General features: G+C 47.1%; 3 protein-coding genes and 1 non-coding gene across 20 annotated transcripts; 2 read left to right on the forward strand and 2 right to left on the reverse strand.

Moving 5' to 3' along the window:
• The first annotated feature begins 401 nt into the window (after positions 1-401).
• On the forward strand, positions 402-35,543 carry DCAF4 (DDB1 and CUL4 associated factor 4). 14 transcript variants are annotated; one of them, XR_010123751.1, is made up of 15 exons: positions 404-662; positions 11,746-11,842; positions 13,566-13,666; positions 13,984-14,141; positions 15,509-15,588; positions 16,727-16,829; positions 19,508-19,651; positions 20,751-20,800; positions 25,253-25,332; positions 27,340-27,441; positions 27,565-27,662; positions 28,698-28,871; positions 29,556-29,670; positions 31,683-32,192; positions 32,275-32,811. XR_010123751.1 is itself a non-coding variant. In XM_063651789.1 (15 exons), the coding sequence occupies exons 2-15, from the start codon at positions 11,754-11,756 to the stop codon at positions 32,271-32,273; spliced, it is 1,341 nt and encodes a 446-aa protein (XP_063507859.1). In that variant the 5' UTR covers positions 404-662; positions 11,746-11,753; the 3' UTR covers positions 32,274-32,811. The 14 variants fall into 14 exon arrangements, 9 of the variants coding, with proteins under 9 accessions (XP_054304365.2, XP_063507859.1, XP_054304366.2 ...); XR_008493651.2 differs by having other exon boundaries at positions 31,776-32,192; XR_010123752.1 differs by having other exon boundaries at positions 27,343-27,441.
• LOC129012589 (large ribosomal subunit protein eL36-like) lies at positions 3,453-3,731 on the reverse strand. The gene has a single exon (XM_054448397.2). The coding sequence runs from the start codon at positions 3,720-3,722 to the stop codon at positions 3,453-3,455; it is 270 nt and encodes an 89-aa protein (XP_054304372.1). The 5' UTR covers positions 3,723-3,731.
• Positions 35,544-36,482: 939 nt separating the features above from the next.
• On the forward strand, positions 36,483-36,554 carry TRNAC-GCA (transfer RNA cysteine (anticodon GCA)). Its single transcript has one exon. It is a non-coding gene; the product is annotated as a tRNA-Cys (tRNA).
• A 6,091-nt stretch (positions 36,555-42,645) lies between these two features.
• Positions 42,646-95,620, reverse strand: ZFYVE1 (zinc finger FYVE-type containing 1). 4 transcript variants are annotated; one of them, XR_008493648.2, is made up of 13 exons: positions 95,334-95,571; positions 92,439-93,356; positions 67,395-67,899; positions 62,735-62,949; positions 55,684-55,790; positions 52,773-52,881; positions 51,382-51,479; positions 51,172-51,289; positions 48,795-48,965; positions 48,023-48,203; positions 47,313-47,426; positions 43,069-44,316; positions 42,646-42,957 (listed from the first exon to the last, which is right to left on the reverse strand). XR_008493648.2 is itself a non-coding variant. In XM_054448388.2 (12 exons), exons 2-12 carry the CDS (start codon positions 92,919-92,921, stop codon positions 44,084-44,086), a joined length of 2,334 nt encoding a protein of 777 aa, XP_054304363.1. In that variant the 5' UTR covers positions 92,922-93,275; positions 95,334-95,620; the 3' UTR covers positions 42,646-44,083. The 4 variants fall into 4 exon arrangements, 3 of the variants coding, with proteins under 3 accessions (XP_054304363.1, XP_054304362.1, XP_054304364.1); XM_054448388.2 differs by having other exon boundaries at positions 42,646-44,316; positions 92,439-93,275; positions 95,334-95,620; XM_054448387.2 differs by having other exon boundaries at positions 42,646-44,316; positions 95,334-95,620.
• Between the last annotated feature and the right edge of the window lie 26,022 nt (positions 95,621-121,642).

Below are 121,642 nucleotides of genomic sequence, written 5' to 3' on the forward strand. Positions count from 1 at the left end.
CAGAGAAGGGAAGAGACTGGCCCTAGGTCCCACAGCAAGCAGCAGTACTGGAGCCAACACGGAGACCCCCGGTTTCACGGTCAGGGCTCGCTACGCTACACCCTGAACGCAGACCCAGGGCAGCGGCCTCGGCCGCCTGAGGCCACTGCCGAAGACATCGCCGCCAGTCGTAACATCACGTTACTTCTGTCCCTCGCCTCACAGACTCCTTCGCTCTTTCCACTACAGCGAGAGGACTTCTCCAGGGCCGGATCACCCTGCGGAGGGAGGAGGACACGGTCTCTCAGGAAACGGTCTCCAGACAGTTCCGCTGCTCCGAGAGCAGCCCCCGGCCCCGCCCCGGCGTGCGCCTGGCCCCACCCCCAAGCTCTCCCTGATCAGCCTCCACGTGCATCCGCCCCAGACAGGCCAGGCCTGGGAGGAGCCAAAGCCCCACTCCCCGCCTTCTTCGTGAGATCGCCCCTATTGACGTCGACAGACAGAAGCCGCGTCCAGTGAGAAGGAAAGGACGGCCGCTATAGCCCTATCGGCTGCTACAACACCAAAACGTATCCACCTAACTGGCTGACGCTACACCTTGGTCTTTCCGGGTCCTTGCACGCTTCGGTCCAACTCCTGCAGAGCTGAGCCCGAGGGGAATCCAGAAGGGACACGCTGAACAGGTAAGACTGTGCTGCCTGGGGTGCCTACTGGCGTCGGTTCGAGGGCTACCGCGCTCCCGCTGCAGAGCTCGGGGTGGGAGACAGGCGCAGCGAGGAAGACCAGGGAAAGGGGTGGGGAGGGGCGGGGAGGAGTGAGCACGTGGAACGCCGGCGCCACCGGGCCTAGGTGGCAGCTGGGCCGGCGCGCTCCGCCTGTTCTGGGGCGCGTGGGGCCCTCCGGCCGGATCAGTGCTGCAACCGTAAACACTCAGGGAGGGCACCCCGAGTGTCGCCGCTGAGGGCGTTTCTCTAAGCCCTTCTCTGAGCCTTGCTGCTGAAGGCCCCCCCGACACCTGGCGGGGGCTGGGCTGCGGGCCTTGGGGCGGTGTCCCGCGTGAATGTTCAGGTCAGCATAACAGGTAAGGCGTGGCTGAAGCTTACGAAGTGGCCGGCTCTGTGCTGCCGGCTTCACAGGCGCTAACTTCCCAGCGCTATGATGTGCTTGTCAGACGCAGAAAGGGGTGCAGTTTGGTTGTCCGTCGGGGTAGCGCACAACTAGCAAGTGATGGGGCCTGGGTTTGGCCCTCGCCTCCACTCTGGGTTGTGTGTTAGCGAGAAAGCCAGTTCTTCCACGCCTCGTGGGCTCCCCGGGGGCTTCAGAAACCATGACGCCTTTCACCATGGTGTTCTACAGGCATTGTCTTGTGACTCCAGCAGCGCAGCCAGACGCAAAGAAAACTGAGGGGACAGCTTCCTAGAGGAAACAATTCCAGAGTCCCAAACTCTGATTTTAAATAACGATGGAAATTAGAGTTGAGGTGGTGTTCTGTGGGTAACCAGGCCTGGGGGTCCTACCAACAGAGGTGGAATCCCTGTTCCACCATTTAACTTAACGCTGGGTATGGTATCTAGTCCTGTAAGCCTGTTTCCTCATTTGTAAAATAGGATTGAAAATGCTAACTCAAGCTGGGCGTTAGTACAAAGCTTGCGCCTAAAGTATTTCTTAAATAAGTGTTGAGAACATTTTGTTGTTGTTTTTTAAGTCAGCTGTCTAAAATGTTGTTTTACAGTGAACAACTCCTAACTGCTGGGACTATAAGCATGCACCACCACAACCAGCTAATTTTTAAATTATTTGTGAAGACGGGGCGGAGGGGTGTCTCACTATGTTGCCCAGGCTGGTCTTGAACTCCTGGGCTCAAATTATCCTCCCACCTCAGCCTCCCAAAGTGCTGGGATTAGAGGCGTGAGCCACCGCCCTGGCCTGTAGAAGCTACTTTGTATTCAGCTTTACAGACCAGTGGCTTTTTGCACATTACAGCCCGCTAGTCTACAGGAACCCCCCCACCTTTTTTTTTTTTTTTTTTTTTTTTTTTGATACGGAGTTTCACTCTTGCTGCCCAAGGTGGAGCATAGTGGCGCGATCTCGGCTCACCGCAACCTTCGCCTCCCAGGTTTAAGGAATTCTCCTGCTTCTGCCCCCCCGAGTAGCTGAGACTACAGGCGCGCGCCACCACGCCCGGCTAATTTTTTGTATTTTAGTAGAGGCAGGTTTTCACCATGTTGGCCAGGATGGTCTCATATATCTCCCGACCTCAGGATCCGCTCGCCTCGGCGTCCCAAAGTGCTGGAATTACAGGCATGAGCCACCGCGCCCGGCCAGTCTACACTCTTACAAAATTCCCCTGTTGTTGGATATCTAGGATGTTTCTCACTTTAACTATTACAGCATGGTGTAGTAAAAATCCTTTATATATATATATATATAGTTCACATACCCTAAAATTAACTTTTTTAAAAGGGTTCAGTCCAGTGGGTTTTTTTATTATTATATTGGCAAGATTGTGCAACCATCACCACTGTCTAATTCCGGAACATTCTCATCCGCCCAAGAAGCAACCCCGCGGCCCCAGGGTGCCCCGGTCTCTGAGCCCCGGTTGTTGGGCACCAGTCCAGGGCCCCTAACCATGTGCTAAACAAGATGGTGAGGCTCAGCCTGGAAACCAGAACAGCCCCGAGGCCCCCAAACTGGAGAGCCCCGTGGGGAGATGGAGCGCCTCCCCCATTCTGAGTGTTGGCCCCGTGCTAAGGCTGGACCGACCCCCCTGTGCTGTCAAGCCTACCTCCTAGGGGGAGGCGAGGCCAGCCCCGATGTGTGCGGGCTGTCATCCCCCACACTTGGCTCCGGGGCTGGCCGGTGTTGGGGGTCCCAGTATTGCAGGCGGCACGGAAGCCCGGGGCTGCTCCCTACTGGGTGTAGCGCACCCTGCCCCCCACCCCGCCCAGCCTACTCTGAGCCTGCGCCTTGGGCCTGTTGAGGCCAGGCCTGGAATGGTGCCCTGGAAGCAGGGAAGAGCCTGTAATTACGGAAGCTGCGGGCTCCCAAACCAGACACCATTTTGGAGACCTGTGCAAAAATGTGTGCCGCTTTTGTGTGGAAAACTGCTAGACTGTGAGAGAGAGCCGACCTCCTCATGCATGAACCTTTATAGAGGATGGTCCACATATTCTGTGCACTACATACACATACGCTGGGCACATACTGGCTCCCTGTGTTAAATCTCAGAATTGCTGCCGCGCGTGGTGGCTCACGCCTGTCATCCCAACACTGCGCCAAGGCAGGAGGATCGCTGGAGGCCAGAAATTCGAGACCAGCCTGGGCGGCAACAAAGCGAGACCCCGTCTCTACAAAAATATTTTTTATTTTTATTTTATTTTTCTGTCAAGCTGTTCTTTATTTCAGGAAGAGGGCAGGGGAGGGGGCTCAGTCTTTCTTGGCAGCGGCTTTCCTCATGGCGGCCAGTACCTTGCTCAGCTCCTCCCGTTCCTCTTGGCACGGATGTGCGTCCCCACCCCTTTCTTGATGAACTTGAGGGCCCGTTTCTCCTTGGAGACTTTCAGTGACTCCATGGCGCGCAGCTTGTACGAGGCGAAGCCACACACCTCCCGGATCATGTCCCGCACAAACTTGGTGCGTTTGCTCAGACGCCCGCAGCGGCGGCTGTGCCTGGGCTTGCTCACGTTCTTGGTCACCTTGCGGCCCTTGTTGAGGCCCACGGCAATGGGGTAGCGCAGAGCCATGGCTGCTGCTCTCCAATGGCGGCCGTGGCGGAAGGCCAAAAATATTTTTTAAATTAGCCTGGTGTGGTGGCGCGTGCCTGTAATTCTGGCTACTCCGAGGTTGAGGCAGGAGGACGGCTTGAGCCGGGGAGATGGAGGTTGCCAGGAGTGGAGATCGCGCCACTGCACTTCAGCCAAAAGGGGGGTAGGAGGGAATAAGTAAATAAAATTAAATAAATAAAGTGGTATCTCACTGTGGTTTTGATTTGCATCTACCTACGGACTAATGATGTTGGGTATCTTTTCATGTGCCAGTTGGCTATTTGTGTAGCTTTTTTTTTTTTGAGACGGAGTTTTTTTTTGTTTTTGTTTTTGTTTTTTTGAGACGGAGTTTCGCTCTTGTCGCCCAGGCTGCAATGCAGTGGCACCATCTCGGCTCACTGCAGCCTCCACCTCCCGGGTTCAAGCGATTCTTCTGGCTCAGCCTCCCAAATAGCTGGGACCACAGGCGCCCGCCACCACACCGAGCTAATTTTTTGTATTTTTAGTAGAGACGGGGCTTCGCCATGTTGATCAGGTTGGTCTCGAACTGCTGTCCTCAAGTGATCCGCCAGTCCCAGCCTCCCAAAGTGCTGGGATTACAGGCGTGAGCCACTGTGTCCGGCCCTGAATAGTGTCTTTTGATGCACGGAAGTTTTCAATTTTGATGAAGCCCAATTTATGTGTGTGTGTGTGTATGTGTTTGTGTGTGTGTATATATATATATATATATACACGTAGTGTGTGTGAGTTTTGGGTGTCATATTTGAGAAATCATTGCCTAATCAAGATCATGATGATTTATACCTTTGTTTCCTTCAAAGAGTTTTATAGTTTTAGATCTAGATCCATTTTGGTTCATTTTTGTCCCATTCTTTTGCAGTTGGATATTCAAATGTCCCAGCAGTTAAAAAGACACTTCTTTCTTTCGTTGAATGGTCTTGACACCTAGATGAAAACCAGTTGACCATAGATAGGCATATGGGTTTATTTCTGGTCTCAATTCTACTCCATTGATCTGTATTTCTATCCATATGCCAGTAACACAGTGTCTTGATTACTGTAGCTTTGTAATGAATTTTGAAATTGGGAGGTGCGAGTCCTCCCAACTTTGTTCTTTTTCAAGATGATTTTGGGTATTCTGGGTCCCTTGCATAATATGAATTTAGGATCTGCTTATCCGTTGCTAAAAAAATGGCATTTGGAATTTTGTTAGGGATTGCACTAAATCTGTAATTTCTTTCAACAGTGTTTTATAGTTTTCCGTGTACACGCCATACATTAATTTTGTTAAATATATCCCTAAGTACTTTTTCTCTTTTTTTTTTTTTTTTTTTTGTAACTGAGCCTGAGCAGGACCAGAGGAGTGCTTTATTCTTTTTGATGCCGTTGTAAATGTAACTTTTCTTTCATATTCAGGCTGTTCATTACTAGTGTATAGAAATACAACTGGTTTTTCTATATTGATCTTGTATCCTGCAACCTTGCTGAACTCATTTATGAGGTCCAGTAGATTTTTGGTGGATTCTTTAGGATTTTCTGTATATAAGATCATGTTTGGTCACCTTTTATTTCTTTGTCTTGCCTAATTGCCTGTCTAAAACTTCCACTACAATGTTGAACAGATGTATTGAGAACCAACATCTTTTTCTTGTTCCTGACCATAGAGGGAAAACTTTGTCTTTGGCCACTAAGTATGATGTTAGGTGTGAGTATTTTGTAGATGCTCCTTATCAGGTTGAGGAAACTACCTTCTGTTTCTAGTATGTTGAGTGTTTTTTTAATCATGAAAGGATGTTGCATTTTGTCCAGTGCTTTTTCTGTGTATCAGTTGAGAAAATCATGTGAGGTTTTCCCCATCTATTAGTATGGTATATTGATTGATTTTCATATGTTGAACCAACCTTATTTCTGAGATAAATCCCACTTGGTCATGGTATATAATCCTTTTTATATGCTCCTGGATTTCGCTTGCTAGCATTTTGTTAAGGATTTTTGTGTCTCTATATTCATAACCCATACTGACCTATATTTTTCTTTCTTTTTTTTTTTTCTTTTTTTGAGAGACGGAATCTTGCTCTGTTGCCCAGGCTGGAGTGCAGTGGCATGATCTTGGCTCACTGCAACCTCTGCCTCCCAGGTTCAAGCGATTCTCCTGCCTCAGCTTCCCAAGTAGCTGAGACTACAGGTGTGCACCACCACGCCTAACTAATTTTTTGTATTTTGGCAGAGATGAGGTTTCACTCTGTGTTGGCCAGGCTGGTCTTGAACTCCTGACCTCAGGCGATCTGCCTGCCTTGGCCTCCCAAAGTGCTGGGCTTACAGGCGTGAGCCACTGCACCCAGCCTTGACCTATATTTTTCTTCCTATATCTTTGTCTGGTTTTGGTAACAGAGTAATACTGGCCTTATAAAATGATTCAGAAAAATTGAGTAAATATCTTGGAATCATTTTTGTAGGAGCAGTTCCCAGAAGGAAGGCATGTACATTTGTAAGTTATTTGATAAATATTGTCCAGTCATTTTCCAAAAAACCAAATTGTGTTTATTTGTGATTAACATTGTTTGCAGAATAGTAGTCTCTTAGAAATTATAATTCTTTATGCCTTGAGGTACTTAAAAGTTTCTCTGAAAGACAAAGCCAAGCCCAACCTTCTGCAACACACCTGATTTTAACATCTAGAGCAGCTCCAAAGGTGCTAGATACAGCATGTTACCAGCAAATTGTTTTTGAGTGCTTCCTACATAGAACAGGTTTTCTCAGCTTTAGCACTGTTTTGGGCCAGGTAACCCTTTTGTTGTTGTTTTTGAGATGGAGTCTTGCTATGTTGCCCACACTGGTCTCAAACTCGACTCAAGCCATCCTCCCACCTCAGCCTCCTAAGCAGTTGGAACTGCAAGTGTAAGCCATCACACCCAGCTGAGTAATTTTTTCTTTTTTCTTTCTTTCTTTTTTTTTAATGTTGTTTGTTTGAGACAGGATCTTGCTATGTTGCGCAGGCTGGTCTTGAACTCGTAGGCTCAAGCAATCGTCCTGCCTCGGCTTCCCGAGCAGCTGGGATTATAGGCATCAGCCACTGCACCCAGCCCTGGATAATTCTTGCTGAAGAATATGGAAGCTGCCCTGCACATTGTGGGGTGGTTAGCAGCATCCCTGGCTTTTACCCACTAGGCGCTAGTAGCAGCCTACCCCTCCTTCTCCCAAGTTGTGACAAACAAAAATGTCTCCAGAGATTGCCAAATGTCCCCTGGTGGATAAAATAGTCCTTAAGAAGCACTGATCTACAAACTGTGATGCATACTGGGTTTTATATTATTACTAGATAAAATTGTCTCTAATGGCCAGGCACGGCAATCCCAGCACTTTGGGAGGCCGAGGTGGGCAGATCACGAGGTCAGGAGTTCGAGACCAGCCTGGCCAATATGGTGAAACCCCATCTCTACTAAAAATACAAAAATCAGCCAGGCATGGTGGCACACGCCTATAGCCCCAGCTATTCGGGAGGCTGAGGCAGAAGAATCACTTGAACCCACGAGGCAGAGGTTGCAGTGAGCCGAGATCGTGCCATTGCACTCCAGCCTGGGTGACAGAGTGAGACTCCATCTCAAAAAAAAAAAAAAAAAAAGGTCTCTAATTCTCACTGTATACCATTACCACTTTGGTGCCATTTGTCCCAGTCCATGTCACCATATCTGGTTTACTTTCAAATCTGTCTCTTTAGGCTCAATTTCTCTCTGTATTCTCAGACCCATATTTCCCATTGCCTGCATCTTGAGATTGATTTGTTCAAAATCAGGCTTACTCTCCTCTCCCCAAAGTGTTCTTCCTTTATTCTTAGTCTCCCTGCTCATGACTCTGCCAGTTATTCACTTAACCTTTCTCAACTCCTCTCTCCACCTCTCCCATGAAATTTGCTGCCTAAATCTAAATCCAGGCTCTGCTATCCCAAGTACCATGTCCATAATGTGTAAGTTAGTTCATCTCACCTGGCTTGCCACTGCAGTTCTTACTATCACCCCATGCCACTGCCTTTCAGGTGCCCTTTCTTAGCAGCTCTAATCATGTCACTCCTCGCACACCCAGAGTCCTCAGGATCATGCCCTGTCTGCCTCTGCAGGCTCATCCCCCCCATTTCTTGAACTTCAGGCTCTGGCCATACCAAACGGCCTGCAGGCCCCCACGCCCCCACTGCCTTACCTGGCATTTTCTTTTTTTTTTTTTTGAGACGGAGTCTCGTTCTGTTGCCCAGGCTGGAGTGCAATGGCGCTATCTCGGCTCATGGCAACCTCCACCTCCCGGGTTCAAGTGATTCTCCTGCCTCAGCCTCCCAAGTAGTGGAGATTGCAGGCGCCCACCACCATGCCCGGCTAATTTTTGTATTTTTGGTAGAGACGGGGTTTCTCCGTATTGGTCAGGCTGGTCTCAAACTCCGGACCTCAGGTGATCCACCTGTCTCGGCCTCCCAAAGTGCTGGGATTACAGGCGTGAGCCACCGTACCTGGCCTAATTTTTGTATTTTTAGTAGAGACGGGGTTTCACCATGTTGGTCAGGCTGGTCTCGAACTCCTGACCTCAGGTGATCTGCCCACCTCGGCCTGCCAAAGTGCTGGGATTACAGGCATGAGCCACCACGCTGGGCTTGCCTGACATTTTCATTCTTCAGACTGCACTTACCTCCCTCCCCCACCTCCAGCCCAGGCATGTGGAGCAGTCACTCCTTTCTCTCCCACCACACCTGGAGAGACCTGGGTCTTCATCCTTATCCTGCGCTGCAGGGGTTGGTCTGTCCATCTGTCTCCCATATTAGACAATCAGCGCCTCGAAGCCAGGGAGCACAGCTTATTATCTCTGCCTACTCCCCAGTGCCTCACATGGAGTGGGCGCTTTGTAAATGTGTATGGAGTAGTAAATGGAAATAACCCAGAGCAGAAAGAAGCTACCTGGGACTTAAAGTAGCCACAGGTTTTGTTTTGCTTTGCTTCAGTTCAGCAAAAATTTACTAGGCACCAACTAGGTCATGGATGCTAGGAATAGAAAAAAGAACAAAGTAGGACATTTGCCTTATAGAATTCACATCACATCCAGTATGAGATGGGAGTATGAACAAAGAGTCATGCAGAGTGATGAGTGCAAACATGTGCTATAAAGCGGCCATAGAGAATGAACTGTGTTTGTGTTTAGAGAAGACACACTCCCCACCCCTGAACAGGCTTCTTAAAAGTACTAGAAAGTTACTGTCTTCGTCCTAGCCTTTAAACTCTTTCTGTATTTGGAAGGCTTCTATTAGTATGTGACTTTTTAAATGATTTTTTTTTTTTTTGAGACGGAGTTTCACCCTTTTGCCCAGGCTAGAGTGCGATGGTGCAATCTCAGCTCACTGCAACCTCTGCCTCCTGGGTTCAAACAATTCTCCTGCCTCAGCCTCCCAAGTAACTGGGATTATAGGCGCCTGCCACCACACCCACCTAATTTTTGTGTTTTTAGTAGAGACGGAGTTTCACCACGTTGGCCAGGCTGATCTCAAACTCCTGACCTCAGGTGATCCACCCGCATCGGCCTCCCAAAGTGCTGGGATTACAGGCGTGAGCCACCACATCCGGCCTTTAAAATGATTTTTGCTTGACCTTGCTAACTATATTACTTGAGGTTGGCAGGCTCCCTTACCAGATTGTGGTGCCTGTATGAGTTAGGGGTGAACACATGCTCTCCCTGGCCCAAACTGGCACTCACCAGTGATTTTATCATCTGCTGCGTCCTGCTGATTGTGCAGCCCCCTATTGAGGATAATGGTGTGAGTGGGACATGGTCCTGCCTCCTGTGGGTGATCTGAAGTCTTTGACTCACCAGTTCATGTGTTCTTTGCTGTATTCATGCACTGTTACATAACTAAACAAATTAGAATCATTTCATATACAGAACATGCACTCTAAAGAAATTTTGACCTTTTTATAGAGTTGGTAATAATAATAATCTTTATGTCAGTAGGGCTTATTTTTCCTATCAGTCTTTTTCTTTTTTTGAGATGGGGTCTCACTATATTGCCCAGGCTGGTCTCAAACTCTAGGCTCAAGCGATCCTCCCACTTCAGCCTCCCAAAAGTGCTGGGATTACAGGCATGAGCTACCGCGTGCAGCCTTTTTCCTACCTGTCTTAACACTGGCCACACGTGCTTCCCTTCCTGTGCGCAGTGCCTTTCAGCTTGTAACTTAACTATTAATAAATACAACTGTGTTCTTTAGCTGGGGTATAAGGTAACTGATCCATAGGGAAACCCACACATGGTGTTCAGGAGCCATTGTTTAGGACAATGAATAAGATAAAAGTTTTGGGGCCGGGCTTGGTGGCCCACGCCTGTAATCCCAGCACTCTGGGAGGATGAGGCAGGTAGACCACTTGAGGTCAGGAGTTCTTGAGCAGCCTGGCCAACATGGTGAAACCCCGTCGCTACTAAAAATACAGAAATTAGCTGGGTGTGGTGGCAGATGCCTGTAGTCCCAGCTACGCGGGAGGCTGAGGCAGGAGAATCGCTTGAACCCGAGAGGCAGAGGTTGCAGTGAGCCGAGATGGCGCCACCGCACTCCAGCCTGGGCAACAGAGCGAGACTCCATCTCAAAAAAACAAAAAATACACACACATTTGGGCTGCAGGGGCAGGGATATTACTTTCAGAGAAGAGAGATGTAGACAGGCAAAAGAGCAGATCGGGGGTTAGAGAGAAATCATGAACTCACTTTTGAACCTGTTGGGTCTGTGGAAATAGACAGGAAGCAGCATAGGAACTTGGTGCTCAGTAGCGATATTAGGGTTGGAGCTGCATCTGCATTGGTAGATGAGATGATGTTAAGTCTGAAAAGAAAAGGATCTAGGACAGAACAATGGAAAGCACATACAGGGTGTGTGACCCAGGAGAAATGAGCAAAGGATTCATTTAGCAAGAAGAAAACCAAGAGAAAGATATTACAGAAGCCAAAGGAAGAATGTAGCCCCCTGGTGCCACGTGTTGCAGGAATAAGGGCTAAAAAGAGACCACTCACTTTGGCAAGTAGGTAATCATGAGCAAGAGCATTTTAGTAGAAAGGCGAGGAGAGAGGAAGCTCAACTGCAGTGGGTTGAGGAATATTGGGAGATGAAGACATTGAATTCGTAGATGTAGACCATTCTTTCAGAATATGCCCATTTTTTTTGGATTAGAAATGGAACACTTACAAATGAAAAACCTGGGCATGTTTTTAAAAGCTGAGATAAGGAGAAGGAGACATTAACATATGGGGGAACAGATGTCTGCAGTTCCTGGGAAGGAATGAGATCAACAGCCAGGTGGGATGGGTCTCCCTTGAAAAGGAGCAGTGATACCTGTTGTCCAAGACAAGGAAGAAGACAATTAGTAAAGGCAGGTATTTGTGAAGCAGAAGGGAGTGAAGTTAAGGGATTCATGCCTGGCAATTTTTTTTTTTTTTTTTTTTTGGAGACGGTGTCTCACTCTGTCGCCCAGGCTAGAGTGCAGTTTACAGTGAGCACAATCTCAGCTCACTGTAAACTCTACCTCCCAGGTTCAAGCGATTCTCCTGCCTCAGCCTCCTGAGTAGCTGGGATTACAGGTGCACGTTACCACTCCTGGCTAATTTTTGTATTTTTAGTAGAGACGGGGTTTCACCGTGTTGGTCAGGCTGGTCTCGAACTCCGGACCTCGTGATCCGCCTGCCTCGGCCTCCCAAAGTGCTGGGATTACAGGCATGAGCCACCGCACCTGGCCAACCTGGCAACGTTTCTGTGGGGTAGGAAACCATGTGGTCAACTCGGGGTGACAGGAAGGAAGTGGGAAGGATGTTGGGGGAGTGCTGGAGGCAGCCCTTCCCGGGTAAGGCTTGCTGTGGCAAATCTGATGATAACCCAGGGTGGGCCAGTCTTTTGCTGGCGCTGAGCATGAAGCAGCTGCCAAGAAGCAAACAGAAAAGCCCATGGCCCGCACACAGAGATGTATGGATTTTTTTGTTTTTCTCTTTTAGGAACAGAAATGAATAAAAGTCGCTGGCAGAGTAGAAGACATGGGAGAAGAAGCCACCAGCAGAACCCTTGGTTCAGACTCCGTGATTCTGAAGACAGGCAAGTGTGCCGCTCTGGGGAGCCATTTTTGCCCAGTGTGCTTCTGGCATTGTACACATGGCATGTCACACGCTCACAGGCGTGGAGATCACCTGGGGGCTCGTCCCAATGCAGGTTCTGATTCCATAGGTCTGAGGGGTCTTGAGGAGAGCCTGCCTTCCTAACGTGTTCCCAGGGCATGTCGCTGTAGTGGGTCAGCCCACCACACTGAGTAGTGAGGAGAGAGGACCCTCTCTGTTCTTTCCTAAGTGACCACGACCTCTGGCCAGAGCATTCGCCATAAGGCTAGAGATGGACGTTATCTGAAACAGCTGGAAAACCGTTTCTCCATTTTGTAGACTTTTTATGCAAATACCTTTGTGGAAACCAAATTTTATTAATTCAGCCTAAGTCTTGGACAAGGATATACACTCATGCTTCGCTTAACAAGGGGGAATGCATTCTGAGGAATATGTTGTTAGGCAATCGTGTCACGCAAACATCATAGCACATACGCAACACAAACCTACATGGTACAGCCAGCCACACACACCTAAGCTATATGGTGTAGCCGATTGCTCCGAGGCTGCAAACCTGTACAGCATGTGACTGTACTGAATGCTAGAGGCAGTCAGTACACAGTGGTATTTGTGTATCTCAACATAGAAAAGATACAGTAAAAATAGGGTATATAAGATTTAAAAAAAAATGGTATACCTATATATGACACTTCCTGTGAACAGAGCTTGCGGGACTGGAAGTCAGTGAGTGAATGATGAGTGAACACAAAGGCTTAGGACATTACTGTATACTAGTGTAGACTTTAAAACCCTGTACACCAGGCTACATTACATTTATTTATTTATTTAAGAGATGAGGTCTCACTCTGTTGCTCAGGCTGGTCTCAAACTCCTGAGCTCAAGTGATCCTTCTGCCTCAGCCTCCCAAAGTGCTAGGATTACAGACGTGAACCACCACCCAGGCCAAGGCTACATTAAATGTATTTTAAAAATAAAGTTGGCTGGGCCAGGCGTGGTGGCTGACGCCTGTAATCCCAGCACTTTGGGAGACCAAGGCAGCCGGATCATTTGAGGTCAGGAGTTTGAGACCAGTCTGGCCAACACGGTGAAACTCCGTCTCTATTAAAAATATAAAAATTATCTGGGTGTGGTGGCACACGCCTCTACTACATCCTTCAGCCTATAATTCCCACAGAAGCTACTTATGGATTTGCACATCAAGTGTTTTAGCCACAGCTCTATCCCAGTGTTACTGAACTAATCACCTCTGTCCCCCAAACCCCAGTATCTCTGTAAGATTGTGTAGTCAAGTAAAATGTAAACTCTTTGTGCTACTGAATCCAATAAAGAATGAAATTCACCTAGCCTTGTAACTGCTGTTGTGCTGACAAATGAGCCCAGCTGGTAAAATTCTTATTGGCAGAGATTTCTATTTTTCCTTTTAATCTGGAAAATTCCACAAGACCTCACAAAATGCTGGAGTGAGAAGATAAGAAGAGGGAATCACTGTGACATCTGTCCTCTTTTAAAGAAAGAAAAAAGAATGAAAAACGAAAACCTTGCCCTATTTTCTTGTATTTGCAAGAGGGGATCAGTGCTTCTCAAGTAATCAGAAAGGTCAGAGATCAGAGGTGAAGGCTGCAGAACTGCCCGAATGGACCCCCCGTCAGAATGGCTGGAACTCAAGCCCTGGGCTGCAAGTTAACACAGCTGTGTGTCAACAGGTCTGACTCCCGGGCAGCACAGCCCGCTCACGATTCCGGCCACGGTGATGACGAGTCTCCGTCGACCTCGTCTGGCACAGCTGGGACCTCCTCTGTGCCAGGTAAGGCCACTTGTGGGGTGGGACTCCTGGCCCCTGCGCACAGGGAAGGCTGAGACCCGTTCCTGGCTTGGAAGGAATTCCAGGAGCAAATTGAAACACTCAGGGAAGGAGCTGGGTGCGTCAGGAATGGTGGTCATGAGGCAAACCGCCTCCCCCAGGACTGAGCACAGTCCAGGATGTTGCCTGACGAGGCAGCTCATTCCCGCTCTCAGAAAAGACAGACAGCCACGAGGTGGGGGGACAGGCCACTGGGCGCCCAACTCAGGTGGTCAGTTCACAGTTGTTGAAATTGGTGCATTTAATTTTTTTGTCTAAAGAGCTACCTGGATTTTACTTTGACCCTGAAAAGAAACGCTACTTCCGCTTGCTCCCTGGACATAACAACTGCAACCCCCTGACGAAAGAGAGCATCCGGCAGAAGGAGATGGAGAGCAAGAGACTGCGGCTGCTCCAGGAAGAGGACAGACAGAAAAAGGTGGGCTCCTCACCCCTTCGCCCCCTGTCCTCTCCACTCCTGCCAGCACCTGTCCATCCACTGTTGAAGAGGGTGCCAATTAGATGCCCCTGCGACACTTAGCAGAGGCACTTCACGGGGTGTGGCCCCAGCTTTTCCCTGACAGGAAGAAGACAAGAAGAAGAACAGCCAAGAGCCCCCTCCTTCCATCCCCATTTTCTTGTTTGATAAGTTTTTTTTTTTGAGGCGGAGTCTCACTCTGTTGCCCAGGCTGGAGTGCAGTGGCATGATCTCAGCTCAGTGCAACCTCCACCTCCCAGGTTCAAGCGATTCTCCTGCCTCAGCCTCCTGAGTAGCTGGGACTACAGGCACGTGCCACCGTGCCCAGCTAATTTTTTTTATTTTTAGTAGAGACAGGGTTTCACCGTGTTGGCCAGGTTGGTCTTGAACTCCTGACTTCAAGTGATCTGTCTGCCTCAGCCTCCCAAAGTGCTGGGATTACAGGCGTGAGCCACCGCACCCAGCCTTCTTCAGCAGTTCTAACATTTTGTCATTCCTGAAGGAATCTTGGGAGGCAGTGTGATATAATTTTAGTAACTGTTTTTTGTTTTTTGGGTTTTTTCTTGAGACAGGGTCCCACTCTGTTGCCCAGTCTGGAGTGCAGTGGCGCCATCTCGGCTCACTGCAACCTCCACCTCCCAGGTTCAAGTGATCCTCCTGCCTCAGCCTCCCAAGTAGCTGGGATTACAGGCACCTGCCACCATGCCCAGCTAATTTTTGTATTTTTTTATAGAGATGGAGTTTCACCATGTTGGCCAGGCTGGTCTCAAACTCCTGGCCTCAAGTAATCCGCCCACCTTGGCCTCCCAAAGTGTGGGATTAGAGATGTGAGCCACCATGCCCATCCCAGCTGTCTATTTTAAATAGAAGACCAGGATGCATGGTGTGGAAAACAGGCCATCTTGTCTGTTTGGAATACAGACCAACAGGTCTAGATGCTAGCATATTTTGTTGTCAAGGTAGGCAATGGAATGTGAAGTTCCAGCCCTGGGTCACCACGGGTGGAACGGAGAGTGGTGCAGACCTGTTTGCAGTCCCATTGCTGCCCTCAACACACCTGGTGGCTTCATCCCCGCGGGTGGATGTGGATGGGGAGCGTGGGCAGAGTTGACGAGCACACTTTCCTGCTCACACTTTCTTCTGCTGGGCCTTTCCTCTTGCCAAGGAAAGGAGACTTGGAAAGGACACCGTCAGATTTTTATGCATATAATTTCTGCCAATTTAGTGCCTATTTCCTTCATTACGTCCTATGGAACTAAAAACATTTTCCATTATCCCATAACAAATAAATCTTCATTGAATTGTTCTCTTTTTTGTAATAAATACAGATTGCCAGGATGGGATTTAATGCATCTTCCATGCTACGAAAAAGCCAGCTGGGTTTTCTCAACGTCACCAATTACTGCCAGTAAGACAGTGCCTCTTTGTTATGTTTTCTTCATGAATGTTCTTTTCTTTCTTATTTTCATGGTATAAGAATCCAGTCTGGATAGACCATGTGGCTACCCCGTGAAGTACCTGCACAGTTGAGGGGCTCCAGTTCACAGCCTGCCTTCTGCTGCTTAAACCCACCCTGAGAAAGCTGTTCTCTCTAGAGCGAAGGCGGGGGACTCTTGCAGGAGGCTAGGGAGAGAGGATGGGGACGTAGGCAGAGATGTCTATTCTCTGTTACTCATAAGTCATTCTAGTAGAAGATCCTACAACTTCATTCCCATGACATTTCTGCATCCTTCTTTCCCTTCTAATGAGTTGTCACTAAAAATGGGGCATTAAGTGGATGTGTGTGTACTAAACCTTATCAAAGTACTTATGATGGCTGATACATTCTAACTAAAACCCTGTAAAATAGGCCGATACTTTCCCCCATTTCCTGAAGAAGAGACTGAGGCTCAGAGTGGAGTGATTTGCTCAAGGTAAAGCTAGAAGTGGGGAACTGTCCGACTCCAACACCTGAGTGCCCAGCGCTGCGTCTCCTGCCCCCACTGTACATGCGCAAGTGAAGAACCTGCATTTAAGGCAGCTTCCTGGGGCACAGCCCTCGGACCTTGGAGCAGGGCCCCTTCAGGGAAGGCCAGAAACACCGTAGGTATCAGGCAGGGCAGGCCCCTCCTGTTTTCCTCCTTCTGAGACAGAAAGTTAAAAATCTAGTTAGATGTGTTCCTCACCCTGCGAAACAAGAGGCGGCCGTATCCTGGGGCTCTTCCCAGCAGCGGAGTGCCCTCCAGACCATTGTTTCATCTCCCGCACTTTCGTCATCTCAGGGAAAGGAGCTGTACTGAATGATGCAGACACAACTCCCTCTAACTCCCACTCTTTGACTCTGCAAATGGGCCACCCACTTCTTCATTTTCATCTTCCTGAGCGTTCTGTGGGGAAACTCAAATTCTGATAATCTGGGGTCTTGCTCTGCTCCATTGCTGAGAAGTACTGTGGAGCAGGCTGACGAGGAGAGATGGGCGTCAGGGGGCAGGGAAGGCCAGAGACCCCCGAATCTTCTTCATGGATGTCAGCTTCAGCATCCATGCCCCCATGCTCTGTTTCTGCAGTTTAGCCCACGAGCTGCGTCTCAGCTGCATGGAGAGGAAAAAGGTCCAGATTCGAAGCATGGATCCCTCCGCCTTGGCAAGCGACCGATTTAACCTCATACTGGTGAGTGGGAGGGGGACACCTGCCTAGGGTGTGGCTGCCACCCTCTGGACACTTTGTGGCTTAGCGTTGCCAGTCATCAAACCTGGCTCTGGAGAAGCCAACTGCAATGAAAGTAGGTGGCATCTTCTTGGTTGTACGATTTTAACCTGCCTGCTGGCTACCCGCTGGGAGATGCTGAGCTGGCAGGCAGGCTGTGCGGCGACCATCATCACCCCCACTTCAGCTCCGTCGTTTGATGTCAGAGTCTGGACCCAGCCACACCTTGACTAATGAACTTTACACAATAACTTCTCCTTGGCTGTGTTGTATATGCAATTAAAAAGGTTCACAGTGGACCTGGGGACATCTACTTCTTCCTGAACTGGGGCAGGACTTGGTGACTAAACCTGCAGCCCAGTGTGCCTTTGGTCACTAGAGGGTAGGACTCCTTGCTTGCCGCTCCTGGCCTCAGTGGCACCTCCCATCAACACACCTCCATCACATCATTTGCAGGGGGGTGAAAGGCCTTCTCTGGTTTGGGTTGGACCCAAGCTGGAAGCCAAGGTCAGCCGCTTAAACCCAGGGGCCACGGAAATGTTGGCAGAGAGCTAGAGGATCCACTGCAAACAAAGGTCCCTGACCTCTCGATGGACCACGTAAGAGCAGGGCCTGCCCGGCAAGCCCTATCCTTCCTGGAGGCTGAGGGAAAGCCAGGGAGAGTGAGAGGAAGATACAGAGGCAGGAGCATCTGGACTTGGTCATCTGCTGGTGGGACTGGAGGTCGACACTGCATTCTCCTGCCCCAGGAGACCACCACAGCGGGGCCCTTCCATGTCAGGAGTGTTGGGGACCGAGCCCACATTCTCCCATGTGGCTTTTCTCTCCATGTGTGCTTGGGGGTATGGTTTGACTGAATGAGTAGAATTGTCTCTTGTGGTTGGTTCCCCTCAGGAGCCCCTTCCCTGGGGTAAAGTGGGTGGGGACGGTGGGGGTCATTGGTGTGTGGGGTCTGGTGATGCACAGGCCACTGTTCACAAGCCTGGACATCTCGGGCCGGTGTGACTGCAGGGCCAGAAAGTGGCTTGGCACCTGGAGAGCAGTTTTTCAGATCTGAGTCTAGTCTCAATGATTCTTCTGGGAACATAACTTCTTCCTGAGTAAACTTATAACGTTGGTACAATTTCACCAAAACCAACGTCCAAACGTGTGTGTGGATCTGTATTTATTAATATATACAAAACACATAAATATGTGGATTTTTGCTTTGAAATAGCAATTAACCATATCATGTTTTAAAATGAGAAAAGAAAAGCTTAAAATAGCCCACATCTGGCACAGTGGTTCATGCCTGTAATCCCAGCATTTGGGGAGGCCTCGGCAGGTGGTTCACTTGAGCCCAAAAGTTTGAGACCAGCCTAGGCAACATGGGTAAACCCCGTCTCTACAAAAAAATATAAATTAGCTGGGCATGGTGGTGTGTGCATATAGTCCCAGCTACTCAGGAGGCTGTGGTGGGAGGATCACTTGATCCTGGGAAATCAAAGCTGCAGTGAGCCATGATTGTGCCACCACACTCCAGTCTGGGCAACCAATCAAGACTCTGTCTCAAGAGAAAAAACAAAAATAGGGCCAGGCGCGGTGGCTCACACCTGTAATCCCAGCACTTTGGGAGGCCGAGATGGGAGGATCACTTGAAGTCAGGAGTTTGAGACCAGCCTGACCAACATTGTGAAACCACATCTCTACTAAAAATACAAAAATTAGCTGGGTGTGGTGGTACGCACCTGTAGTCCCAGCTACTCAGGAGGCTGAGGTGGGAGAATAGCTTGAACCTGGGAGTCGGAGGTTTCAGCAAGCTGAGATGGTGCCACTGTGCTTCAGCCTGGGTGACAGAGTGAGACTCCCTCTCAAAAAAATTAGCCCACATCGTGAGCGAGGCATGGTGCCTCACACCTGTAATCCCAGCACTTTGGGTGGCTGAGGCAGGAGGATCACTTGATGCCAGAAGTTCAAGACCAGCCTGGACAACATAGCAAGACCGTATCTCTACAAAAAAATATAAAAGTAGCCAGGCACGGTGGTTCATGCCTGTAGTCCTAGCTGCTCAGGAGGCTGAGGAGAGAAGATCACTTGAGCCCAGGAGTTCAGGGTTATCATAAGCCATGATCATGCTACTACACTCCATCCTGGGTGACAACAGTGAGATCCCACCTCTTAAAAAAAATAGCCTACATTTGAATGCAGTCTTTTTCTATTGCACGTTTTATTCAATGCAATTTTTTTTTCATGGTGGTAAAAAAAAAAATAGTGCCTATGTAATAGGAACTAGCATTTTTCCTATTGCGGCACAGCCTTCGTGATGGCACATGACACATTCCTCTGGGTGGATGCTAGGACTCTCCCAAACTCACTTCTGAGTGAGGTCCTCATGCAGACCTCAGACTTTCTGGCCATGTCCCCTCACTGCCATTCTCATCCTTCCTCCTGAATTGTTAGATCAGACTCGTGCTGGCTTTGCCCAGAGATGGCTGCCCTGAGTTGGGGAAAGTGAGGTCATCTCCACTCTCGCTCACAGAGAGGAACTCTCACCTAGTGAAAATGCACAGAGCATGGGGGCCAGGAGAGATGGGCAGGTCCCTCTTAGGCAAACCACCAGGCGCAGCCTGGGAGGTCACCCACTGCCCCCTTCCCTTCTCCAGGCAGATACCAACAGTGACCGGCTCTTCACAGTGAACGATGTTAAAGTCGGAGGCTCCAAGTATGGCATCATCAACCTGCAAAGTCTGAAGACCCCTACGCTCAAGGTGTTCATGCACGAAAACCTCTACTTCACCAACCGGAAGGTACATTGCCCATCCCTGTAGCCTTGCTGCACACTTGGCCCTGGGGGTCGTTGGCCAAATTCAGGGTAGAGGAGAGCAACTGGGGAAGAGGGCAGAGCATGCTTACCTCATTTTTCCATAAGACTTGATTTTTACTTGAGCCTAGGAGTTTCAGACCATCCTGGGCAGCATAACACGCATGGTGAAACCTCGTCTCTACAAAAAAAAAAAATTATCTGAGTGTGGTGGCGCACACCTGTAGTCCCAGCTGCTTGGGGCTCGGCGGGAGGTGAGGTGGGAAGATCACCTGAGCCCAGGAGATCAAGGCTGCAGTGAGCCATGATTGTGCCACTGCACTCCAACCTGGGTAACAGAGCGAGACCCTGTCTCAAAAAAATGGATTTATAGTTGCTGAGAACCCATAGGGAAAGAAAAGGACCCCAGGAGTTTCTTGTCTCGGAAAAGAAAGTGAAATGAGATGGTTGGGGTAGGTTGAAGCAGCGCTTTAACTGGTCCTCAGGACCGTCCATCCAGGGGTCCAGGAGTTGATCTGAAAGGGCCCACACCAGGGCACAGAGTTCCTTGGAAATGGGCGACAGTGACTGTGGCCTGGATGGGAGGGGTCCTGCCCTGTGTGTCGGAATGATGTGTCATCCAGCCAGGCCGCAGCCAGCACTGAGGCTTAAACAAATAATAGGAGCTTGCTGTCTAGGGAGCAACCTTTAAGTTGCAGTGGGGTGATGGCGGCATCCATGAGAAGCTGTGTCTTGCTATTCAGTTGAGGCATAAGCCGCAAGATGGATATAGGTTGAAAATGGCTTCTGGGTGAAGTGAGATACACCTTCAGAGTTCAGCTTATCTCCTGCCATTGTAGAAAATTCAGCCCTGCCCAGAGGGTATGTCAGACCAGATGTCTCCCTGTGGGTCTGTTGAAGGACTCAGGCTTGAGGTTACTTCCTGTCCTGCTCAAGCCCCACCCTCAGAATGCTTGTTCCAGCCCATTTGAAGAGGAGCAGGACCTGAAGAGAGAAGTCCCACGTCTGTGTCCGCACACGTTATTCCACAGGAAAGCATATTACTGTAGAATAACTTTCCATCTCGCTGTGTGCTTCCTCACCAGGTGAATTCGGTGTGCTGGGCCTCGCTGAATCACTTGGATTCCCACATTCTGTATCCTTTGGCAGAGGAAGAGGTTTGGTGGGCAGGCCACACCCTGACGTGGACCTGGGTATATGTGGGCTTCATGACATGGCATCTTAGTGACCAGAGGACCGGGCCCTTGTGCACTTATATCTCACGCTTTAGAAAAAAAAGCAGCGTACCTGGATAGAACACAAGGACGCCCGTGGAGCACAGAGAAGCAGCTGAGGTCCCATCATGGCTGTTGAGATGACATTGATGTCACTGTGTGGCCTTCACATGCATGTGGTGGAGACAGGATGGGCACTCAGGCAGTCTGGCTTCAAGGCCGGCTCACTCTGCCACTGTGGTGTGTGACAGGAGGCTCTGGGTTCACTACACAGACCCAGTATTCCTGCCGGAGAGCTGGTGTGCTAGCGGAGGAACAAGGCGGAAAGGAGCAGCACAGCCTTGGGGAGGAGGCCCAGCTCCTCCTGAGGCCAGGGAGGAAAACACTGGTCAGCAGGGCAGGGTCAGAGAGGGGCTTCCTTTGGCAGTGGACATGGGTCTGTGGGCTCTGGGCCTCGGGTCCCTGCTGGCAACAGCTTTTTAGAGCACTCATCACACTAGTCCTGCCTTCCTGGAGAGCAAGCAGAGCCACTTTGCTGAGAGCACAGTAGTACAGTGTCGTGGTCCCTGGCCTCTGGTACCCTTGGGGGCTGTTGATATGGCACAAGACTTGACTCACCCAAAGCCACGTTAATGACTCTTGTCCTTGGTTCATTCTCTTATTAAATGTGTTCTGGAAACAATGTGACTACTCATTGTACTTCACACCTACTTCCTGAGTTGTGGTGAGATTAACATTAGTTAACTCCTGTGAATGCACCTAGCAGTTTCTGGCACATCATTGGTCCTCAACAAATGATAACTGAATCAGAATCTTTTTTGTAAATTTTATTTGTTTCACAGCACTCTATTTCAAAGGAGTTTTTTGGATTTTAATTTTTTTCAGAGAAAGGGGTCTTGCCCTGTCACCCAGGCTGGAGTGCAGGGTGCAATCATAGCTCCCTCCAGCCTAGAACTCCTGGGCTCAAGTGATCCTCCTGCCTTAGTCTCCCAAGTCACTGGGAGTGTAGGTATGCACCACCACACCCAGCTTACATTTCAAAGGGTCGTAGAGCCTAAATACATTAGCGACCTGATTATAAATTTATATAAGGCACCAAACTATGTGTGTTCTCTAAATTGAAAATTCTATGTGGCTTTCATTTGATGGGGTTCTGTAGGCTAATGGGACTGACCACATGTTACTATGATGATCTAACCAGAGGGCTAATGAGGCCAAGCTCTGCAGAGAGCAAAAACAAGAACCTCACTCACATTTCCAGTCTTAAAACAGCATGGTGTTTTTGTGTTTCTGTAGGCTAAGGAGAGGAAAAAAAAAATCCATGTAATTGGACTTAAAGGGATGGATGGTCTGTTGTAGCTTCATCAGTGGCTTGCCCTCTGGTGGCCATTTCTGGTAGTCTTCGGGCTTTTGTGCTAAAGATTTTTTGTGCTGCTTCAGAAGTTCAGGTAACTTTTTCCCTTTAGAAAAATGGGACTTTGTTCAGACCTGCACTCTGCATTTTCCCTGCAAGAGTGGTGGGAAGTTAGATGGAATTCTTTCTACACTTATTGGGCCCTTAGTTAACCTGTGGCCTGTCAAAGGATTAAATCTTAGCCTGGCTCCATAAGTACTCAAAGTTTGAGTATAAATAAGCTAAGATTCAGTAACTAACATGCACTTCCCACTTTCTTCACTTCCTTGCCTTCCAAACCCAGAAGCAAAATAAGTTTATTTGGTGGCAGTGTTCTCATTTACAGTTTCAGCACCCTCTATATCTTGGAGATACTTAACTTGGAGCTTACCACTCAGAGCGGCATGTCACATACACATCACATACTCAGTCAAGAATGTCACCTGGCCAGGCACGGTGGCTCACACCTGTAATCTCAGCACTTTGGGAGGCCAAAGTTGGGGGATTGCTTGAGGCCAGGAGTTTGAGACCAGCCTGGGCAATATAGCAAGACCTCTCTACAAAAAAAATAAAATTCTATTAGCTGAGCATCATGGTGCATGCCTGTAGTTCCAGGTACTCAGGAAGCTGAGGCAGGAGGATCACTTGAGCCCCAGAGTTCAAAGCTGCAGTGAGCTGTGATCACACTACTGCACTCCAGCCTGGGTGAAAGAGACCCTGTCTCTTAAAAGAGAGAGAGAAAAGTGACTGGGCGCAGTGGCTCATTCCCATAATCCCAGCACTTTGGGAGGCTGAGGCAGGTGGATCGCTTGAGGTCAGAAGTTCAAGAACAGCCTGGCCCACATGGTGAAACCCCATCTCTACTAAAAATACAAAAATTAGCTAGGTGTGGTGGCACGCACCTGTAATCCCAGCTACTCGGGAAGTTGAGGCAGGAGAATTGCTTGAAAACCCAGGAGACAGAAGTTGCAGTGAGCCAAGATTGCACCAATGCACTCCAGCCTGGGCGACAGAGCAAGACTCCATCTCAAAAAATGTATATAAAAATAAAATGTTTAAAAAGATTTTTAAAAGTTACATGATTGCTTTTCAGATATTTACATTTTCCAGTGAGGAATATGTGTGGTCATTCAGACAACACCTATTGAGTATATGCAGTTGCAAGGAGATAGAGACAGGCAGCCCTACAAGTCTTCAGTGTAGGAGGAAAGCTGCATGCAGGAGGGATTGCAGCCACCTTCCTTCAGGGACACCCATGAGGGCAGGAAGAGGCCAGGGACTCCTAATAGGAGGAGGTGGGAGAAAGCTTTGTATGTTTGGCAGCAGTTTGATATTCATGATGTCTTTGGCTAGGGAGCAGGGCCTTTCAAGACTGAATGCTCGCTTAGGGCTGTGGGAGGTCCCAGGGGGTTGTGATTGTGGAGTCATTTTTGAAAATGATTCCTTTGGTGGCATTGTTGGGGGATAGACGGACGAGAGCAAGTCCTCAGACAGAAGCTGCTGCAAGACTAAGGGCGGCAGTAAGGGCATGAAACGAGGTAGCAGGAGTGGAGGGAAGGGCACCAAGAGGCAGGCGCAGGTTCTAGCCCGAGCATCTTGTGATAGGAGAAGGCCCAGGATAGACCTCCCTACATGGCCATAGGACAGAACTGGAACGTTTCCATCAGATTTAGAAACCACGAGCTCATTGAAGATTGTGGTGAGAACATTTCTCTGGGAAGGTGAGGGTCAGGCCTGGGTTTCAGTGGAGGAAAGGCAAGGGAAGGAGAATAAATACAGGCTCCTCTGGAATGAAGTTTGGCTATGAGGGGAAAAGGAGAGGAACCGCATCAGTCAGAAGACACACACCTAGGCAAGGGTATAAAGGGGCAGGTCAGAGAGGGAAATCCAGTGACTATGCTCACGTGAGCAGAGACACCCACATGTAGTCAGGGAAATGCAAATTTAAATAACAGTGAGATATCACCTGGTACCCATTCAGATAAGCAGAAATTTTAAGGGCTGGTAGTGAGATATTCTGTGCAATGCCATTTCTGTATGTTTTTTTAAAACAAAAGCTGCTTTGTATTATTTATTGACAAATATATGTAGTGGGAATACAGCATGGCTTGGAATAACTTACACCAATTTGAGAAGAGCGGTTCTCTCTGAGTAAAGGAGAAGGGAGAGTTGGACTAGGGAGGGATCAGAGAGAGCTTTTTGGGGTTTTTAATAGTATTTTATTTTTGAGACATGGTCTTACTCTGTCACCCAGGCTGGAGTGCGGTCACGTGATCACAGCTCACCTCAGCCTCCCAAGGAGCTGGTACTACAGGCACACACCACCATGCCCAGCTAGTTTTTGTATTTTTTGTAGAGACAAGGTTTTGCCGTGTTTCCCAGGCTGGTCTCGAACTCCTGGGCTCGAGTGATCCTCCTGCCTCAGCTTCCCAAAGTGCTGGGATTACATAGGCAGGAGCCACCACACCCAGCTTTTAACTATGTCTGATTTGTTTTTCCCTTTAAAAAACATCTGAAGCTGGCCAGGCACGATGGCTCACCCCTATAATCCCAGCACTCTGGGAGGCCGAGGCGGGTGGATCACCTGAGGTCAGGTGTTCGAGACCAGCCTGACCAACTTGGAGAAACCCCATCTCTACTAAAAATACAAAATTACCCAGGCGTGGTGGCACATGCCTGTAATCCCAGCTACTCAGGAGGCTGAGGCAGGAGAATCAGCTTGAACCTGGGAGGCAAAGGTTGTGGTAAGCCGAGATCGTGCCATTGCACCTCACCCTGGGCAACAAGAGTGAAACTCCGTCTCAAAAACAAACAAAAACATCTGAAGCTAAATGTGGACAGTGTAAATGCATGTTGAATCTGGACGGTGGGGGTTACTCTGTCCTAGGTTGTGTGCCATATGACCTTCTGAAGGGTAAATGTCCATGCCTCCTCCCAGAAGGGAACCTTGTGCCTAACTGTCCTTAACAGTTTTTTCCAGGCTGTGCCTCATGGGACTCGCAGAGACTCCAGGCTGTGCCACCCTGCTCCCAGCATCACTGTTCGTCAATAGTCACCCAGGTACAGAGTTCTCTTCCTTTAAAGAAATCTGTCCTCTGTCTCCTGAGAGCTGTGTCGGGGTGGCTTAGAGAGAAGTATGGGGCCACTGCAGAGGCACTGTGGGAGGATTCCCTAAGCCTGTCCCAGGGTTTGTACCAGAAGCATGTGCTTTTTTACAGCATCTGCCCCTTTTTACCCATCTTGGGCCATTTCAGTCATTTCAGCAGCCAGAGCAGACTTAACACGTATGTAAACCAACGTGAGCTCAGAACAGATTTGGATGCCTATGCACATCATTCAGAAAACACCTCCGAAGGTCCAAAGCACCTCAGGTGCTATCAGGGATACTTAACAATCTGCCTACGTTAAGGCAATTTGACTTCTCCTTCCTGACAGCATTCTGGATATTACATTTTCAGTCTATCAGAAAATTCGGATCAATAAGACAAGGGTGAGAGGCCTCTTAAGAGTGTGGGCTTCAGGCAGACCTGGCACAAATCCCAGCTCTGCCCCTTGCCAGCTTGAATGGAATGTTGAACCTCCCTAAAGCGGACAAGGCCTTCTCAGTCCACATCTGTGGAGAATTAGGTGAGATCACACACATTTAGCCCAGTGCCTGGTATTTCATTGCACAGCAAGCTTATGAGGCAGGAGTGTGTCTTACCACCATTTTACAGATAAGGAAACTGAGGCAGAGAGTTTCAGAATTTGTCTTACAAAAGTAATTTTTAGTGTTGGAGGTCAGGCTCACAGTACCCTTTGGGGAGGTAGTAATTGGGAAAGGGATGTGAGGGAGGCCTCTGGGGTACCGGATTGTTTTATGTCTTGTCTTGTCTTTTCTTTTTTTTTTTTTTTTTTTTTTGAGATGGAGTTTCGCTCTTGTTGCCCAGGCTGGAGTGCAATGACACGATCTCAGTTCACCGCAACCTCCGCCTCCGGGGCTCAAGTGATTCTCCTGCCTCAGCCTCCCAAGTAGCCGGGATTACAGGCATGTACCACCACACCTGGGTAATTTTTGTATTTTTAGTAGAGACGGGATTTCTCCACATTGGTCAGGCTGGTCTCGAACTCCCGACCTCAGGTGATCCACCCGCTTCAGCCTTCCAAAGTGCTGGGATTACAGGTGTGAGCCACTGCGCCTGGCCTGGATTGTTTTATTTCTTAACCTGGGTGGTGGGTACATGGCTATATTTAGTTTGATAACTCACTGAACTGTATCCTTACAATCTGTACATTCTATCACTGCAAAAGTTTATTTTAAAAAATATTTTGTCGAAGCACAGTGGCTCATGCCTGTAATCTCAACACTTTGGGAGGCCAAGGCAGGATAATCGTTTGAGCCAGGAGTTCAAGACCAGCCTGAGCAACATAGCAAGACTCCAATCTCTACAAAAAATAAATAATTAGCCATGTGTGGTTGTGTGGTGGCTCACACCTGTGATCCCAGCTACTTGGGAGGCTGAGATGGGAGGATTCCTTGAGCCTGGGAGGTTGAGGATGCACTGAGCCATGATCAGGCCACTGCACTCCAGACTGGGCAAAAGAACAAGACCCTGTCTTAAAATATATATATATATATATATATATATATATATATATATATATATATATATATATGTATATGTATATATATATGTATATATATATATTTATTTATTTATTTATATTTATATATGTGTGTGTGTGTGTGTGTATGTATATACACACACACTTGCCTGAGATCACATAGCTGATAGGTGATCGAGGATCGGAGCCACCTTACCTCCGACAGTATACTACCTCCTTGATACCAGTACTATTTGTACTATAAACACGACTACTGGGAATGTTAACATAGATGCATTTTCAGAATAACCACCTGTGAGGCAGGCATCCCAGCTGAGTCTCTGTTGCAACCACAAAACCCAGAATGGGGCCAAAGTTATAGACCCTCTGAGCAGCTATGGGCATATTTGGATGTTTTCCGAACCCAGTGGTCCCTGGCCTGCCCAGAAGGCAGCCACACTTTACGTTCTCCTATCCCCTTAGCAGGAATAGACCGGCCTGGCATGCTCTGCAGTTTCCGGATCCCTGGTGCCTGGTCCTGTGCCTGGTCCCTGAATATCCAAGCAAATAACTGCTTCAGTACAGGTGAGCCTGGCTCCCCAGGTGCCCAGAGAACAGGCCTTAACAGGCCTTAAAACCCCATGTAGTTGTCCCTCTCCCCAGACTACATGTGACATAATCTTACCAGCCCATCTCTGTCTCTGCCAGGCTTGTCTCGGCGGGTCCTGTTGACCAACGTGGTGACGGGACACCGGCAGTCCTTTGGGACCAACAGTGATGTCTTGGCCCAGCAGTTTGCTCTCATGGTTGGTTGGATTGGGACAGGCAGAATATAAAAGTTTGCCCCATGTAGAAATTTGGCCAGATTGAAATTGGACTCCTCTGTGTGCCATCTAGTCCTCTTTGACAGCAGAGAAAGAGCATCAGAAAGGATCAGTGGGTTCCTTTGTAAGGGTGTCTGAGCTGAGTGAAAGTTGGTTGATCCAGAAAGGCTGGCCTGAGTTGCTCTAAACAACCTCTCATGGAAAGGTATTGTGACCAATTCTTGGGTACTTGGATTTACCCAGTAGGACAAACCATTTTTAAAATGTATAAGCTAAACACCAATTATTCACAGCTCTCAGATTATATATTCTATATATTTAAAAAATCAGGCCAGGTACAGTGGCTCATGGCTGTAATCCCAACACTTTGGGAGGCCAAGATGGGTGGATCACGAGGTCAGGAGTTCAAGACCAGCCTAGCCAAGATGGTGAAACCCCTTCTCTACTAAAAATACGAAAGTTAGCCGGGCGTAGTGCTGGGCGCCTGTAATCCCAGCTGCTCGAGAGACTGAAGAGAATTGCCTGAACCCGGGAGGCGGAGGTTGCAGTGAGCCAAGATCGTACCACTGCACTCCAGCCTGGGCAACAGAGCAAGACTCCATCTCAAAAAAAAAAAAAAATTGTGGTCATTACTATATTTCACAGACTTTTCACTAGAAAATGCCATCTTTCCTTAAAAATGAATGAACCCACTAACCTGCTTTTGGTGGAGATGGGGTGCTATCTCTGGGACCTCAGAGAGAAAGGCCAAAGGGGACAGTGCAGGGGGATGGGGGGCAGCTCCTAGGACCTCCGTGCTACCCATGAGGAGGACACATGGGGTCTGGTTCTTCTAGCCACTAACAAGGAATCACCCTCCCTTCCAACTCCATTGAGACCCAAACCCTGACCAGCACGTGTCTAATCACACTGTCTGACCCAGAGGCTGGAAGAGGGGTTATATCAGGAGGACCTGCCCTGCCCAGCCTCAGAGGGATGTCATGGTAGCCGGGCACCGAGCAGTCCCTCTTTCCACAGGCTCCTCTGCTGTTTAATGGCTGCCGCTCTGGGGAAATCTTTGCCATTGATCTGCGTTGTGGAAATCACGGCAAGGGGTGGAAGGCCACCCGCCTGTTTCATGATTCAGCAGTGACCTCTGTGCGGATCCTCCAAGATGAGCAATACCTGATGGCATCAGACATGGCTGGAAAGGTAGGGGATCATGGACTTTCTCAGGCCACAGGGTCTCGTGGCCCAGAGCCCTGCCAGGTGAAAGGGTTCTGCTGAAGAGGTCCTCATACCAAGACCCCAGGCAGGGGAAGTTCGCTGAAGACCAGGTGATTTGTGTGCCCTGCATGGGGACTGCTTTGTTGACCATATGAGCCTAATCTGATCTGACGTAAACAAAAGTGAAAGTGATTCTCTGGTTATGTGCCTTTTTTTTTTTTTTGAGATGGAGTCTTGCTCTGTTGCCCAGGCTGGAGTGCAGTGGTGCTGTCTTGGCTCACTGCAACCTCTGTCTCTCAAGTTCAAGCGATTCTCCTGCCTTAGCCTCCTGAGTAGCTGGGATTACAGGTGCCCGCCACTGCGCCCAGCTAATTTTTGTATTTTTAGTAGAGATGGGGTTTCACCATGTTGGTCAGGCTGGTCTCAAACTCCTGACCTCATGATCTGCCCACCTTGGCCTCCCAAAGCGCTGGGATTACAGGCATGAGCCACCGCGCCTGGCCTGGTTACATGCTTTTGATGGACTCCAAGGCTCAGGAATTCGAGATGGAGATCTTCATGAGCTGCACAGGCCACTGGAGACCACGTTGCCTTCCTGGCTTCACACTTGGGGACCACTATGGTACCTCCTGGCCCCTCCCTGATGGCCCCTGGTGCTTCTTTCCACAGGTCAAGCTGTGGGACCTGAGGACCACGAAGTGCGTAAGGCAGTACGAAGGCCACGTGAATGAGTATGCCTACCTGCCCCTGCATGTGCATGAGGAAGAGGGAATCCTGGTGGCAGGTACTTGAGGAAGGAAGGGGACGTTCCACCCCATCAAATACTGTCTCTCAGGGGCGATCCCAGCAGCTTCAGCAGCAGAGGGAAAAGTTATCCCAAAACAGAACTGAGTCAAGGGGAGTGTGGACAGTTGGGTGGGGAGACTAGGGGGGAAGTAGAATTGGATATATTAGTAATCAGCAGTGTAAATAAATGTCCGCCAGGTGGACAGCCTCATCCCATGTCAGTGCGCACGCGTCACCTCAGAAACAGGCAGGTGGGGAGGCCCTGAGAGGCCTGGGTTTGGAGTTTGAGTGGATTTCATCAGGCCAGCATTATCCCACCACACAACTATCTTATCCAAAAACTTGGGCTCCCTGTTGTCTCTACTCACATTTCCACCAGAGGATGCTGAGAAAAGAAGTTATGGTCATTGTAAAGATTCTTGGCCCCGGCCCGGCGCGGTGGCTCACGCCCATAATCCCAACACTTTGGGAGGCCAAGGAGGGCGGATCACGAGGTCAGGAGATAGAGACCATCCTGGCCAACATGGTGAAACCCCGTCTCTACTAAAATACGAAAATTAACTGGGCATGGTGGCACCTGCCTCTAATCCCAGCTACTCGGGAGTCAGAAGCAGGAGAATTGCTTGGACCAGGAAGTCGGAGGTTGCAGTGAGCCGATATCATGCCACTGCACTCCAGCCCTGGCAACAGAGCGAGACTCTGTCTCAAAATAAATAAATAAATAAATAAGATTCGTGGCCCCTTTACTGCCATCCCTTTGGCTCCACGGCCTGCAGATGAGGAGCAGCTCTCTGGCCACTAAGCCCCCTGGAAGGGAGTTACCAGCTGATTACAGATGGTGGTGGCTATAGCGTAATCAGACAGTGTGCAGGCTCAATGCTTTCACACTGGAATAGTGGCTGCTGACACTGCAGAATGTGCTCTCAGTCTTCAAGAATTGTCACCTCTACTGGTATTCCTGTAGAAAGGGCTTATTCCCCATGGAACATTTTTGTGGCTAGGAAGCATCACTTTGTTAGGACGTTCATAGACTTATTTACTATTCTCATCAATACCAGGACTTCGCTTCCTTTTTAAGTCGATTTTTCACCTATTTTTATCACAGAAGAGCTCCTGTGAGCTGGATGATAGAGGGAGCTCAGCCTTGCTGAGAGGCAGATGCAGGTAGTCACCAGCTGCAGTAATAAACTGCAGCCGGGATTCAGCTTCAGCCAAGATAGCACTTATGGTCTTAGAGTCACACAGGTGATTAGAATCACAAATGTGAAATCCATGACTGCCCAAGGCCTGTCCTCTTCTCCTGCTGAAGGTCTCCAGTAGTGTATATCATGTTTCTGGGCTGCTGTAACCCATGCTGTTGTGTGTCACAGTCCTCAGAACTGGAGCCCTGAAGACTTAAACTGGTCCTAGGAACTGAAGCATTAAACCAGAAAGAGCTGTGGGGAGGGTTGTCAACCTAGCCCATCCCCAGGATGTAATGACTTTGACAGATTTTACTATAACATGGAAAGATCAGGCCAGGCATGGTAGCTATAATTCCAGCACTTAGGGAGCTTGAGGCCAGGAGTTTAAGACCAGTCGGGGCAACACAGCAAGACCCTATCTCAAAAAAAAAAATTAGGCATGGTGGCACACACTTGTAGTCCCAGTTAACTCAGGAGGCTGAGGCAGAAGGATGGCTTGGGCCCAGGAGTTCAAGGCTGCAGTGAGCCCTGATTGCACCACTGCACTCCAGCCTGGGCGACAGAGCAAGACCTTGTCCCTAAAAAAATGGGGGAAATCAGTTGCATGTCACCTAGACCAGGTGGGCCACGCTCGCACTTGAACGTTCCATGACATCAAGAGCAGCAGAATCCCCAGACATTAGCCAGGATGCCTCCGAGCCACTCATGGCATCACACAGCCAACCAGGGCATCTTGTCATTGTTCTAGCACAACAGGGCGACTTGGGTTATCCGTAGAAATACTGTCCGTTAATGAGTTTGTGTTTTGACTTACATGAAATCACAGCCCTGAGGAATCTTGGGAAGCCATGTCCACATGTAGGTAAGTTTTCCTTTGCATTCTCTCACTAGCCTGCCATGTGTCTCTCCTCTTTCCTAGTGGGCCAGGACTGCTACACAAGAATCTGGAGCCTCCACGATGCCCGCCTGCTGAGAACCATACCCTCCCCGTACCCTGCCTCCAAGGCCGACATTCCCAGTGTGGCCTTCTCGTCGCGGCTGGGGGGCTCCCGGGGCGCGCCGGGGCTGCTCATGGCTGTCGGGCAGGACCTTTACTGTTACTCCTACAGCTAATTCTGCAGGGTACAGCGCACAGCCGTGTGGATTTGACTTACGGGAGTAAAGTATAACTTTTTATTGCATCTAATAAGGGCGTTTTAAGTGACACTCAGTGTACACAAATCCCATCCTCTGGCTGCTAGGAGAGAAGTGCTGAATGTTCCGTGTGGAGACACTCAGGAAAGTTATTTCAGTTAAATTGCTGGCTCAGAGAGCTTGGAAGTCCTTTTCATAAAAGGTACCTCTTTCCTTTTCTTATTGAATTCTTAGAACTTAGTTAACCCTCCCTGCCTTTTCTTAACAAAAAGGACTTTTCTAAGGACTGAAGATTGGCAAAAACGGAAAGCTTCTTCCACCAAGAGCCCATTGGAGCAGCCCAGTGATGAGACGGTGAGATGGTTTGAGTCCTCGGTGCCTTGGTCGCAGGAAGAAAGACCTGCATCCTGCATCTGTACTTGGGGAAGCCAGCAGAGAGGACGGGGAGGTTACTTCTCTAAGTTTCTGCAGAAATATTGAAGGCTGGAGTTTGGAATCCTTAAACTTGGCCTTCTCAAACTCAGCAGCAGATCTCCACGATTCTCCTGTTATTATTCAAAGGCGTTGGAAGGAAAGATGGATCTTCTTACATGCTAGAAGTTTTAAACAGTCCTTAACATGCGTTTGTTGAAGCACCTTCCAGAATGTAAGGTTCAGCAGCTCTGGTTTCTATTACAGTGACTTGAATGTCAGATTCAAGGGCCCGGTGTCAAAGGAAGTTGGTTTTGACTTTTTGTAATCTAGGAGCGGCGGTTTGTGAGATGTTTATTTGGTGTTAAAGAGCCTGATTTTTCTACCAAACAATAAAACCAAGAGAAGAATCATGGTGTGACATGTGCTTCTGTGAATGACTCAGGAGATCATGAAGCTTGGGCTGCTGGGACCAGCTTTCATAGCCTTCCTGGAGAGCTTCCCTGGGCCCCTCCAGACCCACTCTGCCCTCATCATCTGTCCATCTCCACCCTGCTCTGTACATGCCCAAAAGACTCACCTCTGGACTAGGTCAGGGTTCCCTGGCTCCCAGCGGCTAGGTATGTTCAGCCAGTGGGAAGCAGCAGCAGAACACAGAGGGCAAGAGGAGAGGGAGGTGGGATCGCTGGTTCCTCAGCTCCCTTCTGGTTGGGCTGTGGGTGGCTGTAACCAAAACCCACCACTTCTATTGGAAAGCGCTGAGAGCGAGCCGGGTTCTTCATTTGTCCCTTCAGACCTGCAGCTGGTCATCACACCTCACTGTTGCTGGCCCAGGATGCCTCACTAGATAGACTCGCAGTTACCCACTTGAATGTTTCCTGCCAGTACCCTGACAAATACAGCGTATTCTATAAAGAACCAAATTTTATTTATTTATTTTTTTTGAGATGGTATTTTGTACTTGTTGCCCAGGCTGGAGTGCAATGGCGCTCTCACCGCACCCTCCACCTCCTGGGTTCTAGTGATTCTCCTGCCTCAGCCTCCTGAGTAGGTGGGATTATAGGCGCGTGCCACCATGCCTGGCTAATTTTGTATTTTTAGTAGAGATGGGGTTTCTACATGTTGGTTAGGCTGGTCTCAAACTCCCGACCTCAGGTGATCTGCCCGCCTTGGCCTCCCAAAGTGCTGGGATTACAGGCGTGAGCCACTGCACCTAGCAATTTTTTATTTATTTATTTTTTTGAGACAAGGTCTTGTTCTGTCACCCTGGCTGGAGTGCGGTAGCACGATTTTGGCTTACTGCAACCTCCACCTTACGTGTTCAAGGGATCCTCCCACCTCAGCTTCTCGAGTAGCTGGGACTACAGAGACAGGGTTTCACAATGTTGCCCAGGCTGGTCTTGAACTCCTGAGCTCAAGTGATCTGCCCATCTCAGCCTCCCAAAGTGCTGGGATTACAGGCCTGAGCCACCGCACCTGGCCCGGTTCTTAAATATATTTAATCTGTCCGCCCCAGTTACCTAAGGCTCTGACCTCTTCCCTCTCCCACCAGCAAACCCCAGGGCAGTTTGCACTGTGCCCCTCAGCACTGTGGCTGACAGTGTTCTGTATTCTCTTCCCCACATTCAGGATCATGGTGGCACAGGAAGGGATGGCTGGATAGTAGAATACATCCTCCACATCTTCAGGAAAGGACAGAGATACCTCAACAGGAGAAGTTGGGCAGGGACAGGCAAGTGCTGCCTCCATTTCCAGCCTCATCATGGTTCCTGGGCCATAGTGAAGCCTGGTTGAGGGGAAGAGGCCCAGGGACTGCATCCTTCCAGCTTTTCTTCACATACACAAGCAGATGGTGCCACAGTGCTCCCTGATATTAGCTAATAAGTACCTACTGTATGTCAGGCCCCCCCCCCCGTTTTTTTTTTTTTTTGAGACATGGTCTCAGTCTGTCGCCCAAGCTGGAGTGCATGAGTTGCAGTAGCACAATTACTACTCACTGCAGTCTTGACCTCCTTGGGCTTCAGCAATCCTCCCACCTCAGTCTTCTGAGCAGTTGGGCCCACAGGTGTGCACCACCGCACTCAGTTAATTTTTTATTTTTTGTAGAGATGCAGTCTCCCTATGTTTCCCAGGCTGGTCTTGAACTCCTAGACTTAAATGATCCTCTGGCCTCATGAGGCCTCCCAAAGTGCTGGCATTACAGACATGAGCCATTTGTAAGGCGCTTCTCACCCTCACACTAACCCCACGGCACAGTTTGGGAAACAAGTTTCTTGAGTTAAAGTGGTTTGGCAAGAAGAGCTGAGCTGGGATTAAAATTCTGCGCTTCCCAACTCTGAAGCCCCTGTTCCCCTCACTGCTGCATCCTGCTCATTTTCCAGGCCCAGGTTAACAACAATGGGAAAGAGTTGAGAGAGATTTTTCTAACAGGGTAAACCCTCCTCCCAGCCCAACTCCATCCTGGGCCACTCCTCTAGTCACGTGATCCTTTGTACCATTTGGTCCAATTGATCTTGATCTCATCCATTTTTTCCACATGGGTCAGAGACAAGGGTGAGATTTTTCTCATTTCTCGTGGGAGAAAGGCAAGCTCTGCCAAGCCCAGAATTTCTGGCCCCTCCTGTCCCAGCACAAATCATTCACAGTCTTCCCGCAATTATTCCTGGTGCGGGGTTTTATTTCTAGGAAGCCTTCTGTCCCTCAACCTCACCAGCCCTTGGCTTTTCAGCCCAGAGGTTCAGGACATTTGAGGATTGCGTGTTTGGCTGTAGGCATGGGGAATGCAGTGACTACGCCTGGTTGGCATCCCATACCACACCCAGGGGAATGGGGAAGCCAAGAGGTGGAGTGAATGCAGGCTCAGGCCTCTCTCTCCTTGCCCCCAAGGGCATCCTCTCCAGCAGGTGGCTGGGCATGACCACTACAATGCTGACGTCAAACCGGTCAGTGGGTTCAGTGGAAGGTTCGGCTACTGCGGGAACACCCCAGCTCTCTGTCGGAGCACGTCTGTCTTTGGAGAGGTCACCCACTTCCCTCTGTTCTAACAGCATCTCTTCCCTTCATAGCCCTCAACCTGAATTTCTAAGACAGGTTTAGATGAACTCTCAATGTTATTTTACATTTAAAAAATTTGTGTCTCCAAGTGTGCCGTTTCTTCCCTGAGATTGGGGAAGGAGCCAGCTGTACTCTCGACTTCTCTTCCCCTGGAGAGGAGGTGAGACGAGAAAGGGCTTCTCGGGCCTATGCCCTTGCACGCCATACCAACGAGTGCCAGCTTTGAAAGGAGAGGCTTCACTTCTCCCCTGCCAGTGGGATAAGAAGGAGCCACACTATTCAACCTCAATAAAACACTTCCCCAGCAATCAGCAGGACCCCAGGGTCAGAGCTGGCTATTGTTTCCATCAAGAACAGAGCAAAGGCCAAGCTCCGTGGTTTACGCGCGTGTAATCCCAGCACTTTGGGAGGCCGAAGTGAGGCCGAGACAGGAGGATTGCTTGAGCTCAGGCAGTTGGATCACTTGAAACCAGCCTGGGCAACAATGCCAAAACCCTGTCTTTACAAGATACACACACACACACACACACACACGCATGCACACTCTATATATATAGAGAGAGAGAGAGAGAGAGAGACTCTCACTCTTAGCCCAGACTGGAGTACAGTGGTGTGATCTCAGCTCACTGCAACCTCCGCCTCCCAGGGTTCAAGCAATTCTCCTGCCTCAGCCTCCCTAGTAGCTGGGATTACAGGCGCCTGCCACCACGCCCAGCTAATTTTTTTGTATTTTTAGCAAAGACGGGGTTTCGCCATGTTGGTCAGGCTGGTCTCAAACTCCTGACCTCACCTCGGCCTCCCAAAGTGCTGGGATTACAGGCGTGAGCCACTGCGCCCAGCCCAGGATGTCATTTTTCAAGTGTTCCCTTTCAGTTTATTGGTGGCCAAGGGAAAAGCCAAAGCAGATGATAGATAATTAAGAAGGTGAGGCTTTAGAACACAAAGCTTGCCAGAACTCTAGTGTGGGTGGAACTTGATTGTATTGAGTCACCATAAGTGGACAAGGAATGAGCTTCTGACAGGTGAAGGGGGTATAGCTCAGGGGTAGAGCATTTGACTGCAGATCAAGAGGTCCCCGGTTCAAATCCAGGTGCCCCCTTCCTGGATGTTTTCTACTTTAAAAGTAAATACTGTCAGCCACAGTGTCACCAGAAAAGATGAAGGAATTTTCAACTTGCTCTTGTGCTAAAATTGTTCCTCCCACATTCCAGCTGACCACTAGGACAAAAAGCCCCTTTAGGACCTCCGTTGCCTTCCATTAAGACCAAGTACCTGAGGAAATTCTAAATCTATGAGTAAGTCTGAAAGCTGTGAACACAATTTGGCCATCGGGTGTGTGTCAGAGTATATATAAAAATGTTCCTTCAACATATACTTTTGAAAAGCTCCCTTGAGTTAAAACATGAAAGAAGGGCCAGGCACAGTGGCTCACGCCTATAATCCCAGCACTTTGGAAACCAAGGTGGGCGGATCACTTGAGTTCAGGAGTTCAAGACCAGCTTAAGCCACATGGCGAAACCCCGTCTCTACTAAAAATGCAAAAATTAGCCAGGTGTGGTGGTGCATGCCTGTAATCCCAGCTACTTGGGAGGCTGAGGCAGGAGAATTGCTTGAACCCAGGAGGCGGAGGCTGCAGTGAGCCCAGATCATGCCACTGCACTCCAGCCCGGGTGACAGGAGAGACTGTCTCAAAAAAAAAAAAAACCTCTTTGATGACATCCTTTGCCATGGTCTTTAATGCTACGCAACCACAACTAACCACTTTATGGGGCTTTCCCTTTGTCAGTTTTACAGTGGCCCACCCTTTCCCCTAGTTTCTTGTCACCAACCGTAATTAGGGTGATCTGGTGTTCAGCACCAAGGGTCTTCAGCCACATAGGTAGGCTCATCACAGTTGGGGGCAGCACACAAGGATGGGCCTAGCACTTGTCTAAGGCTTTGGCAGCTTATCGAATTCCACGTGCTAGGCCATCGTGGATGAGGGCAGCCTTTGGGACCTTTATAAAGCAGTATTAAGGTCCATGACACCTCCAGCAGTGATGCCTTCCTGGACCATGGTGGTGGGTTAGGGAGGAAGCTGATTCTTGAACACACATGAGCCTCTGCCTCCACGACTCAGTAGCGGCGGGGAAAGAGCAGCAGTTTGTTCTTGGTTAACACTCACTGCACCTAAAATGTGGTCTAGGTTGCATGAAAAGGGGTTAAACTTGGCCAAGAAGTTGATTAAGCATTTTGGCCAGTTTGCTTGTTACCACTGATGTCATAAAAATTAATATGTTACAATCTCCGAGCATCTTTCTTTTTTTTTTTTTTTTAGACAAGGTCTCACTCTGTCGCCCAGGCGTGATCTTGGCTCACTGCAGCCTTGACCTCCCAGGCTCAAGCAATTCTCCCACCTCAGCTTCCTGAGTAGCTGGGATTACAGACGTGTGCCACCACACCAGTCTGATTTTTGAGGTTTTGGGGTTTCTTTTTTTGTAGAGACAGGATTTTGCCATGTTGCTCAGGCTGGTCTAGAACTCCTGGCCTCAAGCCATCCACTTGCCTTGGCGTCCCAAAGCACTGGGATTACAGGTGTGAGCCACCGTGCCTGGCCTTGAAGGATTTTCCATTTTGCCCTACTCCCCAGGTGACAATGAAAGGTAGCAAATGAGCAGGTGATTGTGACGGCAGCACTGAGCTGTGATAGACCCCTTGCTAACTAGCTCAGTGTTTGCTTACTTATAGCCTTCTAGAGACAACAATGAATGGCACACACTGGTTATCAAAAATGTCCACAAATACTGGCCGGGTGCGGTGGCTCATGCCTGTAATCCCAACACTTTGGGATCACTTGAGGTTGGGAGTTCAAGACCAACCTGGCCAACATGGTGAAACCCCGTGTCTACTGAAAATACAAAAACTAACCAAGCGTGGTGGTGCACACCTGTAATCCCAGCTACTCAGGAGGCTGAGGCAGGAGAATCCCTTGAACCCTGGAGGCGGAGGTTGCAGTGAGCCGAGATTGCAACACTGCACTCCAGCCTGAGCAACAGAGTAAGACTCCACCTCAAAAAAAAAAAAAAAAAAAGCCCAGATAAATACCGCCTCATGTCCCATGTTGCTGTGGACACCCGAGAATCCAACTGGCCCAACATGGTTTGGAGGGCGCTGCCAGCCTCCTAGCTGTCCCCAGCAAGGTTCCTCACATCAGGCATCCTTCATCGAAGACCGAGTCAGCCCCTCCCTATTACCTGTCAGCCCTAGATCTGTCCTGGTCTAAATCTTCCACCTAACCATCTCCAAAAACAATTTCAGGCTAAACTCTTATTTCTTCTTGGTTTCTCCGTTTGTACATGTTGCTAAAAGGCTCTGGTCCTGCTCTAAGTCTGTCATCTCCAGTCCATCCACTGTACTGCCACAGGAATGATCTTTCTAGATCTTTGCTTTCGATGGCTTCCTGTGCCTCAGATAGAGTGTGTGGCCTTTTGTGATCTGACTTCATATGCCTCTCCATCCTCTTGCGCCATCTCTGCCTCACACCTGGTGCTCTCGGGATACCACGTTTGAAGTCTGTCCCCCACACACCTGGGCCTCTGCTCAAGCCACTCAACTCCTTTTCATCCAGAAAAGTCCAACTTTTAAGGCTCAGCGTAAAAGACACCTCAGGGAAGTTTCGTTTCCCCAGCACTTGAGGCAACTAGACACTTGTTATGATGAACAATTTTTTGTTTTGCCAGCATGATTTCATTTTCATTACTACAACCCTAGAAAGTAAATTTCCACACTTTACAGAAACAAAAAAACTGAATCTCAAGAGAGTGATTTGCCCAAGGTCTTCTGCTGATAAGTGTAGCAGAGCCAGCTGAGGCTCCTACTGAAGTTCAAGACTCTATTAGGCCCCTTGTGTTGGGGAGAATGGGCTTCTTACTGTTCCTCTGGACATTTAAGATCTTCTTGGGTTCAGTTCAACAGTTTCTCCTTTTCTCCCTCTTTCCTTAAGACTCACTGCCTCTGCCTCCCACAGTACCTTCTGGCCTGGGCCTGGCTATCGTATCTTTGCTTGCTCCTACTACCTGCCTGCCTGCTTGCACTCTTGGCTTCACGTGAATAAAGGCAGCTGTTGCAATACCAAAAAGGATATTCTCTGTAGATGCCATAATCTGAGCAAAGGCGCACAGACACAAATGCTCCTGGTAGTCCAGGGCAGCCAGAACTGAGGTGCCGTGGTGGCTGGGAAATCCATTCAGGCCCTGCTTGTGTTGCAGTATTTTTGTGTTTGTTTTCACAGAGACAGGGTCTTGCTATGCTGCCCAGGCTGGTCTCAAACTCCTGGCCTCAAGTGAACCTCCCACCTCAGCCTCCCAAAGTGCTGGGATTATAGGCACGAGCCACCGTGCCCAGCCGAGTTCCACTATCTTTGGATATGAAATGGAGTTATCTAAGGATAAAGCCAGAGCGTCAGAGAGATTCTGGCTAGAGTTAAGGGTATGGCCAGTTTAAGGTGGCCGTTGAAAACGTTTGGCAGTGGTTAAGTCCCTCAGTACAGCATCATGTACTGGAGGACTGCATGGCTCGCTGTCTACAAATAGTAGTTTCAAAGATGGCTCTGTTCACATGAGCCTGTCACTAAATTACAGATTATCTAATCCCAGAAAACCCCACACCCTATGGGCTTTAGTGTTCACGAGTATGTGACAATTTCCAAAGTACATTAAAAAAAAATTATACCAGGTGCAATTTAAGAGTTAGGAGTTAGAATGTGCTCAGATTTTGTACAGTAACTAAAACATCCTATTCATGATGAGAAGAATTACAGACTACGATTGTGGGTTCCACTATCTCTCCCTAATGATGGTAGGTCTGAAATGGAAAATGCAAACATAGCTGAAAAATTAACACTAAATCACAACTTTTTTTAACAATTGGAAGCTGGCCAGGAGCAGTGGCTCACACCTGTACCCCTGCACTTTGGGAGGCCAAGGCTGCAGATTGCTTGAGCCAGGAGTTCAAGACCAGCCTGGGCAATATGGCAAAACCCCATCTCTATAAAGTTAAAAAAAAAAAAAATTGGAAGCTTAGCTTGTGTTATAGACTAGATCAACTTGCTTAATCTCTCAGCCAGTGAGTCTTTTTAATGAAAAATAAAGCTGCTTTTAGTGAAAAAGTGTGACTGCCCTCGGCCATGAGAATCTCCAAGGCCAATGGAAATGATCAAAGCTAAGCTTGCTGACCACACTAGCAGTCATCTTGATTCTTACCTTTCCTCCTAAGAAGATACTGACCTTACCTGGAAATGCAAAAGAATTAACAAGCTGTAAAGGGGAAGAAAAACAGGGGGAGAAGCTCTACAGTGCAATGGTGATAGAAGGGGTCTGGGGCTGCCTGGACTCAGGCCAGCTTGGAGTGTGCCGGGCAACGCTGGGCTTCTGATCCTCTAGGAGCCAGTGTCTTAGGCTGTAAGACAAGAACCCTACTGCGGACCTTCCAGTGTGGTTGTGACAATTAACCATGTAAAGCTCCTAGCATAGTGCAAGGCACGTTAACAGGCACTTAAATATTGGTTCTCTTTGCTTTTCCGGTTCCCAAATAAATCAGCAGCTAAACCCAAGAGATGTGTAAGGATCCCACTCGGTCTCACTGATCAGGAGACCGCATCATTCTCAGCCACGAGTTGCAATCTCCAGTCACACCCTCAGGGATATGTTCAACAACCGTCTCTACCTATGAGCAAGTCTTTTAAACCAGAAAGTGATTAAAAGCCTTTCCGTGGCTCCCCCTGAAAAGGAGGGGATGAAACTCTGTTACTACATGTCAGGATAGTGGTTACTCCTGGTGGGGGGAGGGACCAGGAGTTCTTGGAGGACAACCATGTTGTTTCTTAATCTGGGTGCTAATTGGTTATGTAGTATTCAGTTTGAGAAAATCAAGCTTAAGTATAGATGTGTAATAGTTCAATAGGTTTGTTGTTGTTGTTGAGACAGGGTCTCACTCTGTCATCCAGGCTGGAGTACAGTGACATCTCTGAGGCTCAAGCAATCCTCCTACCTCAGTCTCCCGAGTAGCTGGAATTACAGGCGTGCGCTGCCACATCCAGCTTTTTTGGGAGGAGGGGTTGGTTTTCTTGGTAGGGACAGGGTTCACTCACCACGTTGCCCAGGCTGGTCTCAAACTCCTGGGCTTAAGTGATCCACCCACCTTGGCCTCCCAAAGTGCTGGGATCACAGGTATGAGTGACCGCGCCTAGCCAGGACTATGTATTTTAAACCTAGGGAGTGAAAATCAGGACTAATACCCCATCTCTTCTACTGTGCGAGAGGATTCCTCAACAGATCCTGACCCGACAGCTGCCAGAGTGTAACCTGGAGAACCCAAGCTGTGAAACCGCTACTGCTGAGCCTTGCTCAGCCAATGCCACTGCTGCAGAAAGGGGGTCTGCCGGGTGACCCCGGCTGCAGAAAGGTCTGAGGAACAGCTCTAAGTACAGGATAAGTGGTAAGAATGTGGGGGCCCTAAAGTCAGGAGAAAGAATTCCATGACTGTCAGCTATTGCCTTCCCTACATAAAGGAATATTCATGACCAGCTCAAAGCTCTGGTCCCAGTCAGCACACTGATCTGGGTGGGGCATGGTATCTAGTGAAGGGCTGGGGACAACAGGCTGTGGTCATGAGACTGACATCCACTGCACAGGATCATGGTTTGGGGGTACTTGGCTATGGTGTTTTTTGCTGTTTTTTTTTTTTTGAGATGGAGTCTCACTCTGTCACCCAGGCTAGAGGGCAGTGGCGCGATCTTGGCTCACTGCAAACTCCGCCTCCTGGGTTCAAGCCATTCTCCTGCCTCAGCCTCCTGAGTAGCTGGGACTACAGGCGCCCACCACCATGCCCGGCTGATTTTTTTGTATTTTTAGTAGAGACGGGGTTTCTACATGTTGGTCAGGCTGGTCTCGAACTCCCGACCCAAAGTGATCCCCCCCCGGCCTTGGCCTCCCAAAGTGCTGAGATTACAGGCATGAGCCACCACGCCCGGCTGGCTATGGTTTTGAAAAAGTTCTTATTTCTCAGAGTAAAAGACTGCAGTATTTGCAGGTAAAATATTACCGCTCTTGAAACATGCCCCTTAACTGGCCTCTGCTTGGAAAGCCACCATCAGCTGGAGAGAGACGGTGGCCAGAAGGCACTGATGGAATGAGAGGAAAGAGCCAGCACAGTTGAGATGCAGGAAGATTCCTTTATGATGGCGAATTGGATGGTACACAGTTCTAGAGTAGGGACCCAGTCACTGGGCCCCAGGAGGCAGGAGGAGCAGGGCTGAGAGGGACGACACACTCCAGGGCTCATGTCACACCGATACGCGCACCAGGAATGACCGCCATATACTTCCCTAAAGCTCAACCCACCCACCAGTTGAGTTAAGAATTATACTTTAATTCATGTCTGGCCACTGAAGATCAAATCCACCATGATGATAGGATTTCAGCACAACGGGCCCTTTCCAGTCATGACAGACAGAGATGTCCAGGCTGTTGAGGAGAAACAAAAGTTCCTTTGACTTCTCTTGCAAGGACCAAAGAGAGAAATTTTTTCTTTACGATCTGTTGAAATATTTATATAGACTTTTAAAAACAACTAACAGTTCATCCTGTGCTCAGTTTCCCTGGAAGGTTTCTCATGATCGCCCCTCCGAGAGCTAGAGGGGTTGTGTGTCTGGGAACAAAGGATTAAGACACTTTAAAATAAGCAATGAAAATCCTAGTGCGACACTCAGAAGCAGATGGTGGGCTCGAGGGGGCCGAGGGGTGGGAGGCGGGTGCTTCGATTGAGGGGCTGGGTGACGTCTTTTGGGAAAGCCGAGTGGAGACAGAAGTGTCGGGGCAGGAAACCCTGCTGGGGAAGGCTCAGTTCCTTCCTTGCTGTTTCCTGGGGGACCAGGGACAGCACGGCCCCTGCATTTCTACTTCTCAGGGCCGAAGACCCGACCTCTGACCCTCCACCCACTCCGGTGACCTGCACGCTAAGTTGGGTGGTCTCTGACTAAAACAGGCTTAAGCCAAGAATTAGGATTCGACTCCCAGGAGACCCAGGGAGAATTCCCTTCAGGCTGTTTCAGGCAGGAAGGACCAGGGAGGCTCACTCCCCAGGCAGCTGACAGGCATGGAGGGAAGAGCCAAGGACAGGAGAGGCTTCCAAGGCTCCAAGAGCAGCAGAGGAAGGGGCCAGCCACGCGGTGGCCGTGGACCTGGCTCGGCTCGTGAGGAAGATGTGCTGCCACTGCCACCTCACCCTGTGTGGAGGAGACTGTGCGAAGTCTTCGCAGCCAGCAGCAGCCTCGATACGCCCCGAGTGCCTTTCATATGTATATATGAGAGAGATATATACACATATATATTCATTATTTTTAACTGAAATAAATGCAACGGATTCAGGTTCATTCCCCTTTGCGATGAGTTGCTCGGTCCCCTGCCCTGAGGGGTTCACACCTTCGGGCCTGCCCCCAGGCTCTCCCCTACTGAGGTAAAGTGGCCCTGGGATGCAGAGAGGACAGGACACACACCACAGCAGGTGACCGGGAGGAGGGCCTACCTCGCAAGACTGTTTCTAACCCTGAGAACCTAAGGAATTGTGAAGGACTCGGAGAGGGGGCTGGGGTTAAAGGTCACCAGGCTTTTTATTGCAGTTGAAGCAGACTCGGACGGGATGGTCCCAGCCACGAGAAGGGACAGCCCTGCGGTCATGGGAGCACTCATCACAGAAGCCCTGTCCGCAGGCCCGGCAGTGGTGCTTGGAGAGCTTGATGCTGAACTCCTTCCGGCAGTTGTGGCAGTGCAGGATTTCATGGTCAGGCACCCAGTATGCAGGCCTGGCCGCGTCCTTTACCAGACCTAAGGCAGGGAACAATGGTCAGGACACCCAAAGCCCAATACCCCGAGGCCCAACTAGCAAGAGAGCATCCTCGGATGCTCACTGGCTTATAATCCCAACTGCACACAGAACTGCTGACAGAGCTTTTTAAAAATGCAGAAGCCCAGGCTCTGCCACTCACATCCAGATCAGAGTCTTTGGGACTGTAGCATAGGCACTGATTTTCCCTTTTCCTTTTTCGCATTTTTAAAGATTTTTTGGAGTCAGAGTCTCATTCTGTCACCCATGTTGGAGTGCAGTAGCACGATTTCGGCTCACCACAACCTCTGCCTCCTGGGTTCAAACAATCCTCCCACCTCAGCCTCCCAAGTAGCTGGGACTGCAGGCATGCACCACCACATCTGGCTAATTTTTGTAGAGACAGGGTTTCACCATGTTTTCCGGGCTGGTCTCAAACTCCTGGTCTCAAGTGATCTGCCCACCTCGGCTTCCCAAAGTGCTGGGATTGTAGGCATAAGATTATAGGCATGAGCCACCATGCCCTTTCTTTCTCTTTTGTGACAGGGTCTCACTCTGTTGCCCAGGCTGGTCTCAAATTCCTGGGACTCAAGGGACCTTCTGCCTGAGCCTCCCAAATAGCTAGGATTATAGGCATGCACCCCCACACCCAGCTCCTTGATATTTATATATCTATGAAGCCCTCCTTGTAAACTGAAGGGGCAGCCGTGTTAAGAACCCCTGGAGGAACTATAAAGAAGTCTGGGCTCTGGAGTCAGACACTCAAATCCTAGTTCTACTGAGATCAGGTTAATCAGCAGCTGCTGGATTAAGAAAGGTTAGCTAAGTCTGGGCATGGTGGCTCACACCTATAATCCCAGAACTTTGGGAGGCAGAGGCGGGAGGACCACTCAAGGTCAGGAGTTCGAGACCAGCCTGGCCAACATGGTGAAACCCTGTCTCTACTAAAAATACAAAAATTAGCCGGGCGTGGTGGTATAACCCCAGCTACTTGGGAGCCTGAGGCATGAGAATCGCTTAAACCTGGGAGGTGGAGGTTGCAGTGAGCCAAGATCACGCCACTGCACTGCACTCCAGCCTGGACAATAGTGAGAGTCAGTCTCAAAAAAAAAAAAAAAAAAAGAAAGAAAGAAAGAAAGAAAGAAAGAAAGAAAGGTTAGCTAACCTCTCAGGGGCTTACTCATCTTTAACAACCCACCTGCAAGAGTTGTGATGAGGATGAGAAGAAAGAACATACCTGACACACTGGCCTGGTACTCAACACCCTGTGGGCGCTCAGAATGGCAGCACTTGGTGAGCACAGCCAGCAGGCTATGCTCTGCCTTCTGTGCCAAGGACAGTTCTTGCCTCTCCCAGGTACCCCTGGGGACAGATGCAACCTGAGATTTAAGCTTGGGCAAATCCAGAAATTCCTACATCATCTACTCACTTTGTGAGCTGCAATGAGGAAATCTGCTCCAGGCCATTTTCATCACTACCCACTTTTGCTCGCTCCCCTACAATGTGCCACACTGCCCCAGGCCTGACCAGCCTTGCCTAAGCCCACCAAGCACTGGTTGATTTCCCTCCCTCTCCCCCTCACCATCCTGAATACAAATACCCCTCACATCCAGGGCTGGGTAGCTATTTTAAATCTTTTTTTTTTTTTTTTTTTGAGACGGAGTCTTGCTCTGTTGCCCAGGCTGGAGTGCAGTGGTGCGATCTCGGCTCACTGCAAACTCCACCTCCCAGGTTCACTCCATTCTCCTGCCTCAGCCTCCCTAGTAGCTGGGACTACAGGCACCCGCCACCACGTCTGGCTAATTTTTTTTGTATTTTCAGTAGAGACCGGGTTTCACTGTGTGTTAGCCAAGACCGTCTTGATCTCTTGACTTTGTGATCCGCCTGCCTCAGCCTCCGAAAGTGCTGGTATTACAGGCGTGAGCCACGGTGCCTGGCCAGCTATTTTAAATCTTAAACTACTAACAGTTTGGCTGGTGTAACAGACTAAAGACAGCCATAGAATCTTTCACCCACTTTCTATCTTTGACACTCCTGCCCCCTCCCTTGAATCTAGACAAACCCTGTGATGGCAGCAGACTCCAGGAGATGACAGCAGAAGTGCCTGTCTGCAGTCCTAGGCCTTAAGAGATGGGCAGGTTCAGCCGGGCACAGTGGCTCACGCCTGTAATCCCAGCACTTTGGGAGGCCAAGGCGGGTGGATCACCTGAGCTCAGGAGTTCGGGACCAGCCTGGTCAACATGGTGAAACCCCGTCTCTACTAAAATACAAAAATTAGCTGGACATGGTGGCAAGTGCCTGTAATTCCAGCTGCTTGGGAGGCTGAGGTAGGAGAATTGCTTGAACCTGGAAGGCGGAGGTTGCAGTGAGCCAAGATCGCACCACTGCACTCCAGCCTGGGTGACAGAGTGAGACTCCATCTCAAAAAAAAAAAAAAAGAGAGATGGGCAGCGTCCACTTCCTGTCTCTTGGAACATTAACTCCTGGAACCCTGACATCATTTAAGAAGTGCCAAAGAAACCACTGAAGAAGCCTAGAGAATACAGAGACCAGGTGAGGCTCTGCTACACACAGCCTCCTAACTGTCCCTGCCAAGGCACCCAGCTTGTAAGTGAGGTCAGTTTGGACCCTTGAGACCACTCCAGCTACCACCCCGGAATATCAGGTAGTAACTAAAGGCAATGCCACTTGGAGCTGAATAATTACCCTTCCTGACTTCTAGACCTACAAAGACATCAAAGATGGCTGTTTTAAGCCTTTACATTTTAAGGTAGCTCGTTACACAGCACTAGATGCTGTAAGAGAATGGCTTCCAGGAATATACACGAAACTACTAAGGCATTCAGCAGAAGCAAGCAAATGTATGGCATTGTGTAATTGATTCCTTTACCACCCATCTCAATCTAGGTTGGCAAGCCTTTACAAAGTGACAGCCCAGGGCACCTGAAACCCCTCAACCCGCATCCACTATCCCCAAGAGAAGCAATGTCAGGCCCACCTAGTGGTATGTCAATGGCTGTCACCACGGCTCCCAGAGTGTTCTGCACGGCCTCGCCCACCTTCCGAGCAATGAGTGTTCCACCTTCATCATCCACCTGTGCCTCGGTAACAGCTGTAGACAATAATAAAGGAAATGCTGTCACCTCTAAGTCCTCTCCCAAATGGAAAACTCAGGGACCAATAGCAGAACGCTTCTGGATTCTGATCCCAGACACCACTGTGCTGTCCTGCAACTATTGCAAGGGTCTGTGCTGTGGGTGAGGTCGGCCCAGACTCTGAAATTAGATGACATCTGTTAGTCCTTTAGCTGCAACCTTCTGGGGCTCCTTTATAACCCTTCTTTTAAAGTAAGGCAGAAAGGTTCTAGGAGCAAAAACTAGAACCTTCCCAAAGGAGAAGACTGGTCTAAGCCATCTCTGGTAAACACTGCAGCCTTTTCAGAACTCAGTTGCTATGTGCACGTTCCCTTCCCCCAGAAGCACCTCTGCAGCTGAGAATGCAGGACAGGTTCGAGCCCCTGAGGAACAGCACCCATAGGACGCTGTTAACAAGGAGCTTAGAGGCTGACTGGCCAAGACCAGAAGTACTCTCACAAGGGAGATGTGGTTAGGAGCGGGATTAGGGCGTCCGGATATCCAGTTCTTAGCACCCAGGGCCAAGGCGGGAGGTTCTCCCCTCCACCCCTGCAGCTCCCAGGCCCCACGTTACCTAACTGGACATTCCTGGCTTCATAGCAGTTGTCACACACCCGCACCGGCGCAGGGCCCCAGCCCCGCTCAGGCACTGGCCGAGTCTTTGATGAACAGCTGTCACAGAAGCCCTCCCCACAGGCTCGGCAGTGATGCTTAGTGTCATTATCTTTAAAGGACGTCGCACACTTGTTGCAGCTCTGTTCCAAGCCCAAAACAAAACAGAGAGGCAGGTAGGTATGGTACATGTCTGCTCAGCTGAGGAAGTCAACAAGACCCCGGAGCAAGCAGAAACTAAGGCAGGTGGCGTTAGCTCAACAAGGACAAGAGCTTTGTAGTAACGCGTTATCTGAGAGTGGAAAGGAAGCCTAGTGGACAGTGAGTTTCCTTTCACTAAGTGTCTGGGTTGAAGCTGGGTGCTCTCTTGCTCTGGGTGCTGTAGCGTTAATGGATCAAGCTGAGGATGACCCTAAATAACCTCTAAACACCCCTTTTCCTCCAGATTCTTATCTGCATCCTCACATATCAGAGCAATATTCACTGGTCGTCACACACAAGGAAACTAAAACTCACCAGAGAGAAAATACTTGCAGGAAAACATGAAGGGAAATCAATGGGCAAAGAGAAACTGGCTGCCTCAACGACTCCTCCCCTTGCCGGTACTCACAGAGCTCACTGCACTGGCAGAAAATGTTTGTGTCTCCCTCACAGAACAAGCTTAGCACAGGGCAAAGAGGCATTAAGCAGGATGGGCTGTGCCAGGGGTGGAGGGGCATCCTGCCACACCATACCAGAATCTGGGAGTTGGGCCTCCAGTAGGCAGGGGCGATCTGGTCTGTCAGCCAGGAAGTCACAGCCTTGGTGGGTCCAAGGCTAAGCTCGGACACCGACTGAGCCATGAAGTTCATCCCGTCCAACAGGCGCTGGGCAGCATTGTTGTTGTCCTTCAGAAACCCATCAGTCTGAAATGAAAACGCAGGCTTCCATCATGCTCTGAGAAGGGAGTGAAAGGAAGGAGGAAGAGGGATGTTTGGTGAGTTACACACTCACCATGGCCAACTCAGAACCATTAACTCCCCAGCAGGGAAGAATGGAGACACACCAGGAATCCCTCTGGCTTTATTCTCTTCAAAGTGACCATAAGACTTGATGTGTAGCCATTCAATTCAGGACTTACTAAGCCCATATAATACAGGAGATGACACCTCCTCCAGGGGGTCCCCCACCGCAGGCTGAGTTAAGAACCTTTCCACTCAGTTCTTCTAATACTTGGACATCTCTAGGAATCCTATTTCTGTGTGTCTAAGTACAATATCCATTTATGTATCTGACTCCCTATTAAACTCTGAACTCCCTGACAATAACTCTTTGTCATTTTTGTATTTTGTAAAGTAAATAGCTCAATGCTGGGCATAAGGTACACAACAATGTATGCTGTAATAATGAATGAAGGAAGGAAGGAAGGAATGAGCAAACAAACAACAGGGAAGGCATCTGTATCCTCCTAATTTCGAGGACTGTGAAGGATGTGACCTGAGAGTAAATTACTGCAGTCCTGTTTTCCTGGAACATAAACTGTCTTACCACCTTTACTTTCTCACCATAAGGCCACGTTAAATCCTTGGAACAGAACGGCATAAACCATTATGCCAATGAGGTGGGCTCCAATAATGAGACTACTATATAATAACAGATTTTAGTGGGCCTGAAAATTAGAAAAAGGAGGAGAAAAATAAGGAAATCGGCTGGGTACAGTGGCTCACGCCTGTAATCCCAGCACTTTGGGAGGCCGAGGTGGGCAGATCACGAGGTCAAGAGATCGAGACCATCCTGGCCAACATGGCGAAACCCCGTCTCTACTAAAAATACAAAAATTAGCTGGGTGTGGTAGCACGTGCCTGTAATCCCAGCTACTCGGAAGGCTGAGGCAGGAGAATTGCTTGAACCCAGGAGGTGGAGGTTGCAATGAGCCGAGATCACACCACTGCACTCCACCCTGGGTGACAGAGCAAGACTCTGTCACAAAAAAAAAAAAAAAAAGTTTAAAAAATAAGAAAAATAAGGAAATCTTCAGTTTTATGGTACCTATAGGATCCAGGAAAGCTCAGGAGGGAACCTGCAGGTAGGATTCCTAGGCTGAACAGTGGCTTTGGGAATCACCCAGCGAGGACAATGACGCAGAGTAAAATAAGTCCCTCGGGGAAAATCACTTGCCTTTTTGCCATGAAAGGAAAAGGTTTTGGATTTGTTGTGATTTATGGACAATGCTAAGTGTAAACAGTGATTTAATGCAGAATGAAAGCATGATATCACTGCCTCACAAACAGATTTGTATTTCTGACATCTGGAATTCAAAAGTTAAAAAATAATCATTAGACTGGGCGTGGTGGCTCACACCTGTAATCGCAGCACTTTGGGAGGCCGAGGTGGGTGGATCACCTGAGGTCGGGAGTTTGAAACCAGCCTGACCAACATGGAGAAACCCTGTCTCTACTGAAAATACAAAATTAGCCGGGCGTGGTGGTCATGCCTGTAATCCCAGCTACTCGGGAAGCTGAGGCAGGAGAATCACTTGAACCCGGGAGATGGAGATTGCAGTGAGCCAAGATCTCACCATTGCACTTCAGCCTCGGGAACAAGAGCGAAACTCTGTCTCAAAAAAAAAAGATTAAGGGTCTATAGGAATCCCACTTCTTAGAATATACTTCAAGAAAATTTCCTAAAACAAAAAAATGGCTTTCTTACACAAAAATGGTCACTTGCATTTTAATGATTTTTTTAAAAAGGTAGAAATAAAACTAAATAAAATAGCATTATGAGAAAAAAAAGAAGCAGGAAAAAGGCATGTAAATATTTGCATCTAGAAAAACATACACATATAGAAAATGAAGGAGTAGAACATGGAAAAACGTTTTATTTGCCAAAGGAGTAAACCTATAGATTTTGTTTATTTCATTTAAAGTTGTACTTCTCATACATATGCTAGAAAAAATAAAAACAATTAAAGGTCCAGAGAACAAAAAAGCTTTCCAGATCATGCCTTTCTAAACCACCAACATTCTGAAATTCATGGTTAACCTTAATTTTAAGCAGGTTCCAGTTTTCTACACACATGAAAAACTGAACGACACAAGATAAAGAAAAACAGAGAAATCCAACAGTTCTTACTCCAGGCCACACATGCACAATCTCTGTCCGCACCACCGTATCCACAGGATCTTGGTTTCCAAACCAGTACTGCCGACTACGATAGACCACCCCACAGTTAGGACATTCGATCACATACCTACAAGGAAGGCAAATCAATACTGTTACCCAGCCAGGTGCCTGGGGAGACAAACACACCAGAAAACCTTGAGCCATGTTGTTTAAACTCACCCAGACCAGGCATATTTTGCGAGACCCATCCAGGGGGAGTCAGTGGAAGCAGATGTTTTGGGCACTACACTGACTTCCTCGCCTCTCTCATAGCAGGCCTGAAACAGGAAACACTCTGCTAGCTTATTGTTTGTCTTTTGTTTGTTTTTTTTAACAGACACGGGATTTTACCAGCCCAGGCTGGTCGCGAACTCCTGGGCTCAAGCAATCTGCCTGCCTCAGCCTCCCAAAGTGCTGAGATTATAGGTGTGAGCCGCCATGCCCAGCCTTCTGCTAGCTTTTCCTATGTACACCACACCCCCTACATCCATCCTGACCCTCCACAAACCAAACCAGCTGAGAGACTTTCAGACACTGAGTTTAGCACCTCAGAAGAAGGTTCATTCCTCTAAAGAAGTCAGTGCCCAGAGTGGTAATGAACTGAGTGTTTGTCCATCCCAGGCACAAAAACTGAGCTTTAAATTATATACCTGTCACAGACAAGAGGACAATCCAAAACTAGTTTCCTGAAGAGCACTTCTGCTCTTAAGAATGAATGTTCGGCCGGGCACAGTGGCTCATGCCTGTAATCCCAGCACTTTGGGAGGCCGAGGCAGGCGGATCACAAGGTCAAGAGATCAAGACCATCTTGGCCAAGATGGTGAAACCCCATCTCTACTAAAAAAAAATACAAAAATTAGCCGGGCGTAGTGGGGAGCGACTGTAGTCCCAGCTACTCGGGAGGCTGAGGCAGGAGAATCACTTGAACCTGGGAGGTGGAGGTTGCAGTGAGCCAAGATCGCACCACTGCACTCTAGCCTGGTGACAGAGTAAGACTCTGTCTCAAAAGGTCGGGCGCGGTGGCTCATGCCTGTAATCCCAGCACTTGGGGAGGCCCAGGTGGGCAGATTACCTGAGATTAGGAGTTCAAGATCAGCCTGGCCAACATGGTGAAACCCCGTCTCTGCTAAAAATACAAAAATTAGCTGGGCATGGTGGCACATGTCTGTAATCCCAGCTACGCGGAAGGCTCAGGCAGGAGAATTGCTGCAGCCCGGGAGGTAGAGGTTGCAATGAGCCAAGATTGTGCCACTGCACTGTAGCCTGGCTGGCAGAGCAAGACTCTGTCTCAAAAAGAAAAAAAAAAAGAATGAATGTTCGATGTAAATTACCCTTACATACAAGCTCAACAGAATGAGAAGAAAATAAGCTTAAAACAGTAAACAAAGGGACCCTCACCAATGAAGACATGTGAGTGCTTTTTGTTAGAGCTGCAGAGAAGTTCCAGAAATATTCAATTTGAATATCAAATACTTCGGCATGCAGCAAAAAATGGCCCCAAGATAGTCTTGCCAAAGAGAGAGTGGTCAGCAAGCCTGCTGCTGATGCAGGGAAGAGCTCGGAGGACTCACCTTGCAGGTATACACTCGGTTGTCATACTGGTGGGAGTATCTGCAGCGGCTCTTGGCTTCATGAGGTACTCCTTCCTTCCCATGATTCATGCTGTTCTTACATCCAACCCTGAATGAAGCCCAAAGACTGACAATGAGATGGCTATAGGAGCCGGTGCCACTTACACAGAACAGTCTGACCCTGAGCCAGGCACAAGGCCACGACCAGACCTTGATTACTAACTGGGCCTCAGATGCTGAACACAGAAAGGGTAGCCGGAGACCCACATGCCTCTTTGTTACACTTGCACTCAACAGCATTACAGAGGCACAGCGACTACCACCCTTGTATGAGGACACAGGGGAAAAAGAAATCTCAGCCAGGCATGGTGGCTCACATCTGTAATCCCAGTACTTTGGGAGGCCAAGGGGGGCAGATCACTTGAGGTCAGAAGTTCAAGACCAGCCTAGCCAACATGGTGAAACGTCAACTCTACCAAAAATACAAAAATCAGCCGGGCATGGTGGCAGACACCCATAGTCCCAGGTACTCGGGAGGCTGAGGCAGGAGAATCACTTGAACCCAGGAGGTGGAGGTTGCAGTGAGTTTGAGACCAGCCTGACCAACATGGAAAAACCCCGTCTCTACTAAAAATACAAAAAAATTAGCCAGGCATAGTGGCTCGTGCCTGTAATCCCAGCTACTCAGGAGGCTGAGGCAGGAGAATCGCTTGAACCCAGGAGGCGGAGGTTGCAGTAAGCCAAGATCACACCGCTATACTCCAGCCTGGGCAGCAGCGAGACTCTGTCTTAAAAAAAAAAAAAAAAAAAAAATACACCCAGAAATCTCTTCTTGGAAAAACTACCTGTCCCCTCAGCAGAAATGGAGGAGCCATAAGATACCAACTTGACCAGAGAGGGAACCTGAACAGCTCTCAGAAGACTCAAAAAATCCAAACAAGATAAAATGGAACATTTACACAGAACAGGCTGCCAAGATGCAAAATGAAAACCAACCCCAAAATTTGGCAATGCATTAAGGGGAGGCTTAGGCTGAACAAGCCTTCCAAATGAACAATGAGCTCTGCCATCCTGACAATGCAAAAACAGAGATCAGGACTTTAGAATTTCACTATGATAACAGGGAAAGTTCCAGAAATCCTGGGGAGGCTCACAATGGGAGAGCAATGATCCAACAGTGCTTAAGCCTCTTGTGCTGGGCTCATGGGGCATGCAAACAGGAAGGTAAGTCACACTGGCAACTAACATCCCTCTCCCCTTTCCAAACTGAACTCTCCAAGATAATCCTTAGTTCTCCCTTGCCCAGGCTGTATAATCCAAGAGCCAGGTCTTTTTTTTGGCAAGGCCAGAGGTGGTTCTGCATGCAGCAGGTCGCCTACAGGACTCAAAGCAAAATGACCATTCATAACAGATGTAGGTCAGGTCTACTCCTGTAAAAGGACAAGTGTGCAGGACAGGGTGGTTCTGGTAGGAGCAAAGACAATTGGTAGTGAAGAGAGTGGGAGGGATTGTCTACAGGACATGGAGACTGCCATCTGACCTCGACACACTGCATTTAAATCCCCTGGGGCCCATCAAACAAGCCACCACACTGATTTAACAGCCATCAACAGTTCAAACTAATCCAGTGATCCTCAAAGGGTAGTCCCCATGAACAACATCAGCATCACCTGAGAATTTATTTATTTATTTATTTATTTATTTATTTAGAGACAGAGTCTCACTCTGTCACCCAGGCTGGAGTGCAGTGGCGTGATCTCAGCTCACTGCAAGCTCCGCCTCCCGGGTTCACGCCATTCTCCTGCCTCAGCCTCCCGAGTAGCTGGGACTACAGGCACCGGCCACCGTGCCCGGCTAATTTTTTTGTATTTTTAGTAGAGAAGGGGTTTCACCATAGTCTCGATCTGCTGACCTCGTGATCCGCCTGCCTCGGCCTCCCCAAGTGCTGCGATTACAGGCGTGAGCCACTGCGCCTGGCCGAGAATTTATTAAATTTATTAAAATGCAAATTCCCAGGCCCTACCTCAGACCTACTGAATTAGAAACTGTGGAGGGGGCACCCAATGATCCTGCCCTTCAGGTTTTTCTGATGCATGCTAAAATTTGCGGATCACTGCTCTAACTGCAACAAAGTGCGGTCCACAAACCAGCAGCACAGCCATCGCCCGGGACCTTGACAAAAACGCAGAATCTCAGGTTTCACCCAGACCTGATTCAGCAACTACATTCTAACAGAATCTCAAGGTGATGCATATGCAATTGAAGTTTCAGAAGCACTGTCCCAACTCAATGTCCTCAGCTCAGGCTGCACTTTAGAATCCTCTGAGGAGCATCTTAAACATACCAACGCAGAGGTCCTACACACGACCCGTTAATTAGAATCCCAGAAGGTGGTGCCCTGGCCTCAATAATTTTGAAAGCTCCCCAGAAAATTCTAATGTGCTCTAAACATTTGCCCTAATAGTGAAAAGAATCACCTGGGATCAATACCTACCCATAGTGCTTTGCACAGGGGGGCACTCAAATATCACTTGAATATTTAGAATACTACGAATAAGTGACTGGAAGCTCTGGTAGAAGAAACACAGAAAAGCAGGCAACCCAAAGTTTTCTGCCCTAAAAACCTCCCAAACCAGAAGCTGGTCAATTTCACATCTATACCAGCTGGAATTTCCAGGAGATTCTTCACCACCATGTGTCCTTCAAGCTCTTGCTACCTCAGAAGTGTGGTTCCTAGACCACCAGGATCTTGTGGGAACATGGGAGTGTACCATTTTGGATAATTTAAATCACAACCTGTAATTTAGCAAGATCCCAGGGGATCTGCATCCACACCGAAGTCTAGGAAGCACCACTCAAAGGCTCTATTCTCAAGGTATGGGGTGCAGGGTGGGGGAGTGGCCTTACTTACCCACAGCTGAGGCACAAAGAGGAGCAGGTGAAATACTCATCTGGAAAAAAGGAGCTGTGCGCCATCTGGTCATCGGGGATCTCACCACTGAAGCGGTCGCTTAGTGCCTGCCAAGGAGGGAAGGTGACATGATGGCACTCAGTAGAGAGCTCCGCACTTTGGCCCCCCACTGCAGGCACCGTACAAGCAACACAGGCACAGAGGAAATCCAGTAACTTCTGCTCATTACCCTTGACCTTCCTGACCCAAATCACATCAGTCCTTACCATGGGAAACCTTGGAAAGAACCAGCCCATTCCCCAAGAGGTCAAGATAAGCAAAGTTATTGTTCTACCCTAATTGCCTTGCAGGTTATAAACACCTCACACCACTCAGTCTTTTATTCAAGATCACTACAAATAATGACTAATGCCCATTTCATCTATGTGAGGCTGGATCCAAGAAACCAAGACTCACGAGGATGGCTCCTCTTTAAGCCACAGGCACAGCCCAGATGTGATCTGTGAGTTTCCCGGGCTTCTATCCCAGTTATAACCACAGGCACTCACTTGGAGTTTACCAGGCCATAAACAAACTCAAAGCAGGAAAAATGTCACCAGGAAAAAAAAAAAAAAAAAAAAAGAATTATTATAGTGTTTGCCAGTCATTTATCAACTCTACCAACCTCCAAAACAGACATTACCCAAAGGACAGCAAATGGCCAAAATAAATGCCAAGAAGATAACATATCCACAAAGCAAACTGAAAATTTCAGGTTGAAATGTAGCTTCCATTCCTAATCCTATCTTCACTTATTACTGGATATTGAAAGTATTCCTCAGGCTAATTACAGAAAGGCGCTTTCCACGCTTTAGAAATCACTAAGTACATGCTGCTCCAAGTTTCTAACTTTCAGTCCAGCCCCAGTGTGAAGCAGCCAGGCATTATCCAAGGGAAAATAAGGGAAAGAAGCCTTAACAAAAGGACAATATGTTACTTCCTTCAGTAAAAGGGCAGAAGAGAATTTTAAAGGAGATCTGGAAAAAGGGCAGGTTAGGTTTTAAACGAAGAACAATTAGAACTTCTTTTTTTTTTTTGAGACGGAGTTTTGTTCTTGTTGCCCAGGCTGGAGTGCAATGGCACGGCCTCTGCTCACCGCAACCTCCGCCTCCTGGGTTCAAGCAATTCTGCCTCAGCTTCCCGAGTAGCTGGGATTACAGGCATGCACCACTATGCCTGGCTAATTTTGTATTTTTAGTAGAGACAGGGTTTCTCCATGTTGCTCAGGCTGGTCTCGAACTCCCAACCTCAGGTGATCCGCCCGCCTCAGCCTCCCAAAGTGCTGGGATTACAGGCGTGAGCCACCGCGCCCAGCAATTTTTCTTTACATACCTCCTGATCCATATACTTATTAGCAGGTTCAAAAATTCCAAACCTCACATCATTCCACAGCTTCTCAGGTTCTCCTCCTCCTGAGATCCCAAAGCCAGAAGAGAAAGGCAGGGAAGGGCCCACCTACCCCAAGAAAGCTTGGGAAAGCATTTGAGGCAAGTCTGGAAAAGGTTGCCTGGAGACCAGATGATCTTGAACTTTAGTTGCCTTGACAACAGTGTGGCTCTTTCTATTGTATCTATAGGGCTGGCCCCAGTCATCAAGGGCTAGCAATGAATTTCCTGACTCAAAAGGGACACACTTCTGTCATCAATGACATCACACCCCAACAAAACATAACTTTATAAATACTTCATAAATGCTTCCCGATGTAACAGAATTGGAACGTCAAGAGTTTCTACATTTAGAGCTCAGAGGTTAAAGAAGGTACATAAAGGCTGGGCACAGTGGCTCACTCCTGGTAATCCCATCACTTTGGGAGGCAAAGGCAGACAGATACCTCAAGCTCAGGAGTTCAAGACCAGTGTGGGCAACATGCAAAAACCCTGTCTCTACAAAAAAATACAAAAATTAGCCAGGTGTGGTGGCGTGTGCCTATTAGTCCTAGCTGCTTGAGAGGCTGAGGTGGGAGGATGGCTTGAGCCCAGGAGGCAGAGGTTGCAATGAGTCTAGATGGTGCCTAGGGTACAGACAGCCAGACCCTGTCGTAAAAAAAAAATTAAGACAAAATTACATAAAACCTATACAAATTCAACTATGAAATGATTCTCCCAATTATTCAGAACTGTAAGTACAGACAACCATAGTTAACTCAATATTCAATTCCAGTATTGAATATTAATTCATCTATTCCATAGAGACCTGAGCATTTGTTTCCTGTAAACAGGTTTATCTGCTCAGTGCAGGTATGCGCTGCTTGTAGGTATCTAGGCTGTTGCTATTGTGGACCCTGAGCAAAGGAGTCAAGAAATGGGACATAAGCCAGCTAGAAATAAAGGGGCCTGGGGCCTGCACAACAGTGTGGCTGAATGACATCAAAAGTGATCCTGTCAGCAGGAGGAATAGGGAAACCACTCCCAGGTATGTATGGGCAAGCCACTAGAGCAGAAAACAGCTGCAGAGCTCTCTCTCTCTCTCTCTCTCTCTCTCTCTCTCACACACACACACACACACACGTGCATGCATGTGTGCACACCAAACACTGTTCTTCTCATTCATCACATTTCCAAATCCGCATTTCCCGGTCAATAATAAACACAAAAAGTAGTACTTTGACTCCCTTTGAATCCAACAGAGTACTGCATCAATCAGGTAGAACTTCAAAAATAAGATAGAGCTGAAAACATTTTTTTTTTTGAGACAGAGTCTTGCTCTGTCACCCAGGCTAGAGTGTAGTGGTGCAATCTGGGCTCACCGCAACCTCCGTCTCCAGGGTTCAAGGGATTCTCCTGATTCAGCCTTCCGGGTAGCTGGGATTACAGGCACACACCACCACAGCTGGCTAATTTTTGTATTTTTCATAGAGATGGGGCTTCGCCATGTTGGCCAGGCTGGTCTCAAACTCCTGACCTCAGGTGATCTGCCCGCCTTGGCCTCCCAAAGTGCTGGGATTACAGGCGTGAGCCACTGCACCTGGCCTAATAACTTTTTTTTTTAAGTATACGAATGGCATTTAAAATAGGCATTTCGGGCCTGGCACAGTGGCTCACACCTGTAATCCCAACATTTTGGGAGGCGGAGGAGGCGGGCGGGTCACCTGAGGTCAGGAGTTCAAGACCAGCCTGGCCAACATGGTAAAACCCCGTCTCTACTAAAAATACAAAAATTAGCCAGGCGTAGTGGCGTGTGCCCATAATCCAGGCTACTTGGGAGGCTGAGGCAGGAGAATCACTTGAACCTGGGCATCAGAGGTTTCAGTGAGCCAAGTTTGCATCACTGTACTCCAGCCTGAGCGACAGAGCAAGACTCTCTCAAAAAAAAAAAAAAAGGGAAAATAAACCAAATCATAGATTAATATAAATGGTATGATCTAATTTATGAAGGATATATATCTACACACACACATGCACTTTTATAGCATTTGCAATTTCTTCTTTTTTTTTTTGTTTGAGACAGTCTTGCTGTGTCGCCCAGGACGGAGAACAATGGCGCAATCTCAGCAAACTACAACCTCCGCCTCCAGGGGTTCAAGCCATTCTGCCTCAGCATCCCAAGTAGCTGGGACTACAGGCACCCGCCACCACACCCGGCTAATTTTTGTATTTTTAATAGAGATGGGGTTTCACTACATTGGCCAGGCTGCTCTTGAACTCCTGACCTCGTGATCTGCCTGTCTCAGCCTCCCAAAGTGCTGGGATTACAGGCATGAGCCACAGCACCCAGCCAGCATTTGCAATTTCTATAAGCATATATAATAAACTACTAATAATGGTTATCTGCAGAGTTAGAAAAGGACACCAGGCAGGGGAAAAGGATTTAACTTTACTATCATCCCATTTATTCAGGAAGAAAAACATACATTATAAACATATATTTATGCATGTGCTTACACAGCAATAAAAATTTCTAGACACTTATGTGAGAAAGTATTAAGAGTTATCTCTACAGACTGAGGAGGGGGGAGGTAGGGGAAGGAAAGGGGACTTAAGTCTCATACATTCTGCAGTACTTGAATTGTTTATCATGAATATACATTGCTTTTATAATTTTTAAAATGACACCTCTGTTTTAATTAAAATAACCAAATACTCAAATATAACTGACAGTATGTATCAGGAACCTTTTAAAATGGTTACATCCTCTGACTTCTTTAGAAGTGAAATAACTATTGGGAAGGAATACAGCATGAAGTTAAAAGCTCTTGGGGCCTGGTGCAGTGGCTGTGAGAGGCTGGAGTGCAGTGAGCTGTGATCACACCACTGCACTCCAGCCTGGGCAACAGAGCAACACCCTGTCTCACAAAAAAAAAAAAAAAAAGAAAAAAAAAGAAAGAAAAAATGGGAGATTCAAGAAATCAAACAAATTATTCTGACATATGTCATTTATCTGTTTATACCCACCCCAACTCTTTTATCTCAAAAGGACTCAAGGCTACTAATAAAAAAAATTAATACAACAGCATAAAACAAAATAAAAATAAGCGGAGAAGAAAAGACAGCCATTTATATTATACACTGCTGTGAACTATGAAAACTTTAGTTAGAGTCTATTTTAACAATAAAACTCTACTTGGTCAATTTGCCTAAGGCAGACCTTAAAAGTGGCTATGAGAGTGATAACCAGAGAATTAAGCATTTTTAATTTAAAGGATGTTTAAAACAAAAAAGTACAAAACCAATTTTTTCAAAGATTTGGGTAAACTGCAACAACTGCACAATTCTCTGGGGAGAACCCAAATCACAAACTTAAACAAATGACTCCTTCCCATAGACAAAAGAAGTCAGTCCCATAGCTCAGTACAGCACAGCCCCTATACCTCAGAGAATAGAAAATAGCAGATCTCGGTGAAACTCTGAGGATGCCAGTTACCAGGAATCATCAGAATTCCAGCTGAACAGGTTCTTTTTTTTTTTTTGAGATGGAGTTTCGCTCTTCTTGCCCAGGCTGGAGTGCGGTGGCAAGATCTCAGCTCACCGCAACCTCCACCTCTCAAGTTCAAGCGATTCTCCTGCCTCAGCCTCCTGAGTAGCTGGGATTGCAGCCGTGCGCCATCACGCGTGGCTAATTTCGTATTTTTAGTAGAGACGTGGTTGCTCCATGTTGGTCAGGCTGGTCTTGAACTCCCAACCTCAGGTGATCCATCTGCCTCCCGAAGTGCTGGGATTAAAGGCGTGAGCCACCGCGCCTGGCCCTTTTTTGTTTGTTTGTTTGAGAGGAAGTCTAGGTCTGTTGCCTGGGCTAGAGTACAGTGGCGCCATCTCGGCCCACTGCAACCTCCACCTCCCAGGTTCAAGCGATTCTCCTGCCTCAGCCTCCCTAGTAGCTGGGATTACAAGTGTCTGCCACCACGCCCGGCTAATTTTTGTATTTTAGTAGAGACAGGTTTCACCATGTTGGCCAGGCTGGCCTCAAACTTCCAGAAGAGCAAAGGAGCTGCTATAATCCAGCCTCTGGCCTATTTGCCTTATAATGCACGGTGATCAGATTTACAGCCCTTTGCCTGATTCAGCGTCTTTTCAGAATGTTCGTATTACGTAAGCGTCATCTTCCATTTTCACTGCCTTTGAGCCACTACAAGGACATTATTAGCCAATACAACTAAGTGCACTTGAACCTCAAATTCTAACTGGAAATGTACATATTTCATGAATTATTCAAATGTAATCATTTTCCATAGTTTTTCCTTAATATTATTCACAATTAACATTCACTGAATATTTTTACTATATAACAAGTACTTTGTCTCTTAAGTATGCTTTCATTTAATCTCCACCTCTCTTTAAGGGGCCAAATCTCCCTCTTTTTTTTTGAGATAGCGTCTTGCTGTCTCCCAGGCTGGAGTGCAGTGGGGCGATCTTGGCTCACTGCAACCTCTGTCTCCCGGGTTCAAGCAATTCTCCTGCTTCAGCCTCCCAAGTAGCTAGGATTACAGGAGGGCGCCACCATGCCCGGCTAATTTTTTTGTATTTTTAGTAGAAAGGGGGTTTCACCATGTTGGCCAGGCTGGTCTCAAACTCCTGACCTCAAGTGATCCACCCGCCTCGGCCTCCCAAAGTGCTGGAATTACAGGCATGAGCCACCACACCTGGCTGTAAATCTCCCTCTTAAAGAAAGAAAAAACAGGACCCAGTCTCAGAACCTTCCATGCGTAACAGTCTCTAGCTAACGAATAATATGCGATTTTATTTGTTGAGAGGCAGTACAGCCTTTGTGGTTATGAGAAGGAGCTCTAGCGTAAACTGGCCAGGGGTTAGGCCTGCTGTCACTCAGCAACTGTGTATAACCAATTACTTCATCTCTTGGTGCCTCCGTTTCCTCATCTGTAAATGAGGATGTTAACAGTACTTAACTCATGGAGTTGGTGTAAGGATTAAGTGAACTAATCCATACAGAGTACTCTGAACTTTGGTATATAATAAATAGTAATGTTATTGTGTATCTATTTTTGTGTTTTGTTTCGGTAATTTTCCATCTCTGGGGGGAAGTCCCATTCAGGTGTCCACCTCTCTCGCAAGAGAAAGAGAGCTGTTCTCTTTCTTTTGCCTATTAAACCTCTGCTCCTAAACGCCCCCCGAACAAAAAAAAATTTCTCCCTGTGATACTAGTTTTCCACTTATAGTGATAACAAAAAGTTTCCTCTATGAATAAATTAATTTAGATAAGAAAAAAACAGTGCGTCAATAATAAGAAAAGCATAAAGGCTGTCCAGATTAAGTGAGACTCAACATGACACCAACTCACCAGGGCTGAGCCACACCAGCCAGAAATGAGTGCCTGGTTTTTCTCCTAGCTGAGGACCGGGCACTTTTTTTTTTACTATCACTTATGACTTCCCCATATTTGCACTCCTGGCAAGATGAAAGCATCTGACAGATGGAGACTCCATTCATGTGCTTCCACTTCTTATAACCTCTTTCCACCCAGATTTCCAATCACCAGCACCACAAAAGCTGGTGAACTGAGTGTTCTCACCACCCACTGGCACCCCAATGAGAAGCCCTTGGGGCACAAGCCAGCTGACCTTCAGGGCTTTGAAGATGACTCCCGGGTGCCGGGGAGAACGGGTGGTGTTATTCTCTAGTAGCTGCTCCAAAGCACGCCGAAGCCCAGAAAAGTCCGTGGGAGGGTTGTAAGTCCTCGTTCCCTTGTAGTGAATGGAACTAAAGGCTTCAGGGAAACGGCCCAGCTTCCGGAACCGGTCCTGGATGAGCTTCTCTGGCACCTCTGAGGGATGATCTATACAAGCAGAAACACAGGCACATGGGTAGTGAGTGACATTAAAAAAAAAAAAAAAAAAAAGTAGGCCAGGCACGGTGGCCCACGCCTGTAACCCCAGCACTTTGGGAGGCCAAGGTGGGCGGATCACCTGAGGTCAGGAGTTCAGCCTGGCCAACATGGTGAAACCCTGTCTCTACTAATAATACAAAAAAATAAGCGGGGCGTGGTGGCGCATGCCTGTAATCCCTACTAGTCCAGAGGCTGAGGCAGTAGAATCGCTTAAACCCAGGAGGCGAAGGTTGCAGTGAGCCGAAATCGCACCACTGCACTATAGCCTGGGAGACAAGAGTGACTCTGTCGCAAACAACAACAAGAAAAATCTTTCATTATAAAAGTAAGATACGAGGCTGGGTGCGGTGGCTCACACCTGTAGTCCCAGCATTTTGGGAGGCCGAGGCGAGTGGATCACGAGGTCAAGAGATGGAGACCATCCTCCAACATGGTGAAACGCCATCTCTACTAAAAATACAAAAGTTAGCCAAGCGTGGTGGCAGGCGCCTGTAATCCCAGCTATTCGGGAGGCTGAGGCAGGAGAATCGCTTGAACCTGGGAGGTGGAGGTTTCAGTGAGCCGAGACCGCGCCACTGCACTCCAGCCTGGCAACAGAGCGAGACTCCGTCTCAAAAAAAAAAAAAAAAGTAAGATACGGGAGGGTGCAGTGGTTCACACCTGTAATCCCAGCACTTTGGGAAGCTGAGGTGGGTGGATCACCTGAGGTCGGGAGTTCGAGACCAGCCTGGCCAATGTGGTGAAACCCCATCTCTACTAAAAATACAAAAATTAGTTGGGCCTAGTGGTGCATGCCTGTAATCCCAGCTACTCAGGATGCTGAGGCAGAAGAATTGCTTGAACCTGGGAGGCAGAGGTTGTAGTGAGCCGGGATCGCACCACTGCACTCCAGCCTGGGCGACAGAGCGAGACTGCGTCTCAAAAAAAAAAAAAAAAAGATACTCTGACTCAATGTACATGAAGTACATAAGCAGGCAGAACTGATCTATGCTGTGAGAACTCAGGTTACCCTTTCCTGGTAAAGGACATGAGGAGGGCTTCTATGAGAAGGGCTGGTGTCCTATGGTCTAGCATTGAGTACCCAGGGGCATTCAGGCAGTGAAAACTCATCACATGATACCTTGATATGATATGCACTGTTCTGTATGCACATTATACTTCAAGAAGGAGTCTTTTTTCCCAAAAACCCATTCATTGGAAAAATCTAGATATGCCAAAGCATAAAAGGAAAGAAATTATGTCCTCTGCTCTCACCTACTTCCCGAAAGCAACCACAGCTCAATGTTGGCCCTTTCAGACATTTTTCCTACAGACTTAGCAACATATATATGCAACTTGCTCTTTTCTTACTTAATAACATACTGTAATTACCCGTCCTTGTCACAATACACTCAAAAGCAGCAATACAGTCTTCGATCCTGTGGATATACTTAACTAATCACCTTCCTGAGGAACTTTTACAATTCTCTGTACTTTGAAAATTCTGGTCTTTTTTGAGGAAGCTCTGGGCAAACTACCAATGTATAAGCGTATTTGCTTGCGCACATTCTCATCATTTGTCCAGAAACTTGGGCAGCCATAGCACAGATGGATTCAATAAATGTATTGGTGATAAAGGTTGAAAGGACTTTTTAATTTCCTTTTTATTTATTTATTTGTTTATTTATTTATTTACTTACTTACTTACTTACTTTTTGAGACAAAGTCTCACTCTGTTGCCCAGTCTGGATGGAGTGCAGTGGTGCAATCTCGGCTCACTGCAACCTCCACCTCCAGGGTTCAAGCGATTCTCCTGCCTCAGCCTCCTGAGTAGCTGGGATTACAGGTGCCCACCACCATACACTTGGCTAATTTTTGTATTTTTAGTAGAGACAGGGTTTCACCATGTTGGCCAGGCTGGTCTCGAACTCCAAACCTCAGGTGATCCGCCCACCTTGGCCTCCCAAAGAGCTGGGACCACAGGTATGTACCACTGCAACTGGCTAACTTTTTAATGTTTTTGTAGAGTCAGAGTCTTGCTATTTTGCCCAGGCTGGTCTCAAACTCCTGGGCTCAAGTGATCCTCCCGCCTCAATGTCCCAGAGTGCTGGGATTATAGGCATAAGTCATCATGCTCAGCCTAAAATACAGTAACTTTTAAGGGGCTGGTTACTTCAAAATCCTGAACTGGCAATTAAACCTTCCCCTCACCAACACTGTAAAGATCCAAAGTGGCATAAAAGTATTGATCACAGGAGACAGCTGAAAGTCAGCATTTCTCACCTCCTCTCCTTATCTTCGAGGCATTTGCTAATTAATCTGCTCCTTCACTGGGGAACATTTACATGTATTATCTTCTATAGGGCATGTGTCATTGGTACCACCAGAATCAACTGGTGCCAGGTCCTTCAGACTCAACCTCCTTTATGGCCTACTCTGTGCACTTCCCTCCAACTGCCACTGCCCTGGCTGAATCCCAACCACTTCTCACTTGAGTGACTTGATATCCTGCTGACCGGTCCCCCTGCCCCAGTCATCCTGCAATAGGCTGCCAGGGAATCTTTTGAAAATATAGATCTGGCCATCTAATTCTCTGCTTAAGATCCTTCATGGACTCCTGCCATACTTGAGAACTGAGTCAAGGCCACCCATGATCCGATCCCTGAGTCTCTCCATCATTCCCTCCCACACAAGCCATGCTTCAAACATGGCAGTGGGGGTGGCAGGGGAGGGGCTGCATTCAGTGGGCAGGGGGAGAATGAAGAGGGGTAACTAGAGGAGGTCAGAGACAAAGGCAGGAGTTAAAGTGATGGCACTACATTTAGGAGTCTGGATTTTAGGAGTTTGGACGTAGTCAAAAGCCACTGACAAGGTTGCAAGCAGAAGTATTACATGATCTGAAGTGTAAATTAAGCTTTTGAAAAGATCACTCTGGATGCTACATGGAGAATCCATTGAAGGGAGTTAGAATGGAATTTTGGAAGCTATTGCAGAACTACTTCCCTTGTCTCTTTTTTCTTTCCTTCTTTTTTTGAGACGGGGTCTCACTATTGCCCAGGCTGGAGTGCAATAACACGATCACAGCTCACTGCAGCCTCAACCTCTCAGGCTCAAGGGATCCTCCTGCCTTGGCCTCCCAAAGTGCTGAGATTACAGGTGTGAGCCACCACACCCAGCCCTACCTGCAGTTCTCTGAACACAATTTGTTCCTTGAAGCTACTAGGAGTTTGCTCTTCCTAGAGCATCTTCTTCCCCTCCTCCATCTAGCCAAGTCTCTCAGAGCTCAAATGTCACCTCTTCTTTCCTAGATTCCATAAGGTGTAGCGTCCTTGCTCTGGACTCCCACAGCACCGTACCTGTAGGTACGGAGGTATGCACAGAACACCGTGCGGTCGCCCCAACTAGACTGTGAGCTCTTCAAAGACAGGAAGTGTTTTTCTCGCTCTGTGCCTCAGTGCTCAGCACATGACATATGCACTCAATAAACTTTGATGACTGAATGAACAAGTGAAGATTGCAATTGTTTCAGGAGCCATATTTACTGCTCCCGTCCTATCTAATCTGTTATTGCAACTTTCCCTCATCCTCCCACCACTCAGGTGACAATCTTGCTTCCTGTTTCTCTAAGAACTTACACACACACATCCCATGTCCACATCCATCTTATCTGCGACCGTGTCCATATTGTCTACTTTCTTTCCCATTGTTATGGATGAACTGTCCGTGGTCCTAAGGCCGACCCTTCCACTCATGCATCACTCCAACTGTTCCTGCTCTCTTACATCTACATTCTTCCCTCTCTAATGAATCATTCTCATCAGTACATAAATATCTGCAATACGTCACATCTTAAATTTTAAAAAAGAAAAATCCCTTGAAATCCCACATCAGCCTCCAACTACAATCTCATTGTTCTTCTTTGCTTTATAGAACTCTGTCAAAGAGTTGAATAAAGTAATTCTTCTCCTAATCTAATTTTTTTTTTAGAGACACGGCCTCACTATGTTGCCCAGGCTGATCTCTAACTCTTGGGCTCAAGGGATTCTCCCACATGAGCCTCCCAAGTAGCTAGAATTACAGGCACTTGCCACTGTACCTGGCTTCCTCCTATTTTCTCTTGATCCCACTCTGATCAAACTTTTACCCCCCACCATCTCAGGGAACAGGTCTTATCCAGATCACTAAGGACTTATATATTGCCAAAGCCAATTGGCAATTCTCAATCTTTATGCTAGTTGACCTATAAGCAGATTGACATGTTTGATCACTCCATCCTCCTTGAAACACTTTCTATGTCTTCTTTGGACAGAAATCTTTCTGGGCAATCCACTACCAACAAGCTGCTATTGCAGCCCAAATAGCTGCCTCCTTGTACCCATAAAGGTTGAGTTGTGACACTGTACCCCATCTCTCACCAGAGCCCAGTAGCTGGGTGTGCACGGTCTCATGGAAGATGATAACTGCAGGGCCCAGGGTGGATAAAGGGACATCCAGGCCACAGCGAGCAGTGGTGGCCTTGAGCTCCTTGGTGAAGTGCTTCAGATAAGCTTCTGAGGCATCCCCAAGGAATTTGAAGAGGTCGTTATGCAGCCGGTCTGCATGAGTTCGATAAATGACGAGGTCTGAGATGGCCAGGACCTTAAGCAGCAGCCGTGTTCTCTGGCTTAGATTCACGGTGGCCCCCAGGAGCCCTTCCGTATCGATCACTGCTACTTTGTGAACTGGGTCATAGGCTGCCCACACTCCCACAGTGCAGGACTCCTGGGTGGGGGAGGTTTTAAAGACTTCACGACCATAAAAGAAAGTGTGGTTGAGAGTATGAGACTTTCCATCGCCAGTATTTCCAAAAATGGAAACCACTTTCAGATGCTGATCAGGTTTGCAGTCCAATTTTCTAATGAAGTCTTCTTCATTTGTTACCTGCAAAAAAATAAAAAATAAAAAGACTATGAAATACAGAAACTGTAAAAGCACTAGAAACACCTACAAGAATAAGTGCTTCCCAGGGACAAGGAACTTGATTGAATTGTCAAAGAAAGGAAGTCGCAGGATAATAGCTCCCCACCTCCACCCTTAGCAAACAGCTCAAAGGAACCTCTGAAGCTTTAGTCAGGGAAATAACTTAGCGGCCATGAAAAGAGCTAAAACTATAAAAAGAAAAAGAAAAGAAAAAAAAAACAAACAAAAAAAAGAGCTAAAACCGTAAAACTCTTAGAGGAAAACAAAGTAATTAACCTTTGTGACTTTGGATTAGTCTATAGTTCCTTAGATAGGACAACACAAGCACAAGTAACAAAAGAAAAAACAGATAAGGCCAGGTGTGGTGGTTCATGCATGTAACAGTGGCACTTCAGGAGGCTGAGGAGGGAGGATCCCTTGAGCCCAGAAGTTTGAGGCTGCAGTGAGCTGTGATAGTGCTATTGCACTCCAGCATGGGCAACAGAATGAGACCCTGCCTCAAAAAAAAAAAAAGAAAGGGGGGTGGGGCCGAGTGAGGTGGCTCAGGAGTCCAAGACCAGCCTGGGCAACATGGTGAAATCCTGTCTCTGCTAAAAATTTTTAAAATATTAAAAATTTAAAAATAAATAACTAAATAAAAAGAAAAAATAGATAAATCAGACTTGATCTAGCCAGGAGCAGTGGCTATAATCCCAACACCTTGAGAGACCAAGGCAGGAGGACTGCTTGAGCCTAGAAGTTCAAGTGCAGTCTGGCAACATAACAAGACCCTGTGTCACTACAAAAAATAAAAAATGAGGCCAGGTGCGGTGGCTCACACCTGTAATCCCAACACTTTGGGAAGCCAAGGCAGGCAGATCACCTGAGGTCAGGAGTTCGAGACCAGCCTAACCAACATGGACAAACCCCATCTCTACAAAAATACAAAATTAGCTGGGCGTGGTGGCACATGCCTATAATCCCAGCTACTCAGGAGGCTAAGGCAGGAGAATCACTTGAACCCGGGAAGCAGAGAGGTTGCAGTGAGCAGAGATCGCACCATTGCACTCCAGCCTGGGCAACGAGAACGAAACTCCATTTCAAATCAATAAATAAATAAATAGCTGAGTGCATGCCTGTAGTCCCAGCTACTCCGGAGGCTGAGGTGGGAAGATGGCTCAAGCCCAGGAGTTGGAGGTTATAGTGAACTGTGATCCAGACTGGGTGACAAAGTGGGACCCTGACTCAAAAAAAAAAAAGACAATGAAAAGACAACTTACAGAATGGAAGAAAATATTTGTAGATCAAATATCTGATACGGAGCCAGGCATGGTGGCATCCATTTGTAATCTCAGACACTCAAGGAGGCTGAGGCAGGAGGACCGTTTGAGCCCAGGAGTTTGCAGCCACCCTGGGAAACACAGTGTCATCCGTCTCATTAAAATAAACAAAGAGGCGGGCATGGTAGCTCATGTCTGTAATCTCAGCACTTTGGGAGGCCCAGGCAGGCAGATCACTTGAGGCCAGGAGTTCGAGACCAGCCTGGCCAACATGGTGAAACCCCGTCTCTACTAAAAACACAAAAATTAGCCGGGTGTGGTGGCACATGCCTGTAATCCCAGCTACTTGGGAGGCTGAGGCAGGAGAATCACTTGAACGCGGGAGGCAGACTGCAGTGAGCCGAGATTGTGCCACTGCACTCCAGTCTGGGTGACAGAACAAGAACCTGTCTCAAAAAAATAAAATAAAATAAAATAAATCTAATAAGACTAGTATTCCAAACATACAAAGAAATCTTACAATTCAACAATGAAGATAAGCAACCCAATTAAAAAGTAGGCAAAGAATTTGAATAGACATTTCTCCATAAAAGATATGCAAGCAACAAATAAGCATCTGAAAAGATGCTCCAAGTCCTGAGTCATTAGAGAAATGCAAAGCAAAACTACAGTGAGCTATCATTTCATATTCACAAGACAACAAACGGCTGGGAGCAGTGGCTCAGGCCTATAATCCCAGTACTTTGGGAGGCAAAAAAGAGAGGATAGCTTGAGGCCAGGAGTTTGAGACCAGCCTGGGCAACATGGTGAGACCTCTGTCTCTACAAAAAAAAATTAAAAATTAGCTGGGCATGGTGGTATGCGCCTGTAATCCTAGCTACTCAGGAGGCTGAAGCAAGAGGATCGTGTGAGCTCAGGAGTTCGAGGCTACAGTGAACCATGATTGCACCACTGCACTCCAGGATAGGTGACAGAGAGAAGCCCTGTCTCTAAAAAAAAAAAAAGACAACAAGCATTGGCAAGGATGTACAGAATCACAATGTTCATGCACTTCTGGTGGGAACGTAAAATCACATAGCCAGTCCGGAAAACAGCTTGTCCACATCTAGCTATATACCCAAGAGAACTGAAAACACATGTCCACACAAATCTTCTAAGTACATCAATGTTCACAGCAGCATTATCCATAACAGCCAAAAAAGTGAAAACAGCCCAATACCCATCAACTGATAAAATGTGGTATATCCATACACTGAGTTACTATGCAGCCATAAAAAGGAGTGAGCCACTTCCACCCCTTGCTTCAATATGTGTCGGTTATTCTCACCTTTGGGACATTTCTTACACATGTTCTTACTTTGACCTGACTTGGCAGAAATTCCTATCTATGCCTTGATTGTTTTCTGTCATGACTGTGCCACTTCCTCCTTTCAGTCTTCCTAAATCTTTGCTTCTTAAACTTCAGAGGGGGCTTTGAATGCTACACAAGACTGCATATTCCTGCTGTTGCGAAATGTTGTTCACTGTATTGAAGCAATATCTACTGACCTAGTATTCGTTGTTTTTTTCTTTTTTTCACTATACTATTTCCCTATTTACTTATTAGGTTGGTCAGAAAATAGATAAGACTAGCAAATTTGAAGGGAATCATACATCTGAAAGATTCTATTGGAAATTGTATCCTGAATCATTTCAATTAACTTTTTAGTGAAGAAAAACTATTAAGATAGCGGATTTTCCTAAAATCCACAGTAGTCTTTTATTTAAGTTTCACTTACTTAACCTTAGACTGAAAGAATGAGAAAAGCATGTAAAATACAGTCACATTTCTCTTATTCTAAAGACACTGTCTACAGCCATACCCCACTGAACACACTGGATCTCATCTAAAGATGAGAAATGCTTTTCACAATTATAATTATAGAATTTGTAATATTCTGTATATTTCCAAAGTATTGACTAATAATCCTACCCTCCAAATGTGCTTATAACGTGGACAAGTGAGAGTTCTGTACCTACCTCCCACCCCTAATTATCATATGGAGAGGCTAAAGTGCAAATATTTTCCCTAGAGAAATAATACAAATTTCGGCCGGGCGCAGTGGCTCACACCTGTAATCCCAGCACTTTGGGAGGCCGAGATGGGCAGATCATCTGAGGTCGGGAGTTCGAGACCAGCCTGACCAACATGGAGAAACCCCGTCTCTACTAAAAATACAAAATTAGCCAGGCGTGGTGGCACATGCCGGTAATTCCAGCTAGTCAGGAGGCTGAGACAGGAGAATCGCTTGAACCCAGGAAGCAGAGGTTGCGGTGAGCTGACATCACACTATTGCACTCCAGCCTGGGCGACAAAGCGAGATTCCATCTCGGGAAAAAAAAAAAAGAAAGAAAGAATACAAATTTCACTATTACCTAATAACATTTAGGTAGAAATGTTGGGAAAACGTTTTTGTGAAATGAACGTAGCTGGCTATCAAATAATATTTGCTTGACACTACTGGGGTAACAACAACAAAAAAGAATGAAGTGCTGATACATGCTACAACACAGATAACCCTTGAAAACATGGTAAGTGAAAGGAGCCACACACAAAAGACCACATAGTGTATGACTCCATTTATATGAAACGTCCAGAGCAGGCAGATTCATAGACAGCAAGTAGATTAGTGGTTGCTAGAGGCTAGAGGAAGGAGGGAGGAGGGAGAGACTGCTAAAGCTGGGTTTCTATTTGGAAAGATGAAAATATTCCAGAATTAGATAGTGGTAAGGACTGTACAACTTTATGAACATACTAAAAATACTGAATTATATACTTTAAACTGGTGAATATTATGGTATGTGAATTACATCTCAATACAGTTTTTGGTTTTGTTTTGGTTTTTTTGAGATGGAGTCTTTGCTCTGTTGCCCAGGCTGGAGTGCAGTGGCATGATCTTGGCTCACTGCAACCTCCACCTCCTGGGTTTAAGTGATTCTCTCACCTCAAACTCCCGAGTAGCTGGGATTACAGGCATGCGCTGTCACGCCCGGCTAATTTTTGTATTTTTAGTAGCCCAGGGTCAAAGCTCCTAATTCAAAGAGCTTATGGCTACTGCAACCAAAGGAGTGAGGAAGCTTCACATCAAGTATCTTCCAGCCAACAGAGAATAAAACACGTTGCTTATTTTTTTCTTTTTTTTTCTTTTTTCTTCTTTTTTTTTTTTTCTGAGACAGAGTCTAGCTCTGTCGCCCAGGCTGGAGTGCAGTGGCGCAATCTCGGCTCACTGCAAGCTCCGCCTCCCAGGTTCACGCCATTCTCCTGCCTCAGCCTCCAGAGTAGCTGGGACTACAGGCGCCCGCCACCATGCCCAACTAATTTTTTGTATTTTTAGTAGAGATGGGGTTTCACCGTGTTAGCCAGGATGGTCTCAATCTCCTGACCTCGTGATCCGCCCGCCTCGGCCTCCCAAAGCGCTGGGATTACAGGCGTGACCACCGTGCCCGGCCCTTTTTTTCTTTTCTTTGAGATAGGATCTCACTCTGTCACCCAGGCTGGAGTCCAGGGGCACAATCTCGGTTCACTGCAACCTCCGCCTTCTGGATTCAAGCCATTCTCCCGCCTCAGCCTCCAGAGTAGCTGGTATTACAGGCACATGTCACCACACCCAGCTAATTTTTTTTGTACTTTTAGTAGAGATGGGATTTCGCCATGTTTGCCAGGCTGGTCTCAAACTCCTGACTTCAGGTGATCTGCCCCTCCGCCTCCCAAAGTGCTGGGATTATAGAGGTGAACACCTTGCTGATTCTCAAGAGTCTGCTGGTTTGATAACAGAGAAATATGCAGACCACTCAGTGTGAAAATATGATAAACCTTTGTTTCCTATAATCTCATCAAGATAGTAAACCAAATCCCCGTGCTTTGGGAGGCCATGACAGGAGGATCGCTTGAGCCCTGGAATTCAAGACTACCTTAAGCAACATAGCAAGACCCCAACTCTACAAAATCAAAAAATTAGCTGGGCATAGTGGTTCACGCCTATAGTCCTAGCTACTCAGGAGGCTGAGACACGAGAATCACTTGAGCCCAAGAGGTGGAGGTTGCAGTGGGCCGAGATCATGCCACTGCACTCCAGCCTGGGCAACAGAGCAAGACTCTAACTGGAAAAAGAAAAAAAAAAAAGTAAACCACGCATTATTCTATTAATGACATCACTATTGTTTCATTATTAAGAGCCTGAATATTCCTGATAATACTAACAGTTCACTGAATGCCGGCTGCAGTGACAGTGCCCTTCACTAGAGCCATGAGGGCAGGGCCGTGTCTACCTTATCTTTACATGCAGAGCACTCAGGACACCGCCTGACACACAGGAGGAGTTCAGTGTGCAGCTGCTGAGTAAATGAGTGAGTGAATAAACGCCAGGCACCTTGCTAGGTACCCAGGTACCTTAAACGCTTTTCCCATCATACATCTTCCACAGGGCTGAACACACAGCAGCATTTCATAAACTTGGTGATGGGCTAACTGATCTAGCAGACAACAGAGAGAAACAAGAAGTTACACAGAATAGCCCATTTCGGACCCGTGTCACTCAGCCAGCCTGGTTCCAAGCTGCTAAGTCGGCCAGCAAGAGAAACAAAACAAAAGCTCAGTAAAGCTCTACCGGCACAGAGTCAGGTGAGGTCAGGGTGGCTCCTGGAAGAGCCATCCACCTGCTCCACCAGGCCTGGTATGGAAGACCAGGCTTAGGGATTTTCTCCCCATGGAAATCTACTCTGTCGCGACTCTTTACAAACAAAACAGCCACTGCTATCCTGAGTATCTAAGAGCAGGCACCTGAAAGTGGGGATGGGGGAACATTTAGGTACAGAATTAAATGTCTCGGGATTCATATTAAGTGTCCACCAAATGATGTACTATATATATATATATATATATAACTCATATGGGATGGAAAGAAAACACTCCTTGTCTGCATTTGGTGATACCACTTAGCCATTTGGTGTCCAGGGGTGTGTCAAGTGTGGATGTCCATGTGTTGGGCCTATAGATGAGTCCAATGCAAATAATACTCCTAGAAGGAGGAACGCAAAGCTCCAGGCTGTTTTTTCTACTGACAAGCAGTGAACAAGCCCTTAACATGCACCGACTGCATTTTTGTCATGTGAAAGGAGGCTAGGCCAGGTGCAGTGGCTCATACCTGTAATCCCAGCACTGTGGGAGGCCAAAGCAGATGGATCACTTGAGCCCAGGGGTTTGAGACCAGCCTTGGCAACCTAGCAAAACCCTATCTCTACTAAAAATACAAAAAATTGGCGGGGCGTTGTGGCACGTGCCTGTAATCTCAACTACTCAGGAGGCTGAGGTGGGTGAATTGCTTGAGCCTGAGCAGAGTTTGCAGTGAGCCGAGATCACGCCACTGTACTCCAGCCTGGGTGACAGTGAGACCCCATCTCAAAAAAAAAAAAGAAAAAAAAAAAAAAGGAGGCTATAACCATCTTTGCAGGTGCTATTTAATCAAATAAACAGATACGCGGGAAAATGCTGGCACACTGAAACCACACTTCTCTGGCACAGTTCTCTGCCTTTCATGTTACTTTGCTTCCTGATATACTACTAAATTCATCCTTAACACATGAGTATTTTTCCCTAAGCCAGAAAGGAGAGAACAGCCTAGCCTAGGTGGTAGCAAGACTGGTTTTCAGTCAGGGAGGCAAAGGTAGAGAAAAATAAGAAGATTCCCTTTGATGAAGGAAGGAAGGGGCCAGGAAGGAACGAAGCTCCAGCTCTACTTGTTCGGCTTGTCTATACTCAGTGACCCCACGGTGCTCCAATCCTGGAGTTAAATAGGTTACCTGGCCCTGAGCTTGGCCAACTGGCCACCCCATCCAAGTCGACAACATGTTTGAAATGGTCACTGGCCTTACCAACAGCAAACGCAGGAGGGATACCAAAGCCACCCCTCCCCAACTTTTGCCTTCCATCTTCCCCGAGCTTGCTAGGCCTCAGGCGAGTCCAAAACACCTGAATACCACTACAGGCTTTGAAACCATGGTGCGGTCTTGGGAAAGTTACTTAACTACTCAACGCCTCAGGGAAATGAGATAATAACAGATGTCCAGCTCCTAGCGACACTCGGCGGACTAAAAGAGATAAAGTATGTAAAAGGCATAGCACAGTGCCTGGCATGGAGTAAGCACTCGATATGTGAACCATTATTAAAGACCAGCCCACTGGGAAAACACCCAGGTGCACAGCAGCAGCAGCTGGACTCACACGTGTGAATTGCTCATTTGGGGGCTGATTCAGCAATGTGGTAAGATCTAAATGAATTCTACCTAAAATGAAAGATCTCACTGCTTGCATCAGATAACCTTCTCCTGCTAATCAAAACACATTATTATTATTTTTTTTTTATTAGACGGAGTCTCACTCTGTCGCGCAGGCTGGAGAGCAGTGGCGCGATCTCAGCTCACTGCAAGCTCCGCCTCCCCAGTTCAGGCCATTCTCCTGCCTCAGCCTTTGGAGTAGCTGGGACTACAGGCGCCCGCCACCAGGCCCGGAGAATTTTTTGTATTTTTAGTGGAGACTGGGTTTCACCACGTTAGCCAGGATGGTCTCGATCTCCTGACCTCGTGATCCACCTGCCTCGGCCTCCCAAAGTCCTGGGATTATAGGCGTGAGCCACCGCGCCCGGCCAAAACACATTATTATTCATACTGGCTTTATAGCTGGCTCTTAGTAACTATCTAATATTGTATTAATCTTTATGAGGCTGGGCATGGTGGCTCACGCCTGTAATCCTAGCACTTTAGGAGGCCTAGGAAGGTTGATCACTTGAAGCCAGGAGTTCAAGACCAGCCTGGCCAAAGTGGTGAAACCCCATCTCTACTAAAAATATAAAAATTAGCTGGCTGTGGTGGCACATGCCTGTAATCCCAGCTACTCGGGAGGCTAAGGCAGGAGAATCACTTGAACCCAGGACGTGTAGGTTGCAGTGAGCCGAGATTGCACCACTGCACTCCAACCTGGCCAACAGAGTAAGACTGTCTAAAAACCTTTACAAAACCCAGCAGCACCTCTCTCTCTCCCTCCAATTCACCCAAAGCTTTTTACTTTGTATAGACTCCTAAGAAGAGTCTGTAAAATGAAATATAACTGTACTCAATGATCCCCCACCCCAGTTCCTTTTTTTTTTTTTTTGAGACAGAGTCTAACTCTGTCGCCCAGGCTGGAGTGCAGTGCCACAATCTCAGCTTACTGCAACCTCTGCTTCCCAGGTTCAAGCAATTCTCCTGCCTCAGCCTCCTGAGTAGCTGGGGCTACAGGCACACGCCACCATACCCAGGTAATTTTTTGTATTTTTAGTAGTGACGGGGTTTCACCATGTTGTCCAGCTGGTTTCGAACTCCCTGACCTCAGGTGATCTGCCTGCCTTGGCCTCTCAAAGTGCTGAGATTACAGGGATGAGCCACTGCGCCTGGCCCCAATTTAGAATTCAGAATAGTTCATGGTAGTGAAAAGTGTCCAGCAGTCAACCTGTGACCCAAGCAGGCCAAGGGAATGATGATGTTCTCCCTCGAGAGATTCCTTCTAAGCCCTCACAGAATCATTCTAGAATGAAAGACCATGCACCAGCTTTGTTCCAAGGAGGCCTGAAAAGGGAAACCAAGAGGTGAGTAAGGAACTAAAGAGCCTTGGAAGGAAGGAAGTTCAACACAGCACAGTCAGAGACTCTAGAAGTTAAACCCCAACAAACCTGGAAAACACTCTTAAGAAAAGTAGTTTGGCACCAAGGTCTTTTCAGTACTGGCCCCTGGGAAAAAAGGATTTAATCTGTACCAACTACAATCATACATTCCTCCAATTTTTTTTTTCTAAAGACAGGTCTTGCTCTGTTGCCCAGGTCGGAATACAGTGGTTCACTGCAGCCTCAACCTCTCAGACTCAGTCAATCTCTGGCCTCACCCTCCCGGGTAGCTAGGAGGACTACTGGCGTGCACCACCATAGCTGGCTAAACTTTTTTATTTTTTGTAGAGACAGGGTCTCTCTATGTTGCCCAGGCTGGTCTTGAACTCCTGGCCTCGGGCAATACTCCTTCCTTGGCCTCCCAAAGCACTTGGGATTTTAGGTGTGAGCCACTGAGCCCAACCCCATGGCCTAAATTTCAAACAGGATTTTACCTAAACTATGTTAAACAGATCAGTAGCCAGTCTATTTTAAAGTCCAAATGATAAGGAGATTTCCTTCCAATAGCAAAGTTTAAGTTCTATTAAACCTGTTTCCTCAACACAGCAAGTTTAGAAAATTTCTTTTCATTCTATCCTAAAGGGCATGTATACCTCATGTTTATCCATGTACATGTTGCTAGAGTTTCACATAAAAACACAGTCATTTCTCAATCAAATGTTTTCTGAAGACACTGAAGTCACGGGGTTGGTCTCACAAACACACTGAGCACATTTGGCAGGGGCAAAGATCACTTTCTTCCACTCTAGTGTCCCCGAAGTGTTCCATTACTTGAGGTCAGGAATTCCTCTCCATGTCTTGTAACTACCAGTGGTGCTTCTGACACTTTGCTTCACAGAGACTGCCTGCAGCTCCTCTCCTATCCTAGCAGAAATAAAAGTGTTTCTTTTTTCATTTTTTTGTGTGTGAGACGGAGTTTCACTCTTGTTGCCCAGACTGGAGTGTAATGGCACGATCTCGGCTCACCGCAACCTCTGCCTCCCGGGTGCAAGTGATTCTCCTGCCTCAGCCTCCTGAGTAGCTGGGATTACAGGCATGCGCCACCACACCCAGCTAATTTTGTATTTTCAGTAGAGATGGGGTTTCTCCATGTTGGTCAGGCTGGTCTCGAACCCCTGACCTCAAGTGATCCGTCTGTCTCAGCCTCCCAAAGTGCTGGGATTACAGGCGTAAGCCACCATGCCTGGCCTAATAAAAGTGTTTCTATGCAGAGATGGTCCACAAAGAAATTCTTTTTCTAAAAAAAGTCATTTTTAGCCCCCTCATCAGTTTCTCTGACCACACCCAACACACCCAGTTCAGCAATCCATTTATATCTGAATAAAAAGCTTTCCAAGGCAAAGATGAATTCTGAGGACACACTGGAAATACCGAGTCATCCCCAAGCCCCACCTCATCCTCAAGGGAACTTTCTGAGGAGCTTCTGGATGGGAGATGCAGCCGCCTTTTTAAGTGGCATAGCATATCCATATTTGGCCAGCTGTGAAAACAGATGTAAGCTCTAGTAAAGGCCTGTCAGCAAGCAGAATGGTCTTTCATTCTGGAATGATTCTGAGGTCTAAGAAAGGACTTAATAGTAAAAGCTAAGCTACACAAACCAGGCTAGAAAAGAGAGCTAGGTTTAAATCATACCCTGGGCAACTGACTCAACCGTTCTCTTGCTCAAAGCCTCCATTCCCACTCACCACTTCTGTTAACGTTTTCCCACTCTTCCAGCACTAAACACCCCAACTAGAATGTACTCCAGGCTGGCAGAGATATGGTCTGTGTTGTTCACCACCGTAACCCTAGCACAGTGCCTGACACAAAATAGGAAATCAAGACACAATTGATCAATAAATGAATGAACACAGCACAAAATGTCTAGACGCTATATCCTCTGGGGGAGGGAATGGTATAGTATCACCATCAAAGGTTCAATCAACCTCACTCTATCATCCACTGACTTTAGGATAACTTTATTCAACCCCTCTGGGGCTCTGTTATTCACCTCTACAATGAAGATAACAACACAATCTACTTCACTGGATTTCTGCAAAAATTAAATAAGATGATGTACATCAGGCACTTAGCACAGTGGAGGCCCAGAATAACTTGTAGTAAACGCTAGAGGCATGCTGACTGACATCATTGCTGGTTTGCCCCAAGCCAGAGTCATCACCATCAGCTGGAAATTTCATTATCCCAAGTAAAAGCTCTCCTTAGGGAGGCTGGGTGCGGAGGCTCACGCCTGTAATCTCAGCACTATGGGAGGCCGAGGCAGGCGGACCACAAGGTCAGGAGTTCGAGCCCAGCCTGACCAACATGGTAAAACCCCATCTCTACTAAAAATACAAAAATTAGGTGGGTGTGGTGGCATGTGCCTGTAATCCCAGCTACTCAGGAGGCTGAGGCAGGAGAATCACTTGAATCCAGGAAGCAGAGGTTGCAGTGAATGGAGATTGCACCACTGCACTCCTGCCTGGGCAAGAGCGAGACTCCATCTCAAAACAAAACAAAACAAAACAAAACTCTCCTTAGGGAAGGTTTCCAATAAATGCTTCATTAAGGGAATAAGGATAGGCCGAGCATGGTGGCTCATGCCTTTAATCCCAGCACTTCAGGAGGCCAAGACCAGAGCACTACTTGAGTCCAGGAATTAGAGACCAGCCTGGGCAATATAGTGAGACCTCATCTCTACAAAAATCAATCAGTTAGCTGGGCATGGTGGTACATGCCTATAGTCCCAGCTACTTGGGAGGCTGATGTGGGAAGATTGCTTGAGTTATGATGGTGCCACTGCACTCCAGCCTAGGCAACAGAGCAACATGTCTCAAAAAAAAACAGAGAAATAGGGATAATTGAACAAGGAGGATCCTTATTCAATACTTACCACTCCCTCCCTCAAAAGGATGTATCTTTTGAATTGAAAAAGAAACCTAGGCTGGCACAGTGGGTCACACCTGTAATCCCAGAACTTTTGGAGGCCAGAGGTGGGAGGATCACCTGAGGTCAGGAGTTTGAGATTAGGCTGGCCACCATGGTGAAACCCTGTCTCTACTAAAAATACAAAAAATTGGCCAGGCGCAGTGGCTCACATCTGTAATCCCAGCACTTTGGGAGGCCGAGGCAGGCAGATCACCTGAGGTCGGGAATTCGAGACCAGCCTGACCAATGTGGAGAAACCCCTTCTCTACTAAAAATACAAAATTAGCTGGCTGTGGTGGCACATGCTTGTAATCCCAGCTACTCGGGAGGCTGAGGCAGGAGAATCACTTGAACCAGAAGGCAAAGGATGCAGTGAGCCGAGATCGCACCATCGCACTCCAGCCTGGGCAACAAGAGTGAAACTCTGTCTCAAAAAAACAAAAAAAAAAATGCAAAAAATTAGCCAGGCATGGTGGCACGCGCTTGTGATCCCAGCTACTCAGGAAGTTGAGGCAGGAGAATCACTTGAACCGGGGAGGTGGAGGTTGCAGTGAGCTGAGATTGTGCCACTGCACTCCAGCCTGGGTGACAAAGCGAGCCACTGTCTCAAAAAAAAAAAAAAAGAAAAAGAAAAAGAAAGAAACCCATATGGCTAGGGAGGTGGCTCACACCTGTAATCCCAGCACTTCGGGAGGCCTAGGCGAGCAGATCACTCAAGGTCAGGAGTTCGAGACCAGAATGGGCAACATGGCAAAACCCCATCTCTACTAACAATACAAAAAATTAACCGGGAGTGGTGGCACATGCCTGTAGTCTCAGCTACTCAGGAGGCTGAGGTGGAAGGATGGCTTGAGCCAGGGAGGCAGAGGTTGCAGGGAGCTGAGATCACACCACTGCAATCCAGCCTGGGCAACAGAGTGAGACCCCTTCTCAAAAGATTGTTTTGTTTTATTTTTATTTTATTTTATTTTATTTTAATTTTTGAGATGGAGTCTTGCTCTGTCGCCCAGGCTGGAGTGCAGTGGCATGATCTTGGCTCACTGCAACTTCCACCTCCCAGGTTCAAGCGATTCTAGTGACTCAGCCTTCCATGTAGCTGCGATTACAGGTGCCTACCACCATGCCAGGCTAATTTTTTTGTATTTTTAGTAGAAATAGGGTTTTACCATGTTGGCCAGGCTGGTCTCAAACTCCTAACTTCAGGTGATCCACCTGCCTCTGCCTCCCAAAGTGCTGGGATTACAGGCGTGAGCCACCATGTCTGGCCTAAAACATTGTTTTAAGAGAAAAAAAAAAAGAAACCTATAATAAGATTGCATATATATAACATATATATATAAAATGCATAAGAAAACATTCAATCTTCTTCAAAAGAATGATATGGCCCAGTGTGGTGGCTCATGCCTGTAATCCCAGCTCTTTGGGAGGCCGAGGCAGAAGGATCATGTGAGGCCAGGACTTTGAGACCAGCCTGGGCAACATAGCAAGACCCCATCTCTATTAAAAATTAAAAAATAGCTGGGCACTGTGGTTCATGCCTGAATCCCACTGATTTAATTTCTTAATTCATGAAACAAGTGGAGAGTTGGGGAGAAGCAAAGGGAAAGGTAGGGAGAGAAAGAAAGGAAAAGGGGAAGAGGTAGGTAGGTCGTCTGTCAAATATCACAGATGTAGGTAACAGTTAACTGAGACATAGGGAAAAAAATCATAGTGCACCCAATGACCTACCAATTACAAACTAAACCCATGAGTCACCACGCCAGAATGGGGATGCAAAAAGAACCATGGGGCCAGGTACGGTGCCTCATGCTTGTAACCCCAACACTTTGGGAGGCTGAGGCGGGTGGATCACCTGAGGTCAGGAGTCCTAGACCAGCCTCACTAATGTCATGAAACCCCGTCTTTACTAAAAATTAAAAAATTAGCTGGACGTGGTGGTGTGTGCCTGTAGTCCCAGCTACTTGGGAGGCTGAGACAGGAGAATTGCTTGAACCCGGGAGGCGGAGGTTGCAGTGAGCTGAGATCGTGCCACTGCACTCCAGCCTGGGCAACAGAGGGAGATTTCATCTCAAAAAAAAAAAAAAGAAGAACTGTGGGATCCTCAAAAAGCCTCTACTTAGATAAACAGAAAAGAGAGCTTCATTCCAGGGAATGAAGGCCTCTGCCATTCCTCCCTAGTGTCATTTAATCTGAGTTTTCACTTTAAATCATTTTTTCAGAGATATTACCGAAACTCACAAAGCATGCAATTGACAATTCAATAAATATTTATGCCTGCTGTAGAATGATACACATAAACTGTATTGAGCGCTCTGAAAGAAAAAATTATGAGAGATGACAGTTTAGCTGTGTAGATAACATATTCATGAGACAGAAGGGATTGAGCTGGAAAGTAGAGGAATTTCTAGGATACTCTTTGAATTCTGGATTGCTCAGGATCATGCTGCCCCTTCACTTGAACCTGAGGGTCTGTGACTTCATGCCAGAACAAGGCTCTGGCAGTTCTTTTCAAGTATTCTAACATCTAGAGTCAAATTTCCTGGGAAAGACAGTAATAACCTAGTCTCAAGTAGAAGGAAATCAGGAAGGGACTGAAAATTCTAGAAGCTATCTGGAAGTCCAATTATCCTCCAGTGAAGTCAAGCCAGAGGTCAGCTACTTATGTACAGCTAGAAAACTTCTCTGCCCCAAGAACTCCAGCTATGACCAAGCTGACCATATAAAACAGTCAACAGAGGCTCTTCAATGCTAGCCAAAAGCCATTGAAAAGAGGGGCAAAATGGGCCAGGTGCAGTGGCTCACGCCTATAATCCCAGCACTTTGGGAGGCCAAGGTGGGCAGATCACCTGAGATCAAGAGTCCGAGACCACCCTGGCCAACATGATGAAACCCCGTCTCTACTAAAAATGCAAAACTTAGCCGGGCATGGTGGCGGGTGCCTGTAATCCCAGCTACTTGGGAGGCTGAGGCAGGAGAATCACTTGAACCCAGGTTGTAGTGAGCCAAGATTGCACCACTGCACTCCAGCCTGGGCGACAAGAGCGAAACTCCATCTCAAAAAAAAAAAAAGAAAAAACAAGAAAAGAAGGGGAAAATGAACAAAACATTCTCCAGGGAAGCATCCACCCTTCCCCACCTTCAAAAGCTCCTCTGTGTCTCTTTCCATAGGTCTTTCCAACTCCTCTTGCCTGAAACTTCTTTACCCTTGTTTTTCTTCCCTTCTTCATGGTCTCCCCACATCTTTCCTCCGATTTCCCATCAAGCAGATGTGTTCGATACATTTAGCAGTTCTAACCTCAGATAGAAATGATCTCATAAGAGCTCCTCCCGAAGTAGGGAAGACTCCCCAGAAAAGTCTGACCAGCCATCAGAAGCGCATCTGCCTATATAATCTCCTGGATAAACTCAAGGGTGGTTCAGCCAGTAGATGCACCCACAGGAAAACATTGAAGGTCAAACTAATAAGAAATATGTCTATTATGTTAATCCTGGCTCAAAAAGCCAAATGCCTGCTCAATTCCAGAAAAATCAGTCACTTCAAGGAATTGACAGGCCAGAAGAAAAAAGAGAATCATGCAAACTGGAGATGTCTTAAAGTAGTTAAAGACAGGTTCTCTAAAAAGCTGACTCACAGTGGTTTCGATGGCTTACATGGGTCAAATTTGAAACATCCTTGTACTAAAACAAAATAGCCTACCAAGTTAAATGCCAGGAGTCTGTTGTAACTGAATGATCCCCAGGCTGAAAAAGCTCACAAGACACTGGGCAGAAACTGAAGGCACATAATAGGGTTTCTTTCATCTTTCTTTTGGTCTGAGTCATCCTCAACCCTGTGTTTCCCAGTAAACGCCATATAATGCCTTCCCCTCTACCACTATCACTAAACAAAAGGGGCTTTTACTTGAGTTTCTTTGTGTTAAAGGCAATGATGGAGGAGGAGGCCCTGCTACCAACCCAACTATTGGTTATCATTTTGACAGCTCCTAAGAAGATCTATTTTTTTGTTATATTTATATGACACCTAAGAAACCAATAATAGATATATTCATATTCTGACCAGAACTTGCCAAAGGGCTAACCAGCTGCTGCACCAAAATTAGTCCTTACATTATAATACTCTGGTCATTGGAAGAGAAAAATGGGAAAATTCAACAATTTGAAAGATTATGATCCCTCTGGCTCATGATCTACTGACCAGAATGAAGTCCTGAAGGATTTCCTTTTGTTATGTTATCTACCAGCCAATCTCAAACAGAGGAGCTGGAAAGAACAAGCCCCAGGAAGCTACCCTAGACCAGAAAGCCAAGAACAGGGCCAAGAAAGTGAACAGCAGACAAGCCTGAAATAGAAGTGGCACAGACATGTGGCAGACCAGTACACCCAGTTTGTGGTAAAGAATTCCCATACAGGGCCGGGTGCAGTGGCTCATGCCTGTAATCCCAGCACTTTGGGAGGCCGAGGCAGATCACTTGAGGAGTTTGAGACCAGCCTGGTCAACAATGGCGAAACCCCGTCTCTACTAAAAATACAAAAATCAGTCAGGCATGGTGGCAGGCGCCTATAGTCCCAGCTACTCAGGAGGCTGAGGCAGGAGAACTGCATGAACCCGGGAGGCAGAGGTTGCAGTGAGGCGAGATGGTGCCACTGCACTCCAGCTGGGTGACAGAGTGAGACTCCATCTGAAGGAAGGAAGGAAGGAAGGGAGGGAGGGAGGGAGGGAGGGAGGGAAGGGGGGAAGGAAAGGGGGCAAGGAAAGGGGAAGGAAAGGGGAAAGGAAGGGGAAGGAAGAAAGAAAGAAAGTAAGTGAGGGAGGAAATAGCAGAGGAAACCTCCGCCTCCTGGGTTCATGAGATTCTCCTGCCTCAGCCTCCTGAGTAGCTGGGACTATAGGTGCCTGCCACCACGCCCAGCTGATTTCTGTATTTTTAGTAGACATGGGGTTTTGCCATGTTAGCCAGGCTGCTCTCGAATTCCTGACCTCAAGTGATCCACCTGCCTCGGCCTCCCAAAGTACTGGGATTACAGGCGTGAGCCACCACGCCCGGCCTGCTATTTTCCATTCCTGAACTCCACTAGAATAACATCTCTTTTAGTCAAGTCCCAGTATTCTGAGCAACACTATTCTGGGACTGTAAACAAGTGAAGCCGCCAAGCTACACGATGGGTCTTCTTAAAGAAGCAGTCTTGTTGGGTGCAGTGGCTCACGCCTGTACCCAAGAGGTGGAGATTGCAGTGAGCTGAGATCGCGCCACTGCACTCCAGCCTGGCAACAGAGCAAGACTCCATCTCAAAAATAAATAAATAAATAATAAATAACAAGAACAAAGAAAAACAAATGCCTTTTACTGTTTCACCTTTCTTCTCCTGACAGGTTAACATTCTAATACAACAAGATGTCTGACTCCCACACAAGACCCAAGAGATGGGAAAATTCTATCTTCTTCCCCCACTAATAACTCTAACTACCAGAAATCTTATTCTTCTGACCTTTAACTTATTTGCTAAGGTGTTGCCTCTGGCTTCAAGAGATTATAGATGAGCATGAATCATTTATTACGAGCTCTAAATAATGGATCTGGGCCAGGCATGGTGCTCATGCCTGTAATCCCATCACTTTGGGAGGCCAAGGCAGGCGGATCACGAGGTCAGGAGATCAAGACCATCCTGGCTAACACGGTGAAATCCCGTCTCTACTAAAAGTACAAAAAATTAGCCAGGCGTGGTGGCGGGCGCCTATAGTCCCAGCTACTCAGGAGGCTGACGCAGGAGAATGGCATGAACCTGGGAGGCGGAGCTTGTAGTGAGCTTGAGATCGCACCACTGCACTCCAGCCTGGGCAACAGTGCAAGATTCCGTCTCAAATAAATAAATAAATAAATAAATAAATAAATAAATAAATAAAGGCTCTGTAAGTCCTTTGGTTTTCCTAGTACAGTTCCACTGAGGCCTAGAAAAATCAATGAATATGGCCAGATGCAGTGGCTCATGCCTGTAATCCCAGCATTTTGGGAGGCCGAGGCTGGTGGATCACCTGAGGTCAGGAGTTCGAGATCAGCCTGCCCAAAATGGTGAAACCCCGTCTCTACTAAAAATTAGCCAGGTGTGGTGGTGGGCACCTGTAATCCCAGCTGCTCAGGAGGCTGAGGCAGGAGAATCACTTGAACCCACGAGTCAGAGGTTGCAGTGAACCAAGATTGCGCCACTGCACTCCAGCCTGAGCAACAAGAACAAAACTCCAGTCCCCAAAGAAAAAAAAAAAAGATAAATGAATACAACTCAGAAAGTCTTACCATTTCACTAGAGAGGTTACAAAATACGTCAAAAGAGAATGCTGAGTTCACCAGCTAAATTACTTGAGGAGAAAACAGAACTAAAAGAGGGAGGAAAAAGGCCAGGTACAGCAATCCCAGCAGTTTGGGAGGCCACAGGAGGATTACATGGGCCCAGGAGGTGGAAACCAGCCTGGGCATCATAGTAAGGCCCTGTCTCAAAAGAAAAAAGAAAAAAAAAGATGAAGGAAAAACTGATGTTTGGTTCAATTTTTTTGTCCCTGATATATTTTCCACTTCACTAGTGTCCAGATGTCCTGTTAGACTAAACCTTCATCTGTCAGATGGATCACTTTCTTAATGTCAGCACCACTGACCTTTTATACCACCAGATAACTCCTGTCGGGGACTGCCCTATGTCCTGCCTGTGGTTTTAAGTAGCACCCTGGCCTCTATGCACTATCCAGCAGCATACTCCCCCCAAAGATCAGTTGTGACAACCAAAGATGTCTCCAATCATGGCCAAATGTCCCCTTGAGGGAGCAAAATCACTCCTGATTGACAACCACTGTGTTAGATAATACAAATGGGATAATTTATCTATCTCTCTTTTTTGTACCAATCAGGTTCTTAAAGACAGTTTTATCAATTTCACACAATAAAACCTGCTGTCTTAAATAAGCAAGTGTTATTTGTACAAACCAAATGCCTACAATTCACTACTGAGTTCTCCTACTCCCTCACTCCTCCATCCAACATATCAGCACTCCTATTTTACCTACGAACTTTGTCCAAAATTCACCAATGTCTCTCCATTTCCCCATCTCAGTAACACCAAATCTACACCACTTCTTTCCTCACCCTCTGCAACAGCCTCCTAAGTGGTCTCCCTGCCTTCCTTCCTGTCCCTCTACAGTCACTACCATCTAGTCTATACATCAGTCTCTATCAGGTCACTATAGCTTCTACTAGGTCCTGTGACTTCTTAGCATAAAGCAGTCTGGTGTCTCCCATCACCCTTAAAATAAAATCCGCTTACTTCTACGGCCTGCACGGCCTCCCATGCTCTGGCACCTGCTTCCCTCTGCACCTCTTTCCTTACCATTCTCTGCCAGCTCACTCCAGCCACACTGGCATTCTTTCGAACATGCCATCCGACCTTCATTTTCTTCCCATTCCCTCTATCTGGAAGCTTACATAGCACATTAGTATTACTCATAAGGTCTCTGCTTAAAAATCACCTCTGCAAGCTGGGGGCAGTGGCTCATGCCTATAACCCCAGCACTTTGGGAAGCTGAGGTGGGCGGATCACCTGAGGTCTGGAGTCCAAGACTAGCCTGGCCAACGTAGTAAAACCTCATCTCTACTAAAAATACAAAGATAAGTCGGGTGTGTTGATGGGTGCCTGTAATCCCACCTACTTGGGAGGCAGAGGAAGGAGAATCACTTGAACCCGGGAGGTGGAGGTTGCAGTGAGGTGAGATTGTGCCACTGCACTCCAGCCTAGGCGACAGAGCAAGACTCCATCTCAAAAAAAAAAAAAAAAAAAGTCACCTCTACAATAAGACCTTCTCTGACCATCCTGCCAAAGAGGCTTCCAAATCACTCTTCTTAATACTCACTACAGCTGAACCAACTATTTAGGTGTTTACATGTGTGAAATCTGCTTTCCTCACTTGAATAGTAAGCTCTATGAAGGAATGGACCATGTCTTATTAACCATGTATCCCCAGAACATAGAAAGTGCCTGGCACGGCTGGGCACAGTGGCTTATGCCTGTAATCCCATCACTTTGGGAGGCCGAGGCGGGCAGATCATGAGGTCACGAGTTCGAGACCAGCCTGACCAACTGGTGAAACCCCATCTCTACTAAAAACACAAAAAAACTAGTCAGGCATGGTGGCACGCACCTGTAATCCCAGCTACTCAGAAGGCTGAGGCAGAAGAATTGCTTGAACCCAGGAGGCGGAGGTTGCAGTGAGCCAAGATCATGCCACTGAACTCCAGCCTGGGTGACAGAGACTCCATCTCAAAAAAAAAAAAAAAGTTCCTGGCACATAATATATGTGCCGAAAATGTGATGAATTAATGGATGTCTTTGGCTAGCAGGTCAAATGTGTCCATTTAGGAGCCACAGGTGACTTTCTACTTCTGAGACCAAAAGTCAGTCTCCTCAAATTTACCACTATAGTACACACTCAAATGACAAGGTAATGATAAAATGTTCACCCTTAAAGGAAGCTTTTTGTCCTTTTACATTTTCTAAAAGAAACTGAATAGTACTCAAATCATACACAAAAATCTTAGGAGACTTTAGGCCACAGAATTTGAGAAGACCACACACAAGGGTTACAGCCTACAGGTGCTAAAATAACCTCTATCTATGGGCCGGGCACAGTGGTGCATACCTGTAGTCTCAGCTACTTGGGTGGCTGAAGTGGAAGGATTGCTTGAGCCCAGGAATTCAAGGCCAGCCCGGGCAACATAGCAAGACCCCATCTAAAAAAAAAAAAACCCTATGTACTAAATTGAAAATGCTCAAAACCCACAAATGCCTAGAAACATGAAAAGAAAAACAAAACCGGAACCTAAATGATAGACTCTTTACTGCTATTAGGAAGTTCATCAGTAACACTTTGATAATGATAAATAATACATTTATACAGAGCTATGGTTCATCGGATTCTCACAGCAGCCATAAAGAATTGGTGAGCTCGTGCTTTTGGCCACAATGAAGTTTAATTAGAAAGTTTAGGCCGAGGCCAGGCGCAGTGGCTCACGCCTGTAATCCCAACACTTTGGGAGGCCGAGGCAGGTGGATCACAAGGTCAGGAGTTCGAGACCAGCCTGACCAACAAGGTGAAAGCCTGTCTCTACTAAAAATACAAAAATTAGTCAGGCATGGTGGTGGTGCCTACAATCACAGCTACTCGGGAGGCTGACGCAGGAGAATCGCTTGAACCCAGGAGACAGAGGTTGCAGTGAGCTGAGATCACGCCACTCGGTCTCAAAAAAAAAAAAAAAAAAAAGAAAGAAAGAAAATGTATGTAAGGTGCACTGGCTCACACCTGTAATCCTAGCACTTTGGGAGGCCAAGGCAGGCGGGTCACGAGGTCAAGAAATCAAGACCATCCTGGTCAACATGGTGAAACCCCATCTCTACGAAAAATACAAAAATTAGCTAGGCATGGTGGCACACACCTGTAGTCCCATCTACTTGGGATGCTAAGGCAGAAGAATTGCTCGAACCCAGGAGGCAGAGGTTGCAGTGAGCCAAGATTGTGCCATCACACTCCAGCACCTGGGTGACAGAGTGAGACTCCATCTCAAAAAAAAAAAAAGGAAAGGATAAGTATACAACATGAAAAAATTCTAGAAAGGCATGCAGTTCACTGTTTTTTGCTTGTGTGTTTGTTTTTTCAGACAGATTCTCGCACTGTCACCCGGGCTGGAGTGCAATGGTGTGATCTCAGCTCACTGCAACCTCCACCTCCTGGGTTCACGCGATTCTCCTGCCTCAGCCTCCTGAGTAGCTGGGATTACAGGCGAACACCACCACACCAGGCTAATTTTTGTATTTTTAGTAGAGACGGAGTTTCACTATGTTGGCCAGACTGGTCTCGAGCTCCTGACCTTGTGATCTGCCTGCCTCGGCCTCCCAAAGTGATGGGATTACAGGCGTGAGCCACCGCGCCCGGCCGCAGTTCATCGTTAATGGTGACTGCTTTAAGAAAAAAGAGCAGGAGCCAGGCACGGTGGCTCAGCCTAACCAACATATGTCTCTACTAAAACAAACACAAAAATTAGCCAGGCATGGTGGTGTGTGCCGGTAGTTCCAGCTACTCAGGAGGCTGAGGCAGGAGAATCGCTTGAACCTGGGAGACGGAGGTTGCAGTGAGGCAAGATCGTGCCACTGTACTCCAGCCTGGGGGACAGAGTGAGACGCTGTCTCAAAATTAAAAAAAGAAAGAAAGAAAGAACTGAAGTTGAGATGTGACAACACCAATCCGTAAGTATTTATTCACTGACAATGTGTTTACCATTGTACATGGCACAGGCCATGAAACATGGTCCTGCTCTCCAGAAGTTCACAATCTAGTTTAATTTATAACCTACATTTACGTCAATCATCTAACTGTTTTGAACATTCACTATCAGAAAACTGAACTAGATATTTTAAGTATTTCTCCATTTATGACTCTATGAGAACAAATCACCTAAAATCAATGAATTCTATGTCTAAACCATCAGTCCCAAAAATGCTGCTTGCAATTAATAAACTGTTATTTCCTAGGACGTGGTTAATGTTTATGAACGGAGGAAATGCGGGAAGAATCTTTACAAACCATCCAATTATATACATATTACATTCAAGAAAAAAAAGATGAAGGACTAATATCATATCTGGGTAGTTAGATTTATCTTCTTCATTACACTTCTTTATATGCTCTTAATTCTCAACTAAGGAACACGTATCAATGCTACAAAAAGAAAAAAAAAAATACACATTCTCCTCCCCAAAAAAAATTCTTTTTAAAGGTGCCAGTGCAATCCATGAGGGTTACTAGTTCATCCCAAAGCTTCCCCTCATTTGACAAAAGTGGCAGCAACCAAACTATGACTTTCCAAAAGCTGACATTACAGAGAACTGAGCAAAACCATCAAGAATCACCCAAAATCCAAGTGTTTCATTTATGAAAGATTTAGTCCACAATGTCGCCCAATTAGAGCGTAATCCATAACGAAGACATTATCGCACAAGGGACGCAGAATGGGATCTAGGTCACTCTTCCATAACTCTATTCGATCCTCTCAAACCAATAAAGAAAAGTCTGTGTTAGCAAAGTATTAAGCTGACAATGGACATATATAGGAATCATGATATAACTCATTTCCATCAGCTTTACCCAAGGAGGAAAAAAGTACAGAAGAAAAATATTAGGTGGGTAATTAGGGAGCCTCTCAAATGGTAACTTACATAGGTACTCCCCTCCAAACTGAAAACCAAAGGAGTCACCACCATCAAAAGTACTGAGTCAATGGACCACAGATACTCCAGTGATACTGACTACAACAAACTGGTACTGGATACTATGTGCCAGACTGTGATAAAAATTATTTAAGCTGTGCCTCAGTTTCACTTGTACTTTACAGGATTGTTGATAGGACTCAAAAAGATTAGGAATGGAAAGGATTTTTATCACTTACCCTTGGCTATACAGTGATTGGTAAACAAGGATGTGAATTCAAGCAAACTTCACTTGGAAGCCCACTCAAGAGAAAAGTATAGACATAACACTACCTTCATTCAAAAGTATAAACATTATACTACCCCTTCCCCAGTCTTGCCTAGCTGTCACAACACTACCATCTCCCCAACTCAGACTCAAGCCAAATATCCCCTAGTCATTCTGTACTCCCAGATGCCCTCACTGGCTTTTACTGATCAGAAACCTATACAAGAAAATATGAAGAGACCAGTCAATCACGCCTGTAATCCCAGCACTTTGGGAGGCCAAGGCGGGCGGATCACTTGAGGTCAGGAGTTTGAGACCAACCTGGCCAACATGGTGAACCCCCGTCTCTACTAAAAATTCTAAATTAGCCAGGCGTGATGGCACGCGTCTGCAATCCCAGCTACTTGGGAGGCTGGGGCAGGAAAATCGCTTGAATCCAGGAAGCAAGGTTGCAGTGAGCCAAGATGGCACCACTGCACTCCAGCCTGGGTGACAGAGCGAAACTCCATCTCAAAAAAAAAAAAAAAAAACACATATATATATATGAAGAGACCATCTGGAAAGAATATTGTCCATATTAAAAGCCACTTTTTAAATCGAGATAACAGGTTTATGCCTTAATAGCTAACACTCCCATAGGACCCACTGTTAGTGTGTGTTTCCCTGGATAGGTGCAGTCCCGCATCACTAACATTTACTCACAGCTTGCCAGGGTGCTCTCATTCTGAAATGTTTTAAATTAGTTTGTTCTAATAATAATGCTACAATTAATACTAACAACAGCTACCGTATACACTGACCATTTATTATGCAACAGGCTCTACAAACACTGTCTCATTTCAACCTCACAACTGGATGAAGTAGGCTGTCCCCCATTTTATAGATGAAAAAGCTAAGGCTCAGAGAAGTAAAGTAATTGGGCCAGAGGTCATGCAGCTGGTAACTAAATCTGACTCCATGCAACTAAAGCCTCCAGAGGTCTTGCCTTTTAATGATTAAAATGTGATCTCCTCTTGGACATTGTTTTTTGAGAGCTGGCTTCCAACAACAGATCTGCTCCACTACACATGAATCTCACTATACCCATGTGCTTACCTGAATTTCTTCATTTTCGTCTACTAGGAGGAAACTCACAACCTTCTCAGTCATCTTCTTCCTCTTGGTCTCCTCATCCATCTCTTCTGCCTCCAGTGACTCCTGGAGATTACTGACATTGTACACAGTAACAGGGTGTCTCCTTTTGTTACCCCCAGAATGAGTCCTCTTCTGGCACTCCAGGCACAAGTTGATTTTGCAGGTCTGGCACCTCACTATTGCCCTCTGCCTAACACCTGGTAAATGCCCACTGAGACCCTTGCAGAGGTCACAGTAAGGGACATGGCCAGGTTTGAGTCTTATCCGCTCATGGTTTCTCAGGCGCTCCTGCCGATGGAGCTCCTCCTCGCAGCGGAGACACTGCAGACTGCAGCACTCATCGCACTCAAAGATAGCTTCATCAGTCCCGCTGCAAGCATAACTTTCCTGGCACATCAGCCCCGGATTCAGGCCCTTCTCTGCTGGGGAAGTCTGGGCACTCATACTCAACGCTGGTAAGGAAACACACCCACCATATAATAGTCACTGAGCTTGCCCCGGGAGTGAAGACGAAGATTTGAGACTGAAGACTGCACGAAACTTCCACAGGGTCCTGAACACTTTAAAAAAGAACACCTTTCATGTCCTGTTATAGTTCTTCACAAACAAATGTTCAAATTTTTAATTTGCCGCCTCTAAGACTCTTGTATTAGCAGCAACGTTGATTTGGTTTGATGGTTTCATCCTCCATAAAGTGCAAGCAAAGATGTGGTCAAAATTGACTTGGAAGGGTCTTTTATGGCTATCTGAGAGAGGTCTGATGAGTTCACGGTGGTGGGTTCATCGGTTGGACATCAGCTACAAAGTTTTGATAATGAAAGAAAGTGGTCAGGAGCTTTTCAATATAATTCGACCTGAAGTCAGTATTTCAGGGAATACCTAGAATAGAGGAAGGAAAATGACTTCACTCACCTAAAAAACGGAAGTGCACCTTTAAAAAAAATTTTTTTTGACTAAATTAAATATTAGCCCAAAACTGCTGAGAGAAATCTCATTCCTCTTTTTTTTTCTTTTTTTGTTTGAGACACAGTTTTGCTCATGTTGCCCAGGCTGGAGTGCAATGGGACAGTCTCGGCTCACTGCAACCTCCGCCTCCCAGGTTCAAGAGATTCTCCTGCCTCAGCCTCCCAAGGAGCTGGGATTACAAGCGCTCGCCACAATGCCCAGCTAATTTTTGTATTTTTAGTAGAGACGGGGTTTCACCATGTTGGCCAGGCTGGTCTTGAACTCTTGACCCCAGGTGATCTGCCCGCCATGGCCTCCCAAAGTGCTGGGATTACAGGCGTGAGTCACTGCATCTGGCCTGAAATCTCATTTTTTATCTTAACACTTACACTGGCTTGTTGTATAGCCAGGCACAGTGGCTCACACCTGTAATTCCATCACTTTGGGAGGCCGACGTGGGCAGATCACTTGAGGTCAGGAGTTCAAGACCACCCTGCCCAACATGGTGAAATCCCATCTCTACTAAAAATACAAATAGTAGCTGGGCATGGTGGCGGGCACCTGTAATCCCAGCTACTAGGGAGGCTGAGGCAGGAGAATCACTTGAACCCAGGAGGCGAAGGTTGCAGTGAGCCGAGATCTTGCCACTGCACTCCAGCCTGGAAGACAGAGTGAGACTCCCTCAAAAAAAAAAAAAAAAAAAAATTTTTCAAAATTATGGCTAAAACTCCTCCTCTTGACAACAAACGCTACCTCTAGGCCCAAGGCATTTAAGAGACTTTGCTGCTCTATTTCCCAGACTGGAATTTTCTGTTCATTTAGGTATTAAATTCAGAATCTAAATCACTAAGTGAGTAGTCCTTGGAAGAACAGCCCTCTGCACCCCCACATGCATCCCACAATTGGGAGGAGTGGACAGGCCTTCACAAAGCTAATGAAAATGTAATAATAAACTTTAGATCTATCAAATACCTGGGCTGACCTGGTTAGCCTTGTAACCGGATTGTTTCAACTCTAGCTAGATGTATATTAAGAACTCTAAACTTAGAAACAATAGTAACAATTTCATGTTTAAAAACAATTTTTTTTACATTGTAATTCTTCTGTCCCTTCTTTCACTAACTGCAAAAAAAAAAAAAAGGAGCAACAGGAGACAATTCCTCTACTTTGACCCATGGCAAAGCCAGGCCTGCAGTGAATCAAAACAAATAATTTTTCTCTTTGTCACTTAAAAACTAACTTAAAAATAACTTCAAAATAGGAAAAAAGATAACTGGGGCAAGAAAGGGGTTTGTCACTTTGACAATTATATTCCTAATTCCCCCTAGCCTTGACCCGCATTCCAAGGCCCCAACAAGGTGTAAAGCCCTGCCTTTCTGATAGTCACTCCTCCCCTACAGTAATCAATCTATCAATCTTATTTTTAGATAAACAAGGAAGGCGAAGGGAGTGACTAGGGGATCTTATTTACACTCTAACCTTAGACATGCCCAGCCAGCTCCCAAAACAGAAACAAAAATCAAACTTGTCACAATTGAGAAAAATATAAAATCAACCTTCAAAAGTACACCTTACGCCCGGTCGTGTCAACCAAACATTTTGCCCACTCGGGCCCCCACCTCGACACCTCTCCCCAGCCGGGGGTTCCTCACCCTTCCTTCCACCCGGACACCACCGCCACAACCCGAGGGGCAGGAGCGGAGCCTAAGAACAAAGAAGGTCCCCCAAAATCCCCCCCACGCCGGCAAAGCCCGGAGCCGAATCCATTGTTTATACCACCCCACCCCCACCCCCGCCGCACCCGCCCCCCCTTCCTCCCGAGGGCAGCCTGAGCCCCAGGACGATCACTCGCCCCGCGCTGGGCCGTGCCCTGCCCGCCCTGCCCTGCCCGCCGCGGCCCGGGGATCCCACCACGGGGAAGCTCGGCCGCAGCAAGGCGGCGTCTGGGGGCCGCAGGGCGCCGGTGGGGGCAGAGGCTGTTCCTCAGGACACCGGCAGATCCATCCTCATCTCCATCTCCGCCACCCTCCTCCTTCGTTGCCTCCCGGGCTTCCTCCTCTCCTGTTGTCAGTTGGGATCAGCTGATCGGAGTGAACTTCTCCCAGCTCGGACTAACAGGAAGGCGTGAGCGGTGCAGCCCAGAAAGGGAGGAGCGAGAGAGGGAGGAGCCCGGCGCCAGAGAGGGCGGAGTGCGCACTGCCTCCTGGGAGATGTAGCTCCTCGAGGCGCGCTCTCGCCCCTCATCCTGGAAGGGAAGACGCTGAATGACTACAAGTCCCAGTACTGAAGAGGCTGCTCTTGCGAAGAGGCGGTGGGGACAGGCTACGAAGGATTTTGGGACTTGGAGTTTTTGCATTGAGTGTGGTGTCCGCAGGTTTCAGCACGTTCTTTTGGGTTGTAACTGGGGAAGGCATGCTGCTACATTAGAGAACTGATGTAATAATGTCTAGTATAGGTGGGAAATGGCGAGTCAATTAATTTGGATTCAAGTAACCCTGTTGCACACCATTCCCTCAGAAACGTGTGAGCACAGACAGTCTCCACCTTCCCAATTTCGCTTCGCAAAAACTAAGGAAAAGACCAGAGAAAGTGATAAGAGGATATAGGTACTCTTGGGAAGTTTTTGTTGTTTTTTCCCCCCTTGGCAAAGGACAAAATTACAACGAATTTAGTTTTAAGATCTCAATTGGCTTTATTGCGACTCTAGGATCAGGCAACACTTCATTCCAGAAAGTGGAGTGAATGTTCTGATGAGCTGAGCAGGAGAGGTTGGCTTTGTAGACAGAGAAAAGCTTGAGGAAGCAAAAGCAAAAGCAAAGAAACGAGCATATTGGTTTCTTTCTTTCTTTCTCTTTCTTCTCATTCTTTTCTGTCCTCTTTCTTCTCTTTTTTCAGTCTTCTCATGGGACCTTGACATATTGGTCACTTCTAAGCTACTTTCCTTGGAAGGTGGGGACAGAGAGACAGAACAATAGAAAAATAACGATTAGTTGACATCAGTTACTTCAGGCTACTTCTTTTGTGTAAGGATTACAACAGAAGGAGCTTCATTATCATGCAACATTAAAACAAGCCTGTTTGGGAAACTGGCTGTCCTTATCCCTCTTTCCTGATTTCTCCGAAGGTCAGATAACAACTTAGCTTGGGTTTGGTAACAACTTAGTTTGGATTTGGTGAGGTGAAACTTTAGCATGGGTGACTCCATTTTTATTTTAGCCAGGTCTATTGGCTATTGCAGGAGTTTAGTCCAAAACAAAGGCCTCCTATTATTTTTACTTAACACCCTTCAAGGGTATTCTCCAAGCCAACCATGATTTTTTTTTCCTACCTATTATTTTTCTGATCTTTCCTTCTATAGTTTCAGAACTTCTCAGGCTGGGCGCGGTGGCTCATGCCTATAATCACAGCACTTTGGGAGGTCGAGGTGGGTGGATCACCTGAGGTCCGGCGTTCGAGACCAGCCTGACCAACATGGAGAAACTCCATCTCTACTAAAAAATACAAAATTAGCCGGGCGTGATGGTGCATGCCTGTAATCCCAGCTACTCGAGAGGCTGAGGCAGGAGAATTGCTTGAACCTGGGAGGTGGAGGTTGCAGTAAGCTGAGATCGCGCCATTGCGCTCCAGCCTGGGCAACAAGAGGGAAACTCTGTCTCAAAAAAAAAAAAAACAAGCTAATATAGTTTCAGAACTTCTCAATTTGAAATTATCTTTGAGGGCCAGGCATGATGGCTCACGCCTGTAATCCCAGCACTTTGGGAGGTCAAGGAGGGCGGATCATGAGGTCAGGAGTTCGAGACCAGCATGGCCAACATAGTGAAACCTCATCTCTACTAAAAATACAAAACATTAGCTGGGTGTGGTGGTGTGCACCTGTAATCCCAGCTACTCAGGAGGCTGAGGGAGGAGAATCACGTGAACCCGGGAGGCAGAGGTTGCAGTGAGCCAAGATGGCACCATTGCACTCCAGCCTGGGTGACAGTGCAAGACTCTGTCTCAAAAAAGAAAAAAAAAAAAAAAAAAGAAAGAAATTTTCTTTGCGTTAGATGGGCTAAATTTTCAGATAAGCTTTCAGGCTACAGTGCAGGCTAATGGTTAACATTTATCAGGCTTTTTTTTTCTTTTTTATGGTCTTATATTTGTTTAGTGCTTTCACTTTTTGTTTGTTTCTTGAAACAACATTGAAAGAAAGCCTGAGTCTGTGTTGCCAAAGATTGACTGCTTGCTCTAGAAAAGCTCCTGAAGGCCTGGCATGGTGGTTCATGTGTGTAATCTCAACACTTTGGGAGGCCAAGGCAGGCAGAGCACTTGAGGTCCTGGCCAACATGGTGAAACCATGACTATACTAAAAATACAAAAAATTAGCTGGGAATGGTGGCGCATGCCTGTAATCCCAGCTACTCTGGAGGCTGAGGCAGGAAAATCACTTGAGCCCCAGAGGCAGAGGTTCCAGTAAGCCAAGATTGTGCCACTGCTCTCCAGCCTGGGCAATGGAGCAAAACTCCATTTCAAAAAAAAAAAAAGAGGCTGGGCGCAGTGGCTCACACCTGTAATCCTAACACTTTGGGAGGCTGAGGCGGGTGGATTGCCTGAGCTCAGGAGTTCGAAACCAGCCTGGGCAACATGGTAGAGACCCATCTCTATTAAAATACAAAAAAAAAAAAAAAAAAAAAATTAGCCAGGCATGGCGGCGTGCACCTGTAATCCCAGCTACTAGAGAGACTGAGACAAGAGAATCACTTGAACCCGGGGGTTGGAGGTTGCACTGAGCCGAGATCGCGCCATTGCACTCCAGCCTGGGTGACAGAGTGAGAGACTCCATCTTAAAAAAAAAAAGAAAGAAAGAAAACGTCCTGACTGTACAGGTGGTTGGGTAAGTCACTCAACCTCTCCACAAAATAGAAATTGTAATTAATGAAGTCCCTGCCAATTCCAACATACTATGATTCTATCTTGATAATTGTTAACCCAGGAGAGAAAACTAAGATTAAGTGACTTGCCAGGGTTACACAACAAATTATTGACAAATCTGGGACAAGACTGTATCTGCTGACTTGAAGTCCAATACTTTTTTACCTTATGATTCCAGGGACATAAGTAAACCACTAGCAAAATCAAATCTACATAATAATGACCCATATATGAGGATTAAATTACTGAAAATTATATTTTCAATACTGGGCAGAGAGCCAATGGTTGGATTATGAAACATGGCTGAGAAATTGTTTTCTAAAAACAACTTCTAGAGCCAGGCACAGTGGCTCATGCCCGTAATCCCAGCACTTTGGGAGGCCGAGGCAGGTGGATCACGAGGTCAAGAGTTCAAGACCAGCCTGGCCAAGATGGCGAAACCCTGGCTCTACTAAAAATACAAAAATTAGCCGGGCCTGGTGGGGGGTGCCTGTAATCCCAGCTACTCAGGAGGCTGAGGCAGGGAATTGCTTGAACCCAGGAGGCAGAGGTTGCAGTGAGCCAAGATCGCGCCACTGCCCTACAGCCTGGGTGACAGATTGAGACTCCGTCTCAAAAAAAAAAGAAAAAACATTAAAAAATTTCTGGGCCGGGCACAGTGACTCACGCCTGTAATCCCAGAACTTTGGGAGGCTGAGGCGGGCAGATCACAAGGTCAGGAGTTTGAAACCAGCCTGGCCAATATGGTGAAACCCCGTCTCTACTAAAAATACAAAAAGTAGGCCGGGCGCAGTGGCTCACGCCTGTAATCCTAGCACTTTGGGAGGCCGAGGCGGGCGGATCGCGAGGTCGGGAGATCGAGACCATCCTAGCTAACACGGTGAAACCCCGTCTCTACTAAAACACAAAAATTTAGCCGGGCGTGGTGGTGGGTGCCTGTGGTCCCAGCTACTTGGGAGGCTGAGGCAGGAGAATGCCGCGAACCCGGGAGGCGGAGTTTGCAGTGAGCGGAGATCGTGCCACTGCACTCCAGCCTGGGCGATAGAGCAAGACTCCGTCTCAAAAAAAAAAAAAAATACAAAAAGTTAGCTGAGTGTGTTGGCATGCGCCTGTAATCCCAGCTACTCAGGAGGCTGAGGCAGGAAAATTGCTTGAACCCAGGAGGCAGAGGTTGCAGTGAGCTGAGATGGTGCCATTGGACTTCAGCTAGGACTATCCCTATAGTAACTTGGAGCCATAATAGTTTCCTTGGCCGGGCACAGTGGCTCACACCAGTAATCCCAGCAATTTGGGAGGCCAAGGTGGTCAAATAACTTGAGGTCAGGAGTTCGAGACCAGCATGGCCAACATGGCAAAATCCAGTCTCTACTAAAAATACAAAAATCAGCCAGGCGTGGTGGCACCTGCTTGTAATGCCAGCTACTCAGGAGGGTGAGGTGTAAGAACCACTTAAGCCCAGGAGGCGGAAGTTGCAGTAAGCCAAGATCGTGCCATTGCACTCCAGCCTAGGTGACAGAGGAAAACTCTGTCTAAAAAAAAAAAAAAGTTTCCTTTAGCTAGGCACGGTGGTGGTGCATGTGTCTGTAATCCCAGCCACTCTGAAGACTGAGACCTGAGGATCATTTGAGCCCAGGAGTTCCAGAAGAGCATGGGCAATATAGTGAGAACCCTCCCCCACAACTCTTTTCCCTCTTCCCAAAAATAAAGAAAATAAAATGTGGGAAAAACAGCAAACACCACCCTGCCTTCTGGATGTAAATTTTTTTTTTTTTTTTTGAGACAGAGTCTCACTCTGTTGCCCAGGCTGGAGTGCAGAGGCACGATCTTGGCTCACTGCAACCTCTGCCTCCCAGGTTCAAGCGATTCTCCTGCCTCAGCCTCGCGAATAGCTGGGACTACAGGCATGCGCCACTACATCTGGGATGTAAATCTATTTGGAATGTGCAACACATGACCATAGGGACATGTGATGTTTGTATAGATAGAACCTTTGGGTCTGGTGTGGTGACAGGTGCCTATAACCCCAACTACTGGAGAGGCTGATGTGGGAGGATCACTGGAGCCCAGGAGTTCAAGACCAACCTGGGCAAGATAGAGGCTGAGGCAGGAGAATTGCTTGAACCTGGGAGACGGAGGTTGCAGTGAGCCGAGATCGTGCCATTGCACTCCAGCCTGGGCAACAAGAGTGAAACTCTGTATCAAAAAAAGAAAGTATACACACACACACACACACACACACACACACACACGTATCTCCTGGGAACAAAATGGTGTTTAATAAACTATTTTATTTGTTTATTTATTTATTTATTTTTATTTTTCTGAGACAGATGCTCACTCTGTTACCAGGCTGGAGTGCAGTGGTGCGACCTTGGCTCACTGCAACCTCTGCCTCTAGGGTTCAAGCAATTTTCCTGCCTCAGCCTCCTGAGTAGCTGGGACTAGAGGCAAGTGCCACCACACCCAGCTAATTTTTGTATTTTTAGTAGAGACGGGGTTTCACCATGTTGGCCAAGATGGTCTCAATCTTTTGACCTCATGATCCTCCCACCTTGGTCTCCCAAAGTGCTGGGATTACAGGCATGAGCCACCATGCCTGGCCTTTATTTATTTTTTATTTATTTTTTTGAGACAGAGTCTCGCTCTGTCGCCCAGGCTGGAGTGCAGTGGCGCGATCTTGGCTCACTGCAACCTCCACCTCCTGGGTTCAAGTAATTCTCCTGCCTCAGCCTCCAGAGTAGCTGGGATTACAGGCGTGCGCCACCACACCCAGCTAATTTTTGTATTTTTAGTAGAGATGAGGTTTCACCATATTGGTCAGGCTGGCCTCGAACTCCTAACCTCAGGTGATCCACCCGCCTCGGCCTCCCAAAGTGCTGGGATTACAGGCGTGAACCACCATGCCTGGCCTACTTTTATTCTTTTACCAGATCGTTGGCATTAGCAGGTCTGTTTCTCATGTCAGTTTTCTTTACTCATTCTCATTCTTTGCACACTAAGTTATTTTTTACCATGAGCCACGTTTTTCCTTGGAAAATATTTGTGGGAATTCTTGGAGGCCTAGGATAAAGGTTTATTCCTCCAGAGAGGATTTGCTTTTGCTTCTGCAAAGAAGGACACTTGAAACAATTCACCATTTGAGGTTTGTATTTTTGACCACCAGGAGATATATATTTGGGCTACATATCCCTGGGAGGGCTGGCTTATGGGTCTAGTGCCACCCACACACACCTCCACAAACTCTCTCTTCCAAGACATCTTTCTTTTCACTCTGTTGGGGAAAGATATAATTACTTCCCATTTACCCTCATTGAAACTGTAGACTGAGTTCCTAGATTTAGATTTCCCACTTCCCCCAGGTCCTGAGCTTTGTCTTCTGTCCCACTTGCCTCAGGATGTCTAGAAAAATCAAGCTTTGGTCAGGGGCAGTGGCTCATGCCTGTAATCCCACCACTTTGGGAGGCCAAAGCAGGTGGAGCATTTGAGGCCAGAAGTTCGAGACCAGCTGGGCCAACATAGTGAAACCCTGTTTCTACTAAAAATACAAAAATTAGCCAAGCTTTGTGGCTATTTACACACACCGGTAATCCCAGCTACTCTGGAGGCTGAGGCATGAGAATTGCTTGAATCCGGGAGACGGAGGTTGTAATGAGCCGAGATCATACACTCCAGCCTGGGTGACAGAGCAAGACTCTGTCTCTGAAAAAAAAAAATATATATATATATATATATCTGAAAAGGAATTTGGAGGAAAAAGGCTTTTATTCTACTGAACAGTTAGCAAACTATAGAAATGAGGCCTTCCGTGTAAAACGAAGTTAAGCTCCAGAAACTAAAGAGACAGTTCAGTAATTTATTTTATTTTATTTTATTTTATTTTATTTTATTTTATTTTTATTTTTATTTTTATTTTTTGAGATGGAGTGTTGCTCTGTCACCAAGGCTGGAGTGCAGTGGCGGGATCTTGGCTCACTGCAACCTCTGCCGCCCAGTTCAAGCAGTTCTCTTGCCTCAGCCTCCCGAGTAGCTGGGACTACAGGTGCACACCACCAGGTCCGGCTAATTTTTGTATTTTTAGTAGAGACGGGTTTCACCATGTTGGTCAGTCTGGTCTCGAACTCCTAACCTCAGATGATCTGCCCCCCACCCTCCACCTCGGCCTCCCAAAGTGCTGGGATTACAGATGTGAGCCATCGCGCCCAGCTGGACCGTTCGGCTTTTATAGCACAAGGTCCTGCCCAAGTTCCAATCAGGTCCATTTATGCAAACGAAGGGTCAAACTAGCTTAGTTCTGATTGGTCAATATAGCTCAGTTCTGATTGGTCTCTTCAGCCCAGATTGAGCTCTGATTGGTTGGTTCAGGTGAATGGTTTTTTTTTTTGGTTGTGTTTTTTGTTTGTTTGTTTTTTTGAGACAGGATCACTCTCACTCTGTAGCACAGGCTGGAGTTCGGTGGTGCAATCTCCCCTCACAGCAACCTCCACCTCCCAGATTCAAGTGATTCTTCTCCCTCAGCCTCCCAAGTAGCTGAAATTACAGACATGTGCTACCACGCCCGGCTAATTTTTCTACTTTCAGTAGAGGCAGGGTTTCACCCTGTTGGCCAGGCCGGTCTTGAACTCCTGACCTTAAGTGATCTGCCCGCCTAGGCCTCCCAAAGTGCTGGGATTACACACGTGCCCCACTATGCCCGGCCAGTTCAGGTGAGTTCTGAAAGTACCAAAGTTTTAAAAAACGCTGGTTTTGGGCTGGGCGCAGTGGCTCACACCTGTAATCCCAGCACTTAGGGAGGCCAAGACGGGCAGATTACTGAAACTCGGGAGTTCAAGACCAGCCTGGCCACCAGGGTGAAACCCAGTCTCTACTGAAAATACAAAAATTAGCCAGGCTTGGTGGTGGGTACCTGTAATCCCAGCTACTCCAGTGGCTGAGACAGGAGAATCACTTGAACCTGGGAGGTGGAGGTTGCAGTGAGCAGAGATCACGCCACTGCACTCCAGCCTGGGCAACAGAGTGAGACTCCATCTCAAAAAAATAAATAAATAAATAAATAAATAAACATTGATTTTTAGATAACTCAGAGTGTGGGCCAGGTGCGGTGGCTCACGCCTGTAATCCCAGCACTTTAGGAGGCCATGGTGGGCAGATCACCTGAGGTCGGGAGTTCAAAACCAGCCTGACCAACATGGAAAACCCCGTTTCTACTAAAAATACAAAATTAGCTGGGCATGGTGGCACATGTCTCTAATCCCAGCTACTTGGGAGGCTGAGGCAGGAGAATCGCTTGAACCCAGGAGGTGAAGGTCGCGGTGATCCGAGATCATGCCATTGCACTCCAGCCTGGACAAGAGCGAAACTGTCTCAGAAAAAAAAAAAAAAGAGAGAGAGAGAGAAGAACTCAGTGTGTGTGTGACATCTAGTCATCAGCAAATGGCTGCTTGGCTCTATTTTAAATTTAAGCACAATTAGCCACCCAGGATCCATCTTTAATGATTGGCTCTTTCAGGTTCACATTTGTTCACACAGTTTACAGTCGTGGTGGCTCACACCTGTAATCCCAGCAATTTGGAAGCTGAGGTGGTAAGATCGCTTGAAGCCGGGAGCAATCCTATATGTTGCTAAAATAACTTTCCTTTTTCTAGACTTAAATGGCCGACCGACTCTACTTCTGGTTGATTTATTTCTCTTTCAATATGATAATATAGGCCGCAAGGTGACTCATGCCTGTAATCCTAGCACTTTGGAAGGGTGAGGCAGGAGGATCACTTGAGGTCAGGGGTTCGAGACCAGCCTGGCCAACATGGTGAAACCCCGTCTCTACTAAAAATACAAAAAATTATCCTGGAGTGGTGGCGTATGCCTATAGTACCAGCTACTTGGGAGGCTGAGGTAGAATTGCTTGAACCCAGAAGGCGGAGGTTGCAGTGAGCCGAGATCGTGCCACTGCGCTCCAGCCTGGGCGACAGAGCAAGACCCTGCTTCAGTAAATAAATAAATAAGTATGGCCAGGCGCAGTGGCTCACGCCTGTAATCCCAGCACTTTGGGAGGCCGAGGCGGACGGATCACCTGAGGTCGGGAGTTCGAGACCAGCCTGACCAATATGGAGAAACCCTGTTTCTACTAAAAATACAAAATTAGCCAGGCATGGTGGCGCATGCCTGTAATCCCAGCTACTCAGGAGGCTGAGGCAGGAGAAGCGCTTGAACCCGGGAGGCGGAGGTTGCGGTGAGCCGAGATCATGCCATTGCACTCCAGCCTGGGCAACAAGAGTGAACTCCGTCTCAAAATAAATAAATAAATAAATAAATAAGATAACATATTTCATCAAATTACATTTAAGTCCTGCTGAACTATGAGCAACATCTTTCTTCCATTAATTAAGACAAATTACAAATCAAACTGCCTTAATCAATAAAAGAAATGTATTGGCTTACATAACTGAACAATCTGGGAGATGACAGTTTTAGCCAAAGCTCAATCTGGAACTCAAATGATACGCTCAACACTTTGCTTCCTTCTCCATTTCTCAGCCTTGAGAAAGGCACCTAATTTTTTTTTTAAGACAGAGTCTCACTCTGTTGCCCAGGCTGGAGTGCAGTGGCACAGTCTTGGCCTGTAATCCTAGCACTTTGGGAGGCCGAGGCATGTGGATTACCTGAGGTCAGGAGTTCGAGACCAGCCCAGCCAACATGGTGAAACCCCATCTCTACTAAAATTGCAAAAAATTAGCCAGGCATGGTGGCAGGTGCCTGTAATCCTAGCTACTCAGGAAGCTGAGGCAGGAGAATCGCTTGAACCCAAGAGGCAGAGGTTGAAGTGAGCTGAGATCATGCCATTGCACTCCAGCCTGGGCAACTAGAGCAAAACTTCATCTCAAAAAAAAAGGAGCCAGGCCTAGTGGCTCACACCTGTAAGCACAGCAATGTAGGAGATCTAGGCAGGAGGATTGCATGAGCCCAGGAGTTCAAGATCAGCCTGGGCAACAGTGTGAGACCCCATCTCTACAAAAAATTTAAAAATTAACTGGGTGCAGGCCAGGCGCAGTGGCTCACATCTGTAATCCCAGCACTTTGGGAGCCCAAGGTAGACAGATCACTTGAAGCCAGGAGTTCAAGACCAGCCTGGCCAACATGGTAAAATCCTGCCTTTACTAAAACCACAAAAATTAGCCGGGCATGGTGGTGCATTCCTGTAATCAATCTCAGCTACTCAGGAGGCTGAGGTACGAGAATCACTTTAGCCCAGAAGGCAGTGGTTGCAATGAGCCAAGATTGAGTCACTGCACTCCAGCCTGGGCAACAGAGGAAAACACTCAAAAAAAAAAAAAAAAAAAAAAAAATGCCACGTGTAATCCCAGCACTTTGGGAGGCTGAAGCAGATGGATCACTTGAGGTCTGGAGTTGAAGACCAGCCTGTCCAACATGGTGAAACCCCCGTCTCCACTAACAATACAAAAATTAGCCAGGCATGGTGGTGCATGCCTGTGATCCCAGCTACGCGAGAGGCTGAGGCAGGAGAATCTCATGAACCTGAGAGGCAGAGGTTTCAGAGAGCCAAAATTGCACCTTTGCACTCCAGCCTGGGCAACAAGAGCAAAACTCCGTCTCAAAAAAAAAAAAAAAAAAAAAAGTGTCTTCTGAGAATTTGTGAACACAGTTTTACTCTCATTTTTTAGGGTCTGAGTGTTGAATTCTAGTGACCCCAAGGTGGTACTGCACTTTGGCACACAGCAAATATAAACTGCAAACCTTCTTTGGAAGAAACCTCCTCAACTCAAACGTCTAAGTTTGTCACAAATAAACTTAAGCTAAGCATGAACTCACAAAAACAAGTCTCCATGAATAAGAATCAATAATAAATAATATATTTTTGCCACTGAGATTCTCAAATATTGTAATAATCAAATATGTAAATGAAGGCAAAATGAAGACATTTCAAACAAACCAAATCATAGGAAATTAATCATAAGCAGACCTGCACTATAAGGAAATGATAAAGAATGTTATTTAGGCCAGGCGCGGGGCTCACACCTGTAATACCAGCACTTTGGGAGGCCGAGGTGGGTGGATCACCTGAGGTCAGGTGTTTGAGACCAGCCTGGCCAACAATGTGAAACCCCTTCTCCACTAAAAATACAAAAATTAGCCAGACATGGTGTTGGGTACCTGTAATCCCAGCTACACGGGAGGCTGAGGCAGGAGAATCACTTGAACCTGGGAGGTGGAGGTTGCAGTGAGCCGAGATTGCACCATTGCAATCCAGCCTGGGCGACAAGAGCAAGACCATCTCAAAAAAAAAAAAAAAAAAAGCATTATTTAAGCAGAAAGAAAATGATATCAGAGGGCAATTAGATTCACGCAAAAGAATGAAGAATGTCAGAAAATACCTGCTATAGTTTGAATGTTTGTGTCCCCTCAAAAATTCATGTTGAAACTTAATAGACTGCAGTGATGCAATCATGGCTCACAGCAGCCTTGACCTCCTGGGCCCAAGCAATCCACCTGCCTCAGTCTCTTAAGTAGCTGAGACTACAGGTGTGTGCCACTATACCCAGCTAATTTTTAAAATTTTTTGTGGAGATGGGGGTCTTGTTAGGTTGCCCAAACTCCTGGGCTCAAGTGATCCAAAATAAGCAAAGAGAAGAAAATAATAAAGATGGCTGGGCGCAGTGGCTCATGCCTGTAATCCCAGCACTTTGGGAGGCCGAGGCAGGCGGATCACTTCAGGTCAGGAGTTTCAGAGCAGCCTGGTCAGCATGGCAAAACCCCATCTCTACTAAAAATACAAAAATTAGCTGGGTGTAGTGGCGCACGCCTGTAATCCCAGCTACTCGGGAGGCTGAGGCAGAATTGCTTGAACCCTGGATTCTTGAACCAATCTCAGCCTCCTAACTAGCTGGGATTATAGGCGCCTGCCACCATGCCCAGCTAATTTTTGTATTTTTAGTAGAGACAGGGTTTTACCATGTTGGCCACGCTGGTCTCGAACTCCTGACCAGCGGATGATCCACCTGCCTCGGCCTCCCAAAGTGCTGGGATTACAGGCATGAGCCACCATGCCTGGCCCACTATTTTCACTTCTATTGGCATAGATTAATTTGTGTAGGACATTAATCATGTTTAACAGATCACCATAAAAATCAAACAATAAGGCCAGGCATGGGGGCTCACGTCTGTAATCCCAGCACTTTGGGAGGCCTAGGCGGGCGAATCACCTGAGGTCAGGAGTTCGCAACCAGCCTGACCAACATGGAGAAACCCCATCTCTACTAAAAATACAAAATTAGCCGGGCATGGTGGCACATGCCTGTAATCACAGCTATTCGGGAGGCTGAGGCAGGAGAATCACTTGAACCTGGGAGGCAGAGGTTATGGTGAGCCGAGACGGTGCCATTGCACTCCAGCCTAGGCAACAAGAGTGAAACTCCATCTCAAAAAAAAAAAAAAAAAAAAAATTAAACAATGAAAAAACACAGGACCACCAATCTCCAACTCACTTATATATTCATAATACATATGATAGTATCTCTTACAGTGATGGCTTCATAGCACCCAAATAAAAATTATCTGGGCCACTTAAAAATGTAGATTCCTAAACCCCAATCAGATCTACTGAATTATAATCTCTAGGGGTGGAGTGAGGAAAATCTCCATGTTTAACAAGTACCACAGTTACTATTATGCACACCAAAATTTGTAAATACAACTGGAGCCTCTAAGTAATTGAAAAACACATTGGTATTCAACCCTGATTCCACCTTAAAATCATCTGAAGGTTTTTGGGTTTTTAAAAAAATATTGATGTCCAGTCTCTGCTCCTAGAGAATCTGATTTATTAGGCCTGGCATCAGTATTCTGTTTTGCTTTTGTTTTTCCCCAAAGGTTCCCAGATGATTCTAATGTGCAGCCAACAGTGGAAAGGCCTAGAACCAGAGAAATTAGCAATGAGCTGAAGAGCCTCAAACAGTCTTTCCCTTGGCATGAAAAAACTGACCTCAAAATGAATCCCTTGAAGGGATATCAGGGACAAATTCTCCAGGATTCCTGCTAAAATGCATCCAAAAAGGATTCATTTATCATATTACTGTATTTACCTCTTACCTGGAAAAAACAGAAAACAGCCCCTAGGGAAAGGCTGTAGGATAAATACATTTGGATAGATTTGGGGGAGAAGCTGATTTACATATAGTAATTATGGCATTTTGGAACAGGAAGGAATTGCAGAGATTATTTTATCTACGTGAGGGATGTCCAAACTATACGCCACCTGTTTTTGTATGGACCACAAGGTAAGAATGATTTTAGGCCGGGCACGGTGGCTCACGCCTGTAATCCCAGCACTTTGAGAGGCCGAGGCAGGTGGATCACTTGAGGCCAGGAGTTCGAGACCAGCCTGGCTAACACAGTGAAACCTCATCTCTATTAAAAATACAAAAATGTATCGGGTGTGGTGGTGCATGCCTGTAGTCCCAGCGACTCAGGAGGCTGAGGCACAAGAATCATTTGAATTTGGGAGACGGAGGTTGCAGTGAACCAAGGTTGAACCAATCACTGCACTCCAGCCAGGACCACAAAGCAGACTCTATTTCAAAAAGAAAAAAAAGGTTTGTACATTATTTATTAATTTTAAGAGACAGGTCTCACCAAGTTGCCCAGGCTGTAGTGCAGTGGCTATTCACAGGTGTGATCCCACTAGTGAGCAACACTGGAGTTATCACCTGCTCTGTTTCCGACTTGGGCTGGTTCACCCCCGCTTAGGCAACCTGGTGGTTTCCCACTCCTGGGAGGTCGCCATACTGATGCTGAACTTAGGGCAGACAACCATTTGGCATCATGTGCTGCAGCCCAGAACTCCTGGGCTCAAGCAATCCTCCTGCCTCAGCCTCCCGAGTAGCTGGGACTATAGGAACATGCCACCGTGCCCAGTGGTTTTTACATTTTTAAATGGTGAGGGCCACGTGTGGTGGCTCACGCCTGTAATCCCAGCACTTTAGGAGGTTGGGGCGGGCAGATCATATGAGGCCAAGAGTTCAAGACTAGCCTGGAATATGGCAAAACCCCATCTCTACTAAAAATACAAAAATTAGCCAGGTGCGGTAGCACGTGGCTGTAATCCCGGCTACTTGGGAGGCTGAGTCAGGAGAATTGCTTGAACCCAGGAGACAAAGGTCGCAGTGAACTGAGGCTGTGCTCTAGCCTGGGCAACAGAGTGAGATTCTGTCTCCAAAAAAAAAGTCGGGCGATGACTCACTCCTGTAATCCCAGCACTTTGGGAGGCCAGGGCGGGTGGATCACTTGAGGTCAGGAGTTCAAGACCAGCCTGGCCAACATGGTGAAACCCCATCTCTACTAAAAATACAAAAAATTAGCCAGGTGTGGTTACAAAAAATTAGCTGAGACTCTGTCTTGAAGAAAAAAAAAAAAAAAAGGTTTATCAACCCCTAAATCTATATCAGAGTAGTGAAGGAAAGCTTCCAGAGGAACATGATTCTAAGCTATGACTTAAAGGATAAATTAGGTTATCCACAGCAGGTAGAATAGAGGAGAATGCTCCAAACAGGTGGGAATAACATAACTGAAGGCCTGAGGTAAAAGAACAGGGACATTCTGGGAGTGGAAAATAGTTCCCTATGGGGTATAGAGTATGTAGCAGGGGTTGGTTGGGAAATTGAGCAACAGTGGGTGTCAAGATATAAGTCTGAGAGGCAAGTAGTGAACAGATTACGATGGACCTTCTTCTTTATTTATTTGCTTTTTATTTTTTGAGACAGGGTCTTGCTCTGTCACCCAGGCTGGAGTGGCATGATCACAGCCTCTATGTCCCAGGCTGAAGGAATCCTGTTACTTCAGCCTCCCGAGTAGTTGGGACCACAGGTGTGCACCACTACAGCCAGGTAGTTTTTACATTGTTTGGCAAAGAAAGGGTCTCCCGGCCAGGAACAGTGGCTCATGCCTGTAATCCCAGCACTTTGCGAGCCCGAGGCAGGTGGATCACAAGGTCAGGAGTTTGAGAACAGCCTGGCCAATGTGATGAAACCATGTCTCTACTAAAAATACAAAAATTAGTTGGGCATTGTGGTGGGCGCCTGTAGTCCCAGCTACTCAGGAGGCTGAGGCAAGAGAATCGCTTGAACCAGGTAGGGAGAGGTTGCAGTGGGCCGAGATCACACCACTGCACTCCAGCCTGGGCGACAGAGCAAGACTCTGTCAAAGGAAGAGAGAAAGAAACGAAAGAGAGAAAGAGAAGAAAGAAAGAAAGAAAGAAAGAAAGTCTCCCTATGTTGCAGTGATTGATGCCTCCTGCCTTGGCATCCCAAAGTATTGAGATTACAAGATTGAGCCCCCACACCTGGCCTGTGATGGACCTTGTAAATTAGATGGTCAGGTTTGCATTTTATACTGACGGCAATAGGCAGGCATGTAAGGGTTTGTAGAGGAGAGAGAAAATAAGGAATAATGCCCAGGATAATGTCTCAGCAATTGGAAATGATAAAGACCTTACTGGGATGGGAAACACAGGAGAAGAAACAGGGGAAGTTAGTGAAAATGGTGGCATAAGGAACACCTGGTCTGTCCCTCCACAAGGACCATGAATAAATTGACAGAAACTCACAGAATGATCATTCTCAAAACTCTGGCTACTCATCGGAACCTTGCCACAACCGAGGAAATGCTTAGTTAAAAAAAAAACAACTGAATCTTCATAGAAGAGCTTTGTGACATTGTACCTTATGCTGAACCTTCCCCTGTTCCTCAGCACAAAAGAGACCTTGAAGATGGACTGTGTTCATAGTAAGAGTGCCCAGTACCAGAGGGAGGAGAACAGACATTATACTCAAAGAATTTCAGTTGTTTGTTTCGATCTGTCTGGTGGGATCACTTGAGCCTAGGAGTTCTAGACCAGCCTTGGCAACATAGACAGACCCCGTCTCAAAACAAAATAAAACAAACAAAAAAAAGGAGGCCAGGTGTGGTGGCTCACGCCTGTAATCCCAGCACTTTGGGAGGCCAGGCAGCGGAACACTTGAGGTCAGGAGCTCCAGATCAGCCTGGCCAACATGGTGAAACCCTGTCTCCCCTAAAAATACAAAAAATTAGGCAGGTGTGGTGGCATGTGCCTGAAGTCCCAGCTACTCCAGAGGCTGAGGCAGGAGAATCACATGAACCTGGAAGGTGGAGGTCACAGTGAACTGAGATCCCATCAGTGCACTGCAGCCTGCGCACCGAGTAAGACTCTGTCTTAAAAAAAAAAACAAAAAACAAAAAACAAAAACGCCATCTGCAGTGGCTCATCGCTTAATCCCAGCACTTTGGAAGGCCGAGGCATGTGAATCATGAGGTCAGGAGTTCGAGAGCAGCCTGGCCAACATGCTGAAACCCCGTCTCTACAAAACATACAAAAATTAACTGAGTAAGGTGGCGTGCACCTGTAATCCCAGCTACTCGGGAGGCTGAGGCAGGAGAATCGCTTGAACCAGGGAGGCAGAGCTTGCAGTGAGCCGAGATCGCACCACTGCACTCCAGCCTGGGTGACAGAGCGAGACTCCATCTCAAAAAAAAAAAAAAAGAAATACAAAAATTAGCCAGGCGTGGTGGCACACACCTGTAGTCCAAGCTACTGGGGAGGTTAAGGCAGAAGAATTGCTTGAACCCAGGAGGCAGAGGTTGCAGTGAGCCGAAATTGCACCACTGCCCTTCAGCCTGGGCGACAGAGCAAGACTCCATCTCAAATAAAAAACAAAGGGCCGGGCGAGGTGGCTCATGCCTGTAATCCCAGCACTTTGGGACGCCAAGGTAGGAGGATTTCTTGAAGCCAGGAGTTCAAGACCAGACTGGGCAATATAGTAAGACCCTGTCTCTTAAAATAAAAGAAGAAGAAAACAGGCCAGGTGTGGTGGTTTACGCCTGTAATCCCAGCACTTTGAGAGGCCAAGGCAGGCAGATCGTTTGAGGTTAGGAGTTCAGGACCAGCCTGACCAACAAGGTAAAACCCCATCTCTACTAAAAATACAAAAAAAAAGCCAGGCATGGTGGCTGACACCTGTAATCCCAGCACTTTGGGAGGCCAAGGCGGGCGATCGCCTGAGGTCAGGAGTTTGAGACCAGCCTGGCCAACATGGTGAAATCCCATCTCTACTAAAAATACAAAAATTAGGCCAGGTGCGGTGGCTCACGCCTGTAATCCCAGCACTTTGGGAGGCCGAGGCCGGCGGATCACGAGGTCAGGAGATCGAGACCATCCTGGCTAACACGGTGAAACCCAGTCTCTACTAAAAATACAAAAAATTAGCCGGGTGCAGTGGCAGGCGCCTGTAGTCCCAGCTACTAGGGAGGCTGAGGCAGGAGAATGGCATGAACTCGGGAGGCGGAGCTTGCAGTGAGCCGAGATCGCGCCACTGCACTCCGGCCTGGGCGAAAGAGCGAGACTCCGTCTCAAAAAAAAAAAAAAAAAAAAAAATTAGCTGGGTGTGGTGGCACATGCCTATAATCCCAGCTACTTGGGAGGCTGAGGCAGGAGAATCACTCGAACCTGGGAGGCGGAGGTTGCAGTGAGCCAAGATCGCACTAATGCACTCCAGCCTGGGCAACAGAGCAAGACTCCGTCTCAACAACAACAACAAATTAGCCAGGCGTGGTGGCACGTGCCTATAATCCCAGCTACTCGGGAAGCTGAGGCAGGAGAATCACTTGGACCTGACAGTAGGAAGTTGCAGTAAACCGAGATTGCATCACTGCATTCCAGCCTGGCCAACAGAGGGAGACTCCATCTCAAAAATGAAAATAAAAATAACAATCAGGCCAGGCGCAGTGGCTCACACCTGTATCCCCAACACTTTGGGAGGCCGAGGCGGGTGGATCATGAGGTCAAGAGATCCAGACCATCCTGGCCAACATGGTGAAGCCCCGTCTCTACTAAAAATACAAAAATTAGCTGGGTGTAGTAGTGCGCAGCTGTAGTCCCAGCTACTTGGGACACAGGGGCAGGACAATCGCTTGAACCGGGGAGGTGGAGGTTGCAGTGAGCCAAGATCGTACCACTGCACTCCAGCCTGGAGACAGACGGAGACTCCATCTCAATAAATAAATAAATAAATAAATAAATAAATATCAGCTGGCCAGGTGTGGTGGCTCACGCCTGTAATCCCAGCACTTTCAGAGCCCAAGGTGAGCGGATCACTTGAGGTCAAGAGTTCGAGACCAGCCTGGCCAACATGGTGAAACCTCGTCTCTACTCAAAATATAAAAATTTAGCTACTAGGGAGGCTGAGGCAGGAGAATAGCTTGAACCTGGGAGGCAGAGGTTGCAGTTAGCCGAGATCTCACCCTGCACTTCAGCCTAGGCGACAGAGCAGGACTCCGTCTCAAAAAAAAAAAAAAATCAGCCAGGCATGGTGGTCTGCAACTATAGTACCAGCTACTCAGGAGGCTGAGGCAGGAGAATCACTTGAACTTGGGAAGCAGAGGTTGCAGTTAGCTGAGATCAAGCCCCTGCACTCCAGCCTGGGTGACAGAGGGAGACTCTGTTTCTAAACAAATAAATTAATAGAAAAAAAAGAAAATAATTCCATTTACAGTAGCATCAAAATAATAGACACACACAAGATAGTGAAATCTGGGTCCAGGGGGGTCACCGCCTTCTCTTAGGAATAAGTTTGTTTTTTTTTTTTTTTTGAGACAGAGCTTGCTCTGTCAACAGGCTGTAGTGCAATGGCATGATCTTGGCTCACTGCAACTTCCGCCTCCCGTGTTCAAGTGATTCTCCTGCCTCAGCCTCCTGAGTAGCTGGGATTACAGACACGCACAACCACGCCCGGCTAATTTTTTGAATTTTTATTAGAGACAGGGTTTCACCATGTTGGCCAAGCTGGTCTCTAACTCCTGACCTTGTGATCTGCTCACCTCGGCCTCCCAAAGTGCTGTGATTACAGGTGTGACCACCGCGCCTGGCCTAGGAATAAGTTTATACAAGGAAATGTAAGACTTATGCACTGAAAACTACAAAACATTATTGAAAAAATGAAGATCTACATAAATAGGAAGACATTTTGTCTTCATTGATTGAAAGACTTACTGTTGCTATGATGGCAGTACTTCTCAGATTGATCTTCACATTCAGTGAAATTCTTACCCACATTCTAACTGCTGGCCTGGAAAGGCGGCTCACACCTGTAATACCAGCACTTTGGAAGGCCCAGCCGGGTGGATCACTGGAGGACAGGAGTTTGAGCCCAGCTGGCTAACATAGTAAAATCCCATCTCTACTAAAAATAAAAAAAAATTTGCTGGGTATGGGGGCACACACCTGTAATCCCAGCTACTTGGGAGGCTGAGGCATGAAAATCGCTTGAACCCAGGAGGCAGAGTTTGCGGTGAGCCAAGATCTTTCCACTGCACTCCAGCCTCGGCGACAGAGCAAGACTCTGTCTAAAAAAACAAACAACAACAACAAAAACCCAAGATCTTTCTCTGTTGCCCAGGCTGCAGTGCAGTGATATAATCACAGCTCACTGCAGCCTCGAATGCCTGGGCTTAAAGGATCCTCCACCTCAGCCTCCTGAGGGAAGGAGGCACTCAATTAGCTGGGATCACAGTGACGTGCCATCATTCCCTGCTAATTTTATTTTTGTAAAGATGAGGTCTTGCCCTCTTGATGCAGTCTTGCCATCTTGCCAGACTGGTCTCAAACTCCTGGACTCAAAAAATCCTCTGGAGTCGGCCTTCCAAAGTGCTGGGATTATAGGGTCAGTGATTTTTTATTTTTTATTATTTTTTTTTTTGAGATGGAGTCCCACTCTGTTGCTCAGGCTGGAGTGCAGCAGCGCCATCTCGGCTCACTGCAACCTCTGCCTCCTGGGTTCAAGCAATTTTCCTGCCCCAGCCTCCTGAGTAGCAGGATTACAGATGTGTGCCACTACGGCCAGCTAAGTTTTATATTTTTAGTAGAGACAGGGTTTCGCCATGTTGGCCAGACTGGTCTTAAACTCCTGACCTCAGGTGATCTGCCCACCTCAGCCTCCCAAAGTGCTGGGATTACAGGCATGAGCCACTGCACCTGGCCAATTGATTTTTTATAATGGTGCCACAGCCTTTCAGTGAGGAAAGAATAGTCTTTTCAACAAATGATGCTGGGATAATTTGATATTTACATACACAGAATGAATTTGGACCCCTGTTTACAACATACACAAAAATTAATTCAAATGCACCCAATACCTAATGTAAGAGCTAAAAGTATAATACTGTTAGAAAACATATAAATCCTTGTGACTTTGGATTAGACAACAGTTTCTTAAATATGATACCAGAAATACAAGTAATTAAAAAAATAGATAAATTGGGCTAGGCACAGTGGCTCACGCCTATAATCCCAGCACTTTGGGAGGCCGAGGTGGGCAGATCACCTGAGGTCAGGAGTTCAAGACCAGCCTGGCCAACATGGTGAAACCCCGTCTCTACTAAAAATACAAAAATTAGCCGGGCATGGTGGCAGGCACTTGTAATCTCAGCCACTTGGGAGGCTGAGGCAGGAGAATCACTTGAACCTGGGAGGCAGAGGTTGCAGTGAGCCAAGATCACACCATTGCATTCCAGCCTGGGGACAAGAGTAAGACTTTGTCTCAAAAAAAAAAAATAGATAAATTAGATTTTATCAACATCAAAAGCTGTGGAGCTAGGTATGGTGGCTTGTGCCTGTCATTCCATGTACTTAGGAGGCTGAGGAGGGATCACTGGAACCTAGGAGTTCAAGACCAGCTTGGGTAATGTAGCAAGATTCCCCTCCACCACCATTTATTTTTTCTTTTTTTTTTCTTTCTTTCTTTCTTTCTTTTTCTTCTTCTTTTTTTTTTTTTGAGACGGAGTTTCACTCTTGTCACCCAGGCTGGAGTGCAGTGGTACAATCTCAGCTCACTGCAACCTCCGCCTCCCGGGTTCAAGCTATTCTCCTGCCTCAGCCTCCCGAGTAGCTGGGATTACAGGCACCTGCCACCACACCCGGCTAATTTTTGCATTTTTATTAGAGATGGGGTTTCACTATGTTGGCCAGGATGGTCTCAAACTCCTGCCCTCATGATCCATCCGCCTCAGCTTCCCAAAGTGCTGGGATTACAGGTGTGAGCCGCCGCACCTGGTCGTTTGTTTGTTTGTTTGTTTGTTTTAAGATGAAGTCGGCCGGTGTGGTGGCCAGAGGTGGGTGAATCACCTGAGGTCGGGAGATCGAGACCAGCCTGACCAACATGGAGAAACCCTGTCTCCATTAAAAATACAAAATTAGCTGGGCGTGGTGGCTCATGCTTGTAATCTCAGCTACCTGGGAGGCTGAGTCAGGAGAATTGCTTGAACCCAGGAGGCAGAGGTTGAGGTGAACCTAGATTGCGCCATTGCATTCCAGCCTGGACAATGATAGCAAAACTCCATTTCAAAAAAAAGGAATGAGGTAGTGATAAATGCTACACCATGGATGAACCTTAACAGTATTATGCTAAGTAAAAGAAGCCAGATACAAAAGGCCACATATTCTATGATACCCAGAATAGGCAAATTCATAGAGATAGAAAGTGGGTTTGTGGTTGCTCAGGACTGTGGGAGTAGATAATAAGGAATGACTGCTTCATATTTGTGGAGTTTCTATTTGGGGGAGAGAAAATGTCCTGAGTGGCAGTGCAAGATCCTATCTCAAATAAATAAATAAAAATAAATATAATTGGGGGCCAAATGTGGTGGCTTACACTTGTAATCCCAGAACTTTGAGAGGCAAGCGGGAAAGATCACTTGAGCGCTGGAGTTTGAGACCAGCCTAGTCGACATAGTAAGGACTTGTCTGAACAAAAAAATGTTAAGGTCCTAGCTACTTGGGAGGATCACTTGAGCCAGGGAGGTTGAGGCTGCAGTGAGCTGTGATTATGCCACTGCACTCCAGCCTAAGTGACAGATTGAGACCCTGTCTCAGGAAAAGAAAGAAAGAAAAAAAAGAAATATAATTGGTATACCTCTTTGGCAGAGCTATTTGGTAATACATATTTAAATTTCAAAATTAGCATAGCCTTCTACCTTGGGTTTCCACTTGTAGGTATCAGCGGCAGAGAATTACAGGCACAAATTTAGAAGAAAGCATGTACAAAGATGGTAATTGCAGGATTGTTTACATGTGTACAAATTGGAAACAAATGTCCATAATTAAGGGAATGATTAAATTGTATAGTGGATGATAGTTGCCTTCTCAGTATTCATTTCCTTCTTCCTCTTTTCTAACAAAATTATAATTTTATGCAAATATCCACCTTTCCTCTGAGGCCCAAAGTCCCAGAGAAAGCTGACCTCACCAGTGGCTCAAAGGATAGGTCTAATTGCCTAAGTGTACTTACATCTATCCTGCCAATGATTGTTTTGCCAAAGAGCATGAAACTCACTTTGGCGTATGACTCAATTCAGGTTCCTGGGGATCCTGGAAAGTTCTTCCTTGATCTTCTGGGAGAGCTTCTGAAATCAACTCAATCTGGTTTCTGAATTCAAAAGTTTGTGGACTCAACATAGCCATCTTCTGAGCATTAGGGAAGTCAGACTTAGAATGAGGCCCACACTGTAGATGGTAGAGCAGAGATAGGAAAACAGAGAGACGGGAAGAACCTCATTCTTGATGAAATTATTCAGCCTATGGGTGACCCAACCCTGAAGAGCAGCCTATGTAGTCTTTCTGCTGGACAAGCCAATACATTTCCTTATTGGTTTTGTTTGTTTGTTTTCTCTTTTTTATTTTTATTTTATTTTATTTTAATTTTTTTGAGATGGAGTCTCGCTCTGTCGCCCAGGCTGGAGTGCAGTGGCGCGATCTCAGCTCACTGCAAGCTCTGCCTTCTGGGTTCATGCCATTCTCTTGCCTCAGCCTCTGAAGTAGCTGAGACTACAGGCACCCACCACCATGCCCGGCTAATTTTTTTGTATTTTTTAGTGGAGACGGGATTTCACCATGTTAGCCAGGATGGTCTCTATCTCCTGACCTCGTGATCTGCCCACCTTGGCCTCCCAAAGTGCTGGGATTACAGGTGTGAGCCACCGCATCCTGTTTGTTTATTTTCTTGAGATGGAGTTTCACTCTTCTTGTCCAGGTTGGAGTGCAATGACGCGGTCTCCACTCACTGCAACCTCCGCCACCTGGGTTCAAGCCATTCTCCTGTCTCAGCCTCCCAAGTAGCTGGGATTACAGGTGCCCACCACCATGCCAGGCTAATTTTTTTTATTTTTAATAGAGATGGGGTTTCCCCATGTTGACCGGGCTGGTCTTGAACTCCTGACCTCAGGTGATCTGCCCACCTCGGCCTCCCAAAGTGCTGGGATTACAGATGTGACCACCGTGCCCAGCCCATTTCTTTATCGTTTAAGCTAGTTTGAGTTGGATTGTCTGGTACTTGCTTCTGAAAGCCTCCTAGATGATACACTATGACACAACCATATTAGGAATACAATGTAGGAGTTTTAAAAATAATATCAGTTTTTAAAATGAAGTAGAGTTCTATATACTGGCAAAATTTTTAAAAAGCAGGCCAGGCATGGTGGCTCACGCCTGTAATCCCAGCACTTTGGGAGATTGGAGCAGGCAGATCCCTTGAGGTCAGGGGTTTGAGACCAGCCTGGCCAGCATAGTAAAAACCCCATCTCTACTAAAAAAAAAAAAAAAAAAAAAAAAAAAAAAAAGAATACAAAAATTAGCTGGGCATGGTGGCATGTGCCTGTAATCCCAGGAACTTGGGAGGCTGAGGTAGGAGAATAACTTGAACCTGGGAGGCAGAGGTTGCAGTGAGCTGAGTGGCTCAGTGCACTCCACCCTGGGGGATAGAGCAAGACTCCCTCTCAAAAAAAAAAAAAAAAAAAAGCAAAGGCTAGGTGCAGTGGCTCACACCAGTACGCCAGTAATCCCCAGTAATCCTAGGACTTTGAGAGGCTGAGGTGTGTGGATCGCTTGAGCCCAAGAGTTTGAGACCAGCCTGAATAACATAGGGAGACACTGTCTCTATAAAAACTAGAAAAAACTAGCTGGGTGTGGTGGCACGTGCCTGTAGTCCCAGCTGTTTTGGAAGCTGAGGAAGGAGGATCTATGGAGCTCAGGAGGTCGAGGTTGCAGTGAGCTGTGATTACACCACTGCATTCCAGCCTGGATGACAAAGTGAGACCCTGTCTCAAAAAAAATAAAAATAAAAATACTCCGCCCCAACCCAGGGGCCATGGATGATGTACAGGCGACAGAGCTACACACTCCTTTCCTTTTGGAAGCAAGAAGAAAATCTGTGAAAACGGAAATTAAAGATTTAAAATTAAAAAAAAAAGAAAAAAAGAAAGGCCAGGCACAGTGGCGTACGCCTGTTATCCCAGTATTTTGGGAGGCTGAGATGGTGGGTGGATCACTTGGGGTCAGGAGTTCGAGACCAGCAACCAGCCCGGCCAACAAGGTGAAACCCTGTCTCTACCTAAAATACAAAAATTAGCCAGGCATGGTTACAGGAGCCTGTAATCTCAGCTACTCAGAAGGCTGAGGAAGGAGAATCACTTGAACCCAGGAGGTAGAGGTTGCAGTGAGCCAAGATTGTACCACTGCACTCCAGCCTGGGTGACAGAGCAAGACTCTGTCTCAAAAAACAAAACAAAACAAAACAAAACAGAAAGAAAGAAAATAAAAATTGTGTAATATTTGGTACATTAAAAAATTTAATGTAAATTATGAAGATAATAATAAAATCAGTCAATCCATCACTAAACTTATGAACTAGAACATTACAGAAATCATATTGGCTATCCGTGTGTGCTTTTTCAGTCTCATTACATTTTCTCTCTCCAAGAGGGAAACACTATCTTAGATTTTGTTTTGTTTTGTTTTTGAGACGGAGTCTGGCTCTCTTGCCCAAGTTGGAGTGCAGTGGCGCGATGTCGGCTCACTGCAACCTCCACCTCCCGGGTTCAAGCGATTCTCCTGCCTCAGCCTCTTGAGTAGCTGTGATTACAGGCGCCTGCCACCATGCCCAGCTATTTTTGTATTTTTACAAAATACGGGGTTTCACCATGTTACGTAGGCTAGTCTCGAACTCGTGACCTCATGATCCACCTGCCTCGGCCTCCCAAAGTGCTGGGATTACAGGCATGAACCACCGTGCCCGGCCTATCTTGAATTTTCTATTAACTATTTCTTTGGTTTTTAAAAAATATATAGTCTTATCCCATGTATATGTTTTTCTACACAATAGATTGTTATGCCAAGGTTGGAGCTTTGTATGAACGGTGTTATATACAGATTTCTTTTTTTGCATTTCATTTCATGTCATGTCATGTCATGTCATGTCATTTCATTTCATCTTGATGGAGTCTTGCCCTGTTGCCCAGGCTGGAGTGCAGGGGCGCCATCTCGGCTCACTGCAACCTCCACCTCTCAGGTTCAAACGATTCTCCTGTCTCAGCCTCCCAAGCAGCTGGGATTTCAGGCACATGCTACCATGCCAGGCTAATGTTTGTATTATTATTTTTTTTTTTTTTGAGACGGAGTCTCGCTCTGTTGCCCAGGCTGGAGTGCAGTGGCGTGATCTCAGCTCACTGCAAGCTGTGCCTCCCGGGTTCACGCCATTCTCCTGCCTCAGCCTCCCGAGTAGCTGGGACTACAGGCGCCCGCCACCACGCCCGGCTAATTTTTTGTATTTTTTAGTAGAGACGGGGTTTCACCGTGTTAGCCAGGATGGTCTCGATCTCCTAACCTTGTGATCCGCCCGCCTCAGCTTCCCAAAGTGCTGGGATTACAGGCGTGAGCCACTGTGCCTGGCCTTTTTTGCCAATATTAAATACAGTTTTATTTAAGACATTGTATTTTCCACTTACAGTGCAGTGCTTATAAATGCAATGCTATTTCCTTCCCCTGTGCTCATGTTCCATATTCAAGGTTTTTTTTTTTTGAGACGGAGTGTTGCTCTGTCACCCAGGCTAGAGTGCAGTGGCACGATCTCGGCTCACTGCCAGCTCCACCTCCCGGGTTCATGCCATTCTCCTGCCTCAGCCTCCCATGTAGTTGGGACTACAGGCACCCGCCACCATGTCTGGCTAATTTTTTTGTATTTTTAGTGCAGACAGGGGTTCACTGTGTTAGCCAGGATGGTCTCGATCTCCTGACCTCGTGATCCGCCCGCCTCAAGCCTCCCAAAGTGCTGGGATTACAGGTGTGACCCACCGCGCCCGGCCAACTTTTTTTTTTATGGTGACTTTCAATATATCAAAAGTTCTTAATATAGTTGGATTTGTTAATCTTTTCTGTTTAGGTTATGCTTATAGTATCTTCC

This window comes from Pongo pygmaeus, chromosome 15 (assembly GCF_028885625.2).
Source record: "Pongo pygmaeus isolate AG05252 chromosome 15, NHGRI_mPonPyg2-v2.0_pri, whole genome shotgun sequence".
NCBI classification, from domain to species: Eukaryota; Metazoa; Chordata; class Mammalia; order Primates; family Hominidae; genus Pongo; species Pongo pygmaeus.

What these genes read in the sequence shown, in the direction of transcription:
- LOC129012589 (XM_054448397.2), bottom strand. Translation starts at nt 3,722, where the DNA reads ATGGCTCTGCGCTACCCCATTGCCGTGGGCCTCAACAAGGGCCGCAAG.
- DCAF4 (XM_054448390.2), top strand. Translation starts at nt 11,754, where the DNA reads ATGAATAAAAGTCGCTGGCAGAGTAGAAGACATGGGAGAAGAAGCCAC. An exon ending in AACGTCACCAATTACTGCCA is followed by an intron (nt 15,589 to 16,726) that starts GTAAGACAGTGC and finishes CTGTTTCTGCAG; the next exon opens with TTTAGCCCACGAGCTGCGTC. An exon ending in CCCAGCAGTTTGCTCTCATG is followed by an intron (nt 27,663 to 28,697) that starts GTTGGTTGGATT and finishes CTCTTTCCACAG; the next exon opens with GCTCCTCTGCTGTTTAATGG.
- ZFYVE1 (XM_054448388.2), bottom strand. Translation starts at nt 92,921, where the DNA reads ATGAGTGCCCAGACTTCCCCAGCAGAGAAGGGCCTGAATCCGGGGCTG. An exon ending in AGCCAGGAATGTCCAGTTAG is followed by an intron (nt 47,427 to 48,022) that starts GTAACGTGGGGC and finishes TATTGTCTACAG; the next exon opens with CTGTTACCGAGGCACAGGTG. An exon ending in AGCCATTGACATACCACTAG is followed by an intron (nt 44,317 to 47,312) that starts GTGGGCCTGACA and finishes TCCCTGCCTTAG; the next exon opens with GTCTGGTAAAGGACGCGGCC.